At 43.2% G+C, this 144,179-nt stretch overlaps 1 pseudogene; it reads left to right on the forward strand.

Annotated features, from left to right (window-relative positions):
• The first annotated feature begins 74,954 nt into the window (after nt 1–74,954).
• LOC126093147 (5S ribosomal RNA) lies at nt 74,955–75,072 on the forward strand (annotated as a pseudogene).
• The last annotated feature ends 69,107 nt before the right edge of the window (nt 75,073–144,179 follow it).

Consider the following 144,179-nt stretch of genomic DNA (forward strand, 5'->3'; position numbering starts at 1 on the left):
TGTCTCTGGAACGCGGGGGGGTGTCGGCGGCAGCTCAATAACCGCTGGGTGGAGGGTGGTGCGCAGCGGTGCGACGCCCACTGGACTAGGCGGCCGCCCGACGCACTGGATGTGGGTCCTTAGGGAGCGGAACGAGGCCAAGGGCCACTGACACTTGTGGAGCTTCCGCCACGAGGTGGTAAGCTGTAGGGCTTTCAAACAGCCATCTCCCAAGTACGCTACTGCATCGAGAATACGAAGTGCCGATTTGCCGCAACCCACCACGACTTACTTTGCTGACTCAGCCTATTCTTCTTAAAGTGTAACGTAAACACCTGTACCTTCCCCTACAGTTTTAGTTTTACCCTCTGTGACTGGTGCCATGGGTGCATTTTTTTTCTCTTGAGTCTTAGCATTTTCCCTATCATGTTTACCTTCTTCTTGTGAATGTTTACCGCAGGTTCCTTTTCTCACGATTTCTACGGAGGACGTACTCGTTTCTATAATTACAACTCTACTGAATTCTGAGCACCCTTTTATAACACCACGTCTCTAACGCTTAGATCCTCTTCTTTTGTCGCTTGCCCTCAGTCATTGATTCACTTCCTCAAAATGTTTGATAATACAGCGAAGTGCCAGAGAAGCTGATTATAGATAGGCATGCGTATTCAAGTACAGAGATATGTAAAAAGGAAGAATACGGCACTCAATTGGCAACGCCTTTATAAGATAACAAGTGTTTCGCGCAGTCGTTAGATCGGTTACTGCTGCTACAATGGCAGGTTATCAAGATTTAAGTGAGTTTGAACGTGGTGCTATAGACGACGCCTGAGCGATGGGATGCACCATTTCTGAGGTAGCAATGAAGTGGGGATCTTCCCATACGACCATTTCACGGGTGTACCGTGAATATCAGGAATCCGGTAAAACATCAAATCTCCGACATGTCTGCGGCCGGAAAAAGATACTGCAAGAACAAGACCAACGGCGACTGAAGAAAATTATTCACCGTGACAGAAGTACAACCCTTCCTCAAATTGCTGCAGATTTCAATTCTGGGCAAGTGTCAGCGAGCGAATCATTCAATGAAACAAAATCGATATGGGCTTTCGGAGCCGAAGGCCCACTCGTGTAACCTTGATGACTGTCGACACAAAGCTTTACGCCTCCCAAGGGCCCGTCAACACCGACAGTGGACTGTTGATGACTGGAAGCATGTTATTCGACGAGAGGATGGACGTGTACGGATATGGAGACATCCTCATGAATCCATGGACCCTGCATGTCAGCAGTGGACTGTTCAATCTGGTAGAGTAAAAGCGGTGGCTCGTTTTATTTTACAGGTTATTATTCCTTACTGTAGGGGCTGTGTTTTATTGATATTTTTTGTCTAAACCAGCAAGGTAAAACAGAGACCACTACTTCCACCACATCAAGTGGTTTTAGTGCTCACGTACTCACACTGAGCCGTGAACACTTCCCAGTTTATCAATGGGGGATAGTTGCACATAATTACTACTGTCATCGGTGCCATGCATGCAATGGTCGTGCCAGGCTCGCGATACTGAATCTTTATACTATCGTTAGTGGCACGAGACCTGCATGACCTTATAGCAACCGTTCTGCATTATTCTCTTACGTTAGGGGTGAGTTCACGTAAGGAAAGAAAGGGAATGTAGGATTAACTGACTCATTTATTAAACAGTTGAGAATCGAACAATAATACAATCAAATGGGGGTGGGGGGAAGAAAGATTCGGGTTCAGCAGCCTGCCCTAACGTACGTTCATAACACGCCATGATAGAAGGAGGAAAGGAATTTTAGCAACGATCGCCGTATTATCAAACAGATTCCCATCTGGTAAAGGGAGGGGTTGATGGCGTGCAACGACCACCACCAGGAATCAGCCAAAGACTAAGAAGCTGCTACTGTGCGTGAATCACTAGGTAGCCTCCCGTACTAAAGCAATAAAACCCGCAAGACGCGAAACTATTCACAATGACCTATCAGGTTCCCTCTGGGCCGCAGGGCGCGAATCTACAGTGCACGTCGGCGCTCATGCTTACCGAACTTCATCTCCTGGAAGTGGCACCTCCGCTCTCCGGTAGGGTCACACTGAACTGAGCTACTGCCCCTTTGTCCACCACCCATCCGCGGAGGGCGGTTAGAGCCCGTCCGCGAAAAACGCACCGAACTGGCCACTCATAGGGCAGAAATTTTAAAGGGAGGCGACCTCGCGACGTTAAAATTGAGCAGAAATAGCGTTTGCAAGGTTGGTAAGGCAGGTTAGGGAACTGAGAACAGGAGACACTTTGGCCACTACTGAATGTTCAAACGACACCACGTGCTACCCTGGCGATCGAGGGATGGGAAACGGGAAGCCATCATGGCTGTTAGGAAGACTGCTGGCCTCGCCCAAAAATAAAGAAAATCTCTAGCGCCAAGCTCCTCTCACAGATCAGTGTGAGACAAGCTGTAAAAATCGTCAAATAAATCAGGCAACCCATACAAATTATTAATATTACCTGAATTATTACTTTACCGAGTACCAGAATGCTGGGATTAGAAATATGAAATACGAGCACTGAATGGTGAATGAAGTGCACGTCTTTCAAGAGGCTCTGTAATGGTGTGGGGTGTGTGCAGTTGAAGTAATTATTGTGTTGGCACAAGAGCCAACACCGTGTTGCTAGAGGAGGCCGAAATGCACGCTTTTAAGCTCATGCAGGCTGGCGTGAGGTCTGGAAAATGACAATGTAATTAATATAGCCAATAAGGTACGTTGCTGCTGGAATACTTAACTCTAATCCATAATTGATGTACTTCGCTCTTGACTGTACAGGTTTTACAATCTCAATATTAACTGGTAATGGCGGCCTGCTAGGTCGTAGCAAATGACGTAGCTGAAGGCTATGCTAACTATCGTCTCGGCAAATGAGAGCGTAGTTGTCAGTGTAGCATCGCTAGCAAAGTCGGCTGTACAACTGGGGCGAGTGCTAGGAAGTGTCTCTAGACCTGCCGTGTGGCGGCGCTCGGTCTGCAATCACTGACAGTGGCGACACGCGGGTCCGTCGTATACTAGCGGACCGCGGCCGATTTAAAGGCTACCACCTAGCAAGTGTGGTGTCTGGCGGTGACACCACAGTAATATGGGACCTCTTATAGGTCTAGATACGACTCTGAAGGTGATACGTACATAAGCATCCTGTCTGATTACCTCCATCCATTCATGTCCATAGTGCATTCCGACGGACTTGAGAAATCCAAGCAGGACAATGCGACACGCCATACGTCCAGAATTGCTACAGAGTGGCTCCAGGAACACTCTTCTGTGTTGTTTAAACACTTCCGCTGGCCACCAAACTCCCCAAAAATGGACATTATTGTGCCAATTTTATCTTCATGGTCTTTTCGCGAAATAAACGTAGGATGATGCAATATTTTTGTTGATTCTTCTACGAATGTATGTTCTCGTAACTTTAAAGAGTTACCCTCATGGTGATACAGACGGCTTCTCTTGCAGCGTCTGCCACAGGCAATTTGTTGATCCTCTCTGTGAAGCTTTTGTGCTTACTGAACGAAACACACTGCTCTTCTTTGCATATTTTTTATTTTCTCTATGAGTCTTATCTGGTTAGTATCCCATACTGACGAGCAATATTCAAATATTGGTACAACGAGTGTTTTTTAAGCTCCTTTGTTGGTGGACTGCATTTCCTGAGGAATCTACCAATGGATCTCAGTCTGGCACCGGCCTCATTCGCGATTAATTTTATGTGGTCTTTCCATTTCACATCTCTCCGTACGCATAGTGCTAGCTATTTCATGGAAGTAACTATTGCCAGTGATTGTTCAGCAATTGTGTAATCATACAAGACAGTGTCTTTCTACGTATGTATTCACAATACGTTACATTAATTTTGAGGGTCAGATGCCACACACTGCACTTAGCTTCGATCGTCTGTAGGTCTCCCTAAATTTCGCTACAATCCGAGAAAAACCTCATGGAACTTATGTCGCTGTCTACTAGCCCATTTATACACATCGTAAAAACTAATGGTCCTCTTAACACTCCCGTGTGGCATGTCCGAAGTTACTTTTACGTCTGGAAACATCTTTCCATTCAGAATGGCATGTTGAGTTCTGTTTGCTAGAAACTGTTCAATCCAATCACACAATCCAATCCCATACTCCCGCATTTTTTGCATTAAGTGGCAATGCAGAACTTCATCGAATCTGTTCCGGAAGACAAGCAACACGGCATCTACCCTGGCTCCTATTTATGCTGCTTTATGGATTCCGCGGTCTAACAGAGCGATTCAAGTGTCTTCTATTCTTCCCAATCCTGGGTTGTCCTGCTGATGCAGACATATCTAAAATCAAGGGCCTATAACTACATGATCCACCTACTAGCAATTTTAAGTAAGTTAATGGGACATGTCATCCTTCGTTCGCCAATGTAATATAGATAACAGTCACTGAATAATATATCTTGATAGGAGCGATGGGTACATCTATGATCTTTTAACATTACTGCATCTGATGATGCGGATTTAGGCCACGAAACCGGTTTCGTATAAATGAAACAGCCATTTTACCAACTGTCTGCGGAATTCTTCTTAACATCAGCTACATCAAAGTCATATCCATCTGTTTCTGGATAGTTGCATTACTTTCTGTTTTGAGGTGTACGTCTTGGTGATTGTGTAATACAAGCTTTCTCGCTGTAGTGGAGGTATTTTCATGGAAACAAATTCCACTGGTTTTACAAACTGAATAAATGGTAATTACGTTTCCGATTACCCGCAACTGCACTCGTATATCACACTATTGTATTGATGGTTGACGTTGAGCTAATAAGGTACTGTACGTCAATAACGTCAGCTGCCCTCATGCGTCCGCCTAGTCGGGTGCATAACTTATGATGTGCTCCCATCCCACTCGCATCCTCCCCCTCAACTGCCGAAAGCCACACCACAACCGCATGCAGAGCGTCGTTGACGAGTGGTGTATGTCGAGGGGTGCGAGAAAGAGTGCGCATCTATCCATTGTGTTACTGAATTATCTATAAATTACACAAAGTGTGCGTTATTAAGCACATTTAATAACATTTTAACATGGACTATGTTCACTGATGTAGAAAAAGGGTTCCCATCCCCTACTTCACCCTCTTATGCGTCGATTTTTTTTAACTTTATAAAATGGCCTATGTTCTTACTCAGGGTTCATGTTCTTTTCCAACCCAAATTTTATCGTAATCGGTTCAGTGGTTTGATCGTGTAAGTGTAACAGAGTTACTTTCGCATTTAATAATATTAGTATGGAAGATTGGTTAAACACGTTGAAGATTTTATGAACGTTGTATTCGTTACGTCGAATGACATTACGTAGAACATACCAACAAATAAAAAATTTTTTGCAAGCATGATAAAGCTCAGAAGAAAAGAGGAAATGGCATTTCCAAAATGTACATACGTTTCCCTGATTCCATAAAACTCCATGTCTGATTAGCACAACTTTCTCCACATCAATAAATATCTTGTACTACAGACTTCCTAAAATATCATATGTTCTTCCTCAGGACACAATCTATATTCGTGTCAAATTTCATCTAACTCAGTTCTGCGGTTCCATCGTGAAAACGCGATATACAGAGTTGCTTTCTTATTTGTCATATTAGTACGGGCTGTTACTCTGTGACGAACTATCGTCGATACCACAGGTACATTGCAGCATTATGTCAAAACAGAAAATATCCTTGCCACTAAAACTTTGTCCTAGAGATAGTAAATAAAAGTTGTTTAATGTTACATACATAGATAGGTGTCATGACACCTGAGATTTGATTATTCAGTGTGTCGACTATTTATTATAATTTTCAGAAATTACTTCACTGGATATCATTTCGCTGCTTGGCTAGCTGAACTAAGAAAATTAATGCAATAGTGTAGAACTAGAGAACATTTGTTTCATTCTTCCTTTCTTTTCTTTTTGAAATATATGTACTATTTCTATTGCGAGAAGCTTAGCAAATGAAGAAAAGACAACTAAAACCCACGGCAGTCCATAAATGTTTGTTCAGTAATTTAGAAACTCACTTAAAACACTTTGTGACCTACGACTAGGCAACTTGCATGTGATATAATGGCAGAATTTCCTCACGAGCCTGATTTTATATTGTAACGATGAAAATACCTTCTTCTAAATGAAGTCGGTTGTATATGCAGACCTTCTTATACTCCTGGGTCTGGATTTCATTCACATTATTCATCTTTCCTCACAAATACTTGTTTGGGACAACACTGTTTACTCGACAGAATTATTTGCGTAAGTTGTTAATGAATATACTAAGAACAGCACACAGCTAACTTAAAGGGGATACGAAAAAACGCGTTACTTATTGAGAAAATGAATGCAATAGACTTGCATCAGAGACAGAGTGCAAAGTTAGACTGTAACTTTTCGAACAGCTTCAAACCCATTCCATTTATTAAGTTTTCGACGACGGGCGAGTAATAGAATAACGTCCCACGGCCGCTAGCATCATAACCGACTGCGTTTATAATGGTCCCCTGAATGGGCTGGTATATTATCTGCAGAGCTGTAACGCCATAAATCCGAAATTAATAGACAATAACCCGCAGGATACCAGCGGGATGAGAGTAGCGGATGAAACGGGCGGGCGAAGGGGGGGGGGGGGGGGGGGGGAAGGGTTGAATGACTCTCGAGATGAAAGGTCGTTGCAAATAAGTTCCGATGTTCTCTCAATGGAAATATTCGCTTGTCTTCTTCATGCTCAGTCAGGTGACAAACCAGCAGTAACTCTCTCGGGGAAGTTCTCTAACTTTTTCACTCTCACCGCTACTTGTGCGGCTAGTATCTTGAGCTATGTGCTGAGCATAATTGAACGTAATAGAGCCTTCTAAAATTATCTGTAGGATTTTTACACTTTTCTACGAATCTTCATTATTTTGAAATTTTGTATCTTCGTCCCCGTGTCAATTCTCATCATTCTAGTACAATGCATCCCCATAGTTTGCTGAAGCTAGTCTATTTCCTCATTTCGAATATGCAGATGTCTTCAACAGCAAATATTTTTTATTTAATTACTAGTTTCGTTCAATTGAGATCGTCTTCGGCGCTGTTAACACCATGCCGATACTGAAACCCCTGTATGAATCACACACAATTGTTTGTCTTACAGATTTATTACGTTTTATATTTTCAATCGCTGCCATCCTTGGCTAAAAAATTATATTTTTATTCCAATAATTAACATCCTGAAGATGGTCTTAATAATTAAAAATCAAGTATCCTATTGCCAAGCATTTTAAAAAATCCTCGTCATCGAAGACATACAGATCCTACAATTTAAAACACTTCATTACGACTGCATCACATTTCATCAATCTCCTTCCTCTTTTCTCGTCAATGATTTTCACACGTACACTGTTCAGAGCTCCAGTCTAACGATTTATACAGTTTTTTCACTTACTCTACACAAATCAGTTTACATGGATCCAGCGAAGAAGAGTGGTATGTTGGAAGAGTTCAAAGATGCGCTTTTTGTGTAAATTTCTTCCATTACATTACTAATAATTGTGTAACTATTTTGGTTCTAATATCAATTATAATATAATCTCATATCAATTATATTTTAAGCAAGTACATTAGTTGTAAATTACTCTTCGAAAGCCTCATAGTTTTGTTAACTAAAGATAGTACTTAAAAGATATGACTTCAGCAAAATGCCCTAAAAATATTCACGTGTTCCCTTTTATAAGATTTTGGCCCAACAACAACCATATACGCTATCTGAAATATTCAGAATGAGGAAACGCTTTTGTTGCAGGGCGGAGGGTAATGGGGACCTTCAATCAATATTTTGAATAGATTCAACGATACGTTTACGTCATCTACCTTCACGGCACTACCTGTCAGTGTAATTATAAACTCTCTTACAGGCAGGTCTCGTGCGATGAGGATGCGTAAGCCCACAGCATATTCACAAAAAGAACATGAAGATACAAGAGTCATGTCGCACATAGTCTGGAACAGTATGAAGTCTGGCTAACACTGATGTATCTTACTGCCTGCAACATTCTGTAAAGAATTCTACGGAAGGCGACTCTATTGTTGAACAATAATTCCGCTGAAAGCAGAACGTACGTGATAACTTTTACTCATATGAAATACTGTTTCGCGCTAAAATATAAGAACATACGGAAACAGTTCAAATATCGAGAGAGTTTTATACATGATAATTCAATAAGCAATGACAACAACCAAATTACGTGTGCCTTAGCCTGAACCACGTGGAGTACAATTCCATGGAACATACAAATCAAAAGATAAGTAAATTCTATACGCTCAGAACGATATTAAAATCTCAGGGACGAGCAGCTAAAATACCCAGGTGACAAGAGCTCTCTCTTTGAAGAACGGCTATTAAGTCTGGACTCGACTGTAGATACATCTTTGGCCCAGAAAGCGTCACGAACAAAATATTATGCCAAGCTGTGCTAATATAATCATAATGGCAAGCCGTCTCCTTACAGCGTGAAGAACCAGCACGACCAAAAGCAGGAAACAGTGTAAGTCTGTCAAGCATTTACAGAGACGTGCTTACCCCAACCTCTGCCGCTCAGAAACATGATGGTTCAGTCAGCTGTACTGTACTTTCCAAGGTGTCGATTACAGATAAACCTACACTTCCGCGACCAAAGACTGTAGGATGCTTAGCAGTCCATACCCTGGATATTCGTCATTCCGCTACTTCAGTGATTCACAATTCGTGTCAGAAAATGAATTATCTTAAAGCCGACCTTTGGGGCATGGTTTTCGTCTTCAGTGGAGTAGAAGTAATTTACGACGTAGAGTTATGTTATTTATTTGCAACAGGATATTCTATTACTCACTATTACACTACAACAAAATACACAGAAGGCATTTAATGTAACAACTGTTCTACGAATAGCGAAGTTTCTAAAGGTATCAAGACGTCAAGAGACTAACAGTCAATATTATTCTCATAGCAGGCTTTTGTAATCTGAAAACGTTTTCCGGCTATAGTTACCCAAGGTATTCCTGTGATCTGTTAAGACACGTAAGGAGTAGAATCAATTTATTTCTTCATAAGAAAATACTCTTCTAAACTTTAATAATGGACACTGCAGCCGGAACTAGATTTGTGTACACGACATAAGCATAAAAGTACCTTCTGCATGATGTGCCCCTCCCAACTAACAAAGCTTGTTAAAACTTGGACCTTATAAAAAATGAAGAGTTACAGTAGCGGTAGAGTATAGAAAAAATGAGCAATGAGACGTGTAGAAATGATACTTTTATTCAAAGACAATAATTACACTTGCACCGAAATTCGTGATGGTATCCTGGATATGATAAAAGACGGGACATACTCCTTAAGAGGGTGAGTGATCACCAAGGACTATGAAGCATACTTTGCAATGTGTTTCCATGCTGGACACAAGGGTCGTAAGGAGTTTTTGTGGTAGGGCATTCCATCCGTTCACCACCGCAGTTCACATCTACTGGATGGTCGATGGTGGATGTAAACGTGCGGCAGTACGTTTTCCCATTGTGTTGAATAAACGAATACATCGTCCGTTATAGGCTGTATTTGCTTTAATAAAATCTTGTTATTAGCTAATTTCGGCTGTGACCCATTACCAAGCACAATTTCTTTGTCATATATTACATACCGTGCTAAGCACATTCTTTTATCTTACATACATAAAACTATAAGTCCTACCTTTTATTCAAAAACTATAATTACACTTGTCACCGAAATTCGTGATTGTCCCCTGAACATGATAAAAGACGCGACATGCTTCTTTATATGGTGTGCGATAACCAAGGGCTATGAAGCATATTTTGAACGCGCGCCCGTGCTGGGTACAAGACTCGTCACTTCTTGCACGCCCTCTGGTTTTATATATGTGATAGAAAAGAATGTGATAAGCCCAATATCTAATAACATATGTTTTTGGGTGGGGTCCGCCTTTAGCAAAACACAATTTTGTTTTTTGTCCCAGGCATGTTTCACTGCAGTTGCAGCATCATCAGATTTTATTATCATGGCTGTTAAACATAGGGAATGTTTAAAAGCATGTAAATATTAGTTTCTAAATCTTTATTACACATTTTTGAGGACACACATAAAATTGTTTATTCATACCCTCTTACCATATGGTGTGGTTGTCTTGCTCTATTACGTTTTTACAGTGCTGTTTTTTTTTTTTACAGATTTTCTTTACAGTTTGTCACCTGCAACTGTGTACAACTTAATGCAGGGAAAACACATACTCAAAAATTAAGATCTCTAAAACTGTTATGGATATGGCTAAGATTAATAATTTATGTGAAAAGTTTTGTGTATGTATCTATTTACATTATGTTTCACTTACAGTTTGTTTTTCCGTCATCTTCTTCACTGTCAAGTTCTATGTATTGAGTTGTCACTGTCACTGTTTACCAGGTGTAGTAATAAGATAGCGGATGGTGCAACAGTTGAAGGTGTGAAAACAAAAGATGGCGGACAGTGGAACAGTTGAAGATCTCATTGGCGGTTATTTTGAATTTCTCAGAGGTGTGTGTGTGTGTGTGTGTGTTTGTGTTTGTGTGTGTGTGTGTGTGTGTGTGTGTGTGTGTGTAGGTGTGTGTGTAAGAGAGAGAGAGAGAGAGAGAGAGAGAGAGAGAGAGAGAGAGAGAGAGAGAGATAGAAAAGAGAGCAGGAGAGGGAGAGAGATAGAGAGAGAGAGTGGTGGGGGGGGAGGGAGGGAGAGAGTATGTCTGAGGATTTATCATTATTATATAGTCTTATGTGTGTGTATGTATGCATGTGTCTGTGTGTGTGTGTGGGGGGGGGGGCTCCTATAGGTTGATATTATCTAATACTTCATTGAGGGCAGAGAACAGAGTGACATAGCAAGTGTCCTTGACGATGGCTCACAGACGAAACTAGCAAATAACACGATTTTAATAAAACACAGTACAGCCTACAATGGACAATACATTCTTTTATGAAATACTTAGAGCCTGTGGATCCCCACGAAAGCAAAATCTACAGATGTTCTTTGGGTTCGAGGGATTTAAGTTGGGGGAACAGTGAGGCCTATCCATTCACCGAATATTGTCTCGTTCCATCAGCTTCTACATGTGCTCTGTCCGATGCCGTCGTGCATTGACAGCCATTAAAAATGAAGTGAGGGCCGAATACACCTCTGAAAACGCGCACACTGGAATGGAGTACAGTGTCAAGAAGTCCTTCCCAAACTTTTAGCCAGCATGGGAGCCCGCGGCAGCGCACGCATTGCAGTCTGTGGTGATCACTAGCCGTATTGAGGCTACGTACCGCTTTTTGTCAAGTGCAGGGAAGCATCATGAACCGCGCTGACTTCACTGTCTTTGAGTAACAGTTTCGTTTCTTTTCGCCTCATTGCGTATTTTCTTCAATAATCTTGTGTAATATGCTGCAGCAGGTTTTATTCACATGACGACTTGGCGTAAGGTTCAACACAACGTTTCACAACAAAAAGATTTTTATGGTATCTAAATGTGCAGTTCACTTACGGTGTTGGCAATGCCAAACTAAAATATTTATCTCAAATACTACGCCTTAACTCATGTTATGAGACATATTGAGTGTATTACAGATCTGAAGATGAGAGCAAAGTCTGCCGAAACCAGTTGTCTTAAATATAGAAATATTTTATGCGATCTAGGCTACTGAATGTTTTTCAGCAAGTAAAACAGCTCACTCCTTCAGTAGTCTCAAAATAAGAAAATTCAACTGCAGCAATTCTTTCTTGCTCAGTTCTTATTTTTATTTTTCCAGTTCACTTCATATTTTTATTTTTCCACAGACTATTAATTCTCTCTTAGTCCATATATTTCTTGACATCTTGACGCCCTGAATGTGTTATTGTTGTAAAAAATAATATAGCACGTACCTGGTAGACGCTGAAAGTGCTGGTATTCTCTTTGCTGGATTACTTACCTGGTTTCGTAACGACTCTTTCGTATTCATTATCACGAACATTAAGATGAATAAAGTTGTTTGGTTAATGCAGTTCGGCTATTTACGGACTTGAACGAAATACATATTCACTCCAGTTACCTTTATTAACAAACTGAAAGAGATCGTTGTAATGAAGAAGAAGTAGTTTGTGTATGTCTGGAGGTTGGATGACCTTTGTCATTGATGGCAAAATCTTTTGACAAGAGTAGTGAGTGACCTCAAATGCTCAGGTTATAAATCACCCACCCCAAGTCATTGGTATCAGCCATTCACGTGAAAGACTGCACGTTTTGCCTCCAGAGATAACCGAATGCTTACTCATTTTTTGTATTAGAGACGAACTTTGGTAAGGCGAAAAAACAAATCTTCGACTTAATACTACGAAAAACATAAATGTTTCACTGTAATGACTTACTGCTGTACTTTCTTTTGCTTTAAACAATTACGCTGTCTGAACAATAACCTTTTTCTACTTACCCGTTAATGTTGCATAGGTAGTTTTCAAAGTGCACGTTGGGGTTTCAGTTAAGTGGTTAAAGCAAAGTGGAAAAGAATAATATGCACATCTGACTAAAGTCACATTTTCACATTGAGCATTTCTGCACTCAAGGCAGTCCAATATCAAACGCCACACTAATTACATATTCAAACAATGATATTGGTATGTCAGTGTCACAACCAATCTTTCTGCCAAGCATATTGTAACATAGCCCAGCACTTCGGTGCGGTAAGTTGACTCTATGGCAAACATTAAAATATGATGACGAAATGACGATTGTATAACTTTTTTTCTTTTTTATATTGTAATGTCACAAAATCAACTATACTTCTGATGTAGAACTTACGAACGGTGTTCAGAAATTCCCTATACCAACTTCTAGAACTTCTAAAGTGAAGCGAGTAAGTAATATTTCGAATATGAACCTATTTTCGGGAACGCCATCCAACGACGCCACAAAGCATCGAAGTTGTAGGCGACGGCGTCTGTAAATATAAATAAAGGATGATTCCGTTATGATGTTACAAACTTTCAAAATTGACAGAGACTGATGAATGTATCAATTTGAGGGTGAGGGGCTCTGGTTCGGAAACGAACGAGTCGAAAGTTACAAGCGATAATCATTCTGATACCCCTGACAGTGGAATACATGTACCGGTATTGTTGTTACTAAGAATGTAGGGTATTCAATTTCCACAGGTGGTAGTATGAACCAAAACAAGAAACAATTTCTGGGAAACATGAGCTCTAGATTGCATACCTGAGGAGCTACGAACACTTTTTCAGTAGAGGAGATGTGTTTCACAGTAGCAAAGATGAACAAGTCCTCATAGCTCCTTGGGTATGCATTTTAGAGCCCATATTTACCGAACATTTTTTCTTGTTTTAGGCCATACCACCACCTCTGAAAGTTGTTTACCCTACGAAATTTGCAACAACAGTACCAGTACATGCATTTCACCGTCAGAGGTATCAAAATGGTTTTCACCTGTAACGTTAGGCTCGTTCGTTTCCGGTACCGAGACCATTACATCAAATTGATACATTTATGCTTCTCCATCGTCCCTGAAAGTCTGTAACATCATCACTCAATCACGCTGATGTACATATACTTAGAGTCGCCGGTACCTATAACTTTGACGCTCTGTAGCGCCGTTGGATGACGTTTCTGGACATGGGTTCCCATTCAAAATGTTATGTACTCACTCCACATTACAATCCTAGAAGTTTATAACGGTAATTTCCGAACAGCCAGTTTTGGCTAAAGAAGTTGTGTCGGTGTGTTTGCGGTCCTATTATATCAGATATTGTTCCTTTACAGTACCTAAGTTCCTCTTTTAGACCATGAATATGTTTTAAAATGAACACAACGCCATTTGACTGTATTGTTGTTTATTTAATTATGACCCAGATTTCGGCCTTATATGCCATTTTCAAGTGACTGCGTTTATGGCATTAACACATATTGCAGGACATCAAGCACAAAACTGACCATAAATTAAGAAAAATATTCGCTCCCCAAAAAATGCCAGATGTAAATTCATCATCTCGTAAAAATATCAGTAATAGTGGGAACACTTCATATTCAATAAAAACAGTTTTACTTTGGTATATGAAAGATGAACACATATCCTTGAGTCGTCAGTATCCATCGTAGTAAGATGAAGAGCTTTGGATGCGAATGGCTTATACCACTGCTTCTGGGATAAGTGATTTATATTCCAAGCACAGTTTGGTGTGGTTCTGAGAGTTCGAAGTTACGCAATTCCATTGTGAGGAGGTTTGCAGGTTCATATTCCTCTTTAAACTTTTTAATGCGCGATGTTTCAGGATTGCACTGAGCAGCCATCGAGGGACACCTGTGGAATTCTGAAGAAAATCCCTTCAGGAGGATCGAACTGTTGAGCACTTAAAAGGTTTGAAGAGAAATTCGACGCGACCAAAGGACGATTTTACCATCAAAGTAGTTTTTGGTTTCAAGTACCGTGAAAAAGCCATTAGAGATGAAACGCAAGCTCATGAAATGTGGAGAGAATCGTCCGTAACATATTCGAGGGGTCCATCGTAGCACTCGCATTTATCAGTAAAGGAAACGCTGGAAACCTGAATCTGACTAGACCGGCCCGGATTTGAACCACTGCCCTCGCGAAAGTGAGACCATGTTCGTTGTTTTGCTTCACAATTACAGCTAATTTTCACAGACGTGGACGCAAGAGATAATTTGCAGTTGACATGTATTTTTGGCGTACTGTTTTTTTTTTCTTGCATTAGGAGGCTTGTCTCGTACACAACTGTCTAAAAGAATGACATTTCATAAAGGGCAGTGTGTAACGGCGTCCGTGCGCTGCGGACTCTGCTCTCACAATTCCAAATTAAAGGGCATCACACGTTCTAATAAAAAAGCGACGTTTGTAAATGGATGTGTAACTACCGTAATTAATTTCCTGTTCTGCAGACACAAAGCACACATGTCCCTAAATTATGTAGAAGACTGTGCGTGATAAATCGCTTTTCGAGAAGATTTTGAGGGTTATTTTCAGTCAGTCCATCACCGTAACATTATTCTTTCCGAACTGAGTTCTAGCACATTAGATATGATGAAGTAAAATTGCTACAGTTATCTCCTCGAAGACAGCAGCTTAGGGGAGGTCCGTTAATTACGTGAACTCAAAACGGAGAGAGGGTAGGGATCAGCAAAATCTCACCTAATGTCATTTACTAGGGGAGGTAATGAAAATCTCACGTCAGATATTTAATTCAGAGAATAAACATTAGTATAGCGGACAGGATTAAAGTGTCCACCAATCTTTATGCTCCCTCTCAGCTGAACTGAATGCGTTACACGTGTACATGCCTGGAATTCCCCGATTCGATAATTAATTTGGAGACAACCGCCTCAATTGTCCTAGTATTTATTCAAACAACTAGTAGTTTCGGGATTTTAAAATCCACATCTTCAGGTATATGAAATTATTGTATTCGATAAGACATAACATGCGATCGGGGCAGTCAGTGCGAGAACTCGAATCACTAAATGTTGTCTGAAAGTGTCCACTAATACGCAGCAGCACTGTGGGAAAGCCAACCACCACTGTTTGCTGTGTGGAGGGCCCGATTTGAAAATATTGCCTCACAAGTGTCAGCTTTCATTTGGGAGATTCTCTGCCGCGCCATCACAGCGCTTCCCATTCAGTGAGACAGTCATGACATTCTGCAGTGCATATAAAGCCGATGCTATTGTGATCAACATGAATTTGTGTCAGACCATTTACAAAGTGTACTGTAAGCGACATGCCGACAAATCGAAACACACGTGCCAGCAAGAAGTTAATTGCTTATGGAAGGAAGCTAAGCTGAAATTCGCCGACACGAATTCCCTTAGACATCATACAAACCAAGAGGCTGAAACGCCATGTAATCATACGGTTCAAATGAAGAAACAAAAACTTTGTCTTTCATCTGAAAAGTAAGAACACTTCATTGACATCTAACATACACTCAGGTGACAAAAGTCATGAAATACCTCCTAATAGCGTGCCGCACCTCCATTTTCCCGGCGTAGTGTAGCATCTCCACGTGGCATGGACCCAACAAGTCGATGGAAGTCTGCTGCAGAAATATAGCCGTTGATAATTGCAAAATTGTTGTCGGCGCAGAATTTTGTGCAGTAACTGATCTCTAGATTACGTCCCAGAAATGTCTGACGAGATTCATGTCGGCCGACCTGGGTGGCGAAATCATTCACCCGAACTGTCCAGAATGTTCTTCGAACCAATAGCGAACAATTCTAGCCCTGGGACATGTTTGAGCATATGAAGTCCATGAATGGCTGCGAATGGTCTCCAAGACGCCATACATAATCAACTGCACTCAATGATCGGTTCAGTTGGGCCAGAAGATCCAGTCCGTTCCATGTAAAGACAACCCACCTATTACGTTGTCACCACCTGCTTGCACAGTGCTTTCTTAAGAACTTAGATCCATGGCTTCATGAGGTCTGCGCAGCACTCGAACCCTGCTATCAGCTCTTACCAACTGAAATCGGCACTCATCTGGTCAGGCGACTTTTCCAGTCGTCTAGGGGCCAACCGATATGGGCACGCGCCCAGGAGAGCTGCAGGCGATGTACTGCTGTTATCAAACGCACTCTGATCGGTAGCCCACTAACACCGTATTTCACCGCACTGTCCTAGATGATACGTCCATCGTACGCCTCACGTTGATCTCTGTGGCTATTCCACGCAGCGTTGCTTGTCTGTTAGCACTGACAACACTACGCAAACACAGCTACTCTCAGTCGTCAAGTTAAATCCGACGGCCAGTGCGTTGTCCGTTGTAGGAAGTAACGCCTGAAACTTGGTATTCTCGGCACTTTTTTGACTGTGTAGATCTGGGAATATTGAATTCCCCAACGAGTTTAGAAATGGAATGTCCCATGGGTTTACTTCCAGCTACCATTCCGCGTTGGGTCTGTTAATTCCCGTCGTGCGGTCATAATTACGTCGGACACCTTTTCACTTGAACCATATGTGTACAAATAACAGCTCCGCAAATGCACAGCCCTTTTATATCTTGTGCACGCGATACTACCGCCATTTGTATACGCACATATAGCTATCATACGGCTTGTGCCACATCAGTGTATATAATACACCAATAAAATGTAAATTTTATGGGTATCCAGCAAAACAATTAGTACTATTTTCATGGAGCCTTCTGTACGTCGGCCTTTTGGCTAATTCAGAGTTGGCATACTTAAAATAGTAATTTTCATCAAATGTTTAAAAACACCGTTTGGCAAACTTTCTAAATAAAACTTTTTATTAAAATGTTTTGAATGTTAGAGAAAAGAGGTTATTTTTCATTTTTACCCGATGCTCGGGAGGGGGGGGGGCGGGTAGGGGGAGAGGCAGGTCCCACCAAATATCATCAAGGAGGGAGGGGGTCTAAACTAAAAGAAAGGAAAGAAAACCTCACGAAATTCATTCGGAATTGTAAGATGATTGTAAAATGTAAAATTTTATATCAGGTGGACTCTTATAGGCAGATCAAAACTGTGTGCCGAACCAGACCTCGAACCTGGGACCTTTGCCAAAAACTCTACCAACTGACCTACAAGCACGATTCACGATCCACCCGTACAGCTTTTCGTCCACCAGTTCTCTCCTGCCTTCCTAACTTCACGCCGGCCGCGGTGGCCGAGTGGTTCTAGGGGCTACAGTCTGGAACCGCACGACCGCTACGGTCTCAGGTTCGAATCTTGCCTCGGGCATGGATATGTGTGATGTCCTTAGGTTAGGTTTAAGTAGTTCTTAGTTCTAGGGGACTGATGACCTCAGAAGTTAAGTCCCATAGTGCTCAGAACCATTTGAACCTAACGTTACGGAAGTTCTCCTGCATATCTGTGGGGACTAGCACAGCTGGAAGAATGAAAGTCTGGAAGATGGATAAAGTAACACGTCTCTCTTCGCCCCCATAAGCGTAAATTTTTTTATCGAGTGATTCTTATCTGTATTTAAAAACTAAAGCCCTGCTGTCGTGTCCCACCTGCAAATGAAGTGGTAGAGCTTCCTTAGGTGTAATGGTTTAAATTCCCATTGACCACTATCTAGGATATATATGCATGATTTGCTGAATAATTCAGATTCTTATCGATGCCGTGACGAGTAGGATCTCTTCCCTCATGATGATGAAATCGGGTTTGAGTCTCGCGGATTAATAAATAATGGCTTTTTTATCAAACATCTTCAAACAGTTATCATTATACCATCCATTGAAGACATGTGTACCTTTGTGAGTTCAGCTCTCAGTCTCACATGTCACAAAGAACATTTGTTTTGAAGCCATGCAGAAAATCACACTGAGGCCCATTAGCTGCATAGAAATATCTACGTAGAGTATATGAATCATCAAGATGGTTCGGCTGTTAAATTATACGACTACTAATGCTCATCAATTGACATTGACGTTTACATGCGACGCCATGTGAATCGTCTATGTACCCTACTTACAAGATGTTTTTTCTTGATTGCTTCATAAGTGATGTATCTAATATTTTAGATGACTGGAGAACCCTCTAGACTCGTTACGTCTTAGGTAAATCAAACAATAGGGTATGTGCTGAGACACGCCTGCCTCTATAATCGGTAAACGCACGAGTTGTGGAAAATTTTCACTGTCGGTATTTTGCTGGGAATGGCTGGAGAGGTGATGGTGCAAATATCGTGATCAGCAGTCTTTACGCCAGTGTCCTGAACGTGTATATTCGCTCGTCCACCCCGCCCTCCACAGTGAAAAGTCGTCTGGATTTACACCAATCAGCGCAAGGACACCGAAAGTTATGGATTGTTATAGAAACTTTTTACATATCATGGCTTCTCACCCCCATCTCTATCCCGAGACCTGGTAGGGGGTATATAACTTCCACAGTATTTTTATGCAAATGATTATATGAGCAATACAAATATTGAGTCATGTTATGCAAACATTGGTTGAAATTGCTCCAGATGTTTCAAGCTAGGCTGAATTCGATCCATTGGTTAGGGAGGATACGTGTACGTACAAACATTCTTTTAACATGTTGCCAAATGATCCTAATAACAGTTGCTGCAAATATGTTCTACTGTGATGCACTCGGCCACCAGAAAGAACAACTTGACTGCTAGACTTCTAGAGAGTTCGTCTCTTCTCATAAGCGAATCCGTCAGTTGATTGTGTCCATATTTTTTTTTTTTTTTTTTTTTACAAATACCGTAGTCCACAGTCTTATAGCATCACATTTATAAGTATACAAACATACGTATATGAAGAAACAACGGGGAAGAGCTATGATACGCCATGCTAAGGTAAAGGCGGAGAACGTAATGACGCTTCTAGTAGGTAGTGAATTTTGAGAGAAAAATGAAGAATAAAATAGTAAACGACACGGCGTAAGTGGCGCACCATCGTACGTGATCCCGGTGTATGGTGGAAGACATTTCGTATGTAATTTAAAAATAGTTGATGGCAAAAAATTATCTGGTGTTGCTCACAGACGTGTCTGTGGTAACCGCGGTAGAGATATATCACGGCCTGGCCGGGTATCCACAAGATTGCATTCGGCCCAGCCCTGGTGCAGAACGTACCATTATGTTGTCGCCTCCAGGACCGACCCCAACTTCCATGTATCACTGGGTCCACAGCCCTTACGCTAGCACATTTCGTGATTCCCGCACAGGAGAGACAAATACTTCATCGTCATTTTAGCCTGTCGAGGCATGGATAGATGTTGTTGTTGTCTTCAGTCCTGAGACTGGTTTGATGCAGCTCTCCATGCTACTCTATCCTGTGCAAGCTTCTTCATCTCCCAGTACTTGCTGCAACCTGCATCCTTCTGAATCTGCTTAGTGTATTCATCTCTTGGTCTCCCTCTACGATTTTCACCCTCCACGCTGCCCTCCAGTACTAAATTGATGATCCCTTGATGCCTCAGAACACATCCTACCAACCGATCCCTTCTTCTGGTCAAGTTGTGCCACAAACTCCTCTTCTCGCCAATTCTATTCAATACCTCCTCATTAGTTATGTGATCTACCCATCCAATCTTCAGCATTCTTCTGTAGCACCACATTTCGAAAGCTTCTATTCTCTTCTTGTCCAAACTATTTATCGTCCATGTTTCACTTCCATACATGGCTACTCTCCATACAAATACTTTCAGAAAAAACTTCCTGACACTTAAATCAATACTCGATGTTAACAAATTTCTCTTCTTCAGAAACGCTTTCCTTGCCAGTCTACATTTTATATTCTATCTACTTCAAACATAATCAGTTATTTTGCTCCCCAAGTAGCAAAACTCCTTTACCACTTTAAGTGTCTCATTTCCTAATCTAATTCCCTCAGCATCACCTGACTTAATTAGACTACATTCCATTATCCTTGATTTGCTTTTGTTGATGTTCATCTTATACCCTCCTTTCAAGACACTGTCCATTGCCTTCACCTGCTCTTCCAAGTCCTTTGCTGTCTCTGAATTACAATGTCATCGGCGAACCTCAACGTTTTTATTTCTTCTCCATGGACTTTAACACCTACTCCGAATTTTTCTTTTGTTTCCTTTACTGCTTGCTCAATATACAAATTGAATAACATCGGGCACAGGCTACAACCCTGTCTCACTCCCTTCCCAACCGCTGCTTCGCTTTCATGCCCCTCGACTCTTATAACTGCCATCTGGTTTCTGGATACATAAACACAGACAATTGTAACCGTCAGTGGTCGTACGTGTTCACGGACGAGGACAAATGCTGGAACACGATCGTGGTCGAAACCGGTCAGCTGTGGAGCTGTCGTCGCTTGAAAGCGCGGCCGGCCGGCTCCGGGCTACCTGCGCGCAGCCGCCGCCCTCGGCGCCGCCACCGCCCCGCCGCCCCGCCGCCCCCGCCGCCCCACTGCCGGACACGCGGCGTCGCGACGCCAGAGCGACGGCGGGCGTCGGTCGGGGTGCTGGGCCGCTGCTGCGCAACATGTGGCTCCTCCGGTAAGGTGCCCGCTGCGCGCGTTCGCCACCAGCTGACGGCCAGGCAGTCCACTACCGCCCGTGTGCAGTGTCCAGTGTTCAGCCTCAGTGCGTGGGGGCGACCGCTGCTGTGCCCTACTTGCTGGTTACATGTACCCATCTCGAGGGACTACTGCTTCACGTTCGCTACTCCTCACCAAGGTCTTTTTCTGAAATCCTAGGTTACTGCTGCGTCAAGGTGGGATTTAACCCACCACGGTGTCTGCGGAATTCTTCGCTGCTCGTTGGAGAAGCGCGAAGTACGACGGCGATTTTCAGCGATACCAGTAATTCGTCGGTACTTCGACGAGCCGTGTCGTTATTGGATTTAATCTACGCTGACGTACTATGCACCGATTACGTTTAGATCCCACGAACCTACATTCTTCTAGAATGGAATAACCGAGCATACAGGGTAAGTCACGTAAGCCTTTAACCTCAATTGTATCCGGAACGATAGAAGATATCGGAACAATGTCGGTATTTAAACGAACTGTAGAATCATAAATTCACAGTAGCTTCTGTGCCTGAATACAGTAATCTCTTTTCTTTTTTAAGCGACGGACGTTTTACTGAGGATCTACCAGCTTTATTATGCATCAAACTATTGAAACAAAATGAAGTTCCGTTTTTGGGAGCCCTTGAAAAGAAGAAAAGAACTCGGTGACGCTCATTACGGTTTGCAACATTATCTTTTGAAAAAAAGTGGACTAAGACTGCTGACACATTGTAGTTCCACAGTCTTAGCCATGTAAATATCCGGCGATGGTGCGAAATACGTGTTGCGTCAATGGCCTTATCCATCATTATAAAGTTTGTCTCTTCTTCTTTCATAATGGTCTAGGACTAAGGTCTGTTCCGTCTTCTAAGTATGCAGTCAATGGTTTAAAATTTAAGCCTTGTACTGGTAGTCTTGAATGTGGCATTCTTTGTAGACCTTCTAGCCAGATTTGTCGATCCCTCATTTATAGTTTATATCCCAAGCTCTGCTTATCTGTTAACCATAATACACGGGACATATCATACTTCCTGACCTGCCACATATTTTTGTGTTAAGAATAAGTGCTTGAGTGCTTCCATACATAAAAAAAGTTACGAGCTTTGAAGCGTAGCAGAGCAGTCATCCCTACACTTACACAACATTTCGAAATTATCTCTTCGATATCTTGAACGATTCCGGGAATGTTTGTGGTTAAATGCTTACGCGACTCACCATGTACATACTGTGAGATCATTAATCTGTTTTGAGGTACTGACAAACGTTATTGAATAATATTGTGACAAAAGATTTCACCGAGATGTGAAGTCGTTGGTTCCTTGGTGTGACAGGTTCGTGTCTGCGCGTGTGGCTGTTAAATAGAATAAATAGCAAGTGGCAAATCTGACGTCTACTTGGGCCTCACACCCATTTTTTAAATTTCTATTTTGAAATGGTACAATGACTCGTGTTTCATATATGAGGACACAGTGAGTGTGGGGACATACTGTTTTTCTTTCCCGTCACTAGCTATATTTAGTACTCTGCATGTTGCATGTTACAATAGGATCTTAACCTTGGATTTTTGTGCCTTAAGCAGTTTCGGTGTATCGTTTAGAAGGACTATTTTGATACCAAGAGTAATTGGCTTTCCCTTGTAAAGTTACGTCTTCTGCCTTTTGTGTGATAGTAACGTCAGTAAACGGGAATTCGTAATTTCCCGGTTTGCATTGACGAAGCGTTGGTGGTTTCGAGGCAGCAGGTATGCAGTAAGAAAATAACAGCGATACAGTTTTTGTGTTTGCTTTGTCGTCATATCTTGTTAGCTGTAACAAATGAAGTGTACAGTGTTATGGAGAGCGTAGCGTGGGCGCGTGTTGACCGGCCTGGGTGACTGATGGGCTGCGATATTGACACGCCGCGTCGTTTGACTACACAGTACCTGGCAGTTGACGTTCGCCGGCGCTGTGAAACGTGGGGTCGGGCCCATATCCACCTGTTGCCAGGCGCCGGCGTTAAATGCTCGTCTGGTAGGGCGGCACCTGTTCCGCACGGTAGCCAGTGGGGCGGGCGCGGTAAGTCACGACGCCGTGCGGGTAACTCAGTCACAGAGCTTGTGCGGCATGCCTTTTCGATGAGACACATCGGAACTAGGCACGACCTTTTTAACTAGCAATTTACGTCAGCTCTGTTCGTGACATATTAACTGTGAGTCACATTGACAGAATAAGCACATCACATTCTCTCCAGGGATTACCATTTGAGCTCAAGGAGCATTTCCGTAATGCTTGTGTACTGATCGAGCATAGCAGCAATAAACCTTCCAGAAGACCTTTAGATTGCTTCGTCTTCCTTTATCCTGACCCCGCGGAAATCCCAAACAATCGAGCAGTACTCAAGAATGGGTTGGACAAATGTTCTGTATACGCTCGTCTTTGTAGTTGAGCTTCACTTTCCTAGAATTCTCCCAATAAACTGAAATTGACCACCCGCCTTCCTACAGCCGACATTACTTGCTTTTCCGATTTACGTCGCGTTCGGACTTCATGCCTAGATAATTTAATCGATACGACTGCGCTCTGAAATAGACCAATAGTATTGAATTCGATCATTAAGGGATTGTTTATCCTGATCAGCCACATTAACTTACATTTTTCCTCATTTAGAACACGTTGCAATTCATCGCAACAGCAAAAGACATCTTGTAGCCCCCTACAGTCACGCAACGACGACAGTTCCAGGCACCAGTCGTAGATTGCTTCTGCCCCTATCTTTCTGATTTTGTTCTCGATACATAGGACCAAGGCGATCGTATCCCATTTCCCTGTGGCACTCCGATCATACCTTTGTGTCTGATGAGCAATCACCGTCCAGCACAACGTACTGGGGTTCTATTGCTCAGAAGTCTTCGAGCCACTCACATATCTGAGAACCTGTTCCCTATCCTCGGATCTCCGTTAAAAGTGTGCAGTGTGACAGTGTGACACACTTTCCGGAAATCTAGGAGTGTAGAATCTCCTTGTTACTCTACACACATGCGTCAACTTTGGAGATTTTACTAAAACAATGAAAGAAGAAATTCGTTGTTAATAGTTAAAAGCTTTTCGCAATAACTGTCCGTTTCAAATTTTCTAAACTTTTGCATGCATTCGAACCAGTTCTAAAATTACATTTTCTACTCTCATTCTTTGTGTCAAATAAATGGTTTGGCAGGATTCAACATTTTCTTCAGCTAATTTAATTGCTGTTCATACATTTTTTGTTTCACGTTATAAAAAGCAAAGAAGCAGTTACCATAGGTGATGGATTTAAAGGCACGAAGTTTATAGTTTTCTGACGCTTTGGTCCGTGAGGGGTAGATTTGTCCACAATTTCAAATTGAAATCACAGTTTGGGTTCTTACCTATAACACATCAAAACTCTATTAATTATTAATTACAGAGAAATTTATAATTTAGTTAAAACAAAAATACGGGTATTTCACCCCACAAAACTGAGTAAAGCCCCGCAGAATGTTTTTGCTCCATTTTAGATAAAGAGGGATAAAAATGAATGAATAATAGTGAAAACACTTAAAATTACCCTTTATTACATTATTGTATTATAGGCATGTTACGCAAAGCATTATTGAACTGCATGTCTCGTAAATTTGGACATAAATCTTAAAAATACTTGTATAAAATAATACTTTCTTCTCCACGAAAGAAGGATTAGCAGGGTAACCTAAAAGAGTTCAGTTACTGAGATTAAGATGTCTAGGTGTCTAGCAAATATTGTCGTTTGTTAGGTTTTCTGATTTTTTCTTAAAGTTCTAGGCTCTTATTCGTCTTCTTTTCCTTCGGTTACTTTTGTGCCAAATAGTAAGTCCGTACCTATATCTAAGCTATTGTCATTATGTGAGAAGTCCTGACCCTGAACTGTTATCAGCTGGCTCTTTGATCTATTTTCTTGATTTTTTGGCATTGGTGTAATTAAATCTGAGTTACGTCGTTTTGTTTCTGTAGTAAACCTTTTCCTTTCTTTGATACGTCTTTCTTTCTCAACATCAAGCTTTTCATTTCACATGCACTCTTTTTTCATTGGGTATCAACGTTAGAGGCTTGGATTTCAACGCTTTGCCACGACGTTTTACCTAAATCTTTTTAATAAACTGCTGAATTATACCTTCAGGCAAGATATTCTCACACGTAACGTGTTGAACGTCATATTTTTCGGTGGTTATCATTGAAAAAATCCCGTCACATTTTTATAGCTGCGGCGATTTACACCTAATACCTACAGGTATTTGTCACATTTCGTCATTTTCTGAGAAATAAGACGTGGCCGAATTTGGGGACAATCTGGGAAAAAATATTTCCACGCGAAAGTGAAGCTTAAATGTAGTAATGCCGAAGAATAATTCGTCAGCTCTCTTTTCAAATCCTATATTATACAACATTAAGGTAAAAGATCAAGAATGTTACATGTAAGTGGTTAAAAACAAACTTATCTCCATTTTCTCATCTCTGGAGCGACCTCCCGGGACGAACATTCATGGAACAAGTTTCAGTAACACAAATATGCCACATCGTGGTCAGCTTCTGAATCAGTATCAGTCAATTCAAAAACTCGAAATGGTATTTTAACCCATGCAGGAATGGACCCCACCTACCTTAGGTAACACATTTGATGAACACGGGCAATGCATTTCACCGTCAGATAACGAATTGTTTCACATGCTATGTGCAGCTAACATTGTCCTGAAGAAGAATGTCAGACCATGATATTCGCACTGCAGCTTCCACTTCACTTCCAGGTTCATGCTTCTACATTCACTTTCAAAACAATTACTACAGTTGCAGACTTAATTTTGAAATAAAGTTTCCTCCCAGTTTTGAGATGGACATACACTATTTCTTTCTTTTTTAGGGCAATCGGATAAGTTCCCAAGACCTTTAATATACGCCAATGTCAACTACAAAACATTCAATCTTCAAAGATTGTTTGTTGTTTAAATGGCAATCAAGCAGTTCCCCTTTGAGTGTTTTGCTGCAGCGTATATATGACGTATAGAGACCTGTACGCAATGGATAAGCGTGGAATTCTTGTCTTTCCGACGAGCATGCGGTAAATGTGGAAATGTGAGCTATGGTGACGTTATTACCAAATGCGTCCAAACAGGATCAACGTGCTGTTACTCTTTCCATGGCTACCGAAGGGCGAACATCGGTAGACCTATGCCAATCTTTTCATCTTAGACTAGTAATTGCAACTTACGTCCTAAGTTATTTGCATGTTGCACCCTGCATTCTTTTACACTTTTTCCCTCTAGAGCTCCTTGTAGTATCATGAAAGTTATTCCCTGATGTCTTAACAGATGCGCTATCATCCTGTTCCTTCTTCTTGTCAGTGTCTCTCACCTATTCTATTTCTCTCAGATTCTTCACAGAACCTCTTTACTCCTTACCTTATCAACCCACCTAATTTTCAACATTCTTCTGTAGCATTACATCCCAAATGTTTCGAGACGCTCCTCTTCCGGTTTTCCCACAGTCCATGTTCCACTACCATACAGTGCTGTGCTCCAAACGTGCATTATCAGAATTTTATGCCTCAAATGAAGACCTATTTTTTATACTAGTACATATCTTGACCAGGAACGCCGCTTGTGCCAGTGCTGGTCAGCCTTATATGTCCTCCTTACTATGAAGAATTCTGCTACCTAGGCAGCAGAATTCCTTAACTTCATATACTTCATGATCCTCAATTTGGATATACCTCACTCTCCTCATTTCTGCTACTTCTCATTACTTTCGTCTTTCTGCGATTTACTCTCAATTCATATGCTGTAATTACACTGTTCATTCCAGTCTACAGATCCTCTAATCCTTCTTCATTTTCACTCAGCAATGTTATCAGAGAATCTTATCATTGATGTCCTTTCACCATGAATTTTAATGCCACTCTTCAACCTATGTTATATTTCTGTATATCTTTTTCGATGTACAGATTGAACAGTAAGGGCGAAAGACTACATCTCTATCTTATATCCTTTTTAATCCGAGCATTTCGTTCCTGGTCTCACACCCTTATTGTCCCCACTTGGTTCTCGTCCATATTGTATATCACCCGTCTTCCTCTGTAGCATACCCCAGTTTTTTCTCAGAATGTCGGACATCTTGCACCGTTTGTCATTGTCGAACACTTTTCCAGGTCTACAAATCTTATGAACGTGTTTTGATTTTTCTTCAGTCTTGTTTCCATTATCAGTTGCAATGTCATAACTGTTTTACAGGTGCCTTTGCCTTTCTCAAAACAAAACTTATCATAATAAAACAGAACTTCAGTTTTCTATCCCATTCTTCTGTATACGATTTTTGTCAGCAGTTTTGATGCATGAGCTGTTAAGTTGACTGTGAGACATTCCTCACACTCTTTGCTCTTACTTCTTTCGGAATTATGTGAACAGCGAAAGTTTGGTGATACAGCGCCAATCTCATATGAGTAAATTCTACAAACCATTGTCAATAGTCATTTTGTTGCCACTTCCCCCAATGATTTTAGAAACCCGATGTAATGTTCCCTATCCCTTCTGTCATATTTAATCTTCTCTGGATGTAACAGCGGAATTCTCATTTCACTCTTAATGTTATCGCCCACGCTCTTAATTTCACCGAAGGTTCTTTTGACGTTTTTATGTTCTGAATCAGTTCTTCTGGCAGTGATTTTCTTTCCTTTTCTTTCATATTTTTCGTGTAGCCGTTTCGCCTTATCATCCCTGCAATTAGTATTTATTTCATTCATAAGTGACTTGTGTTTCCGTATTCCAGAGTGTCGCTAAACTTTTGTACTTCCTTCTTTCGTCGATCAGTTGAAATATTTCTTCTGTCACACATGGTTTCCTCATGGATCTATGTTTCCCCTTTCAACTTCTATACTTCTAAGATCACCTTTCCAGAAATGTCCATCACTCTTCAAATGAACTGTCTACTGAACTATTCATTATCGCAATACCTATTGTCCCAGAAAGTGCATATTTTCATTCCTTCTTATTTTCGTGTGCCACTTCTTTGCCCATTGGCTCTTCCTGAGTAGTCTCTTAAACTTCAGCCTACTCTTCATCATTACCAAATTGTAAGTCTATACAATTTGTGGTGTCACCGCCAGACACTACACTTGCTAGGTGGTAGCCTTTAAATCGGCCGCGGTCCGTTAGTATACGTCGGACCCCGTTTCGCCACTATCAGTGATTGCAGACCGAGCGCCGCCAGTCGGCAGGTCTAGAGAGACTTCCTAGAACTCGCCCCAGTTGTGCAACCGACTTTGCTAGCGATGGTTCACTGACAAAATACGCTCTCATTTGCCGAGACGATAGTTAGCATAGCCTTCAGCTACGTCATTTGCTGCGACCTAGCAAGGCGCCATTAGCAGTTACTATTGATAATGTAAAACATGTACAGTCAAGAGCGATGTTCACTATTTATGGATTAAAGTTAAGTATTCCACCAGCTAATTCTTTTTTCTAAGTCTAATTTCCTTGTCCTGTTCCAGACCTCACGCCAGCCTGCGTGAGATAAAACGCGTGCCTTTCGACTTCCTCTAGTAAACCGGTGTTGGCTCTCCTGCCAACCCACAACACAAATCTTTTGATGAATGACACCTTCTTGAACTGTGCACCTCAGAATCCAATTCTGATTTCGGTACCTCTGCCTGACCATGATGCAATCTAACAGGTACATTCCCGTATCTCCATACCTTTTCAAGTATACCACCTCCTCTTGTGATTCTTGAATAGAATCATCGTTAGTACTATCTGATATTTATTGCAGAACACAGTTAGACTTTCTCCTATCATTTCAACTACCAAGCCCATATCCTCCCGTATTCTTTTTTCTACACTTTCACCTACAACCTCATTTCAATTCCCAATCACTATTAGATTATCGTCTCACTTTACGTACTGAATTACCCTTTCAGTACCCTCACATACTTTTTCTGTTTCTTCATCATATGCTTGCGACGTCGGCGTCTATACCTGAACTATCGCTGACTGTGTTGATTTTCTGAAGATACTGGTGACAACAATCCTACCACTGAACTGTTCTCAGTAACTCTCTAACCTACCTTCCGATTCACAATGAATCCTTCTCCTGTTATCCCGTTTTCTGCTGCTGTTGATGTTACCCTATACTCCTCAGACCATAAATCCTTGTCATCACTGACCCTCACTTTACGTAGATTGAGCCTTCGCATTTACGTTTTCAGATTTTCTAGCTTCCCTCTCGCGTTCAAACTTCTGACTTTTGACGCACTGACTCATAGAACGTTACTGCTGCTACTGCTTGTTGTCTGACAACAAGATACTCCAACCCCCCCCTCCCCCCTGTACTTATACTGGCGGGTTCCCTTTGGTGTCATATAGTGGTCAATTCTGTGTTGGATAGGGTATGCGGATACTTTAGATCAGATGGTGTATACGACCGAAATATGAGTTGGAGGAAAGCACGTTCGGAATCTAATGGATCATTATTGGATCTGAATCACAAATAATGTGAAGTTTGGGAATATATCATACACAAAGCATTCTTCTCAGCTAAGCGTACAATAAACGTTTTGCATATCATTAAAATTTAATCGAAATTACCGCAAAGACCTCACACCTTTTCGTGTGTACTTTCATTAAACTCATATTAAATTTTCCCAATCCATTCTAATCGACACAATGCTTTTAAAATGTTCTTAGTTTCTGTTCCCTTGATTTTCTATGATGCACATTACACAGCAGCATAATGATATAGAGTTGAGGAAAAGTTGGAGAAGCTTAAGTTTCAACTCCATGACAGTGACTGAGCTCTTTTGATAAATGACGCCTTCTTCAACTGTGCAGGAGCACTTACTGCGGGATATCTGTCTTGGTTCAACCATGAAGGTAATCTTGTTTATTAGACAGAAATTCTTCAGTTCTTGTATCAATGCCTCTTCCCAAATTTTGATGTAAATTAAGCACTGCTTTCTAGAAAACAATATTTTTCAGTCCCACAAATGGCTTCAGTACCATTCTTGATTTATCTGTGCAACATGAGATGAATAAGTCTACATCACTAATGATATCGTTCGTGTGACCAGAAACTTTCATAAGGACTGTCCAGTCTCATTAATGTCATCATCTCTCAGAAACTTGATTAACCATATTTTTCAGCGCAGACCGCTGCAAGACGTGCAGAAAGAGAGCCAGTGAGGTTCTGGAAGGTACCGACAGGGATGTGGAGACGTGCTGACTCCAGTGCCCTGGCAAGCTGTGCTAGGTTCGTCGGTTGAGAATCCATGGGGCGTACAGTCCAATCTAAGTAGTCTCGATAGCGTTTAAAATCGGGGAGTTTGGTGCCCGTGAGAGTACGGTAATCTCATCTTGGTACTGTCCGGATCACGCACGTACACTGTGAATTGTGTGACAGTTTGCGTTGTGCTGGTAGATACCATCGTGTCTAGGAAATCCAAACTGCATGTAGGGATGGACATGGTCCCCGAGGATAGGTGCATACTTATGTTGAATCCCTTTTTACTTGCAGAATGACTAGATCACCCAGGGAATGCTACGAAAACATTCCCCAGACTACAACGTTCCTCAACCGTTCTTCACCCTTCCAACGATTGGTGCAGGGTGTTTCTTTTCAGACGCTTCACGCCGTATACGCCTACAGTCATATGTCTGATGGAGCGTAATGCGTGATTTATTTGCGAAGACCGGCTTTGGCCACTCAGTTGACGTCCAGTTGCTATAGTGGTGCGTAAACTCCAGCCTTCGTCGTCAAAGAACAGCAATCAGCACGAATCAGGCGACTGCTGTGGAGCCCCAAACGCAGCAACATTCACTGAGCGATCGTTGGGAGAGACTGTTGGTAGCACCTTGGTGCAGTTGGGCAACAGTTGCACTTCTGTTCGCACCGACCCATCTCTGCAGCCGTCGTTCACTTCTTTCATCTACGGCCGTAGTGCACCATAATTGACCCGGCACTTGTTTTGGACAGCGCCATTTTGACACACACAGTATACTTAAATGAGGGAGGCACGGATGGTTTACAAACTTCTCTGTTTCACCATTGGCCTGAAAGATAAATCTCTCAGTTTTCGCGGTACGAGAAAAATCACATTGTTGCGTCCCTCCCCCAACACGCTTTATGTACCTTTCACTGCTCGTGCTGCCACCTGCCTTCTGTGAGAATTTATTGCACACTGACGTCGAACATAGGCGGTGCTCACATTAATGTGTGTAACGAAATGAATTTACGTCACGGCCACTGTTTCCATAAAGCAGTGTGACTAGTCTGTTCAGTCATTATTCTTATTTCTACAACAATTTTGACGTTACTTTGTTAGTATTTACTCAATACTCTGTCTTATGTATGTATTTAACCAGCTTTATGTTACAGATATCTCTTTAAAATGGCGTCAAAGTGGTCATGTTGTTTGAGGCCTACTACGCATTTGTACCTGTTCTTATTCCACTTTTTGTTAATTCCGTTCGTTGCTTCTTTGGTACAAATGTTAGAGCGCAATAGACGTAGACGCGACTCCATATATTTCCATTATACAGGGTGAGTCACTAACTATTGCCACGTAGAATAAATCCGAAAGTGTGATAGGAGCATGGGACAACGGGGACCATAACTTGACGTTGGTTTTTGTTGCTGGGTGGAGTCGCTTCAGAAAAAATGGTTCAAATGGCTCTGAGCACATCTGAGGTCATCAGTCCCCTAGAACTTAGAACTACTTAAATTTAACCACCCTAAGGGCTTCACATACATCCATGCCCGAGGCAGGATTCGAACCTGCGACCGTAGCAGTCGCACGGTTCCGGACTGAAGCGCCTAGAAACGCTCGTCCACGGCGGCTGGCAATCCTTCAGAGATATGAAGGTAAACTTTGTTTCCTTAAATGGGATGCTATAGTTTGGTACTTATTTTCTGATAGCGGCTATCGAGACGAATCCTATGGCGTGTAACAGTAAGGTCTTTGAAGGTCAACACAGGTCAAAAAGGTGGCATGAACGTCCATTTACAGAAGAGTTCGAAGTGATGGCCATTGCTATCAATCAAGGGCTACAGTCTTCTTATCATGGATAGAGTGGTATTCTTGGTCACATTGACACTTATCGAAGTACATGCTCTTTCGCATATCTTCAGGTGTAGTTGAAACGTCTTTATAAACAATGTCTTTTACGAATCCCCACAACAAAAATTCCAGAGGCGTCAAGTCTGAAGAACGAGCCGGCCACGACACATCTCCTCCTCGTCCAGTCCAACGATTTGGGGGTTGTCTCTGCAGCTCATTCTAGCCATCAGCGAAAAACGTGCCGCACAGCCATCTTGTTGATACCACATACTGTTCCTTGTTCCTAAAGGTATTTCTTCCAATAACAGACCTAATGTTTCTCGTAGGAATGTGGTGTACTTCCTATCACTAAGATTTCCTTTCTATGAAATAGGGGCCTATAATTCTGTCCTCCAGAATCCCACACCATTCATTCACTGACTCCGGTTTTTGGTGTGCAAGTTGCCACAACCAATATGGATTTCCAGTTGCCCAATAATGCATATTATGCAAATTAACATTTCCATGGTTCGTGAATGTAGTTTCGTCAGTAAATAAAATCAAATCAATAAATGTGTTGCCTCGCGTGATTAGCCGAGCGGTCTAAGGCGCTGCAGTCATGGACTGTGTGGCTGGTCCCGGCGGCGGTTTGAGTCCTCCCTCGGGCATGGGTGTGTGTGTTTGTCCTTAGGATAATTTAGGTTAAGTAGAGTGTAAGCTTAGGGAATTATGACCTTAGCAGTTAAGTCCCATAAGATTTCACACACATTTGAATGTTTTTGAATAAATGAGTCATCCCTCTGAATCTGAAGTTGAGCCCAATGGCAGAACTCAATGCGACGCATTCAGTGCCTACCAGACTGATGTGGTGGGGAGACTGGTATGGTAAATATGATACTTATGGCGATGCAGAGCAAGAACAACAGTACTCTGACTCGTGCCAGATTCGCTTGTGATTTGACGCGAACACAAGGATCTCGAACCACAGTGGCAAGAGTACCAATTTCCGTTTCCTCGTTAGTAAATTTCCTTTGCCAGATATGTTGCCGAAGCGTTAAAGGTCCAGTTGTTCTCAGTTTACCACACACACATTTAAATGTACGACGTGTAGGGTGAGTACGTTGAGGGTATCTTTCAGCGTATAAGTCTGTATCTCTCACTGAATTTCGTTAGCATTCTCCGTAAATGAGAAGCATATCGACTTCTTCTTCGAAGGAATACATTATTCACATTTGCTTTATTCGACGATACTAGTCTTACCGCTCCTATTAGTGTTGTATTGCGAAACCGTCGAATGGTATTTACATCTCAATGGCACGTTAGATGGATACCCAGTTTTTCGGCGAATATTTACTATTTGCACGATATACGAGAGAGAATTATCTGAGCATGTGCTTCGATAAGTGCCGAAGTGATAAGGAATACCACTCAGCCCATGATAAGAAGATTGCAGCACTGGGTTGATAGCAATGGTCATCACTTCGATCACCTTCTGTAAATGGACGTTCATACCACCTTTTTGACCTCCGTTGACAGTCAAAGACCTTACTGTGCGGCATTGGATTCGTCTCGATAGGCGCTATCAGAAAATAAGTACCAAACTATAGTTATATAGTAAGTTGACCTTCATTTCTCTGACGCGACGCCACCTAGTAACAAAAAGCAACGTCATATTATGCCCCGTGGTCCCACGCAACATTTGTCCCACAAATTTTTCAGCTACTATCATACTTTCGGAGTTATTCTAGGTGGCAATAGTTAGTGTCTCATCTTGTATTTATAATTACGTTCTCAAGCTCTACGAGTAATGAAGCTATATTTTCTGCCCGTAGATTGAGTGGAATGGCACAGTGGCAGAAAATGCGAGGGAGAAATGTTCCGACAGAGTATTCCGATTTCTCTCGTCCTTTTGTTTTAAAACTCTTTGGACTGCAATCTCTCACGAGTGAAAGAAGAAAACCCCCATCACGCCGACTTGAACATGCAATTTCTAGGACACGGAAGAAGAAAATGTGATTACTGGTGCGAATAGCATTAACCCTCGTTCTCTGCCTCCCTGCCCCCTTCTACACTCCGACCCCCTCTCTCTCTCTCTCTCTCTCTCTCTCCCTCCCTCCCTCCCTCTCTCTCTCTCTCTCTCACTCACTCTCTCTCTCTCTCTCTCTCTCTCTCTCTCTGTCTCCTTCCTTGCCTCCCTATCTCTTCGTGTGTGTATGTGTGTGTCCCCGGGATAAGAGCTTGAGAGAATCGCTTAGGCAGTAAGTGGGCGTGTGCCAGGGCAGCGCAGTGATTAAAGCGGCTAGCTGTTCGCTGGCAGCTTTGAGCGCAGCGCAGTATCACCTCTGAGACTGCTCCACGACACAACCCTCCACTCCCATTACGAGCCCTTACTGCCAACTGCGCAGGTACGAACAGGCTGGCCATCTCTGCGCAACTCGTGTTTTCATCGTTATCGAACAAGCTAATGCAGTGGTTAAGACAGTGCGCACTTAATAGAGAGAGAGAGAGAGAGAGAGAGAGAGAGAGAGGTGAGGCTCTAATCTAAGTCTACGTGTACCGTGATTTACCTTTATGTAACGCGTCGTTTCACAAGCGATTGTGTTTGGAGGCTCTATACATCAAGTGAAATGCTCTGTGTGATAGAACTCCAATTTTTTGGGCATGAAAACGCACACTCCCGCGGCTGCAGATACTGATGAAGTACAGAGGAACATCGTTTATCTGGCCATCATTATCCCGCAATTCCGGTCCATACGGGTCAGTCGGTGAAAACGGAACCGTGATAGTATCACCGCAATCCTAATAGGATCACTCTATTATCCGTCTGTATCTGAATGTCTGTCCAACAGTTAAGACCCCTTTTTCTAAGAACTAGTAGCACTTGTCAAGCAGTTTATGTCACATTCTATGGTCTACGGTTTCTTGGAGGTGTAACAAATATAAGCTTCTTCATCAATGCAATCAATAGATGCAGACAATGTGAACTACATGTAGGCAATTAAGAGCTCTTAGAGTATTCAGTATTCTATTGTTTATTGCTCCAGTATAGTTTTTACGGCTATGGAATTTTTCTGTATACAGTTTATTATCAACACTCGCAAATAATGCGATAGACATAACCTTCTGAAGAAGGGCTCTAAGTTCCCGAAACTAGGAAAGAAATTAAATTTCTTATATGCTACTGGTTGCTTATTATTTCATTATACTGCCATTTATGTCACATTCTTTGCTACTCGTAAACTGATTCGTCAAAACCTATAGGATAATTCCCGTCGGCCTAGAATCATAAAATTTGGCAAGAAGCAAAACATCGCTGGTGTAACAAAAGCATTGTAGTGTAAAGTTTTAGCCAGATCGGAGACAAACTGTGCTTGGTACTAAAGAAATATTGCATGAACCGCTTGTAGGTGGACAAATACAAAAAGGTGCCGGCAGATATCAAATTTTGACAAGATGGATCCTGTTTTAAGTAACTTTCTATGAAATTTCCCTTCATCAGTCAAGAAACATTGCATACAGAAATTTTCGTTGGTACTCAAACTCGCGAATTAGAGAAGGATCTCGAGTTCGAGAATACAATGAGTTACAAGAAAATACGCATGGGCTTCCTACGGATCTGTTCCTGAAAACTTTCTAGGTAATAAAAAATATCCAAATTAAAAAATCATATTGGAAAATTTCAGTTGATTGAGTTATAATATGAATATCAAAGTCCACATCCCACTCTCTCATATCGCTTATTCGTATTTCTGTGTTATTGCAAGATATTATAGTGAAGAGCAAAGAGAGAGCTTCCACCAGGATATTAGGGAGGGGTGCTAGGGAAGATGGAAATAAAATGTGATGGCTGATTATTATTGGATGTTGAAGAGGGGCAATAAAGTTGAAGCGTCTGCGAGGAAGTCGAGAAAGAGAAAGTTTTGATGTTCCGTGTTCTTGGAGTCTCTGGATTTCTATTCTGCACGAAGGAAACCGGATGTTGGTGGAAATTAATTAAAGTTTTACCTCTTTCCTCGTTGTCGTTGCTTTGTTCTTGGCAGGGAACATCCGTTCAGGCTCTGTTCTTTGCTGGTTTTGAAACTTTAGGACTACAGAATTTTATTTAGATCCTGATGTGTCATATTTGTGAATAATAAGTAAAACTTTTATACATTAATCTTGTTTATTTGAAGGACGATGAGTGCTTCTTGATAATAACAATATGTCGCCTCGTGCTAGAACACAGAAATGCGTCCATCTACTATTGAAACCAGAATACCAGAAAACAGTATATTAGCCTGTAAGAATTTTCATTTGTTCAAATAAAAAAGAGCTAAGTGAGAAATTTTTAAACTTCGTTATCAATATCGCAGCTGAAGGCTGTTGCGCTCATGTCTTTCTTTTATCTGTTTAATCGAAAAGGTTGGCCGCCTGAAGACTTTACAAAATATGAAAGTTAATTGTAACAGCGTTCTCATAACGTTACTAAGATAACATTTTATTGCCTTTTTAATTTATGCCTACAAAACTAAAACGTGAATTATAGAAACAAAGAATTTGATTATAATTTTATTTCAATACTTGTAATTCGGATACTGAAGTCCTTAAAAAATAATTTATTTCATGAAAAATCCTGACATGACAAAACAAAGTGAAAGTAATTTTCATGATCGGCATTACAAATTGATTATTTTTTATGAATCACGAGGTAAAAATTTAAAAAATTCGAGGTCGTTTTATGGTAACAGAGTATAACCCTATTTCGTCGGCCATCGGCTTGTCCGCCGCTCCGGTAGACCCGGCGATGTACGAGCCGAACATGCCCCGAATCGTGGCAGTAACTCATCACCCGTCGCGTCATTGTGGTTTACTGTATTGTTGTTTACAGTTAATTGTTTTTTTTAACTTGTCCGTTTTACTGCTCTGTCATCTCTCACATCGCTTCTGTCGTTGTCCGTGTTTTTTGTACAGTGCTTCAGTGGCTTGACGACATTGTTCTTCTGCAATCGTTACATACTGCAAGTGTTTGTTTCACATCGTGTGTCTGTACAGCTGTATGTGTTTTTTCAGTATGTCAGGAGTGAAACTTAAATATATTAATTAATTAAAGGTAAAATTGGCAGTACTACGAAACTGGAACAAAGGGAAATCACTCTAAAGTGTCGCCAACAAACTCAATGTGGGCATTGCGACAGTAAAAGATTGGAGAAGAAATCGGAAAGACATTGGCTCATGTAGACTGACGATTGATGGTGAAAACGCTCTTAAGAATCGCAAAATATTGAAAAAGCCCAAACTTGAACTGCTCGACGGCGCATTGTGGATGTGGTTCCGAGTAGAAAGAAGGAAAAGTACCGTGATACCTCCGCCCACTGTAAAAGAAAAGGCAATAGCTTTACACAAAAAACTGGAAGCCGAAAGTGAGCTCGCAGCTAGTGAAAGCTGGATTCGTCGCTGGGAAGCCCGTCATTGCATTCGGTTGGTTTCAGTTTCTGATCTGTTGATGCCGAGGTGGCTGCTTTAAGCTTTAAGAAATTATCGAAGAAAATGAAATGTTAAGTCCCATGTCTATAACATAGACGAGGCAGGCCTAAACTGTAAAATGTAGGCACACAAATCGCTCGCTGTATCAAATGGAAGGAACGGGACTAAAATAAAAAAAAATAAAAAAATAAAGAGAGAGAGAGAACTTAACCGTTTTTCCTTGCAGTACACACAAGCTTCCCCTGCTAGATATTGGCAAATGTAAGAAGCTTACGGCACTCATAAACATTACTAAGTTATCTACTTTGTTTATTACCGCAATCAAAAACCTACTTGGATGGATTGCAATCTTTTCAAGTCTTGGTTTCTCGACGAGTTCGTTCAGTCTGTTGGAAAGGACTTGATACTACAAAAACAAAGCTTCATGTCCACGCCATGTTGCTGTTTGATAGTAGATAACGCACCATCACGTCCATCTGAGAAAGATTAAGTGAAATGGGACATAAAACCCATCTTCCTTCCACCAAAAATGGCATGTCACTTATCCACCCACTGGATCAGGGTGTGATGGAATGGTTAAAGAGGTGGTATAGCAGAAAGTACACTAGCTCAATTTTAGAAAAGTCCCAAGCAGGTTGTAACATACACGAATCTATGAAATCCCTCAACGTCAGAGATATTATCTGTACCACTGCTGAGTCGTGGGAGGAACTAAAAGCTGATGCGCTGCGAAAATCTTGGCTTAAGCTTTGGCCGGAAGTTATGACGGAAGTGACCAGATCGAAGGAGAACAAAACAACAATACGCTGGAAATCGTTAATGAGCTACAAACTGTACAAGCGTATATATCTGCCGGTTAAAATGAGGAATGGACTGCCCAGTGTGACAAAGACTCTGAAACTAGTGAAGAGCTCAATGACAGCCAGATTATTGTCGACATTTTGGAAAAAAATGGCGAAGAAACTGTGAACGAGGGGACTCGGACAGTGATGATGATCAATTCCCTAACCGGATTTCACACACGGACGCCGCAAACGCTTTTGATATTACCTTTCAGGACATGAAGCAAAACTCAGCCGCAACACCTACGAGAATTTTCTGCATCGAGAAATGTAGGAACACTGCAGCTAAGACCAGAATTTAATCTGTAACACAAAAATACGTGCCGGCCGCGGTGGCCGAGCGGTTCTAGGCGCTACAGTGTGGAACCGCGCGACCGCTACGGTAGCAGATTCGAATCCTGCCTCGGGCATGGATGTGTGTGATGTCCTTAGGTTAGTTAGCTTTAAGTACATATAAGTTCTAGGGGACTGATGACCTCAGAAGTTAAGTCTGACAGTGCTCAGAGCCATTTGAACCACTTGAACCAAAAATCTATAACTAAGTTTCTTCCTAAGTAACTTTTTGCTAGGGTATAGGTTATCATCAGTTTTTACAGTACTTTACATATGCACTGTATGTGCAGCAGCTCAGTATTGCTCTGTGTAGTTTATTGCACAGAGTTTGTTTTACAATGGAGAACGGTATACATATACACAATAGTCAGTTTTGAGTACAGAGATTTTTTATTTTAATGTAAAACCGTATTTTTCTATACTTTCTGGTATTCCGACCTTTTCTGCGTTCTGGCCCATACTCCTGTCCCAAAGTTGTTGGATCACAGGGATTTTACTGTACATTTTAGAGATAGCTACATACGCCCCGAACTATATCAGTTCTTAATTAAACAAATCGCTGCAACGATGAACTCGATATACGGTTTCTAGTTAAGTACAAGTGTCTCGTATTTCACGCGTCTGTAGACACATTCACTATGTACTTGTACGTATCCCGCCCGTGACAGTCTAAGTTTACTTGATTTGGTCTCACTTGCAAGCTTGACTTGGTGTCTGAAGGAAAGTTTTACGTCGCACATCACGCAATACCTCGTGACAGAAGTTCCACGCAGCTGTTGACTTCCTTCCACAATCACAGATTCGTATATCTGACACTCCACTAACTGTAAATCTCCACGTGATGTATCGCACTTCCCTTGTGGTTTCTTCCACTGGAGCTCATGATGTCTCCAAGCCGTTCTCCATTTCGGATGTTCTCTGTTTATCATCCAAACTGTCGAACTTAACTCATTAGCGGGACGACGACTTCTTCGTAAGCCACATCCTACTTCGATAACTTACATTTTCATAAGATTTTTTGTTGGAAACTCAGTCTCTTTTAAAGTTTTCATTAATCACTGACATTAATGTCATCTGTGGGCTCAAAAAGATCAAGAATCTCTGTTTCGTATATACTTTTTTTTACGATCAGTTTTATGTCGTCGTGCGACTTGAAATCACTCCAGGCTCATACTCCTCGGCATTTTACAGTAGTGGCTCTTTGCTGTGAATTTTCGCCAGCAATTTGTTCAAACGTTGGTTCCTCCCACCTTTTTATGCTCAATACGTTACTTTTATTTCCGTTCATGAACAACTGTCACTACCTGAACAAATTCTGTATTCTTTGGTCTTTCTGCATTTCACCACAATTTTATTGCGTTGCCACTTCCCTAGATCATTACATCATCCGCGAACAGTCCAGAACCGTCCTGCTGCTACGGTCGCAGGTACGAATCCTGCCTCGGGCATGGCTGTGTGTGATCTCCTTAGGTTAGTTAGGTTGAAGTAGTCTAGGCGAGTGATGACCTCAGATGTTAAGTCCCACAGCGCTTAGAGCCTTTGAACCATTGTCCTGTTATTGACTACGTTTTTGATGATGAATACTCCATCAGTACAGGAGCGACCAGATCTGAATTCATTCTTTTCTTCAGAATCAGTTCGTAGAGTCTCGCCATGGATGGCGTTACACTAATAACGCGATAGTTCCCACAATCTCTCCCGTTTCCCTTCTTAGATGCTGACGTACTTGTAGCCTTTTTCGACTCCTTACGAGCTTTGTCGCCTCTAAACCATTCGTCAAAAACCACCCCGGTATCTCAAAAAGTTTCGACGGTGCTACTTTAATCATTTCTATGTAAATTAATCTTGGGCCCGATTCCCTTCCGTTTTTAATGGCACCAGTTGCATACTGGACCGCCTATCAATTTCACTTTCCAGTGGGACCTCAGTGAATGCTGCTCCGTTCTCAGTTAGTAGTCCAGATATTGTTGTACATGTTCTTTCATGGTAATGAGGCTTATGTCTGCTTGCTCTTTAGTATGTATTTTGATTGCTTTAACTTCTTCCACGCTTCATTTGCTCATTTGTTCTTCACGCTTTTCTACCTCTCTTAGCTAGTTTTCTGCCAAGCTTCGGTATTAGTCTCGATCACAGTTCTTTGTGTATACTTCCTACTCTCCCTGTATTCCTGGCAATCATTCTCTGATTTTGAGTTTAACCATTTATTATAAGCCGCGTTCTTGTTTTACACTTGCATCAAATTTTCTGTTTTTCTCTTGGATTTGTTTCTCTCCCATGCTGCCTTAGCAATGGCATAACAGTTTCATGCGTGGTATACGCAGAAGTTTCTGCAACAATGACAAGTTTTTCTCCTAGACTTAGATGGTAGAACAAAGGGAGAATTATGGTCAACGCTTGGGACGTTGCATTGAATATGAGTGACCTACTGTGATTCGGCGTCCAATTGAATCTCTGTGTGTTGGATAACAACATTAGCAAAAAATTATATATTCGTCTTATAATATCTTTTCAAGATAATATCCATTCCGTTCCACAGATAGGTCACGTACTTTGCTATCTCTCCCGGAATTATAATGTCATCGGTAAACCTTACAAATCTATTTCTTTTCCTGAACATTAATTCCCTCTCCAAATCTTTTTAAAATCTAATATACTCCCTTGTCGCCTTCTCCTTTCATTATGCACTGAGCTCACAAAAGTCGTGGGATAGCGATATGCACACATGCAGATGAATGTAGTATCGCGTACACAAAGTATGAAACGGAAGTCCATTGACGGAGCTGTAATTTTACTCGGATGATTCATTTGAAAAAGTTTCCGACATGGTTATGGCCGCACGACGGGAATTAACAGACTTTGAACGCAGAATGGTAGCTGGAGCTAGACATATGAGGCATTCCATTTTGGACATCATTAGGGAAGCGTCTATTGCGAGATTTACGGTCTTAAGAGTGTGCCGAGAATACTGAATTTCAGGCGTTATCCCTCACCACGGACAACGCTGTGGCCGACAGCCTTTATTTAGCGACTGAGGGCAGCAGTGTTTGCCTTAAGCCAGTTTTAACAGACAAGCAACAACATGTGAAATAATTCCAGAAATCAATTTGGGACTTACGACAAATGTATCCGTTGTGACAGTGAGGCGAAATTTGGCGTTAATGGACTACGGCAGCAGACGACCGTCGCGAGTGCCTTTTCTAAAAACGTGGTATTGCTTGTTCTCCATGGTCAACGCTTGGGACGTTGCATTGAATATGAGTGACCTACTGCGATTCGGCGTCCAATTGAATCTCTGTGTGTTGGATAACAACATTAGCAAAAAATTATATATTCGTCTTATAATATCTTTTCAAGATAATATCCATTCCGTTCCACAGATCGTCCACGTACTTTGCTATCTCTCCCCACGACTTTTGTGAGCTCACCCATATCGGTTGGACTGTAGACTACTGGAAAACAGTGGCGTGATCAGATGAATCCCGATTTCAGTTGGTGAGCACTGATGGTAACATTCGAGTGTGGCGTAAACCCCATGGAGCCATGGAAACAAGTTGTTAACGAAAATGGTTCAAATGGCTCTAAGCACTATGGGGCTTAACATCTAAGGTCATCTGTCCCCTACACTTGGAACTACTTAAACCTAATTAACCTAAGGACATCACAGACATCCTCGCCCGAGGCACGATTCGAACCTGCGACCGTTCTGAACTGAAGCGCCTAGAACCGCTAGGCCACAGCAGCCGGCGGTTGTTAACAAGGCACTGCGCAAGTTGGTGGTGGCTCCATGAAGATGTGGACTCTGTTTACGTAGAAAGGACTGGTTCCTCTCGTCCATCTGAACTTCTTGGAGGGTATTTTGAGCCGTTCATGGGTTTCATGTTCCGAAACGTCGATGGAATTTTTCTGGATGACAAGGCTCCAGGTCACCGTTGCTCACGACTGGTTCGAAGAACATGCTGGATAATTCGAACGAATGATTTGGCTACGCAGGTCACCCGACATATATGCCATCGAGTATTCATAGGACACAATCGAGAGATCAGTTCGTTCACAAAATCATGCATCAGCAACACTTTTGAATTTACCGTCGGCTATAGAGGCAACATGGATCAATATTTCAGCAGGGAACATCCAGTGACCTGTGAAGGCCATGCCAAGTCGAGTTGGACGGCCGCTGTGAGCGAGCTGTTCTAGGCGCTTCAGTCCGGAACAGCGCTGCTGCTACGGTCACAGGTTCGAATCCTGCCTTGGGCATGGCTGCGTGTGATGTCCTTAGGTTAGTTAGGTTTCTGTAGATCTTAGTCTAGCGGATTGATGACCTCAGATGTCAAGTCCCATAGTCCTTAGAGCCATTTGAACCACGTCGATTTGCTGCACTGCGCTGTGTTAAAGTGTGTCCGACACGATAATAAGAAGCATCCCACGAGTTGTCCACTCAGTGTACATTATCGATGCTAATAGTTCTTATTTTACACTTGATTAAAAAAAATGGTTCAAATGGATCTGAGCACTATGGGACTCAACTACTGAGGTTATTAGTCCCCTAGAACTTAGAACTACTTAAACCTAACTAACCTAAGGACATCACAAACATCCATGCCCGAGGCAGGATTCGAACCTGCGACCGTAGCGGTCTTGCGGTACCAGACAGCAGCGCCTAGAACCGCACGGCCACTTCGGCCGGCACACTTGATTCCTATTAGTCTTCAGTATTTTGTTTATGTGAACTTGGAGAGCTTTCATAAAGCGTAGGAACTGGATCATTCAATATATTTTATTTTGGCAGTCGATTTCGGTCACATTCTGTGCATCGTCCGGCCTTAAAAGACGTATTTAACTGGACATCTGAAATTGTAATAATTAGTCATAATCCTGAAATGCTTCAGTTTGTTGTAACTTGTGATATAACTGGTCGTGTAATTCTGTCTTCCAGTGTAAAATATTTTACGGTTGGCACTACCCTAGGGGAGTCTGTACTTCCACAATAGCTGCTGCTGGCTCTAATAGCCATAGACAAGTTGTGAAATGCAAGTTTTGCAGGAGAGCTTCTGTAAAGTTTGGAAGGTAGGAGGCGAGGTACTGGCAGAAGTAAAGTTGTGAGGACGGGGCGCGATCCGTGCTTCGGCAGCTCAGTTGGTAGAGCACTTGCTCGTGAAAGGCAAAGGTCCCGAGTTCGAGTCTCAGGCCGGCACACAGTTTTAATCTGACAGGAAGTTTCATATCAGCGAACACTTCGCTGCAGAGTGAAAATCTCATTCTGGAAACATCTCCTGGGCTGTGGCTAAGCCATGTCTCCGCAATATCCTTTCTTTCAGGAGTGCTAGTTCTGCTAGGTTTGCAGGAGAGCTTCTGTGAAGTTTGGAAGGTAGGAGACGGGGTACTGGCAGAAGTAAAGTTGTGAGGAAAGGGGCGTGAGTCGTGCTTGGGTAGCTCAGTTGTTAGAGCACTTGCCCGCGAAAGGCAAAGGTCCCGAGTTCGAGTCTCGGCCCGGCACACAGTAAGTTTCATATCAGCGAACACTCCGCTGCAGAGTGAAAATCTCATTCTGTACACAGTTAAATACTTTTTTCATAGCCCGAGGGTGGTCGGATTGTACCGAAATCGACTGACATAATAAAAGTAAGTGCAAATTTATATTGCACAGTGCACTTCATAATCATGAGTATTTCTTGTATTATAAGGTGCAGTCAAATGAAACTGAGACATATTGAAAAAATTAAGTAAACTGTTTATCATTTCAAAATTAATCTTCAACACTGTTAATACACTTGTCCCTCTGTGCGGCAAGACTGTCACCGCCTTCGTGGAAAAATGTTTGTCGTTGCCTATGGAACCGTGGTTGTACCCGGGAACGCAGATCTTTGTCCGAAGTAAATCACTAGCCACGAATTTCTTTCCTCGGGTCCACAAAAATATGGAAATCGCGCAGGGGACTGTGTACAGGACAAGCGCTTCCTAGAGAAGCTACTGCGGCTTACTCGAAACAACATTAGCACCCGCAAACATTTTTGCCTGTAGCCAGTGACCGACATGTCTCACAATGAGATAAATTACTTTTGAAATAATAAACTAGTTTGCTTCCTCTGTTTTCCCTCTACCTCGTTTTCGTAATACTGCCTTTTATAAAAACACATCCCTAATATTGGAAGCATTATGTCGGTTAGCGTCTTGTTGGGAAGGTAAACAGTGGCAGTTGTCATCTGTAGAAGCTGGAAACTATAGGATACGTTGCCCTGTAGCAGCTTTTTTCTCTGCCAAATTGAGCGAAATGGATCCTCTCCGGCGAGAGCGCCTTTGTCTCCGAGCGCCGCTATCACTGTCTCCGCTTGTTAGGAGTCCCTAATAGAGACGCGCCGAGCGGAGCGCGCCACACTGGAGCTGCCACTACCCTCGCAGATATCGATTGCGCGCCTGGCCTCTCGCAATTTCTGCCGACGCCAAGAGTCGGTCCCCACGTCGTAGCTGCCCGCCCGCAGATATTGCTCAGGAAGGCCGCCGAAGCGGTAGGCAGTGCTTCGTGCTTCCTTGCTCGGGACAGCTACCTTCTCACACACGCTGGTAACCGCGTCGCAGGAGAGAGGTGGATGCTGATGGAACAGCTCGGCCTCTCACAGGGCCGAGGTCTCAGACAGTATAACTTCTTTCTATTAGAACTGAAACACCAAGAAGGATAGCAAATAACAAAACTTTACCTATTGTAATGTAATAAAATAAAAAATTTTATTTGTTTTGTGACTATTAGTGTAATGTAATAAAATAAAATGTGAGCCGTGACTTCTATAAAACAGAAACACACATTAATGCAATGGCTCAGCATAAAAGAGGAATAACTAATGTAGGAATATTATTAACAGTGTAATGTGTTGTTTAATTCAACCCGAAGTGTATAAGCACTCAGTAAACTAGCTCAGTTTTCAGGGTAGTTACGTAATCGTCTATAATTAATTGTCCTTTTCTTATTTATCCAAAACTAGGCTCGTGAGAAGTCGTCTGCTTATTGCACCAGGGAATATTTGCCAAGTCTGTTCGATATACACTACAGTAATACGTAACTTAATGTCGTGGTTTCGTCCCGACTCCCCAATATAAGACAACAAGAGTAGCATCTACAAATTAAATCCTATAATGGAACTGGAATCCTGTGACCAGACCTTTTCTGCCTGGGATGTTATCTCGTTACATAAAGAAAATCTGTAAATAAAATTGTTAAATTATTAGCAGCTGCATCCGATCTCGTGGGATCTGAAATAAAGTTAATTGACCTAAGCGACGGCACGTCTCGTAGATGAGCTAAAATAAAAGCGATAAAGATTTTTCTAAGATGGCGCCAAACAATGAAAATTCTTTGTTAAGGCCCATATCTACTTAAGACAGTCTAGGTATCAGACGTTCAATTAATTGATCATATACACAAATTTTTTTGACAAAATAACCATTATATTTTTCGGGTTTAAGTACAACTTACATAATCAGCTGGTACAGCAAGATGAGCTTTACACAAGAACATCCTCTTAGGTCCGAATCCAAGCAGATAAGATAAGCGAATGACAAAGGAAAGATAGCGCATGCATAGAAGCGCAAGAGTCCATGGAATAACATGTCCATTGTAGTTCTATCTCTTCTTCTTTGGCGTACTTGTCGGTTATTTATAAAATTTATCCTAATATTAAGTTTACATTTTTTTTAAACCTAAGTCTACCCAGGAGAAACAGTACACTATCTTGCATAAAGGGAACAGTACAAGAGATAATACTGGTATAACTAGAAGACGAGTACCTATATTAACACGTGCAGAAAATAATACTTGATGAGATATTGGTCAATCTGTCTCCTCACTCGCATCTCTGTGTTACGCAGATGTAGACAACTAAGAGGCAACAATAAGACGGTAAGGTCAAGAACGAAATGCTCGGACTAAAAATGGTGTAAAACGGGGACTATGTCTTTCACCCTTTATGTTCACTCTATACATCGAAGAATCAATGACGGAAATAAAAGAAAAGTTCAAGAGCAGAGTGAGATCAGAAGTCAGGATAAGCATATGAACGATAAGATTCACTGATGACATCGCTATCTTCAATGAAATTGGAGGATCTGTAGGATGGAATGGACAGTATGTGTTAAATCCAGCCTAGTCGTCAAATATGGGGTGTCTAGGAAACATGCTTTCTCGAATCACTAGACAACACTCAAACAAATCATGATAATGACTTTTATTACAAAATGAAAAAAATACAATACTTAACTTTGTGTTACGCAGATGTCTCGCGAGCAGAGGGCGACAGGCCAAATAAGAAATCTCTTCAGTATAACAGTTCCCAAGTGTTACATAGACAGTACAAGTAAGTGATTAGAGTTGACGCTTCTATCCTTGTAGCTAGTCTTGAAGCGCTGCAGGACTAGGCCACGACCAGTGTGGCGCGGTTTTTATGCCCTCTTCGCATAGGGGCCACTACTGTCGCATAGTCGTCCTGGAGATGGGTCGGTCAGCGTTCAATTGGCTGACGTCTTCTCACCGCCCTCTCTGCTCTATCGTTGCCGACTGGCGTGCCGGCGCTTGAGTCTACGCCATAACATAATGAGTAAGCAATATGGACAGAGAGTAAACCGAAAAAAGATGACAATTATAAGATGCAGTAGGAAAGAGAATAGCGAGTCACTTTACATCAAAATTGGCAACCACCAAGGAAATGAAGTTCAGGAATTTTGTTACCTTGGAAGCAAAATTACCCATGCCGTGAGAAGCAAGAAGGATACCAAAAGCAGACTACCACAGGAAAAACGGACATACGTGTAAATAAGAGAAGTCTATTACTATTAAACATAGGCCTTACTTTGAGGAAGAAATTCCTGAGAACATACGTTTGGAGCACAGTATTGTGTGGCAGTGAATCACATACATTGAGAAACCGGAACAAAAAAGAATCGAAGCGTTTGAGATGTGATGCTACAGAAGAATTAGGTGAACCGATAAGATAAAGAATGAGGTGGTTCCCCGCAGTATCCCTGAAGAGAGGAACATACGGAAAATATTGAGAAGAAGAAAGAAAACGATAACCTCTATGGTACTAGAGGAAACGATGGTAAAATCTGCATAGGAAATCACAGATTTCAATATATCTAACAAATAAATGAGGATGAAAGTTAAAAGTGCTATCTGTCAAATAAAGAGAATTGTGCGGGGGAGTCGGCCGAAGTGGCCGTGCGGTTCTAGGCACTACAGTCTGGAGCCGAGCGACCGCTACGGTCGCAGGTTCGAATTCTGCCTCGGGCATGGATGAGTGTGATGTCCTTAGGTTGTTGTTGTTGTGGTCTTCAGTCCTGAGACTGCTTTGATGCAGCTCTCCATGTTACTCTATCCTGTGCAAGCTTCTTCATCTCCCAGTACCTACTGCAACCTACATCCTTCTGTATCTGTTTAGTGTATTCATCTCTTGGTCTCCCTCTACGATTTTTACCCTCCACGCTGCCCTCCAATACTAAATTGGTGATCCCTTGATGCCTCAGAACATGTCCTACCAACCGATCCCTTCTTCTGGTCAAGTTGTGCCACAACCTTCTCTTCTCCCCAATCCTATTCAATACTTCCTCATTAGTTATGTGATCTACCCATCTAATCTTCAGCATTCTTCTGTAGCACCACATTTTGAAAGCTTCTATTCTCTTCTTGTCCAAACTATTTATCGTCCATGTTTCACTTCCATACATGGCTACACTCCATACAAATACTTTCAGAAACGACTTCCTGACACTTAAATCAATACTCGATGTTAACAAATTTCTCTTCTTCAGAAACGCTTTCCTTGCCATTGCCAGTCTGCTTTGTGTATCCTCTCTACTTCGACCATCATCAGTTATTTTGCTCCCCAAGTAGCAAAACTCCTTAACTACTTTAAGCGTCTCATTTCCTAATCTAATACCCTCAGTATCACCCGACTTAATTCGACTACATTCCATTATCCTTGTTTTGCTTTTGTTGATCTTCATCTTATATCCTCCTTTCAAGACACTATCCATTCCATTCAACTGCTCTTCCAAGTCCTTTGCTGTCTCTGAGAGAATTACAATGTCATCGGCGAATGTCAAAGTTTTTATTTCTTCTCCATGGATTTTAATACCTATTCCGAATTTTTCTTTTGTTTCATTTAGTGCTTGCTTAATATACTGATTGAACAACATCGGGGAGAGGCTACAACCCTGTCTTACTCCCTTCCCAACCACTGCTTCCCTTTGATGTCCCTCGACTCTTATAACTGCCATCTGGTTTCTGTACCAATTGTAAATAGCTTTTCGCTCCCTGTATTTTACCCCTGCCACCTTCAGAATTTGAAAGAGAGTATTCCAGTCAACATTGTCAAAAGCTTTCTCTAAGTCTACAAATGCTAGGAACGTAGGTTTGTCTTTCCTTAATCTAGCTTCTAAGATAAGTCGTAGGGTCAGTGTTGCCTCACGTGTTCCAATATTTCTACGGAATCCAAACTGATCTTCCCCAAGATCGGCTTCTACCAGTTTTTCCATTCGTCTGTAAAGAATTCGTGTTAGTATTTTGCAGCTGTGACTTATTCAACTGATAGTTCGGTAATTTTCACATTTGTCAACACCTGCTTTCTTTGGGATTGGAATTATTATATTCTTCTTGAAGTCTGAGGATATTTCGCCTGTCTCATACATCTTGCTCACCAGATGGTAGAGTTTTGTCAGGACTGGCTCTCCCAATGCTGTCAGTAGTTCTAATGGAATGTTATCTACTCCCGGAGCTCCTTAGGTTAGTTAGGTTTAATTAGTTCCAAGTTCTAGGCGACTGATGACCTCCGAAGTTAAGTCGCATAGTGTTCAGAGCCATTTGAACCATTTGTGCGGGAGAGGAATTCGTGGCTGGCAGCACCAAACCCGTAAAAAAGTACAGGGACGGGGGATGGGTGGCCAAGTACCATAAACATAAAATATTATCATACCTAATACAGGTCCCACATGGTTTTCAAGAGAATCTTCCTGTAAAATAATGGCAAGTTTGAGTAAATATGATGAAGATGGATAGCGATGACACACACTCCTCACCAAAGTCGATCGGAAAGACTCAATAATACTGGGATCTGATGAGTGTGGTGGACAGAGGAGGTAGGGTAAGTCATCCTAGTGCTCAAAAAACAAATCCTAGATTATGAGATCTGTGAAATCAGGCTCCCTGTCTTCTTAGAACAGAGAATCATCAGTGGGGAACAAACGCTGTACTGCGGGATGGAGCTGATCAGCTAAAATGATCACATAATATTTGGAATGTATGTGACGTTACAGAGTAGCCCTGGGGCCGTGGAGTACCAAGATATGGCTGCCCAGATCACCACCGAAACGCCGCCATATTTTACTCCTGGGTCGTAAATTCAGCCATAAATTGAAATCAGTGTGCAACGAGACTCATCCGATCAAATGACAATCTGCCTTTGCTCATTAGCTCAGATTTTATGACTTCCGCACAACGTTTTCCATGTTTGCGTCATTGATTTGGGGTTTTGGAAATCATGTTCGCCCTGCGGTTCCCTGCTTATGGAGCTCCCTTCGAGTCGTTTTGTTTCTGACAGTATTTGCGAGTCCAACATTCAGTTCTGCAGTGAGTTTTGCAGCTTCCGCCCCCTTATTGTTAACGACAATCCTCTTCAGTGGCCGTGCGGCACTATCACTTAATATACACTTCCGTCCGCATTGTGACTTAGCGGACGATGTGTCAGCGCAGCGCAGCGTCATATACACTCCTGGAAATTGAAATAAGAACACCGTAAATTCATTGTCCCAGGAAGGGGAAACTTTATTGACACATTCCTGGGGTCAGATAGATCACATGATCACACTGACAGAACCACAGGCACATAGACACAGGCAACAGAGCATGCACAATGTCGGCACTGGTACAGTGTATATCCACCTTTCGCAGCAATGCAGGCTGCTATTCTCCCATGGAGACGATCGTAGAGATGCTGGATGTAGTCCTGTGGAACGGCTTGCCATGCCATTTCCACCTGGCGCCTCAGTTGGACCAACGTTCGTGCTGGACATGCATACCGCGTGAGACGACGCTTCATCCAGTCCCAAACATGCTCAATGGGGGCAGATCCGGAGATCTTGCTGGCCAGGGTAGTTGACTTACACCTTCTAGAGCACGTTGGGTGGCACGGGATACATGCGGACGTGCATTGTCCTGTTGGAACAGCAAGTTCCCTTGCCGGTCTAGGAATGGTAGAACGATGGGTTCGATGACGGTTTGGATGTACCGTGCACTATTCAGTGTCCCCTCGACGATCACCAGTGGTGTACGGCCAGTGTAGGAGATCGCTCCCCACACCATGATGCCGGGTGTTGGCCCTGTGTGCCTCGGTCGTATGCAGTCCTGATTGTGGCGCTCACCTGCACGGCGCCAAACACGCATACGACCATCATTGGCACCAAGGCAGAAGCGACTCTCATCGCTGAAGACGACACGTCTCCATTCGTCCCTCCATTCACGCCTGTCGCGACACCACTGGAGGTGGGCTGCACGATGTTGGGGCGTGAGCGGAAGACGGCCTAACGGTGTGCGGGACCGTAGCCCAGCTTCATGGAGACGGTTGCGAATGGTCCTCGCCGATACCCCAGGAGCAACAGTGTCCCTAATTTGCTGGGAAGTGGCGGTGCGGTCCCCTACGGCACTGCGTAGGATCCTACGGTCTTGGCGTGCATCCGTGCGTCGCTGCGGTCCGGTCCCAGGTCGACGGGCACGTGCACCTTCCGCCGACCACTGGCGACAACATCGATGTACTGTGGAGACCTCACGCCCCACGTGTTGAGCAATTCGGCGGTACGTCCACCCGGCCTCCCGCATGCCCACTATACGCCCTCGCTCAAAGTCCGTCAACTGCACATACGGTTCACGTCCACGCTGTCGCGGCATGCTACCAGTGTTAAAGACTGCGATGGAGCTCCGTATGCCACGGCAAACTGGCTGACACTGACGGCGGCGGTGCACAAATGCTGCGCAGCTAGCGCCATTCGACGGCCAACACCGCGGTTCCTGGTGTGTCCGCTGTGCCGTGCGTGTGATCATTGCTTCTACAGCCCTCTCGCAGTGTCCGGAGCAAGTATGGTGGGTCTAACACACCGGTGTCAATGTGTTCTTTTTTCCATTTCCAGGAGTGTAGAACTTCGTGGCGGTGCATTGTGAAACACAAACACCTCGGTTACCTTCGCTAGGGAAGCACCCACCATATAAGCACCACCAAAATTTCCCCTTTCGAATTCACTGATTTCCGACAAAATACACTCACAACTCAAAAATTGCTCTAAGCACTATGGACTTAACATCTTAGGTCATCAGTCCCCTAGAACTTAGAACTACTTAAACCTAACTAACCTAAGGACATCACACACATCCATGCCCGAGGCAGGATTCGAACCTGCGACCGTAGCAGCAGCGCGGTTCCGGAGTGAAGCGCCTAGAACCGCTCGGCCACAGCGGCCGGCCACTCACAACTAAACAGAATACTGCTCTGATAACGACTGACACGTGCAACGCATTGAGGGCATTGCACAGATGCCGGTGATGGTCAAATACAACAGTGCATCCTGCAGGATTGGCTAGCATCTTCATGGAAGTTCAAGAATGTACGAGTTGCATTCAAGTTCTAAGGCCTCCGATTTTTTTTCTAATTAACTACTCACCCGAAATCGATGAAACTGGCGTTACTTTTCGACGTAATCGCCCTGCAGGCGTACACATTTTTCATAACGCTGACGCCATGATTCCATTTAGGAGTCTGTTTTGACCACTAGAAAATCGCTGAGGCAATAGCAGCACGGCTGGTGAATGTGCGGCCACAGAGAGTGTTTTTCATTGTTGGAAAAAGCCAAAAGTCACTAGGAGCCAGGTCAGGTGAGTAGGGAGCATGAGGAATGACTTCAAAGTTGTTATCACGAAGAAACTGTAACGTTAGCTCGATGTGCGGGTGCGTTGTCTTGGTGAAACAGCACACGCGCAGTCCTTCCCGGACGTTTTTCTTGCAGTGCAGGAAGGAATTTGTTCTTCAAAACATTTTCGTAGGATGCACCTGTTACTGTAGTGCCCTTTGGAAAGCAATGGGTAAGGATTACGCCCTCGCTGTCCCAGAACATGGACACCATCGTTTTTTCAGCACTGGCGGTTACCCGAAATTTTTTTGGTGGCGGTGAATCTGTGTGCTTCCATTGAGCTGACTGGCGCTTTGTTTCTGGATTGAAAAATGGCATCCACGTCTCATCCATTGTCACAACCGACGAAAAGAAAGTCCCATACGTGCTGTCGTTGCGCGTCAACATAGCTTGGCAACATGCCACACGGGCAGCCGTGTGGTCGTCCGCCAGCATTCGTGGCACCCACCTGGATGACTCTTTTCGCATTTTCAGGTCGTCATGCAGGATTGTGTGCACAGAACCCACAGAAATGACAACTCTGGAGGCGATCTGTTCAACAGTCATTCAGCGATCCCCCAAAACAATTCTCTCCACTTTCTCGATCATGTCGTCAGACCGGCTTGTGCGAGCCCGAGGTTGTTTCGGTTTGTTGTCGCACGATGTTCTGCCTTCGTTAAACTGTCACATCCACAAACGCACTTTCGACACATCCATAACTCCATCACCACATGTCTTCTTCAACTGTCGGTGAATTTCAATTGGTTTCACACCACGCAAATTCAGAAAACGAATGATTGCACGCTGTTCAAGTAAGGAAAACGTCGCCATTTTAAGTATTTAAAACAGTTCTCATTCCCGCCGCTGGCGGTAAAATTCCATCTTCCGTACGGTGCTGCCACCTCTGGGACATATTGACAATGAACGCGGCGTCATTTTAAAACAATACGCATATTTCTATCTCTTTCCAGTCCGGAGAAAAAAAATCGGGGGCCTTAGAACTTGAATGCACCTCGTAATTCTAGCGATGTTTTCACATTTTTGTCCAACTCTTCTAAGCAGTGCTGCACGTGATAATACACATACGCACACACCATTCGACTCTTCTTCACGGTGCGTCCACGCACGCTTTCAAAAACAAGTCGCTCCAATCGGAATTGCGTAATAAGTGCTGCTTACGCGCTCCTATAACGTCTGCACATTTTCGATGGTGTCGACACACACCAACGCATTTAAATGTCTCCATAGCCAGAAAGTCAAGGTACTGAGGTGCGCTGAACGGATAGACCATGCTACCGGATCACCTCGACCAATTGATCGCCCATGAAGTGTTGCTGTGAGTTATTGCCGCGCGACCCATGGAAAATGATGTGGCGCTGGGTCTCGCATAACCATAGTTTGTCTTTCTGCTGTATAACGTAGAATAGCACTGGCGATTAATCACGCATAAATCTTATGAATCTCTCACCGACCATTCCTACCCATACACTGACACCTGAGTATTCTGTGATAATTCACTACGTCATTGTTTGTGAATCCTACCTCATCAGTAAATAAAAGGCTCGTTGTCATGTCACAAAAGAGTATGACGAAGACATAGAGAAGAAATTAGCAAAGGATGGAAATAGATGTGCAAAACAGATGTCTAAAAAATAAAACGAGGAAAGAAAAATGTCTTTTTTTGCTATCTAAGTCCTTCATTATTTGCTATATGTATTCTAATCTAAAGCTCACTCTAATACCATAGACGTTATTCCCTGATAGCTTATCAGATGTCCGATAATCCTGTCCCTTCTTCAAATGGCTCTGAACACTATGGGACTTAACATCTACGGTCATCAGTCCCCTAGAACTTAGAACTACTTAAACCTAACTAACCTAAGGACAGCACACAACACCGAGTCATCACGAGGCAGAAAAAATCCCTGACCTCGCCGGGAATCGAACCCGGGAACCCGGGCGTGGGAAGTGAGAACGCTACCGCACGACCACGAGCTGCGGACTGTCCCTTCTTCTTGTGAGTGTTTCCCATATAGTCTTTGCGTCTCCGATACTGTGCAGAACCACGTCATTCCAGCCGGCCGTTGTGGCCGAGCGGTTCTAGGCCCTTCAGTATAGAACCGCGCTACCGCTACGGTCGCAGGTTCGAATCCTACTTCGGGCATGGGTGTGTGTAATGTCCTTAGGTTAGTTAGGTTTAAGTAATTCTAAGTTCTAGGGGACTGATGACCCCAGACGTTAAATCCCATAGTGCTCAGCCATTTGAACCATTTGAACCTCATTCCGTACCTTATCAGTCCACCAAATTTTCAACATTATTCTGTAGTGACGTATCTCAGATGCTTAGATTCTCTTCTGTTCCGTTTTTTCCACTGTCCATGTTTAACTATGACAATCCTGTGCTCCAAACGTACATTCTCAGAAGTTTCTTCGTCAGTTTAAGGCCAATATTTGCTACTTGAAGTCTTCGCTTGCTAGGGATGCACTTTTCCCAGTTGCCAACCGCTTTCGATGGCCTCCTTGCTTCGTGCTTCACTGATTATTTTCCTGTTGAGGTAGCATAATTCCCGAAATCCGTCTATTTCGAGACCATCAGTCCTGGTGTCAAGTTTCTCGTTGTTTTCATTTCTACTACTTTTCATTGCCTTCGTTTTTCTAGTGGAGTAATGTCTACCTGCTTTGCCTTATTTGCCTTAAGGTTTCCAAAACTTTTTTACATTCTGATTCTAACCTTGGATCCCCTATCTGTTCTATATTGACTCTCGTTTCTTCTTCTGTCATGTCAGCAGACAAGTCTTTCTCATCATAGAAACCTTTAGTGTATTATTTCCATTTATCCCTCTCTTCTCCGCATCTAACAGTGGAATTCCCATTGCAATTTTTATGTTACCACCATTGCTTTTAATTTCACTGAAGGTTGTTTTGACTTTCCTATATGCTGTGTCACTTCTTCGACAATCATTTCTTTTTCGATTTCTTCCAATTTCCATGCAGCCATTTCGTCTTACCTTCCCTGCACTTCCGTTTTATTTTATTCCCCAGCGACTTGTATTTCTATACTTCTGAAATTCCATGAACATTTTTGTACTACCTTCTTTCATCGGTAAACTGAAGTATTTCCTATGTTACCCATGGTTTCTTCGCAGTTCATTTCTTCATACCTACGTTTTTCTTTCCAGCTTCTGCAATTGCTCTTTGAAGAGATGTCTTTTCTTCTTTAACTGAACTACCTACTGAGCTATTCCTCACTGCAGTATCTGTAGCCTCAAAGAACTTCAAGTGAATCCCTTCATTCCTTAGTACTTCCGTATTCCACTTTTTTGCATACTGATTCTTCCTGACTAATCGCTTAAACTTTAGCCTAATCTTCATCACTACTAAATAGTGATTGGTGTTTATATCGACTGCTGAGAACACCTCTGTCACACCATCTAACTGAAATCTTCTCGTTTCCTGCAATCTTTTCCAAGTATATCTCCTTCTATTTTGATTCTTGAACACTAGCTGAAATTTATTGCGGAATATAATTATTCTTTCCTGCTGCCGGTAATAGTACCCTGTACTCATATGACCAGAAATCCCTGTACTCTTTCGATTTCACTTCACTGACCCCGCCATATCTAGATTAAGCCTTTGCATTTCCCTTTTCAGATTTTCTATCTTCCCTACCTCCTTCAAACTTCTTGCATTCCACGTACCAATTCGGAGAACGTTATCCTTTTGTTGGTTGTTCAACCTTCTTCTCATGGTCACCTCCCCTTGGCAGTCGCCTCCGGGAGATCCAAATGGGGGACTATTCCGAAAGATTTTGCCAACGTATCGATCATCATGACTCTTTTTCAATTACAAGCCCCATGTCCTGTTGATACACGTTTCTTGTCTTTAATGCAGTGGTTTTCATGCCGTTGGTTATTGCTGATTCTTCCTCCCTTAGCGGCAATTTCTCACCCAGGGCAAAGGGAATGCCTTGCACCTCTATCCGCTCCTCCGCCCTCTTTGACAAGGCATTTGGCAGAATGAGGGTGACTTCTTATGCCAGAAGCGTTCGCACGCCATCGCTGATAAATTTTGTTGAAAATTTAAGCATTTGTGGTCTTCGAACCCATGACCGAGGTCATTTTGCTAATACCCCTAGACCACCGGTTGTCGTTTAGAGAAGTGAATCGTGCGTTATCAATAAACATCAAAAAAGTCGCATGCAGGCATCAGAGATGCGATTTCTGTGAGCAGTTAAGTGATGCACAAGAGCCATAAAAATTCGAAATTAGGAAATTAGGGAAGAGCTGTATGTATTTAATATCCTCAACAAAATACAAGAAAATGGAAGAAACTGGAATGAACATCTCCAAAGAATGTGTGGAGAAAGATTACCTCTCTGGTAAGAAGATTTAGCTAGTTGGGAGAAAAAGTCAAAATCGCAACTGGCAAAACAAATATGAGATCTAATCGTTAATATTTCTTCTAGTTTTAGGCAATACTACAACAAACAAAAAGATATGGTCAAACTTTCACGAAACCCAAGTACAGGAGTAAAATGTGTTATATGGACGTGGATTCGATACGATTTATTTCCATGTAAGATCTCATTTTCTATTTCTCTTCATAATTACATTAATCTTGGGAAACACACGGAAACAGAACATACCAGCATTACATGAAACATTTTCATACATGAAATGTACAAAATACCCTCTTTGTCACGTTTGGAGTAATGTAGAGTAAGCAGTGGATCTCAGGTACACCATCAGTGTGTGTTGTTCAAATACACCGAAGAAAATGTTGACATGTGCCTCACTTTATTGCTTCAGTTGATAAGTGACTAAGGTAACTGTTCTTCTGCACGGAACACAGCATCAACTGTTTAGTGTTGATCACGGACTGCGCACACATCTAGCGTCAACTGTTCAGTAATCATCACTAACTTGGCTTCCAATACAGTGCAATAGAATTGTACCAAAATGCAGGAAGATGCCCATTTATATTTCGGATTACCCAATGGTAACGGGCGTAGTGTACAATGTTTGTGTCAAGCAAGATTATTTTCCAGAACGATGGTACCCTGACAGGAGCACGTTTGAAGCACGTGATCGTCGTCTTAGGGAACATGGGACTCTTAAGCCTACTGCTACAAGTGATCAACACTAAACAGCTGACGCACCGTGCTTAATGCAAGTAGAACACTGACGTTAGTTGCATGTCAACACAAACAATGGACTGAGTCACATGCCAACATTACCTTCTTCCCATTGGAACAATAAACATTGGCGGTGAACTTACGGATCAGAACTTACTGTACATCACATCAAACGTAACCGAGAGCGTATTTTGAACATTTCATGTCAGAAATCGTTTCACCTAATACTATTACGTTCTGTTCTAGCGTGTCTCCCATGATTAATGCGATTATGAAGAGAAATAGAAAATGAGCTGTGACATGGAAATAAAGTGTACCCATGTGTAAATAAAACATTTTACTCTTCTACCTTTTTGTCACATGCTGTCGATTGTTCAAATCAATGCACTTCGCCTGACGGAGAGTATTTCGTACCAATATTAGCAAATTTCTGTCCTATTTTATTCAGGTACTGAGAGACACCTATTCTCGTCTCATAACACCTGTTCGAAATTTGCGATGGTGGCAGCAGAATGGTCTCACAGTCTCTCATTAATACCGGTCGAAGGGTTTGGGAGAACGAAGTTGCCTTTCTTACAAAGATTCTCATTTGACTTATGTTTCAGATTATCTTTATCGAATCTCTGAATTCATTGGATATCTGTTGTCATGCGTCCTTGATCCGAATGCCAGACGGTGATATAGTGCCTTAGAACTGGCGTAATACGGATTTTACGTGATCGTCCCGTTTCATATCGCTTATTATTATTAACCCCTAGATATTTATAATACGTGACTTGTTCAGACTTGACAACCAGTCTTCACTTTGCAACGGAGCGTTCATTCATTCGAAACTTCTTCGCTTATTAAAATTGTACGCCGGACCGGGACTCAAACCTGGGACCTTTACCTTCTTGCAGGAAAGTGCTCTGACTGAGAGCCATTGCCTGCGAAAGGCAAAAGGTCCCTAGAGCACATGTCTGCAAAAGGCTAAGGTCCCATATTCGAGACCGGGTTCCGGTGTATAATTCTAATCTGCAAGGAAGCTTTTGTTCAGATTGTTCACCACTGATCTTGTTAATCGTATATTATTTGATGTTTCCTTTGTCCTTTTACCAGCACCGCTTTCTTCTTCTACTTCATAATTTTCTGTTAAACATAAAAAACATTAATTTCGTCCTATTTACGGACAAAATTTCAGTGGTGCCTCCGTTCGGCACGAAGTTGCTCGACTTCTTTGTACTCGGCAGGCTTTTAGACTCTGTAGAACGGGTAGCGGCGACCGCCTTTGTCGCAAATTGGATCGCTCTCAGCATCCCCACATCCGGAATTTTTCTCGGCGACCAATTATTCTCCTCTTTTTAGGCGAAATGGACAGCCACCTAATACGGTATAAAGCTTTCTCTTTTCCTTAATTTAATGACAAAAGTTTTCAAGCACGAGCTTTTTTGAAATTTCTTCTTTTCCTGATCAGTCTACCGTCAAGGGCAATCTATCAGTACCGAGAAATTAGATACCAGTTGACGAAACTGTGTGATTCGTTTAACACAATATTATTCACAGTTAGGTGCTTAAAATCAGTACACCATTAGGCACCGTCAAAAGTAAACGTAACGATCATAGTAACTTTAAGCACTTGATAACAGGATAATGAACCGAGTATTCGCGAAACACGCCCTGGTAAATAAATCGCACATTTTCGACAACTGGTGTGTAACATCAGTACTTATTCATGATACGTTGAAGAATGGCCCGAAATACTGCAGGCGGAAACTATACGATAAGACTGCTTAGTGAAATTAATCTCCGTGTTTCAGCTGTGAATCTTGAAAATTCTTCGCCACAGATTCTTCTGGAAAGGTCAGCGGTGATGACACAACTTTTTCATTACAGAAAACCAAAAATTCCAATAGTGAAGTAACTTACTCTGAAACTAATTTAACTACGAATAGCCAACAAGTTTTAACTATGATCAGCCAAAAGTAAAGTTCAGTCCATAGTACTTTTATATACATGTGGTGTCTGTTCTTTCGGACGTCTGCATAGTAAACAGGAGACATAAGTCCCGGCCATGGCACAAATTTTAATTCATTGCTGAAGCTTCCATCCTCATCGGAGGCAAAGTTGAGACATATATCTTCAGAAAAATGTAATTCCATTAGATCGATTGATCACCTGTACCTAACGTACGGGCAGTATTTACCCATTGCATTCAAATCTGGGGTTCTATTCCTGTGTTGGAGAACCTTGTCCATGCCGTTGATTTAGGAAGGTTGGCTTAAGGTACAGGTGTGTATAGGAGCTTGTGTTAGGGAGGGCACTGCGGTAGGGTCGTCCGTGCAGCGATTGGTAGCAAAAATACTATAGTGATGTAGTGGCTAGAGCATCATCTTAGTACACAGGAGAGCTGGGTTCATGTCCCAACTGTGGCACAAATATTAACTCATTGCTCCTGCTACTATCCTTATACAAGTTTGTCGGTTGGTTTCGCCATTCTGTTTCTCTTATTCTCTCGGCGCGTTACGGTAACGTGCCACGAGGACTTCAATGTGTAACACAACTCTAAACATCCACCTGATAAAAAAATGTTAACTTACTTTTTGTGGTGATACTTAAAACCTTACACGTCATACGTTGCATGTCTATCCTAATAAAATCGTTCATTCTCTTTCTCCTGACGACCATCATCTGCAGCAACAAACATGTGTCAAAATGTGTGTCACAATTTCTTAATTCAGTGTTATGACTTCTGCGTGACATCTCCAGTCTGTCCCGAAATTCGCGACCAAGTCTCTGTACAGCCCTAACGTCGCACGATTAATCTGTTGCTAGAAAATTTTAATAAAGGAGGCCATGTAACGAAACTGCAGGATGTGAAGTCACATATATGAAAGATAGCTTACATTCAAATCTGGAAGCATAACAGTAGGTGACGAATGTATTAAAACGGTTCATGTTTAACGTAAGTGTAGTAACCGAAAACACGCCGACATCTGCAAACCACATGCATTTCTTCATGCTTGATGTGTTCCCCGACGGCAATGTCATCTTTCAGCGGTATAATTGTTCACATCTCTTAAGCCAAACTATGCTACAGTGGTTTGAGGGGCACTATAGTGAATTGAAGTTGACGTCTCGGTGACCAAATTGGCCTGGCGTAAATCGTACGGAACCCACCTGGGTCGCTATCGGGCGTCATCACAGCGTATGCAAATCAGCGGTCTGTTATTTTCGTGAATTACATAAGGTGTGTGTAAACATCTCTTGCCCCTTACCTCCACAAACGTAGCAAGAAACTGTTGGATAGGCAGAAACAGTGATTTATTTCGTTCCAAAGATGGACAAACTAGCTATTAAGCATGTTGTTATAATGTTTTGGCGCATAAAATGGTTCAAATGACTCTGAGCACTATGGGACTTAACATCTGAGGTCATCAGTCCCCTAGAACTTAGAACTACGTAAACCTAATTAACCTAAGGACATCACACACATCCATGCCCGATGCAGGATTCGAACCTGTGACCGTAGCGGTCACGTGGTTCCAGACTGTAGCGCCTAGAACCGCTTGGCCACACCGGCTGGCTTTGGCGCATATGTCAGTTCTCCACTGCCCTGACTGTCTAACCGATATATGTCACACCACAACTATACATACTATGGCAGACACCAATCTTACGCAAACCGAGATAATTTTCTACGAACCCTAAAAGGGCCTAATCTTGGATGATGGTTAAGAAATACTTGCCAATACATTTATTCAGAATACTTTGCTTTGAAGCCGCACTGCCATGTTAGATGCTTCAAAACATTAGTAGACTAACGTTTGCGATTGCTTCTTGTTCTTAATTTCCGGCATATGCACGAAAGAGTTGTTTTAAATAGTGGATGTAACAATGCTTTCGTGAACAACACACTGTCAGGAAAGCATTTTCAGGCGTTTTTCTGGTCTTAGATGCATATTTGATGCAGTAATACGACTTATTTTCTCTCGTTACTGTAACTGTCTTCTTATTAAAAGTTTAGTATAGCCACGAAGAGATTTATATTATGCGAAAAGGCTGCTTTCTTAAACGAGTATTTTGCTTAATACGGATTGACGAAATTGATATTCAGTTTACGTTCTCTTCCCGAAAATTCTGAGAACATATTTTGCTATGAATGGTCGGTTTTCCATCTTTCTTCGTCACAGCTTAAACCAGATATCTATTCTAGTAATTGAACAGAAATGTAAAGTCAAATGACAGAACACCACTTAAGTAAAAGTAAATAACACAACAAAATTCATTTTTGTAGAAGAAAATCTGGTCAAACAACAAGTCCATATACGAATGAGATGTGGTTCCTTTACACTCAAGAGCACGATCAGTTCACCCGTAAATGAAGGAAACTGGCGCTACTGATGAAACGCTTCCAAGAGGTGCTGACACGGTAGATATCAGCTTCAAGTTTGTGACTTCATGACAACTCTCATTATACCTCCACGGTGCAGAGATACGGGCAAAGATATAACTGAATTAGGAAAGACGTAAAGTAAGAACAGGGCATGAAGGAGAGAATGGAGACCGTAACAAATGTAGACAGAGAAGGGAACAAATTTGTATTGCAAAAACTGACCGGTGACAGCGGGGCTGAAAATGGTAAGTATTCTTTTACAGGCTGCTCTTTGCATACTACAGCTGCGTCGCGACAAAAGCGTCACTGAGAAGAAACTTCCAGTTTTGAAGCAATTTAAGCTCCTCCAAACTCAATCTCGCTCTTTTGCGACTTGGGTAAAAAGCCTTCTCGCATCCCATTGAAAGTTGCCTTACTTCGCCTCGCTATAATCCAGCTCTACATATTAAACGGGTAGCGTATAGCTTATTAGAAGGACTGTCGCTGCACGTTTATTCATTGAACTTCCTTACAGTGAGATTTAGAGGATAACAGATGAACAACTATACAATTGTAGCGAATCGGGGTATGTCGTTAACGCAGCTGGAGAACTACTGCCTCTTATTTCCCTTAATCACGGAGAAGATACTAGCCTGGTATTCAGATAAATAATTCGCGTAAAAGATACTATGTTTCTTCAACCTAACGCCAGGGCTGCATGCGGTGAAATCTCACTTATATTTGTCATATCGATGGAAAAGCTTCGTTATCTCTGGCACGAGACAAGGTTTGACTTAGAGATACGTTGAGCAGAGTGAAGCCGATATAAATGCTAAGAAGCAGTTTTTGGTTTCTCAGATTTCTGTCTCTGGAGCTTTCCAAAACCGGTGTGTAAGCAGGAACGATTCCTTCAGAAAAGACGATCGCCATTTTTTCGAAGTGAGGCAGCGCTTTGTTCTTTACTTCCACGGTGTCGACAAAAACTTCAGACCGAATAATTTGTTTGGTATTGATGACCTCCTATTAGTTATTTATAAGTACTTTAGAGAATCAGACTTTGGTACGGACACAAATGTATTCCAGCAACAATGAATCACTGTATTTATTATGAAATACACCATTCTGAATTAAAGTAACTTCGTTACTGAGTACATTCAACAACAGCTGAAATGAGCCGTATCTCCCAACTACTACACGGTAAGAAATTACACGTAAAAGCACAGAGTCTCTGGAAATCTGTTCGATACTCCTGTCAATAAGCAGATAAAGTATGTGTGTACTTTAAGATACACACACACATATCTACAGGGTAAGTCGCGTAAGACGTAACACCCCCATTATTTCGTTGGCGATTGCACTTATCGACAAGCGGTGTTCTGCGAATCATAGCCGACTATGGGGCATATACTTTGGTACATGCACAATAATCACAACGTTTATATTGACCGAGATAATGAGGCAAGTACATGTTTTTTTAAATGGGACGCTGTACTTCTTTTACTACCATTGGAACGCTCTGGAAAAGACGCGTATAGTGATGTAACGCATGTTGATATTGGGATACAAACTTCGCTTAAAAGACGCTGGGAAATATTGTATGATTGAAGGTCGAGGCGGTCGGAAGCGGCTGCAGACTGTAAACACGCCTCGTGCGACCCGCGGGCCGAGTTGCCGTGCTCTGTGCAGTATTCACGGCCTACGCTACGTAGGTAAAGCCTCATCCGCCCTCTTTTAAGCAAAGTTTGAATCACAATAGCAACATGCGTTACATCACTATACGCGTCTTTTCCAGAGCGTTCCAATGGTAGTAAAAAAATTACAGCGTCCCATTTAAAAAACATGTACTTGCCTCATTATCTCGGTCAATATAAACGTTGTGATTATTGTGCATGTACCAATGTATGTGTCCCATAGTCCGCTATGATTCGCCGGAAAACCGCATGCCGATACGTGCAATCACCCCCGGAATAAAGGGGGTGTTACGTGTTACGCGACTCACCCTGTATATATGTGTGGTGTCTGCTCTGCTGAACGGTTCTTACATTGTCTCAGTTTGGATGAATATAACGTCCAAACTCCTGTGCGAATTAGGGTGAACTGCCAGCAGGAGGAGGAAGGACAGGGGCGCTACTTCTGCATGGTTCAAATGGCTCTGAGCACTATGGGAATTAACTTCTGTGGTCATCAGTCCCCTAGAACTTAGAACTACTTAAACCTAACTAACCTAAGGACATCACACACATCCATGCCCGAGGCAGGATTCGAACCTGCGACCGTAGCGGTCACGCGGTTCCAGACTGAAGCGCCTTTAACCGCACGGCCACACCGGCCGGCTCTTGTGCATGACTGAAGGGAATTTGAGTCGGATGAGAAGCATATGACGCGAAGTGGATTTGGGTCGGGTGAGAAGCGTGCCAGGTTAGCCGAAGTGGTCACGAAAACCTCTCGATTTCAGTGCCAGATCCGGATTCGAGTTCCAGTCCGGCATAAATTTCACCCGTCGTGTTTCGATTTATTTCAAAACCCGAAAGCACCTTCTGTCGTTAGTTTCCCTTAATTCATGCACGTGCTTTCTGTTGGCAGTAAAATAGAGAATGGATTTCTCTGCAAGCCATGGTACAGTTTGTAGTGGAGAGTACTTGGTGTGCCAGAATCATTGCTCCTCCAGTTTCACTTTTTCTGTTTCATTAAAAAATGTTGCAAGGGGAAAATGATAGTTGAAACTTTTGTGACCTTCCAGTATGCGATGTAACTGTTCCTTTGTACATTTTTGGCATGGTTTTTGCATTTTCGGAAATACCATTTTTGACTGTGTTAAGATGGTTTGAAAATGTTTCCGGGCCTGAACTACTAACTGAATAATGAAAAAGGTGAAGTTTGCAGCTTTGGCTGGCTTTTAGTTGTACCGAAACTTTTATGTTTACCCCCAAACTTCTCCGATTTGTCCTCACTATATCATCGCACGAGATATACAGGGTAATTCATAACTATATCGGAGGTTCAGAAGAAAACTGTGTGAAAAGCGCAAGACATACAGAAAATAGAAGCTGACAGTTACTGAACTATATGAAATAAAATTGTTTTAGCTTGTGAACGGATTGCGTTGCATCACTCAAAGTGCACGGTTGACGGCGGGGCATGATGGGAATTAATACGTGCATACATGGTTTGGCTTAGCAACGAAGCTCACTTTCATTTGGATGGGTTCGTCAGTAACCAAAATTGGTGCATTTCGCGATGTCTTTTTACCCTCAATGGATGACCGTTTGGTGTGCAGTGTCCAGTCACGGAATAATCGGTGCAATATGACTTGATGGTACGGGGACTACCGAACGGTACGTGAAGGTTTCGGAAGATGATTTAATACCCATGATACAAACTGACCCTGATTTCAACTAGATACGATTCTTGGAGGACGGAGCTCGACCACATCGAAACGAAGAGTGATGTGCTGGAGAAGCACTTTGGGGACCGCATTCTGGCTCTGGGGTACCCAGAGGCCACTGGCATGAGCCTCGACTGGCCGCCAGATTCTCCGGATGTCAACACATGCAACTCCTTTTTGTGGGTCTATATTAAAGGCAATGTGTATGGTTTGACAATAACCCAAAAACCATTGCTGACCTGAAAACTGCCATTCAGATGGTCATCGATAGCATCGGTGTCCGGACACTTCAGTGGGTCATGCAGATTTTCGTTGTTCGTCTACGCTACATCATCGCCAAGGAAGGCAAGCCTACCGAACATGTCATAACATGAATCCGAATATCTGCAGTGATGTTACATGTTGAATAAAGTGCGTGCGCTCCATAGTTTGTAACTAATTTACGTTACTTTTTCACATATTTCAATAGTTGTCACCCTGTAGATACACATCAGTGAATACAGCATCTTTTCAAGATTTTAACTCTCATTGCAGGTGGTCAGTATGGACATCGGCTGTAATCCGGCAAACTTCAATACATAAAAACAGACAGGACGCCTTCATATGTATCAGCGACCATGATTACACACAAACACAAAAAATTTTTCTATCTTGACTACACTTTATTGTTCCTTATTTTGATTACGCGTTTCGGCTAGCTGTCATCGTCGTATCTATCATGAGGCGAAAGATAAATCCCTAACTACTACACTTTTCTGTAAGGTTCAGGTGCAAACTGACGGCGACGCAGCCACCTTACCGGCGAAGGTAACTTATACAGGCGCCATTAGATGACGAACAAAGCACAATGACAACACACCAGCATTAAAGCAAGAGCATTAAAACGAAAAATCAATATGGATTGTGTGGTGTCACCGCCAGACACCACACTTGCTGGGTGGTAGCCTTTAAATCGGCCGCGGTCCGTTAGTATACGGCGGACCCGCGTGTCGCCACTGTCAGTGATTGCAGACCGAGCGCCGCCACACGGCAGGTCTAGAGAGACGTCCTAGCACTCGCCCCAGTTGTAGAGCCGACTTTGCTAGCGATGGTTCACTGACAAAATTACGCTCTCATTTGCCGAGACGATAGTTAGCATAGCCTTCAGCTACGTCGTTTGCTACGACCTAGCAAGGCGCCATTATCATTTGCTATTTATCTTGTGAGGCATGTACCGTCAGACCGATGTTCACCAATTATGAATTAAAGTTAAGTATTCTAGTAGTTACTTACGTTCTTTGCTACTATAAATTCCCTTAAGTGGTCCAGACCTCACGTCAGCCTGCGTGAGCTTAACGCGTGCCTTTCGGCTACCAATCATAGTGGCTTGGCTGTCTTTCCAGGTCACAACAGTTTGATACTTGGGCATCTGAATGGCTCTGGTGAGATTTTGGCAAGCCTTACGCAACGCAATGTTTTCTTAAAGTGTGGCGGCAAACAGTGCAAAAAACGGCAGCACCACGTAGAAGAATAAGGCATTAGAGTGCTTGGAAAACCAATCCTCTCATCTCCAGCTTAATTTTATTGACTCCACATGGATTTCTCATTTGTTGCCTTGGAATTATATTCCTAATGTTTTGTCATTGCCTTTTATTATATTCTGTTACTGACTGCTGTTTGCTGCTGTTGGGCACCACAATTTCTCTCATTTCGGTCTGCAGCCTGCACTGGGTGCCGCTTAATATACTGTAAACTGCCACATTTTTTCCGTTTACTGCCATTTCATTCCCCTTGCCCCATATGAGATGCCAACGGCCTTACCGCAGTGGTAACACCGGTTCCTGTTAGATCACCGAATTTAAGCGCTGTCGGGCTAGGCTAGCACTTGGATGGGTCACCATCCGGTCTACTGAGTGCTGATGGTAAGCGGGTGCACTCTGATGTGTTGGCAGACGAGCCAACACCGTGTAGCTAGAGGAGGCTGAAATGCACGCGTTAAAGCTCACGCAGGCTGGCGTGAGGTCTGGAAAATGACAAGGAATTATAGTAGCCAAAAATAGTACATAGCTTCTGGAATACTTAACTTTAATCCATGTACATCGCTCTTGATAATACATAAGTGCAATCTCAATATACACTGGTAATGGCGCCTTGCTAGGTCGTAGCAAATGACGTAGCTGAAGGCTATGCTAACTATCGTCTCGGCAAATGAGAGCGTATTTGTCAGTGTAGCTTCGCTAGCAAAGTCGGCTGTACAACTGGGGCGAGTGCTAGGACGTCTCTCTAGACCTGCCGTGTGGCGGCGCTCGGTCTGCAATCACTGATAGTGGCGACATGCGGGTCCGACGTATACTAACGGACCGCGGCCGATTTAAAGGCTACCACCTAGCAAGTGTGGTGTCTGGCGGTCACACCACACACTCAGCCCTCGTGAGGCAAACTGAGGAGCTACTAGATTGAGCAGCGGCGTCTCCGGTCTCGAAAACTGACATCCGACCGGGAGAGCGGTGTGATGACCACATATCCCTACATATCCGCATCCAATGACTCCTATGGGCTGAGGATGACACGGCGGCCGGTCAGTACCGTTGGGCCGTCATGGCCTGTTCGGGAGGAGTTTAGTTTTTTAGTTTTTTTGCCGCATATTACTGTGGGGGGGGGGGGGGGGAGGGACAGGAGGGCTGTCAGCCATATGAGAGTAAAGAGTTTAAAACATACTATAAAAATTGACACGGCGGTTGACAAAATTAAAGTCTGACTTAAAAACATGGTTTCAGTTGCATAATTTCAAACATAAAATGCGAATTAGTTGATTAAGTACATGACTGACACAGATGAAGCACTGAATGAATGTTTCACCATACGTGAAATATAGAGGGACTATTGTATATGTCAGAAAACAAAAAGCCGGCGACTGATTTGTTGTGTGGGCGGGTGCTTGGTGGAGGAATTCGTGAGACTGAAGATGGTTGCCGTTCTGCATCAAGCCCTAGGATGTGCATTCTCCTAGATGTGATAGGACGGGTATGTATCAGGGCGGATTTCATGGTCGGGTAAGGAAAGGCGATTGAGGTTTCGTTGGGAGAAGACGTCGAGACAGCTGTAACGTACCCTCTCTGTTATTGTTTTTGTTTTTTGTTATTGTTTTATTGTTATTGTAGTTGTAGAGATATGAAATTATGGTAGCGGTTTGCTTAGTCAGTCGTACTTCGGAATTTTTTTGACATTAAATGGAGCCTGAAACTTGCGTAATAAATACTTCGCGTCAAGTGCGATTTGCAGCATAAACAAAAATTAATTGCGGAGATTCAATCCACATAATATTAACAGAAAAGGTTTAGAACAATGCGCACGACTGACTAGACACACTCAGAGGGTACGTACATTCGCGTACGAGTGGTTACGATCTGATGAGAAAGATCTATCTTAAATTTTTTTGTGTAAAATAATTACGTCGTAACACACTCGGAGATTGCGAACGTACAATCAGGGTAGAGGCACGTACTTTCTATCATTCCCCGTGGCCTGGGTAAAAGAATTTCAATTATTTAAATTTAAGAATATTTCTTTTTTCAATCGGACTCCTATTTTTATACGAAAAGGAAGATTACAGGTTCTGAATGTCTCGGCAAAAACACATCGAAATTAATCATAGCGGCCACCAAAGGAAAGTAGTGAGCACAATCACGTACCTCTATTGTTGAGCAGCGCCGTCGAAAAGATCGTCGCCTCCATCTAAAATTCGCCTTCTCGAATTAACAGAATAATTTGTACCCCATTGGTATGGGTTTTAGGTTTGATCTTGACAGAAATTATAAAACACATTTTTCATCATTTTACACCTTCATTTAACACACACATGGACATGAAACTATACAGTACGTCTTTAGATTAGATTAGATTAATACTAGTTCCATGGATCATGAATACGAAATTTCGTAATGATGTGGAACGAGTCAAATTTTCCAATACATGACATAATTAAGTTAATTTAACAACATACTTAAGTTAATATAACAAATCTTTCATTTTTTGTGTTTTTTATTTTTATTTTTTTTAATTATTTTTAAAATATTTTTTTGAATTTATATCTAAAAATTCCTCTATGGAGTAGAAGGAGTTGTCATTCAGAAATTCTTTTAATTTCTTCTTAAATAGTTGTTGGTTATCTGTCAGACTTTTGATACTATTTGGTAAGTGACCAAAGACTTTAGTGCCAGTATAATTCACCCCTTTCTGTGCCAAAGTTAGATTTAATCTTGAATAGTGAAGATCATCCTTTCTCCTAGTATTGTAGTTATGCACACTGCTATTACTTTTGAACTGGGTTTGGTTGTTAATAACAAATTTCATAAGAGAGTATATATACTGAGAAGCTACTGTGAATATTCCTAGATCTTTAAATAAATGTCTGCAGGATGATCTTGGGTGCACTCCAGCTATTATTCTGATTACACGCTTTTGTGCAATAAATACTTTATTCCTCAGTGATGAATTACCCCAAAATATGATGCCATATGAAAGCAACGAGTCAAAATAGGCGTAGTAAGCTAATTTACTAAGATGTTTATCACCAAAATTTGCAATGACCCTTATTGCATAAGTAGCTGAACTCAAACGTTTCAGCAGATCATCTATGTGTTTCTTCCAATTTAATCTCTCATCAATGGACACACCTAAAAATTTGGAATATTCTACCTTAGCTATATGCTTCTGATTAAGGTCTATATTTATTAATGGCATTGTACCACTCACTGTACGGAACTGTATGTACTGTGTCTTATCTTTGCGCCAGCACATCAGAACAAAAAAGGGTAGTTAATACTAGAAGTAATAAAAGAATCTCGAAATTAGTCCTTTGTCTCTCAATGATAAAAAAGTTTTTTAGAGTATTCCTCTGGTATGACAGTCGAACAAATTTTCTTCTTGTATCTTTGAGAATAAATTACAAAATTTTTTTAGTTCCTTTTCAGAGCGGATGTGTAGCGTTGGGGGAATGTCGTGATAAAGGCGGAGCAGAGTTCCAGGAGCACCGAGCAGGGGGGAAACTAGAGGGTGGATAGTGTCGACTTTATGGGTAATGTGGGATATTCGCAGGCGTTCAAGATGGAAGAGGAGAGAGGGGGATTTTATAAGTTGGTAGAGGAAGTACATGAAATTAGGGAATTCTACTACCTAGCCAGCAAAATAACCAATGACGGACGGAGCAAGGAGGACATCAAAAGAGGACTAGCACTGACAAAAAGGGCATTCGTGGCCGACAGAAGTCTTCTCGTATTAAACATAGGCTTTAATCTGAGGAAGAGATCTCTGAGAATGTACGTTTGGAACACAGAATTGTATGGTAAAGAAACACGGAGTCTGGGAAAATTGAAATAAAAGAGAATCGTTGCATTTGAGCTGTGGTGCTACAGACGAATGTTAAAAATTAGATGGAATGATAAGGTAATGAACGAAACGAGGAGAGAAATCCATGGGAAACAGTGAGGAGAAGAAGGGGCAGAATCATAGGAAATCTGTTAAGACAAAACGGAATGACTTGCACGGTACTAGAGGGGGCTATAGAGGGTAAAAACTGTGGAGGAAAACAACCTGGAATACACCTAGAAAGTAATTGAGAACGTAGGTTGAAAATGCTACTCTGAGATGAAGAGGCTGACACAGGAGAGGAATTCGTGCCGGGCCGCTTCATTCCAGTCAGAAGACTGATGACTCAGAAGGATACGGATGGGGAAGGGTGAGCCCATTCGAACGGCTAGCAGGAGTACATGGCATTAACCCGCCACGCATTCACAGAACTTATGATAAAAACAAAACTTATATTACAATCTCACGAGAGCATTGGAGATGCACATACACTCCTGGAAATGGAAAAAAGAACACATTGACACCGGTGTGTCAGACCCACCATACTTGCTCCGGACACTGCGAGAGGGCTGTACAAGCAATGATCACACGCACGGCACAGCGGACACACCAGGAACCGCGGTGTTGGCCGTCGAATGGCGCTAGCTGCGCAGCATTTGTGCACCGCCGCCGTCAGTGTCAGCCAGTTTGCCGTGGCATACGGAGCTCCATCGCAGTCTTTAACACTGGTAGCATGCCGCGACAGCGTGGACGTGAACCGTATGTGCAGTTGACGGACTTTGAGCGAGGGCGTATAGTGGGCATGCGGGAGGCCGGGTGGACGTACCGCCGAATTGCTCAACACGTGGAGCGTGAGGTCTCCACAGTACATCGATGTTGTCGCCAGTGGTCGGCGGAAGGTGCACGTGCCCGTCGACCTGGGACCGGACCGCAGCGACGCACGGATGCACGCCAAGACCGTAGGATCCTACGCAGTGCCGTAGGGGACCGCACCGCCACTTCCCAGCAAATTAGGGACACTGTTGCTCCTGGGGTATCGGCGAGGACCATTTGCAACCGTCTCCATGAAGCTGGGCTACGGTCCCGCACACCGTTAGGCCGTCTTCCGCTCACGCCCCAACATCGTGCAGCCCGCCTCCAGTGGTGTCGCGACAGGCGTGAATGGAGGGACGAATGGAGACGTGTCGTCTTCAGCGATGAGAGTCGCTTCTGCCTTGGTGCCAATGATGGTCGTATGCGTGTTTGGCGCCGTGCAGGTGAGCGCCACAATCAGGACTGCATTCGACCGAGGCACACAGGGACAACACCCGGCATCATGGTGTGGGGAGCGATCTCCTACACTGGCCGTACACCACTGGTGATAGTCGAGGGGACACTGAATAGTGCACGGTACATCCAAACCGTCATCGAACCCATCGTTCTACCATTCCTAGACCGGCAAGGGAACTTGCTGTTCCAACAGGACAATGCACGTCCGCATGTATCCCGTGCCACCCAACGTGCTCTAGAAGGTGTAAGTCAACTACCCTGGCCAGCAAGATCTCCGGATCTGTCCCCCATTGAGCATGTTTGGGACTGGATGAAGCGTCGTCTCACGCGGTCTGCACGTCCAGTACGAACGCTGGTCCAACTGGGGCGCCAGGTGGAAATGGCATGGCAAGCCGTTCCACAGGACTACATCCAGCATCTCTACGATAGTCTCCATGGGAGAATAGCAGCCTGCATTGCTGCGAAAGGTGGATATACACTGTACTAGTGCCGACATTGTGCATGCTCTGTTGCCTGTGTCTATGTGCCTGTGGTTCTGTCAGTGTGATCATGTGATGTATCTGACCCCAGGAATGTGTCAATAAAGTTTCCCCTTCCTGGGACAATGAATTCACGGTGTTCTTATTTCAGTTTCTAGGAGTGAATTTAGGAGGTTCAGAAGAAAACTGTGTGAAAAGCGCAAGACATACAGAAAATACAAACTGACAATTATTGAACTATATGAAATAAAATTGTCATAGCTTCTGAACGGATTGCGTTAGAACGCTCAAAGTGCACGGTTGACGGCGGGGCATGATGGGAATTAATACGTGCATACATGGTTTGGCTTAGCAACGAAGCTCACTTTCATTTGGATGGGTTCGTCAGTAACCAAAACTGGTGCATTTCGCGATGTCTTTTTACCCTCAATGGATGACCGTTTGGTGTGCAGTGTCCAGTCACGGAATAATCGGTGCAATATTCCTTGATGGTACGGGGACTACCGAACGGTACGTGAAGGTTTCGGAAGATGATTTAATCCCCATGATACAAACTGACCCTGATTTCAACTAGATACGATTCTTGCAGGACGGAGCTCGACCACATCGAAACGAAGAGTGATGTGCTGGAGAAGCACTTTGGGGCCCGCATTCTGGCTCTGGGGTACCCAGAGGCCACTGGCATGAGCCTCGACTGGCCGCCAGATTCTCCGGATGTCAACACATGCAACTCCTTTTTGTGGGTCTATATTAAAGGCAATGTGTATGGTTTGACAATAACCCAAAAACCATTGCTGACCTGAAAACTGCCATTCAGATGGTCATCGATAGCATCGGTGTCCGGACACTTCAGTGGGTCATGCAGATTTCCGTTGTTCGTCTACGCTACATCATCGCCAAGGATGGCAAGCCCACCGAACATGTCATAACATAAATCCGAATATTTGCAGTGATGTTACATGTTGAATAAAGTGCGTGCGCTCCATAGTTTGTAACTAATTTACGTTACTTTTTCACATATTTCAATAGTTGTCACCTTGTAGATACACATCAGTGAATACAGCATCTTTTCAAGATTTTAACTCTCATTACAGGTGGTCAGTATGGACATCGGCTGTAATCCGGCAAACTTCAATACATAAAAACATACAGGACGCTTTCATATGTATCAGCGACCATGATTACACACAAACACAAAAAATTTTTCTATCTTGACTACACTTTATTGTTCCTTATTTTGATTACGCGTTTCGGCTAGCTGTCATCGTCGTATCTATCATGAGGCGAAAGATAAATCCCTAACTACTACACTTTTCTGCAAACTGACGGCGACGCAGCCACCTTACCGGCGAAGGTAACTTATACAGGCGCCATTAGATGACGAACAAAGCACAATGACAACACACCAGCATTAAAGCAAGAGCATTAAAACGAAAAATCAATATGGATTGTGTGGTGTCACCGCCAGACACCACACTTGCTAGGTGGTAGCCTTTAAATCGGCCGCGGTCCGTTAGTATACTGCGGATCCGCGTGTCGCCACTGTCAGTGATTGCAGACCGAGCGCCGCCACACGGCAGGTCTAGAGAGACGTCCTAGCACTCGCCCCAGTTGTACAGCCGACTTTGCTAGCGATGGTTCACTGACAAAATTACGCTCTCATTTGCCGAGACGATAGTTAGCATAGCCTTCAGCTACGTCATTTGCTACGACCTAGCAAAGCGCCATTATCATTTGCTATTTATCTTGTGAGGCATGTACCGTCAGACCGATGTTCACCAATTATGAATTAAAGTTAAGTATTCTAGTAGTTACTTACGTTCTTTGCTACTATAAATTCCCTTAAGTGTTCCAGACCTCACGCCAGCCTGCGTGAGCTTAACGCGTGCCTTTCGGCTACCAATCATAGTGGCTTGGCTGTCTTTCCAAGTCACAACAGTTTGATACTTGGGCATCTGAATGGCTCTGGTGAGATTTTGGCAAGCCTTACGCAACGCAATGTTTTCTTAAAGTGTGGCGGCATACAGTACAAAAAAACGGCAGCAGCACGTAGAAGAATAAGGCATTAGAGTGCTTGGAAAACCAATCCTCTCATCTTCAGTTTAATTTTATTGACTCCACATGGATTTCTCATTGGTAGCCGTGGAATTATATTCCTAATGTTTTGTCATTGCCTTTTATTATATTCTGTTACTGACTGCTGTTTGCTGTTGTTGGGCACCACAATTTCTCTCATTTCGGTCAGCAGCCTGCACTGGGTGCCGCTTTATATACTGTGAACTGCCACATTTTTTCCCTTTATTGCCATTTCATTCCCCTTGCCCCATATGAGATGCCAACGGCCTTGCCGCAGTGGTAACACCGGTTCCTGTTAGATCACCGAAGTTAAGCGCTGTCGGGCTAAGCTAGCACTTGGATGGGTTACCATCCGGTCTACCGAGTGCTGTTGGTAAGCGGGTGCACTCAGCCCTCGTGAGGCAAACTGAGGAGCTACTAGATTGAGCAGCGGCGGCTCCGGTCTCGGAAACTGACATCCGACCGGGAGAGCGGTGTGATGACCACATATCCCTACATATCCGCATCCAATGACTTCTATGGGCTGAGGATGACACGGCGGCCGGTCAGTACCGTTGGGCCGTCATGGCCTGTTCGGGAGGAGTTTAGTTTTTTAGTTTTTTGCCGAATATTACAGGGGGGGGGGGGGACTGGAGGGCTGTCAGCCATATGAGAGTAAAGAGTTTACAACATACTATAAAAATTGACACGGCGGTTGATAAAATCAAAGTCTGACTTAAAAACATGGTTTCAGTTGCATAATTTGAAACATAAAATGCGGATTAGTTGATTAAGTACATGACTGACACAGATGAAGCAGTGAATGAATGTTTCACCATACGTGAAATATAGAGGGACCATTGTACACTCCTGGAAATGGAAAAAAGAACACATTGACACCGGTGTGTCAGACCCACCATACTTGCTCCGGACACTGCGAGAGGGCTGTACAAGCTATGATCACACGCACGGCACAGCGGACACACCAGGAACAGCGGTGTTGGCCATCGAATGGCGCTAGCTGCGCAGCATTTGTGCACCGCCGCCGTCAGTGTCAGCCAGTTTGCCGTGGCATACGGAGCTCCATCGCAGTCTTTAACACTGGTAGCATGCCGCGACAGCGTGGACGTGAACCGTATGTGCAGTTGACGGACTTTGAGCGAGGGCGTATAGTGGGCATGCGGGAGGCCGGTTGGACGTACCGCCGAATTGCTCAACACGTGGGGCGTGAGGTCTCCACAGTACATCGATGTTGTCGCCAGTGGTCGGCGGAAGGTGCACGTGCCCGTCGACCTGGGACCGGACCGCAGCGACGCACGGATGCACGCCAAGACCGTAGGATCCTACACAGTGCCGTAGGGGACCGCACCGCCACTTCCCAGCAAATTAGGGACACTGTTGCTCCTGGGGTATCGGCGAGGACCATTCGCAACCGTCTCCATGAAGCTGGGCTACGGTCCCGCACACCGTTAGGCCGTCTTCCGCTCACGCCCCAACATCGTGCAGCCCGTCTCCAGTGGTGTTGCGACAGGCGTGAATGGAGGGACGAATGGAGACGTGTCGTCTTCAGCGATGAGAGTCGCTTCTGCCTTGGTGCCAATGATGGTCGTATGCGTGTTTGGCGCCGTGCAGGTGAGCGCCACAATCAGGACTGCATACGACCGAGGCACACAGGGCCAACACCCGGCATCATGGTGTGGGGAGCGATCTCCTACACTGGCCGTACACCACTGGTGATCGTCGAGGGGACACTGAATAGTGCACGGTACATCCAAACCGTCATCGAACCCATCGTTCTACCATTCCTAGACCGGCAAGGGAACTTGCTGTTCCAACAGGACAATGCACGTCCGCATGTATCCCGTGCCACCCAACGTGCTCTAGAAGGTGTAAGTCAACTACCCTGGCCAGCAAGATCTCCGGATCTGTCCCCCATTGAGCATGTTTGGGACTGGATGAAGCGTCGTCTCACGCGGTCTGCACGTCCAGCACGAACGCTGGTCCAACTGAGGCGCCAGGTGGAAATGGCATGGCAAGCCGTTCCACAGGACTACATCCAGCATCTCTACGATCGTCTCCATGGGAGAATAGCAGCCTGCATTGCTGCGAAAGGTGGATATACACTGTACTAGTGCCGACATTGTGCATGCTCTGTTGCCTGTGTCTATGTGCCTGTGGTTCTGTCAGTGTGATCATGTGATGTATCTGACCCCAGGAATGTGTCAATAAAGTTTCCCCTTCCTGGGACAATGAATTCACGGTGTTCTTATTTCAATTTCCAGGAGTGTATATGTCAGAAAACAAAAAAGCCGGTGACTGATTTGTTGTGTGGGCGGGTGCTTGAAGGAGGAATTCGTGAGACTGAAAATGGTTGCCGTTCTGCATCAAGCCCTAGGATGTGCATTCTCCTAAATGTGATAGGACGGGTATGTATCAGGGCGGATTTCATGGTCGGGTAAGGAAAGGCGATTGAGGTTTCGTTGGGAGAAGACGTCGAGACAGCTGTAACGTACCCTGTCTGTTATTGTTTTTGTTTTTTGTTATTGTTTTATTGTTATTGTAGTTGTAGAGATATGAAATTATTGTAGCGGTTTGCTTAGTCAGCCGTACTTCGGAATTTTTTTGACATTAAATGGAGCCTGAAACTTGCGTAATAAATACTTCGCGTGAAGTGCGATTTGCAGCATAAACAAAAATTAATTGCGGAGATGCAATCCACATAATATTAACAGAAAGGCTTTAGAACAATGCGCACGACTGACTAGACACACTCAGAGGGTACGTACATTGGCGTACGAGTGGTTACGATCTGATGAGAAAGATCTATCTTAAATTTTTTTGTGTAAAATAATTACTTCGTAACACACTCGGAGATTGCGAACGTACAATCAGGGTAGAGGCACGTACTTTCTGTCATTCCCCGTGGCCTGGATAAAAGAATTGCAATTATTTAAATTTAAGAATATTTCTTTTTTCAATCGGACTCCTATTTTTATACGAAAATGATAATTACAGGTTCTGAATGTCTCGGCAAAAACCACATCGAAATTAATCTTAGCGGCCACCAAAGGAAAGTAGTGAGCACAATCACTTACCTCTATTGTTGAGCAGCGCCGTCGTAAAGATCGTCGCCTCCATCTAAAATTCGCCTTCTCGAATTAACAGAATAATTTGTACTCCATTGGTATGGCTTTTAGGCTTGATCTTGACAGAAATTATAAAACACATTTTTCATCATTTAACACCTTCATTTAACACACACTTAGACATGAAACTATACAGTACGTCTTTACGCCAGCACGTAAGAACAAAAAAAGTAGTTAATACTAGAACTAATAAAAGAATCTCGAACTTTGTCCTTTGTCTCTCAATGATAAAAAAGTTTTTTAGAGTATTCCTCTGGTATGACAGTCGAACAAATTTTCGTCTTGTATCTTTGAGATTAAATTACAACATTTTTTTAGTTACTTTTCAGAGCGGATGTGTAGCGTTGGGGGAATGTCGTGATAAAGGCGGAGCAGAGTTCCAGGAGCATCGAGCAGGGGGGAAACTAGAGGGTGGATAGTGTCGAGTTTACTGGTAATGTAGGATATTCGCAGGCGTTCAAGATGGAAGAGGAGAGAGGGGGATTTTATAAGTTGGTAGAGGAAGTACATGAAATTAGGGAATTCTACTACCTAGCCAGCAAAATAACCAATGACGGACGGAGCAAGGAGGACATCAAAAGAGAACTAGTAAAAAGGGCATTCGTGGACGACAGAAGTCTTCTAGTATTAAACATAGGCTTTAATTTGAGGAAGAGATCTCTGAGAATGTACGTTTGGAACACAGCATAGGGCATTCGTGGCCGACAGAAGTCTTCTAGTATTAAATATAGGCTTTAATTTGAGGAAGAGATCTCTGAGAATGTACGTTTGGAACACAGCATTGTATAGTAAAGAAACACGGACTCTGGGAAAACTGAAATAAAAGAGAATCGATGCATTTGAGCTGTGGTGCTACAGACGAATGTTAAAAATTAGATGGAATGATAAGGTAAGGAACGAAACGAGGAGAGAAATCCATGGAAAAAAGTGAGAAGAAGAAGGGGCAGAATCATAGGAAATCTGTTAAGACAAAACGGAATGACTTGCATGGTACTAGAGGGAGCTGTAGAGGGTAAAAACTGTGGAGGAAAACAACCTGGAATACATCCAGAAAATAATTGAGGACGTAGGTTGCAAATGATACTCTGAGATGAAGAGGCTGACACAGGAGAGGAATTCGTGCTTGGCCGCTTCATTCCAGTCAGAAGACTGATTACTCAGAAGGATACGGATGGGGAAGGGTGAGCCCATTCGAACGGCTAGCAGGAGTACATGGCATTAACCTGCCACGCATTTACAGAACTTATGATAAAAACAAAACTTATATTACAATCTCACGAGAGCAATGGAGATGCACATATATTAAACCATGTGAACTTTTCAATTTAATGATTATTTGGCAATGTAACGACAATGGCAAGTATATTTTAATAAAATTTATATTTTATTTACGTTCGCACTCACCAGCCATTAATGAAACAGAGTGGGCTATTATTGTGCCTTGAGGGCTACCTGATGGCGGCCGAATAATTTACCTTCACCGGTAAGGTGACTGTGTGACCACCACTTATAAAGGTGTGCTATTTGATTATGTACATTATACTTGTGGTGTGCATACTGTAAGACCTTCAGTACACACACACCATCAGATTATTTGACTTGTCACTCTAACAAAGCAGGCGAGTGTCAGCAATATGTCTCATGGTCTTATCGTGGCGTGTTTATCTTCTGCCGTTAGGTCAGACGATAGAAATGCCACTTGCACGCTTAGAGTAGCAGATTGACAGTGACCAACTTTAAACAGAACTTGATTAATTTTCACACACATTTATTAAAATAATAAAAAGCGTAGACATTACATAACTTGATTCTGGATGCTGTTTACAATTGACAATCTGAAGTTCCTTTGGTCTTGGTATGTTAATCTTATTCTCACATATCTCTGATACTTGTCAAAGTACCTAAACATTTCTCTTCATGGCTATGTACAGGAATATGATAATCGTATTAGGCGCAGACTGAAACTTGACTATAGACTGGCACAGACTAATGCAGACTGGTACAGACTGGTGCAGACAAATGCAGACTTACTAATTGGAGGTCTGTACACTCATTATAATACCTCGCGCGTTCAGGTATCACTACGCGAGTGTGATCTGCGAGGAGAAAAGGTTCTACGTTAGCAGCAATCTCATTGTCTGCGTTACATATTAATACGTGGATCGGCGAAAGCAGAATTTGCCGTCTCTAAGGCAGCGCCATCTCGTAGTGCAGAGACGGACGAAAGCTGCGCCTGCACTGTTGTGCTTAGCGGAGCGCCCTCTAGTGGGAAAGTTGTGTACGCGCTGACTACACGGAACTATGTAGACAACAATATTGATGTTTTGAAGTATTTGGTATGAATTACCCACGTACTTTGCCATATTTGTATCCTATTTACTGTGACTAACAGAAATAATGTCTATCCCATGGATATTTTCTCGTCTTGCGAAAATATTTTGCAATGTGCAAATAATTGTATGTCTGATGGATTTACCTTTTGCCTCATAGAAAATTCGAGGATTTCAACTGGCCGAAACGTGTAATAAAAATAAAAAAATAAAAACTGTGGCCAAGACAAAGAAATTTTATATTATTAAAATTCGATGTGTGCGTGAAATCGATCGAGAAATTTCCCAGCAAGGAGCCCTAGCAACTCGCTTTGGACACCCGTTTATTGGGTTTTCTGTCTGTAGGAAGGAACTAATTTTATGTGACACGAGACCAACGAGATATACGGGCCATGCAACGAAATTGTAACGTCATACAAGTCGGCTTGTCCGCCACATTTCGCGAACGCTCGGCACCATGCAGAGCCCATGGGAAATCAGAATTTAATTGAAAAGGTACCCACTAAAGGTCTTAATTTTTGTCTTGTGCTTTCGGGAACTTACATGTATTTAAACACGCAGCCAGGAATAATGAAACTCGTCTGAAATAGTCACTGGCTCTCCACCGGAGGCCGCTGCTGGCACTCGTAAGATCTGCTACTGTCACGTACGCTCACGTACGTGCAACTGCCTGTCTTTCTTGTCGTCTCGATGCGACACTTCGGAGTGGATTATTTGTATACATCGTCTGATATTCGACTACGCCACGGTGCTTGTTACGAGCCGAAACTTGGAGAGAAGCACTAGCCATTAATGTGTGTCTTTTTCCTGTATGTCTTTTAGTTTTTTCACAGTCGTCTTCAGGATCCCCTGAGATACGTATAAGTAATCTTGTATGTTTCTTGACTCATGTTGGATCACACGTTCTAGAAACTTGTAGAGGACGGGTTTCCAAATTACATGGAGTTTCTCCTACGTCATAACGCAGAGACTTTGAATATGGGTTCTTCCATCAATGGCTGCAGCCCCTTTGGTTCGATTTCTTTCTTTCTTCACTCCACAAACTAGCAAAAGAAACATTTCGATATAGCCGTAGAAGTATAAACGCAGCTATTTTGTCCTGTTTCTCCTTTAGCTATATTACAGTTCAAACATTTTTGTCTTAATTTGTACTTCTCAATTACAAGGGGAGGCCGCCAATTGTGAAATTCAGATTCGATTCATACTGCGCATAATAAAAACTCATGGCCAGAGGTCTAATATTGGCAAAGCACCAAGATGCAACTTTTTTTATTATTTGTTTTTGTAATATATATATATATATATATATATATATATATATATATATATATATATATATATATCAGCTGCAAGTTGTTGAAAGTCATTTGTCGTGGAAAAATAATACTTGAAATAAAACACAATATCACAAATAATATTCAAGTGGATACAATTTATTGAAATGTTCGGTATACACTCGCACATAATTAACAATTAGTGACCAGAAGTAGCTGGAGTATCGCACCAACCAGAGTGATAGTTGTCATAGAAACATGGAAAGCAGAAAACAGCACGACATCGAGCACATCTGATAAACGATGCGTTTTTACAAGAACAATTGTTTTTTAAATTATCTGTTGGGAAACACACCTGATTGACATTCTGAAAAAATTGTTCTATCGTTCGTCAGGTTTGATGCATACCACGCGTATCGTATAATATCGGCAAAAATCGGAGAAGACAGTTGGTGGTGGACGATGGATTGGATTTTTATATAATCGTCTCTGGAGTTGATGTCACGGTTTCGCTCGTTTAAAAATTCTATTCTAATTCGAACGTTTGACTTACATTATACCTATTCGTTTCGGAATATCGTTTCTACGTCTTCCGTTAACTGTACGTGGTAAACATTATGAAGGCAATTAATAACATTTGTGAAATACAACTTTGTTTGCGGAAAACATAATGATGTTCGAAGTCGCCAGTTTTTCCACGACAAACGACCTTCAACAACTTATTATATGCATAATTGTTGCAACTGCTTGCCGGGAATTATATATATATATATATATATATATGTGTGTGTGTGTATTTGACTTACAAAAAAAAATACTAAAAAAATGGTTGCATGGCGCGAGATTCGATCCGACGACCTTCGGATTACGAACCCGAGCGCTTACCGCTGCGCCACGACGCTGTATAAAATTATTAGTTGTAGAGAGTACTTCACGGCAACGGTTTCTTTTAACTGTAGATTTTCTCGACAACGGCTGAGAAGTGCATCTTGGTGCTTTGCCACATTACACCTCGGCCATGAGCTTTTATTATGCGCATTATGGATCGAATCTGAATTTCACAATTGGCGGCCTCCCCTTGTTAGAGGAAGCTGACTTCTAATCTCTGAAAATGCCGTGGTATGTGAAACGGAGTGATTCTTGAAACTTTACTGGTGGATGGAATGTTTAACTGAAATAATTCTATTCATCGTCTGCATTGTGCTGTCACAACTATTAATACTTGAAGGTATATGTAAAACAACACTTCAGTTGCTGTTAACAAATGCTTTAATTTACGCTAGTGGTTATATTAATTGGCGCTATTCATGTGGCATCTGCCCTGGTCCTTGACGGACTATTTGGTACACAAAAACTGTTTTAATGTGTACAAGAATATTCGGCAAGATTTTACACACCTGTCACCTGAAGGCCGGCCGCGGTGGTCTAGCGGTTCTGGCGCTGCAGTCCGGAACCGCGGGACTGCTATGATCGCAGGTTCGAATCCTGCCTCGGGCATGGGTGTGTGTGATGTCCTTAGGTTAGTTAGGTTTAAGTAGTTCTAAGTTCTAGCGGACTTATGACCTAAGATGTTGAGTCCCATAGTGCTCAGAGCCATTTGAACCATTTTTTTTTTTTTTTGTCACCTGAAGATGGAAAATTTTGGAAATTTGTGTAAGGTCTTGTGGGACCAAACTGCTACGGTCATCGATCCCTAAGCCTACACACTACTGAATCTAACTTAAACTAACTTACGCTATGGACACACTCATGCCCGATGGAGGACTCGAACCTTCGACGCGGAGAGCCGCACGGACCGTGACAAGTCGCCCAAGACCGCGCGGCTACCCCGCGCGGCACCTGAAGATGGTCACTGAACGTAAACGATAGTGGATATCATAGAATTGTGGTCCTTTAGAACTGAATGAAAAGTCAATTCTATCGGATGAACATCCGAAAGTGAGCATTACAGCGGAGGTTGAAAGTACCTCTTCACTTGTAAGGTTCTTTTTATTTAAAACACGCCCTGTATCGAGCTCTTATATGCGAGGGAAAAGCACGGAGTGGTCGCTGTTAATACACCACTCCTTTACTCGTCCAAAGCGGCGCTCGGGGCCACAGCACAAAGTTATAACACCTGATAATGAGCATATAAGAGCCCGAAACCGGGAGTGTTTTAAATAAAAAGAACGGTACAGCTGAAGCGGTATTTTCAACCGCTGAATGGTCAGTATAAAGAGGGTCCGCAGCTCGTGGTCTCGCGGTCGCGTTCTTGCTCCCCGAGCATGGGGACCAGGGTTCGATTCCAGGCGGGGTCAGGGATTTTCACCTGCCTCGAGATGGCTGGGTGTTTGTGTTGTCCTCATCATGTCATCATCATTCCTGAAAGTGGCGAGATTGGACTGAGAAAAGGCTGGGAATTTGTAGGGGGCAGATAACCGCGCAATTGAGAGCCCCACAAACCAAACATCGTCATCATCATTAATATAAAGAGTACAAAATATGGACTCTGAGTCAACGGAAGAAAGACTAAGGTAATGAAGAGCAGCAAAAATTTGTATAGCTATAAATATAACATCAAAAGTGATGACCTCGAAGGAGACAAAGTGAAGGAATTATACTACTCCGGAATCAAACTGACGACGCACGGAGCAAGAGGGATACGTCTTTGTGTGGTGGAAGTTCATGAGCTGCAGGAACACCGGAAGAAAAGAGAATCGAACTGCTTGATTTGCGGTGCTATAGAAGTATGTTAAAAATGTGTTCCGACACAAGGGAGTAACTTCCAGCACCCTGAAAAAAATATGCAACGTGAAAAATTCTTCGCCATGAAAAATAAAAAATTCCCGGTGATGAAAAAGTTTTGAATTTTGCTATAACACGAATTTCAAAAAAAGTAAAAGAAGATAATGGAATGTGATCGAACTAAACGAAGCGCTAATAGTGAAATTAAGTAAATAAAAAATTGCACTAACAGTAATAGATGAGTTATGCTCTTTGGGCAGCGAAGTACTAACAATGAATGATTTAAAGAACATATGGAAAGCGACCCGCCAATAGCAAGGAAACTATTTCTGAAAAGAGAAATATTTTATCTTCTAATATAAATGTAACTATTGAGAACTTTCTGAAAGTATTTGTCTAAATTATAGCCTTATACTTATACATTATACTTATACATTAAGCACTTATACATTAAGCACATACTTATACATTATACGTGAGCGATAAATCATAGAGACACAGGAGAATAGAAGTTTTTGAAATGTGGTGCTACTAAAGAATACTGACAACTAAAAATCTAGAAAAAATGAAGAGTTACTGAATCGAATTGGGGAGAAAATAAACGCATGGCGCATCTTGACTGAAATTAGGTGTTGATTGATGGGGCACGCCCGCAAGCATTAAGGAAATGTCAGTTTAGTAATGTAGGGACAAATATTGCGGGGAATTGAGTACAGCAAGCAGATTCCAGCAGGTTGCAGCAGCTGCGCGGGCGTGAAGAAGCTTGCACAGAATTGACTGGCGTGGAGAGCAGCATCACGCCCGACTACAGACTGATGGTCACAACAACAGCAACGAGAACGACGATGACAACAACAACAACAACAACAACAACAACAACATTTGAAACTGCTATGCATCTCTATGGTGTTCAGCATGCAAGAGGCTGGTGCGCCCAAATGTAGAACAGTGCTCCACTGGTTGTAGTCCTTACCAATTAGGCGTAAACAGCAGACCTCATATGAACTTGCGTCCTTTTGTATACCACTGTTAAATTTTTAAGTCCGGGCCAATTATCCGAGCGTCTTCCAAGTGAATCCCACACGACCTCAGAATATCGGAAGCTGCTCGCCCTGTGCGTCTGAGTAGCTACTTTAGCTGACCCGGGACCCTATCTCGTCGACAGCCGGCTCTGCTGATGACTGCGCCGATAGCGCCATTGTCTCTGTACCGTTCCGTCCGAGGCAAGCACACAGGGTAACGAAAGGAAGTTCAATAATTTTAGGCTACCGAGAACTTGTGCGAGTATCCGTAGCAATTCTAAGACTATACATTCATGCCGCGCTTCAGTTTGATGGACAATTTCAGTTAGTATTTTGTTGGAAGTACGATTATTCATAATGGTTACAAGTAATTCTGATATTCTTCCTCTTGCAGCTAACCCAAGATGATTAATGAATACCATAATTGCAAATTAATTATTTCAATTAAAGTACTCGAACATCTCTATGTATGCAGAAACTGCCACTAGATGCCACTCACACTGAGGTGACAAAAGTCATCGAATACCTCCTAACATCGTGTCGGATCTCCTTTTGCACGGCGTAGTGCTGTCGTTGGAAGTCTCGTACTAAAATATTGAGCCATGATGCCACCCAAACTTGCGAAAGTGTTGCCAGTGCACGATTTTATGCGCAAACTGACCTCTGATTATGTTCCGTAAATGTTCGATGTGATTCATGTCGTGTGATCGGGAGAGTCGAATCATTCTCTCTAACTGTCCAGAATGTCAACAATTGTGGTCCGGTGACTTTCTATATTGTCATCCATAAAAATTGCATCTTTTTATGGGAACATGAAGCCCATTAATGGTTTAAGCTGGTTTCCAAGTAGCCTAACATAACAATCTCCAGTCAATGATCGGTTCAATTGGACTAACGGAACAGTCCATTCCATGTAAGCGTAACCTACACCCTTATGGAACCACCACCACCTTGCGCAGCGCCTTGTTGACAACTTGGCTCCACGATTTCGTGAGGTCCGCGCCGCACTTGAGTCCTTCCATCAGCTCTTACCAATTGAAATCGGAACTCTTCTGAGCAGGCCACGGTTTTCCAGTCGTCTAGAGTCCAGTCGATATCATCACGAGCCTAGGAGGGCCACTACAGGCGATGTCGTGCTGTTAGCAAAGGCATTCGTGTCAGTCCTCTGCTGCCATAGCGCGCTCTCCTATCGGATACGTTCGTCGTACGTCCCACATTGATTTCTGCGGTTATTTCACGCAGCGTTGCTTCTCTGTTAGCACTGACAGCTCTACGCAAACGATGACTGGGTGTTGTGTGGTGTCCTTAGGTTAGTTAGGTTTAAGTAGTTCTAAGTTCTAGGGGACTGATGACCATATCTGTTAAGTCCCATAGTGCTCAGAGCCATTTGAACCATTTTTTTTTTCTACGCAAACGCAGCTCATCTTGGACTTTAAGTGGAGGCCGTCAGCCATTGCATTGTTCGTGGTGAGGGATAAAGCCTGGAAAGTGGTAATCTCGGCACACTCATGACACTGTGGATCACGGAATATTGAAATCCCTAACTACACTCCTGGAAATGGAAAAAAGAACACATTGACACCGGTGTGTCAGACCCACCATACTTGCTCCGGACACTGCGAGAGGGCTGTACAAGCAATGATCACACGCACGGCACAGCGGACACACCAGGAACCGCGGTGTTGGCCGTCGAATGGCGCTAGCTGCGCAGCACTTGTGCACCGCCGCCGTCAGTGTCAGCCAGTTTGCCGTGGCATACGGAGCTCCATCGCAGTCTTTAACACTGGTAGCATGCCGCGACAGCGTGGACGTGAACCGTATGTGCAGCTGACGGACTTTGAGCGAGGGCGTATAGTGGGCATGCGGGAGGCCGGGTGGACGTACCGCCGAATTGCTCAACACGTGGGGCGTGAGGTCTCCACAGTACATCGATGTTGTCGCCAGTGGTCGGCGGAAGGTGCACGTGCCCGTCGACCTGGGACCGGACCGCAGCGACGCACGGATGCACGCCAAGACCGTAGGATCCTACGCAGTGCCGTAGGGGACCGCACCGCCACTTCCCAGCAAATTAGGGACACTGTTGCTCCTGGGGTATCGGCGAGGACCATTCGCAACCGTCTCCATGAAGCTGGGCTACGGTCCCGCACACCGTTAGGCCGTCTTCCGCTCACGTCCCAACATCGTGCAGCCCGCCTCCAGTGGTGTCGCGACAGGCGTGAATGGAGGGACGAATGAAGACGTGTCGTCTTCAGCGATGAGAGTCGCTTCTGCCTTGGTGCCAATGATGGTCGTATGCGTGTTTGGCGCCGTGCAGGTGAGCGCCACAATCAGGACTGCATACGACCGAGGCACACAGGGCCAACACCCGGCATCATGGTGTGGGGAGCGATCTCCTACTCTGGCCGTACACCACTGGTGATCGTCGAGGGGACACTGAATAGTGCACGGTACATCCAAACCGTCATCGAACCCATCGTTCTACCATTCCTAGACCGGCAAGGGAACTTGCTGTTCCAACAGGACAATGCACGTCCGCATGTATCCCGTGCCACCCAACGTGCTCTAGAAGGTGTAAGTCAACTACCCTGGCCAGCAAGATCTCCAGATCTGTCCCCCATTGAGCATGTTTGGGACTGGATCAAGCGTCGTCTCACGCGGTCTGCACGTCCAGCACGAACGCTGGTCCAACTGAGGCGCCAGGTGGAAATGGCATGGCAAGCCGTTCTACAGGACTACATCCAGCATCTCTACGATCGTCTTCATGGGAGAATAGCAGCCTGCATTGCTGCGAAAGGTGGATATACACTGTACTAGTGCCGACATTGTGCATGCTCTGTTGCCTGTGTCTATGTGCCTGTGGTTCTGTCAGTGTGATCATGTGATGTATCTGACCCCAGGAATGTGTCAATAAAGTTTCCCCTTCCTGGGACAATGAATTCACGGTGTTCTTATTTCAATTTCCAGGAGTGTATTTCCGAAATGGAAAGTACCATGCATGTAGCTCCAACTACCATTCCGTGTTCTATTAATTCTCGTCGTGGGGCCGCCCATAATCATGTCGGAAACTTTACCATATGAAGCACCCGACTATTAATGACAGATCCGCCAACGTATTACCCTTTTGTACCCTCTGCACGCGCTACTACCACCGACTGCATATGTGCATATTGCTATCCCATGACTTTTAGCACCTCAGTGTATGTCAGCCGCCAGTATAAAAAGAGGCGGGGAGTATCGTATTGTCAGTACAGAAATAGTAGCAGCAGAATTGGTCAGTCCAGAGAGCACAGTGACGGCGGAAGTGGACTAGTCACTGGGTATCTCCTGAATAACAAGTCAAGGAAGAAGTTAAAAAGAATGGCGTACAATCGTCGAACTGCGCATTCCTGTAGCCAGGGATACTTGGAATCATGTGAAGAACGACACAACTGGACTACTGGTGAATGGAAATGAGTGATTTGAAATGATGAATCGCTGTACTCTGTGGCAATCCGATGGGAGAGTCTGGGTTTGGCGAATGAAAAAATCTAAATGCAGAGGGCTATGAATACTTTCACAGCATTGGGTACTGCGTACAGTAGAAGAACAATGCGGAGACTTTGTTTTTCTGAGCATGGCAATGCACTCTGTCATAAAGCGGCATCTGTGGGGCAATGGTTTGTGAACAGTAACATTCCTGAAGAGGAGAGGCCTGAACTAGAGGCGGTAGACGGCTCTGGAGCGAAGTCGAATATGTAACTCATATCAAAGATGTTCCATTGGCATCAAATTTGGATTTACGTCCAGAGCAATCCATTTCAGGAATTTTACTGCCTACAACACATATGCTGCTTTATGACAGGGTGATTGTCGTGTCGATAAAATCTCCGAACTGTTCTTCTACTGTACACAATACGCAACACTGTAAAATGACTTCATATCCTTTTACATTCCCCGTGTACTTCAGAGCAATGACGGAACTACATCTAACCACGAGAAACACCCAACTACCATAACGCTACCTTCTCCGTACATCACTGTTGGCACTACACAAGATGTCAGACAACGTTGTCCAGACATTCGCCTATTCCAAACCCTGCTATCGGAAGGCCACAGGTACTCATCGCTCCAGATCACTAGTCAACAACTGTCCAGTAAAACAGTTCTCTACAATACCTTTAACGTCAAAAATGGCTCTGAGCAATATGTGACTTAAGATCTGTGGTTATCAGACCCCTAGAACTTAGAACTACTTAAACCTAACTAACCTAAGGACATCACACACATCCATGCCCGAGGCAGGATTCGAACCTGCGACCGTAGCAGTCGCGCGGTTCCGGACTGAGCGCCTAGAACCGCTAGACTACCGCGGCCGGCACCTTTAGCGTCCCTCAACAGTGACTGATAAGGTAAGGAACGAGGTTAGGAGAGAAATATATGGAAATTACTACTAATGAATGAAGGGTTATGGAGATGAATTAAGTGAACACCAGAACTGAAATCAGGATTAACATGCTGCTGAGATGTTTGCCTGAGATAAACATTGCATGTACTGAATTTGGAAAGTATTTTATCCTAGGTTGCTGATATTTGGTGGAAATTAACTTCATTTTTCTTACCAAATAAGTTTTGCTCTCTGTTGCACATGCCACTGAAATTTTTTTTGGAATTTCGCTATGGTAGTGTACCACGCATTCTTCTTTCCGATCTTGTTGCTGTAGCCGCCATGTTTCTTATCGCACATGGCAGGCTACTTTTCAATTTCACCCACAAAATTTCTGTATTGACGTTTGGTTGTTCCCGTATCCAACACCACTGCCTACGACAGACCAGACCTGTCACTCCCTCTTTACAGCTGCTACTGTGGTAGGGACCAAGTGGCCCACGACTTTTGAGTCGGCAGCGCTGCCCTTGCGCGTTTGAAGCAGTGGTGGGCTGTGGCGCAGTCTGAACGCTACCATTACGTTCCTTCTACAGTTACGAGGGGAGCCACATTGTGTTGTCGCCACCATCGGCGAAACGAATCACCGAGATAGCGAGCAGCGCCACCGTTCAGCGCCTGCGGCTGTGTGTGAAACCGCTCATATACCTGCGGCATTCACTATCGGAGCAGCTGCTAAGTGGCTAAGTCCGAAGGTGTCCTTACAGTCTCTTTGATATCTCTAGTCCACCTTCAGAACACACACAAAATTACGAATCCAATTACAGTAAAAAAGAATTTATATAGCAATATCCTGACTAGTCACAAAGCCTTTTTAACCTCTGATTCGCCTAATGTAGATTTGGTGATATGTTCCAACTCCTGGAGAGTGTCAATTAAAAGATATGAACCCGCTGCTGCTCCCCGCCAGTAAAATTGTGAGCATGACCGAAGACGTAATTTTAGCTTGTGTGAGCTCGTGAGAAATGTTGTAATCGACTAAGCACTCCAGGCAAGGGTCTTGGATTGTGTACTTCTCCAATCCACGTTTTTAATCAGCCAGGAATTGCCAGGCGAGTGCCCAACGTGCAGAGGGAGAGGTACTGGGTGGTTATAATCAAAGTACAACTACTCACAGAAGTGTAGTGTGACAGCGAAAGGTGGTAGACACTCTAATGTGTGAATGTGAGGTTGAATTACACCGGAGAAAGATTAATGCCAATTTTTCCCACTAGGTGTAAATCTAGCGCTTTACAGCATCTCGTCGACGTGTCTGGTGTTCATATTGAACAGACGGTGTAATCATCCGTTAACAACAACATCAACATTGTGCCTTTCTCGTCTGTTTGACCTTTTCTGACCACGTCCCGTTGCTATCCATTACACATGGAAACATACAGGGTGTTTCAAAAACGACCGGTATATTTGAAACGGCAATAAAAACTAAACGAGCAGCGATAGAAATACACCGTTTGTTGCAATATGCTTGGGACAACAGTACATTTTCAGGCAGACAAACTTTCGAAATTACAGTAGTTACAATTTTCAACAACAGATGGCGCTGCGGTCTGGGAAACTCTATAGTACGACATTTTCCACATATCCACCATGCGTAGCAATAATATGGCGTAGTCTCTGAATGAAATTACCCGAAACCTTTGACAACGTGTCTGGCGGAATGGCTTCACATGCAGATGAGATGTACTGCTTTCTGGATTCTGGCGGTACACCTGGTCTTTCAAGTGTCCCCACAGAAAGAAGTCACAGGGGTTCATGTCTGGCGAATAGGGAGGCCAATCCACGCCGCCTCCTGTATGTTTCGGATTGCCCAAAGCAATCACACGATCATCGAAATATTCATTCAGGAAATTAAAGACGTCGGCCGTGCGATGTGGCCGGGCACCATCTTGCATAAACCACGAGGTGTTCGCAGTGTCGTCTAAGGCAGTTTGTACCGCCACAAATTCACGAAGAATGTCCAGATAGCGTTATGCAGTAACCGTTTTGGATCTGAAAAATGGGCCAATGATTCCTTTGGAAGAAATGGCGGCCCAGACCAGTACTTTTTGAGGATGCAGGGACGATGGGACTGCAACATGGGGCTTTTCGGTTCCCCATATGCGCCAGTTCTGTTTATTGATGAAGCCGTCCAGGTAAAAATAAGCTTCGTCAGTAAACCAAATGCTGCCCACATGCATATCGCCGTCATCTATCGTGTGCACTATATCGTTAGCGAATGTCTCTCGTGCAGCAATGGTAGCGGCGCTGAGGGGTTGCCGCGTTTGAATTTTGTATGGATAGGGGTGTAAACTCTGGCGCATGAGACGATACGTGGACGTTGGCGTCATTTGGACCGCAGCTGCAACACGGCGAACGGAAACCCGAGGCCGCTGTTGGATCACCTGCTGCACTAGCTGCGCGTTGCCCTCTGTGGTTGCCATACGCGGTCGCCCTACCTTTCCAGCACGTTCATCCGTCACGTTCCCAGTCCGTTGAAATTTTTCAAACAGATCCATTATTGTATCGCTATTCGGTCCTTTGGTTACATTAAATCTCCGTTGAAAACTTCGTCTTGTTGCAACAACACTGTGTTCTAGGCGGTGGAATTCCAACACCAGAAAAATCCTCTGTTCTAAGGAATAAACCATGTTGTCTACAGCACACTTGCACGTTGTGAACAGCACACGCTTACAGCAGAAAGACGACGTACAGAATGGCGCACCCAAAGACTGCGTTGTCTTCTATATCTTTCACATCACTTGCAGCGCCATCTGTTGTTGAAAATTGTAACTACTGTAATTTCGAAAGTTTGTCCGCCTGAAAATGTACTGTTGTCCCAAGCATATTGCTACAAACGGTGTATTTCTATCGCTGCTCGTTTAGTTTTTATTGCCGTTTCAAATATACCGGTCATTTTTGAAACACCCTGTATCAATGCGTCTTTCCTGCATTCACAGCGCTGGATTTAAACCTGTTGGCCAAAATTGGAACTAACTTTTTCAAGCGTATATCGGCTCCACGTTAACGCGTTAGAATATTTACCATGTTCCGGTATCACACGTTAATTACAACCCACTGGACTTACGTGACCAGCTGCGCTTCAATTGTAGCCATCCGTTCATTCCGATGAAAGGTGTGCTACAGGTTCAGCAGAAAGTTGACTCCTGCCTGCAGTCCCCTGTAACAGTAGTCGGCAGGCACTCGGATGAGTACAGGGGAGCCTTTTCGCTCGCTGGCTTCAGCCGCCTCCACGGTTCGGCGAGTGCCGTCGCAGTGAGGTGTGAGGCAACCCCACACCTCCCCCCGCCACCCTCTCGCGGCTGCCGACCTGCCCGTACGTCAGCTGGCGTATCGGTCCGTTGGCCGCTCAATTCGGTATTTATCGAGGGTGTGGCTCGATCGATAGTCAATTTGACGCGCCTCCACAACACAGCCCGCAGACGCACTGCCGCTCCCGCCGACCTTGCTGCAGAGCGACTACTATTCTTATGCATCGTCTCGTTGACGGACGCCTCTGCTGTATAAACACAGCAGCGGCGTGCACCGCGCGCCGCGGTAGCATGTTTACGAGATGAGACACGCTGCGTCGCCGCTGGAGGCGTGACGCGACTCACGCTGTATGGGCAGAAACCTCAGACTACAGTGCCGGAAGAAAAAATTAAACAAAAAACATTAATACACATATTTAGAGGTTTCCATTTAATTTAAGTTTTATTGTTGCAATAGTGCATACGGAGTACATGAAAGGGTTAGAATTACAGATCTGAGGTACCGATATCGTCCCATGGTGAAACAACCGTAACAGAACGCACCATATCAGTCTCAATGGAGAGAAGTCTTCCGAAGTAAGAGTGATTTCAGGTGCGCCGCAGGGGAGTGTCGTAGGACCGTTGTTATTGACAATATACATAAATGACCTCGTGGATGACTTCGGAAGTTCACTGAGGCTTTCTGCGGATGATGCTGTGGTATATCGAGAGGTTGTAACAACGGAACATTGTACTGAAATGTAGGAGGATCTGCAGCGAGTTGACGCATGGTGCAGGGAATGGCAATTGAATCTCAATGTAGACAAGTGTAATGTGCTGCGAATACATAGAAAGAAAGATCCCATATCATTTAGCTACAATATAGGAGTTCAGCAACTGGAAGCAGTTAATTCCATAAATTATCTGGGAGTACGCATTAGAAGTGATTTAAAATGGAATGATCATATAAAGTTGATCGTCGGTAAAGCAGATGCCAGACTGAGATTCATTGGAAGAATCCTAAGGAAATGCAATTTGAAAACAAAGGAAGTAGGTTAGAGTACGCTTGTTCACCCAGTGCTTGAATACTGCTCAGCAGTGTTGGATCCGTACCAGATAGAAGAGATCCAACGGAGAGCAGCGCGCTTGGTTACAGAATCATTTAGTAATCGCGAAAGCGTTACGGAGATGATAGATAAACTCCAGTGGAAGACTCTGCAGGAGAGACGCTCAGTAGCTCGGTACGGGCTTTTGTTCAAGTTTCGAGAACATACCTTCACCGAGGAGTCAAACAGTATATTGCTCCATCCTACGTATATCTCGCGAAGAGACCATGAGGATAAAGTCAGAGAGATTAGAGCCCACACAGATGCATACCGACTATCCTTCTTTCCACGAACAATACGAGACTGGAATAGAAGGTAGAACCGATAGAGGTACTCAAGGTACTCTCCGCCTCACACCGTCAGGTGGCTTGCGGAGTATGGATGTAGATGTAGATGTAGATGTAGATGTAGTACGTGTTGTAGCTTCCACGGGTGAGAATGCAGGTGCTGACTCGGTCGTATAGTTGACGAATACTATCCAGGCATACATTATGCCACCTCTGCTCTATCTTTTGACGTAGGTCTGAGACAGGTATTGGTTGACGAGTGACATGAATCACTTTTCATCCCATTGTATCTCACATGTACTGAGCTCGGGCATTATCCTGTTGGAGCAACACATCTTATTCCTATTTCAAACGGCAAAAAGCCGGCCAGAGTGGCCGAGCGGTTACAGCCGCTACAGTCTGGAACCGCACGACCGCTACGGTCGCAGGTTCGAATCCTGCCTCGGACATGGATGTGTGTGCTGTCCTTAGGTTAGTTAGGTTTAAGTAGTTCTAAGTTGTAGGGGACTGATGACCTCAGATGTTCGGTCCCATAGTGCTCAGAGCCATTTGAACCATGTTTGAACACCTACACATTCTCTTTCAGTGACTTCATAAGCAACCATGTATCGGAAACCCACATTGCGTGAACACTGTGCATGCGTAGGTAATACACGAGTAGAGCAGATAAAATCGTTGTTTGCAGCGTTGTTACACCAAATGTTAGTTCGACACTGACCGTGAGGCAGTAAGAAGCGGGTATCACTAGTGCCTGCGTGCCAGTTGCAGTGTCAACACATTGGGAGAACTTCGAGACATGCACTTTGTTTACGGTACGGGTGAAGGTAGAAGGCGAAAGGAGGTTGTGGTTTCAGCATGATGGGGACCCATTTCATTATCGGTCCGTGCAGTAATAAGCGATACTTTTCGCACCCGGTGGACTGTTCGAGGAGGACCTTACGTAGGCCTGCAAGATTCCAGTACATTACACCAGCAGCCTTCTTTCTCTGGTGTACTTAAAAGCCGAGGTGCATTCTACCCGCGTTGTCTCGGAGGCGGAACCGGTTGCAAGAAATCTTGCAATAGCCACACAAATACAGAAAACATTACGCCTTTTCCAGTGAACACGGGACTCGCATTTAGATCGATACCGCTCTACGCTGTTAATGCTGCTCGTTTTGAACATTTATTGTAATATAATAGTGGTCAGAAAAATAAATCAGTGGAAAACGTTAACATTGTTTTATTCTCAGTCACCAAAAATAACCTCCTGTATACTAAGCACTCCACGATCATTTACTTTCACTCGATAATGTTTTCAATACCAGCAATTATCTCGTAGCCGACGTCATATGATACACTGTGGTGCCCTCTACACTGCCTATACGCGTATAATCAGGGCTTATTCGAGTTCTGGTTGCAGTTTGCCGTTTTACCTCTGAAGATGTCCTCCGCAGTCGGGGAGGAAACGTTAGGGGAAAGTTTTATACATCGACCACGGCCTAACAGCCCTCAAGTCTTAAGTGATATCAGAACTGCCGCTTTGTTTCCCGTCACAAACAAAACTATTTTTAAAATGTAATTCGCGTACGCGTTCGATAGTGCAGTTCAAAACTAGTCTGATATTTGTTTCATCGATATCTGTTGACAGATTAGGAACAGTAAAAGACAAAGAATATCCAGGACTCCAATAGCGATTGAGCAGCGCAGCGGCATCGCATTAGTAGTCAGAGCGGACCAAGGAGATGCTGTTGTTGCTCGACTATTGCTTTTTCCTCTTGTTTTAGAGTCCCTGTTAATGAATATCGGTAAAGAAGTAGTGCACTAGACAAATTTGGGACCGCTCTATCGAAGGAGCACGTACTATCCCGCTCTAAAAATCAGCTGCTTCTAACGGGGAACAAAGGGACGTTTTCCGTCGACACTGTCCATCGCATGAAATACGTGATGAACAACATTTGGACTGACTCCATCTACACACTGGGAAATGAAAAATCTGCCGAAACACCGGAGAAAATGCACCCAAGTGTATAACTGCATGAGGCCTTTCGCGGCTGTTTTATGAATTAGCAACACTTTAAAATTTTATCGAATTTCAGGAAGACTGCAGAGGATCGATGCTTTATGCAGGGACTGGCTGGTGCCCATCAACATAAACAAATGTGGCGTTTTGCGTATAAGACCAACTGTTGTATGATTACACGATTGCAGAACAATAACTGGAGGTAGTCAGATCAACTAAATATCTGTTAATATGAATAAAGGGCGATTTTAAGTTGAACGATCGCAAAACGGTAGCAGTAATAGGAAAAGCTGATGCCGAACACATTAACTGTTAAAAACCTCAGGAAGTGTAGTCTACGTATAAAGGAGGTAGCTCACAAAATCCTTATCGACTGATACCTAAGTATTGCTCGTCGGTCTGGGACCCGTACCTGAAAGGTAATAAAGATCGAAACAAGTGCAGTGCGTTGCGTCATAGACTAGCGAAAGCGGCAGGGAGATGCACAGCCACGGAAAGTGGCAGACCCAACAGGTGAGCGTCACGCAATGTTTTACTATTAAAATTCCTTGCACGTACTTTCTTAAAAGAGTCAAGTAATAAGATGACACAGCAGTAGACTTTTTAGGTTTTTTATGGCATGTCTTGTCCGGTTTATATTACACACATTTCGTCTTCCAACGGTGGCCTTCTAACTCACTGTGTCGCAGCTCTCACCTGTCTTGCCGGAAGCCACCTGCAGTTGTGATACAGGTTTTAGATTAGAGCACCGCGTTGCATGGGGCTGTAATTGCCCTTCCACAGTTTGGCGCCGACGACTGTATCTGCCGGATCATACGTGAAGCGTCACGATCTGCTCCAGCAATTTCATTAACACGCTGCCTGATTGGCCGTTCGAACAGAATATCGATATGAATCGCGAATTAGTCGGGCAATTTCGGAGCTCGGAGCGTATAATAGGCTTGTTACAACGCACCAGGCCTAAACGTGTTTTCAGCAGATTGGGCAGTGTGCGCCTGCGACAGGTAGTAGAGCTGACACACACGGTGTCCGGGTACACTGCGAATGACACTCTGGTGCAGTAACTGAAGTGAAATATCTTGCCACGTTTTTTTACAAACAACACAGTAACAGAAACTATGGTTGTTGCAACGCTTTAAAGTCACTCGCGGTTTAATGTCCCATTCGATAAAGAACTTTTTATGTGATTTTACATCTTCGCTACTATTCTGCCAGCCATTGTATGTTTGTAACGCCAGAAATGTATATCCTCCTATTTCCATCTATTGCACTGCAAATATTTTCCCTTATTTTGTTACCTGAAGATATAACATTTCTGTGTCTTTGTATATTGTAATTGTTTTACTATTTGTATATATATGCATTTATGTCGATGTATAATTAGTTTGTTTTGTGAATATTATTTGTATTTATACGCTGGGTCTGGCCTAGGGAAAACTATGCTATCGAACGAATACATCGATAGGTCGTGTGGAGAACCAAAGTGTTTAGGAGCTTTGGTAGTGTTAACTCTGTCGTGTGGAGAGCGGGCAGAGGAGAGTCTGGCTGGGGTAGTGCGGTTGAGCAGGTGCGTTCTGTGACGCTCTCGCGAGTTGCCGCGCTTTCGGGGTTTGGCAGCATGTAATTGCGCTCGACTTGCTATGTTAGTTTCTGACATGGTGTCGCGGACGGGAAGCGTTAGCTGGCACACATCAAGAGCCCGTTTCGGCTGGAGACCGTGTCGAGAAGAAGGCGCGCCAACATCCAGCTTCTGCAACAGCGACGGCCGACAATGAGTGACTGTCGCCACCTCCTCTATCGACGACTTCAAACCTTCAATCAACCAACAAGGAAGACTGGTAGCACGTAAAGTTTTAGAACTGTATGGCAGACCTCAGCTTTTCAAACTGTTAAATTTTTCTCACTAAATTGCAGCAACGTAGCATGAACCTTTGTTGCTCATTGTCCCAATTGCATTACCAAGCAGGGTCCCTTCCTCTTCCGAAATGAACCCGAGTGTCGTTGAAATTCAAACGCCAGCATTAAAGTAGTATCACTCGATTTCACTGCTTTAATTTCAAAGTTCAGTTAAGGTATTCATAGCTGGCTACAATATTTAGATTACACAAGCACAAATTAAGAGTGCGAGTTTTGTTAGCATATTTTAGCTTACCTGTGACTGCAGCTCAGCTTGGTACGTACTAAATGTTACTATTGTTAATTGTCCAGAACCATTCAATTCAAGTTCAAAGTTAAATCTCTTACTTCTAAATTGCGTAGATTCAAGTAGCTTTTGAAATGATTGTTGAGGTAGCCCAAGACTAACCGTGTTTTACTGAATTTCGATGTCCTTCAGAAACAAAGCTCATTATTAATTTCAGTCACTAAATTAACTTTCAATTTTCCGGTTTTATTAATTCTCTTGCTAAATTAAGTCAGAGTGTAGCGAAATTTATTACTTCTGACAAAACTTTCAGTTTTCACACTACACGTGTCAACCTTCAGTTGCCACGCTTCTAGTGCTATTTATATGTGTAATAACCTTTCTTTTTCAGTTACTATAGTAGTTGTCCATAGGACTGGCGACCGTAATTTCCCCCAAATCTCAAATATCTAATTACCGCTAGTTAATTGTTAAAGTAACGGCCGCACATTTACTTTATTTATTAACTTTACCCCTTTTCAAAATTAATTTCCACCAGTTTCATTTGCATTTTTCCTTTCATTTAGATGTAACACTTTCCTCCCTCTTTACCGACAGATTAACTTCGGTGACGATTGCTTTTCCCAAATTTCCATTAGGTGCACGCGGTTTAATTTTTCACTGTCATTAAGGTCGATTAGTGAGGGGGAGGTTACATGTTACGTGCTGGACGGCATTCTTAACGCCGTCCTCTTTGTTTTTACTCGTCCATTTTTTTTGGCAATCAGAGGTTGCATGTGTGCTACTTACGATGTGTATTTTCTATTTGACAAAAAGTTTGACATCGGGTTTAGTAAACAACGTAGTGTTAATATGACAGTTGTCCTGCCAATAGGATGTACATATTTCTGAAAATTGGCACCACATTTGGTACTTTTTCTTCTTTTCAAGGAGTTTTCCGGTTCCCATGATTCCAGTCTCCTTCTAGGTCTTCCTATACTCTTATATTCACAGAACTGTGTTTGATAACCTTTTTAAACAATCCTGCCACCTCCTTCTGCCGGCTTTCATTTATCATTGATACTAAACTCTTTAAGCGCTTCTCTGACTGTATTGTTTCTTACCTTATCCAATGACTTATATTATCTGATTAATCGATGGAATTACCTGTCTTTCGTCTTCTCTAGTCATTACCCATGCTTCGCTTCCATAAACAAGTACTTTACAAAGTCTGGGGGGTTTCTATTTATATTTATCGTTTCAGACCGTATTTAGCTGTTTCGCACATAATTGTGAAACTTCATTGTAGATGATCAACATCTATTTTTATTTTTATGCTCAGTGCTACCGGTTTCGATCAGTATACAATTACCTAACATAAACGAAGGGTAACAAACTTGTTAATTCAGCTAAAGGTCATCTACAATGAAGTTTCAATTTATTTGACAGATGTAAAACCCCAACTCATCACAAATCTGGTTTCACACATAGGTTAGATTCTGTACCGCTTCGTCTGCATATCCTCGTTTATAACTGATATTACAGCCATATAGCTAAAATAAGGAACTTGCTCGACTGCCTCATCGACGGTTTTTTTTAAATTTAAACGTATATTTTCCTACGAAACCTGCTACGTTTATTCTTTGAGATCAGTAAATTGCAGGTCTTATTCGGTTTATTAAACCAAGTTCCAGCCTGTTTTCTGTGACATGTACAACTAAAAGATCATCAGTTAAATTAGGCATCCGTAAGATCGTGCTGTCGTCAATTTTTACTCAGTTTGGCTCCCATTTCATTTCCACCTTTCTAAGACGTAGATGTGTGCAAAAAAGCATAGGATGACTTTGGAAAGTCAGTCGCTATTTTTGGTATTATTTTAATGTTATATTCATGTTTTTGAAAATCTGCAATAGAAGTTGTTTTTACTCAAACGAAAGCCGTTACGAAATGAGTAAATACCACGTGAATTCCTAGACTGAGCTCAGTACCCATTCCACAACATCTTATTGTTAGAGCAGAAACGAAGCATTTTCCATCAATAAACGTACACTTACGTATTAGATGTCCATGCAATGACCTTCTTGTGCTGTGGTCTTAAGTCCGAAGAATGGTATGATGCCACTTTCCACGCTGGTATCTCCTGTACTAGTCAATTCATTTATATGTAACTACTGCTACCTACATGGATTGGAATCCGTTTATTGTAGTCAAGCATGCGACATCACCCTGGTGACTCAGAATGTACTAGCAACTTACTTCCCCTCTTAGTCAGATTGCGCAATAAATTTATTTTTCGCACAATTCGCTTCAGTACACTCTCAAAAGCTATTAGAACTAATATTCAACACACTTCTGTAGTACCTCATTCCTCAATCCTCTATACACTTCTTGTATAAACCATATATTGGACACGGTTCAGTTCCCTGCAACTCCAAAAGCCACACAAATACTTTCAGAAATGCTTTTCTTGCAGTTTCCAATTTTATATATTCTTCATTTCGCCTACCATTCTTTATATTGCTGCCGAAATAGCACAATTCACCTACTGCTTTCAGTGTCTCATTTCATAATATGATTCCCTCATCTTATTTTCTTTTTGTTGATGTTTTAACCACTTTTCGAGATATTATCCACTCACTTCAACTACTGTTCTAAGCCCGTTGCAATCTCCGACACAACAACAATACCATCAGCAAATGCAATCGTTTACTTTTTCTCCATGGACTTTAATTCGCTTACCAAACTGATTACCTTCACAACTTTTTCAATGTACAGATTGAATTATGTAGAAGTTAGGTTACTAGCCTGTCTCACTCACTTCTCAACTACTGGTTCCCTGTTATTTCTATTGGCTCTTACAGCTACAGTTCGTATACAGTATAAGTGATAAATACTTTCTGTCCCTGTATTTTAGCCCTGCTACTTTCAGAATTTCAAAACGTGTAGTCCAGTGGAAACTAATTAGCTTATGAATGAAGCTAACCAGGCGGAAACTAGGTACCAAAAAACTTGCAGTTAAATCATATTACAGTCGCATCCATGTATTCTGATCTAGAATAGTCTCGCTATCCTACTTTTGAACACCAACATTCACTGTGTCGATCACTTTCGAGATGTATGGTGACAATTGCTCCAAACTGATTCTTACATTCTGTAAATAAAATTGAATACAAATAATCGCTATCAACAGTTCCGAATAGCTTCCTCATCAAATAATCATAACACACAGGCTAAATGTCGCGTATTGATATTGTGTCCTGTTAGGGATGCATCTACTGAGTTATATAAGAATTTTACAAATGATTACGTTTCATAATTTCATCTCTGATATCTCTTTTAGGCCATACAAGAATTTCTTACCTACAACGTATACCTCAGCTCTGCTCTGTATTGTTTTCCTGTAAGAATATGAAGTGCTGAACTGCATTTACATTAATAGTTTATTTAAGCTGGTTTTCCAAACGAGAATTTTCTTTGTTGTTGTGGTCTTCAGTTCGAAGAGCAGTTTGATGCAGCTCTCCATGCTACTCTCTCCTGTACAAGTCTTTTCCTCTCCGAATAACTACCGCAACTTACATCTTTTTAAATCTGATTTCTATATTCATCTCTTGGCATCCCTCTACAACATTTATCCCCTACCCCACTCTTCCCACCAATAATAAATACGTGATCATTTTGATGTCTCAGAATGTGTCTTCCTATTCAGGTAGTACCATTACTTGCTGTTCTCCCGGTTTCTATTCCGTACCTCGTCATTAACTCCACAATCTACCCATGTAATTTCACTATTCTTCTGAAGCACAACATTCCAAGAGATACTATTCTCATCTTACCAAAAGTGATTATCGTTCATGTTTCCCTCCCATATATGGCTACACTCCACACAAATACTTCCAGAAAAGACTTCGTAACACTTAAAACCGCATTCCATGTTACAAATTTCTTTTCTTCAAAAAAGCTTTTCTTGCCGTTACCAGTCTACATTTTATATTCTCTTCACTTCAGACATCATCAGTTTTTTCTGGCCAGATAGCAAAACATACTACTTTAAGGGGCTCGTTTCCTAATCTAATTCCATCGGCATCAGCTGATTTTATATGACTACACTCCGTTATCATTGTTTTGCTTTTTTTTATATTCATCTTACAACTACCTTTTAAGACACTGTCCATTTCGTTCAACTGCTCTTGCAAGTCTTTTTCTCTGACAGAATTACAGTGTCATCGACAAACCTCACAGTTTTTATTTCTTCTCCCTGAACTTTAATTCCTGCCCAAATTTTTGTTTGATTTCTTTTACTGCTTGCGGGATGTAGGGTCTGAATAACATCGGGGATAGGTTACAACCATGTCTCAGTCCCCTCTGTATCGCTGCTTCTTTTTCATGCCCCTCAAGTCTAATAACTCCCATCTGATTTCTAGATAAGTTATGAATAGCCTTGCACTCCCTTTATTTTACCCCTATTACCTCCAGAACTTCAAAGGGGGTATTTCAGTCAACACTGCCATAAGTTTTCCCTGTCAAAAGCTTTCTCTAAGTCTACAAATGCTGTATAAGAAGGTTCGCATTTCCTTAACCCATCTTCCAAGATAAATCGTAGAGTCAGTGCCTCCTTTTGTGCTCGTTCATTTGTCGGAAATCCAAACTGATATTCCCTAAGGTCAGTTTCTAATAGTTTTCCCAGTCTCCTACAAAGAGCTCGTGTTTGTATGTTGAAACCATGGTTTATTAAACTGATAATTCTATAATAGTTATATATGTCAGCACCTGGTTTCCTTTGAATTGGAATTACTTTGTTCTTCCTGAAGTCTCAGGGTATTTCACCTCTCTCATACATCTTGCACACCAGATGGAATAGTTTCGTCACGACTGGCTCCCCCAAGGCTATCAGTACGTCTGCTCTGTTTATCGTTATTTTTCAAAAAATACAGCAAATAGTCCAAGCAACAGTGCTAGGCGTGACAGTGTAGTTGTATTGTGATTTGCTTTTAAACTGTAAGGATAAACTTAGCGAAATGTTTGAAACTGAAAGGAAAGATTATCTTAAACTGAAGCGATGTTCGGATCTTTTTAATAACACGGAAATGGATCACATTAACATCAAACTACGTCTTTCCTTCATATTCCCATACAAAATGAAAGTTTATTCAGAGAAAAAGTATTTAAGTAACAAATGTTCCTATAAAACACTTTTAACTAAAAGTGGAGGCTGATGAAAAGTAATTAAGATTGTAAACACATGACTGATAATTCGCCCTGGTAAAGAAACGCAGATATTGTTGAACAAAATGGAATCTTCACACTACGATAGTTACTCACATCTTGGAGCATCTCAAATAAAATTATTTCTCTATTCAGTACTTCCGTCATCGCAGTTATTCATTCACCACCTCTCTCGAAGCCGACTCACTCTCTCTGACACCTTCTTCTACTAACACAGCTTCTGTTAGCCAAAGACGAACATCTCATTCATGTGGTCAGGCATTCAAACACGCTCATTATGTCAAACATTCCAAACAAAACTTTCATCTCCCATGACACATAAGCCCCTCACAGTCAATGTGGTCAAAAGCTCGACCTATAAATGGTAAACACGTAGGTTTTGCTTTATTTGACGTACCTTGTAAGGTAAATTGTAGAGTCAGTATTATCTCGCGTGGCCCTACATTTCTCTAGAACTCAAACTGATCTTCACTGTCGACCCTTATAAGTATCTTCGTTCTTCTGTAAATAATTTGTCACAGTATATTAAAACTTTGATCAAACTTCTAGCACGGTAAAATTCATATCGACCTGCACTAACATCTTTTACAACTGTGATTAGCACATTCGACTTCAAGTCCGAGGTTATTTCGCCAGCGGCATATATCTTTCACATCAGGTCGAGTAATTCTGACATGGGTGACTCTCCCAAGAATATCAATAATTCTGAGGGACTTTTGTTTACTCCAGGAGTCTTGTTTCGACTTAGGTCTTACAATACTCTCACAAATTCTTCTAGCAGTATCATATTCCTAACACCTCTTCACCTACTCTGTTTCCCGTTTCTGTAATGGTGCCTTCAGGTTGTTTTCTCTTGCACTGCCCTTCTATATATTTCTTACACTTTCCACATTTCAGCTTTCCCTTCATTGCGAAGCATTGGCTTGCCGCTTGAGCTCTTTACGTAGATTCATCTGCTATCCTTTCCTTCAAAGGTATGATTAACTTTCCCATAGGCGGCGTCTGTGTTTCCCCTAGTCATTCTCAAGCCATGCCTGCTAAGCCATTTTGCACTTTTTGCTACACTCAGTTTTTAGCCGTCTCTGTTCCTGCTTGCCTGCTTCATTTGCTCTGCGTTTATTATTTCTCCTTACGTCAAGTAAATTAAGTGGTTTAACTGGCTCTAAACACTATGGGACTTAACATCTGAGGTCAACAGACCCCTAGACTTAGAACTAATTAAACCTAACTAACCTAAGGACATCACACACATCCATGCCCGAGAAAGGATTCGAACCTGCGACCGTAGCAGCAGAGTGGTTCCGTAATGAAGCGCCTAGAACTGCTCGGCACCAATGGCCGACAGTAAATTAAATATCTCATGTATTATCCAAGTATTTCTACTGTACCTTTCCGGCTTGTATTCGCCTATTCGATCCTCCGCTGCCTTCACGAGTTGGTTTGTCAAAGATAACCATTCGTCTTCTTTGTATTCCTTGGCGTGTTTCAATACTTGCCAAACGCTCTCAATTTTAAATTTATCGAAGTCCCATTCCATTAATTTTCTACCTTTCCGTACTTTCTTCACTTTTTCCCCGCGGTTTATAACCAATGAATAAGTGGTAGCGTCCACAACTGCCCCTAGAAATGCTTAGCAGTTTAAAATAGGTTTAGAAACATCCTATCATAGCAAGTTCTTATGTAGTTACACATAGATCTGCATCTGGCTGTTTACACGAGTTCTAATGGTCCCCTTCATTGAGGGAGCAAAAGAAGAATAAGAAATGATAGCGAAAAGATCAAGTAAGACCTTCTTCAAGTCAAGGTCGGTCTCAACGAACAATACTGCAGGAAATATATCTGAGATACTAAAAAAAGTAGCAGTGAGGCTGGTGAAAACTTTAGTAAGGCCCCCAGAATGTGACTTTTCAGCGATAATGGGCTATTTGTCTAAGGTTATTACATTAAGTCGCATGGCGGCGCCACCTCGTTTCTTCCATCGCGAGAAAGAGTTCCCTTTAATGTGTGGAAGTGCGTCAGCCCCTTCATTGGCATGCCAACCGTTCACAGACGAGATAACCCCCATGGAATTCAGATGGGCGCCGCAGTATTGTGTTAAGCGAGGAGACCACGCCACGAGGCGAAATTACGTTTCGGGCCGCCTCTCCTCAGCTGCTGCGTGAACAACAGTGTGTGTGTGGCCAATGGTTCCTGTGGGTAAAGAGCCAGAAGAAGTTGATCTCTCTTGCGATGCAGTCGTTCCTGTCTCCTACTATCCTCTGCAACCGAGCACCAAGCAACCAACGAAAGAGTTCATCTTCAGAATCCTGCCATTATATTACTACTCAGCCTCACATATTTTTGTGACTCTGAAGCACCAGTATTATTACTTTCTGAGTTTATAGTGCATACTTCGGAGATGTTTCTAGAAAACATTATTTCATTGCCGTCGGGTGCCTAAGTACACCTTTATTATTGCAACCAGTTTAGGTTGTTATTAATCATTATCAGCTATTATTCTTTTCAGTTACTGTATCTACATCTACATTTATATTCCGGAAGCAACCCAACGGTGTGTGGCGAAGGGCACTTTACGTGCCACTGTCATTACCTCCCTTTCCTGTTCCAGTCGGGTACGGTTCGCGGGAAGAACGAGTGCCGGAGAGCATCTGCGGGTGCTCGAATCTCTCTAACTTTACATTCGTGATCTCCTCGGGAGGTATAAGTAGGGGGAAGCAATATATTCGATACCTCATCCAGAAACGTACCATCTCGAAACCTGGCGAGCAAGCTACCCTGCGATGCAGAGCGCCTCTCTTGCAGAGTCTGCCACTTGAGTTTTTGAAACATCTCCGTAACGCTATCACGCTTACCAAATAAGCCTGTGAAAAAAAGGCGCCGCTCTTCTTTGGATCTTCTCTATCTCCTCCGTCAAGCCGACCTGGTACGGATCCCACACTGATGCGCAATACTCAAGTATAGGTCGAACGAGTGTTTCGTAAGCCACCTCCTTTGTTGCCGGCCGCGGTGGTCTAGCGGTTCTGGCGCTGCAGTCCGGAACCGCGGGACTGCTACGGTCGCAGGTTCGAATCCTGCCTCGGGCATGGGTGTGTGTGATGTCCTTAGGTTAGTTATGTTTAAGTAGTTCTAAGTTCTAGGGGACTTATGACCTAAGATGTTGAGTCCCATAGTGCTCAGAGCCATTTGAACCATTTGAACCTCCTTTGTTGATGGACTACATTTTCTAAGGACTCTCCCAATGAATTTCAATTTGGCACCCGCCTTATCAACAATTAATTTTATATGATCATTCCACTTCAAATCGTTCCGTACGCATACTCCCAGATATTTTACAGAAGTAACTGCTACCAGTGTTTGTTCCGCTATCATATAATCATACAATAAAGGATCCTTCTTTCTATGTATTCGCAATACATTACATTTGTCTATGTTAAGGGTCAGTTGCACTCCCTGCACCGAGTGCCTATCCGCTGCAGATCTTCCTGCATTTCGCTGCAATTTTCTAACACTGCAACTTCTCTGTATACTACAGCGTCATCCGCGAGAAGCCGCATGGAAATTCTGACACTGTGCGGAGAACTATACGACGTTCCGCCTCGATCTACATAACGCTGAAAGGTTATTATTTGAGTTTTACTGTATTTAATCACTACAATTTTGCAAAGGTGAACTCGTAAATTAAAGTAAAACAAAATCCTCCGAAATAATAACGAAATACACAATCCGTGGAACAGTATAAATAACAAGAGAATAATTGGGCCCATTGTTCGTACACATGGGCTTCAGTTGCACAAACAAGAAAAATTGTCTAATACAGTTTTCTCAACACTTGGAGGTAATTATCGACAGACAGTTACTAAGGCATCTAAATGACATACTTCTAGCTGAGAGAGGTTACGTAACAATTACACTAATATGAAAGAGGAAAGATTGGCTGGGTGTCCTCGTGCACGTGAGTACAAAAGTCAGAACTATTTGCATATCACGGATTCCTGATTTGCACTAGCTGTCAATAAAGATCCATTGTACAACCTCAGTAATATAAAAAGCACACAACTCTATCTAAATCTGTGTCCGAGCAGCAGCGAAGTTTTAAAGCAAAAAACAGCTCTTTCAAACCTTCGCCTGTCAAAATGCGTTTGGCTGCCACTCGAAAGAGCTCCTCCATATATTTCTGTCACCCGGCCGATGTTACCCAAAGATAGTTGGCAAGGTGAACATTCGGTTGACACATCCACACATTTTTTGATTTCATTATGCGTAGCAATTTATACTGAGCAATGAAACGTGGCGAAATATCAGACACGTATCAACGTTAGCTACCTGATCTGGGCAAGAGAACTCAGTACATTTTTCTTGTTCCGGGGTAACATCAAGCGCTGGCACGTCGGCACGTCGGCCAGAAACGTTGCAGCAGAGAGGCCCGCGAGACGATGACAGCCAATAGTACGCTGTCTAGGACGACACCACCACAGGAGCGGCACCTACACGAAGAGAATATAAGCGCCACTCCGCCTAGCCGCGGCCGCACTAACAGACGATCGGTCATCCAAACGCTTTAGCACTGAGTTATGAACTGTTGTGTTTTGCTTGCATTGAAATTGTATACAGGGTGGTCCATTGATAGTGACCGGGCCAAATATCTCACGAAATAAGCATCAAACGAAAAAAAAAACTACAAAGAATGAAACTCTTCTAGCTTGAAGGGGGAAGCCAGATGGCACTATGGTTGGTCCGCTAGATCGCACTGCCATAGGTCAAACGGATATCAACTGCGGTTTTTTTTTACTATGAACCCCCATTTTTTTTAATAAATACTCGTGTAGTATGTAAAGAAATATGGATGTTTTAGTCGGACCACTTTTTCGCTTTGCGATACATGGCGCTGTAATAGTCACAAACGTATAAGTACTGGTATCACGTAACATTCCGCCAGTGCGGACGGTATTTGCTTCGTGATACATTACCCGTGTTAAAATGGAGCGTTTACCAATTGCGGAAAAGATCGATATCGTGTTGATGAATGGCTATTGTGATCAAAATGCCCAACGCGTGTGTGCTATGTATGCTGCTCAGTATCCTGGACGACATCATCCAAGTGTCCTGACCGTTCGCCGGATAGTTACTTTATTTAACGAAACAGGAAGTGTTCAGCCACATGTGAAACGTCAACCACGACCTGCAACAAATGATGATGCCCAAGTAAGTGTTTTAGCTGCTGTCGCGGCTAATCCGCAAATCAACAGCAGGCAAATTGCGCGAGAATCGGGAATTTCAGAAACTTCGGTGTTGAGAATGCTACATCAACATCGATTGCAGCCGTACCATATTTCTATGCACCAGGAATTGCATGGCGACACTTACAGTTCTACCACAGGGCACGAGAGAAATTACGGGGCGATGACAGATTTTTTGTACGCGTTCTATTTAGCGACGGAGCCTCATTCACCAACAGCGGTAACGTAAACCGGCATAATATGCACTATTGGGCAACCGAAAATTTTGGCTGCGACAAGTGGAACATCAGCGACTTTGGCGGGTTAACGTATGGTGCTGCATTATGGGAGGAAGGATAATTGGCCCCCATTTTATCGATGGCAATCTAAATGGTGCAATATATGCTGATTTCCTGCGTAATGTTCTACCGATATTACTATAAGATGTTTCACTGCATGACGGAATGGCGATGTACTTCAAACATGATGGATGTCCGGCACATGGCTCGCGTGCAGTTGCAGCGGTATTGAATAGCATATTTCATTAAATTTCTTGATGCAATAATTTACAAACAGCCGTATGTATTGTAGAAATTTATTTTATTTTATGACCTCCTATGTCCTACCAGTTTCGGCATTACATTGATCCCATCATCAGGCCCCACTCGTCATAGTCGTAAAATCGCTATACACGGAAGGAGTCATAAAACTGGATCCGTCAATACATCGTCCTGCAACAGCTCTTGGTGGCCAGGCGACATTATTGCATCAAGAAGTTCATGCCAGCCGTCATCCCACGATCAAATGGTTCAAATGGCTCTGAGCACTATGGGACTTAACATCTATGGTCATCAGTCCCCTAGAACTTAGAACTACTTAAACCTAACTAACCTAAGGACAGCACACACAACATCCCACGATCCATAATGGATCAACGAAGATATTTCATGACAGGTGCATTGGTCGTCGAAGCACCATAGCATGGCCCGCACGTTCAGCGGATTTGACGTCTCCGCATTTCTCTCTGTGGGGAAAGTTGAAGGATATTTTCTATCGTGATCCACCGACAACGCCTGACAACATGCGTCCGCGCATTGTCAATGCATGTGCGAACATTACGGAAGGCGAACTACTCGCTGTTGAGAGGAATGTCGTTACACGTGTTGCCAAATGCACTGAGGTTGACGGACATCATTTTGAGCATTTATTGCATTAATGTGGTATTTACAAGTAATCACGCTGTACAAGCATGCGTTCTCAGAAATGATAAGTTCACAAAGGTACATTTATCACATTAGAACAACCGAAATAAAATGTTCCAACGTACCTACGTTCTGTATTTTAATTTTTAAAAAACCTACCTGTTACCAACTGTTCGTCTAAAATTGTGAGCCATATGTTTGTGACTATTACAGCGCCATCTATCATAAAGCGAAAAAAATGGTCCAACTAAAACATTCGTATTTCTTTACGTACTACCCAAATATGTACTAAAAATGGGGGTTCCTATTGAAAAAAACGCAGTTGATATCCGTTTGACCTATGGCAGCGCCATCTAGCGGGCCAACCATAGCGCCATTTGGTTTCCCCCTTAAATCTGGACAAGATTCGTTCTTTGTAGTTTTTTTGTTTGAAGCTTATTTCGTGAGATATTTGGCCCGGTCACGATCAATGGACCACCCTGTATACCAAAGGACATTGATTACTTGCATGCCGCCAATTGCTTGCGACACCTCTTTATGGAAAGGCAAAGTTAAGTATTGTCAATTTAACTTACTGTAATAAACTCCGTTAACAAGATTTATTTGAATTGTTGTCTAGCTGCTCGAGAAAACAGCTTTCTAGGCACCCTATGTTAGAGGAGTGGGCAGGATACGACAGTTCTGTTTTACAGTTCGTAATACATGAAGTACTCCTCCTTGGCACTCCTAATGGGAATGTGTGGGAGGCGAAACAAAATGGCGAATGACATGCCAGTTTTTCTAGTAACTATGCAGCATCTTGTACAACGTACACATCCCAGTGCTGAAAATCCTGTTCTGTTAATACCAGGCAGCTGTGTAAGACTTTGAGGATACAGTCACAACATTCATATTGTTAGCATCCTGCCACATACGACTCACACGCGTCGCGTTGTGGACTGTGCTTTCAATGAAGATTATGTGAATCCTGAACGAGGCATAATCCAACTGGAAGGATACCCGAAAAAGGTACGAGACATAATCCGGCTGGAAGGACAATTAAAAATGAGATATCACTTCTCCTCAGGGACGCTTTCATGAACTTCAAGTGTTAAGATTGCTGATATTGTTTTTCTGTGTACAGGAATCCGACCTCTTAACATAATACATTTCCAAAGATATGAATTTCTTTCTGACAGAGGTGGAAAACGCATTACGCTGCGTTTTACTAAATTTAACGTAGAGCTGTCTCAGACATCTCCGTCAAGAAGGTTGCAGGTGAAAATAGACCCTGAAGTCAAAATGGTTCAAATGGCTCTGAGCACTATGCGACTTTACTTCTGAGGTCATCAGTCGCCTAGAACTAATTAAACCTAACTAACCTAAGGACATCACACACATTCATGCCCGAGGCAGGATTCGAACCTGCGACCGTAGCAGTCACGCAGTTCCAGACTGAAGTGCCTAGAACCGCACGGCCACAACGGCCGGCCCTGAAGTCAAGCCAGTAGCTGAATTTCTTATGGATTACAAATATCGCCTTCACAAACATTTTTCTTCGTCGTACTGTAGTTCGGTTTAAACTAAGTATTTCAATGAGAGAGCCTTGGCCTCCCACTGTGTTGCGACTACCACTTTACAAAGAAATGTAAGCCAGTTTCAAGGAGGACACTTTCCCATACTGAAAAATTTCGTCTATTTCACTAAAGGAAATGACGGCGGACCTAATTAAAATCTGCAAGTTATTTAATTCCCACTGAATATCGACTCTAACGTTTAAGTCATGCCAATTATAAAGAACTTCGATGGAGCAGACACCTTGACAATTAATTCTTAATAATCTGTATTTATAGGACGTGTACACCTGTCGTTAGCCAGCCGCCTGTGCCTAATAAGCTATGAGGCTGGCGTTGCCTTTTGAGATCACGGACAACGGAGCGCCCTTCGGGGATCTCTGTTCTTCCTATTCTTAGCGGCAGCTGCCTTCTCCTCAAAGGCAAGAACCCTGGAGTGAAAAGTCCTGCGTTCTATTTTAAACACGCTTCGATCACGATCCTGCGAACAGCTGCAGAGCTGAGTCTAAATTGTACACTAAAACAGCAGCGGTCTTTCTGAGAACTTTTATACGCAAAACGTCATTAATTGTCTCCCTTCGTCTTTACGTATTTATAAGTACCGACTACGAAACTTCTTTATCTCAGTCTCTTCATCTTTGAGATCAAGAGGAACTAATATAATTCCGAGACATTTCTACAAACCTTTTGCGTACGAACAGAGGATGTCGTTAGGTTTAGCCACTTACTCAGCGAAAAGAAATGGTTTCTGTTAAATGGTCCAATTACACACATGATTAACTAGAACCGAGACTTGTAAGAATACTAGAAATTGAGGGCTAAGGCTACAGTAAAACGTCAAGAGGAAATATAATTTTGGTAGCCGGGTCGCAAAAGTATCTTTAGATTCACGACGAACACATGATTCGAACCGAGGAGTTGTATGTCTGATGTTTTGTCAGCTCTAGTACGCCGACAAAGAGAAAACATTCACTTCGTGTGACGTTTCCCTTCGCCTCTCAACCGCATCGCTTTGTATATGGTAACAACACAGAACAGAGATCTAGAAACCTCCACTTAGTCTGCAGCAGTAATCATCTTTTAATTTTATTATCACAGACTTATTAAGCTAACAGGTTTGTGATCAGAGTAAAATAACTACAAGAAAATAAACAAGTGACTAATCAAGCACGTACCCTCATGGATCGAAATACGTTTCCATAACTCACTATATACTTGTGTTGCAGAAGGTATAAGACAGTATCCCTCGTCCTGATTCCTACCGCTGAACCCGCACGTATTGTAAATAACTTGGGTGCTCTATTCTTCGCCTATGCTGCCCAGTGACACTTCTGATTCCGGTAAACACACTGAAAATGATATAAACGAGAAGAAAACTTTCTTTTAGTGTACCTTCTGGCCCGTCTACTGAAATAATTTTCAACAAAGGGGCAAAACTTTGCTTTCTATTCTACATTCATGAGTAAATTAATTACACTAATCTACAAACATGAACACGTAACATCAGGTGTTAGTAAACTGAAGAAAGACGAAAGTTTCTTTATTGTGGGACAGCAATAATGGTTTACTCAAAGTTGACGAGTGTCCATCTATAACGTCGGGACTTGTACCGATCAAGACAAGAAGCCAAATGTTAAAATGAAATATCAAGCAGTATACTACTTTACAAATCTCTACATAAAGAAGAAAATACTATGGATCAACATAAATGTGATAAGCGACAAATTTTGCTTCAGAATTGGAGACAAAGTAGTAGATGAAGTAAAGGAATACTGATGCCTAGGAAACAAAACAATGTGTGATGAACATAAGGAGGAGACGAGCAAAGTACAAGACAGCATTCTTCGCTAAAGCTATTGGTATCAAACAATGGGCCTTAATTTGAGAAAGATATGTCTGAGAATGCAAAACTGCATCTGCAGTACAGTATTTTGTATAGGTGAATCGCGGAGTGTAAAGGAACCGGAGAAGAAGGGAGTCGAAGTGTTTAGGATCCAATATTATACAAAGACGCTGAAAACTGCACTGGTAAGATGGGGATGCAGTACACAGAATCGGGAAGGAAAACACACATCTGATCAATCAAATCCGGGTAGCTATTAGCTTATGTTAATATAGATTTGTGTCCGACGTTCGTCTTTATTACTGCGTGAACTCCATTGGGGACTTTTACAGCGATGTATCAGTGTCTGCGGAGCCCATTCTTCCTCGGGAGCCGAAACCAGCGAATGAAGTGATGTTGGGTGCTGGGGTGTAGAGCGAAGTCGACGTTGTAACTCATCCCATAGGCCCTCAATTGCGTTTCACGACTGCACAGCACTGTTGCTATCCACAAACCGTTGCCTCACATATGCTGCTTTATAACCTGTCGCAATGTCATGCTGATACAGTACGTCTCCGAACTGCTCCTCTACTGTACGCATGCTCAATACTGTAAAATGTGGTTATATCCTTCCACATTTAGCGAATTAATGGGAGTACACCCTAGCCACCAAAAGCACTCCCGTACAGTAACATCACTTCCTCTGTTCTTCACTATTGGCGCCACACATCATTGCTCGTAACGTCCTGCAGGCATTCGCTAAATCTCAGTCCTTCCATCGGATAGCCACAGGGCTATTGAACACTCCAAATCACTCGTTGCAAGTCATCCACTATCCAATGATATCACTCTTTACACCACCTCAAGTTTCGCTTGGCCTCGACTACAGTAATGTGTAGTTTACAAGGAGCTTCTGTTTAACTACTACGCACAATCACTCTTGTAGATGGACTGTCAGTAGGACTACTAAACGCACGACTCATTCCTTCCTCTGATGTTCCGTTTTTCATAACTGTCCTGCGCAGTGCTCGAAGGACTCTGCCCCTCAGTGCATAAAGTCTACCAGCTCTTCGTTTGGCTGTGGCCATTCCTTCGTGTGTCCATTTCACAATTACACCACGAACGGTCGACTTGTGCAGTTTAAGAAGGATTGCAGTGCCCTGATAGGTCTGTTTCTTAAGTGACAGTTAGTAGGTAGTTGGGTGCAGAGCATCTCTCCATGCTGGTGTCTCCTGTGTAAGCCTCTAAATCTCTGAGCAACTGCTCACTGTATTCTTATCTAGATCACCTTCTACAATCGTGTCTTTTAGTCACGTTGTGGTATAAATTTCCCTTTTCACCAACTCAAATCAGCATCTCATTATTAGCTATTCGACCTACCCATTTAATTTTCAGCATTTTTCTGTTTCACTATATTTCAGAAGTTTGCATTATGTTCTTGTGTGAACTACTTATCGTCCACTTTTAGCTCTTTTCGTTGCTACACTTCAGACAGACGTTCAGAAAGGACTTAAAAACAAAAAAATTGATATTAAATGATACCAAATTCTTCTTTTTCACACGTTTCTTTCTCGCTGTTGCCAGTCTGCATTTTATATTCTTCTTTCTCTAGCCATCAATAGTTATTTTTCTGCCTAAATAGCAAAGCTGATCTACTACTTTTAGTTTCATATTTCCCAGCCTAATTTCCACAGAATCGCCTGATTTGATTCAACTTCATTCCATTACCCTTGTTTTAATTCTGTTAATTCTTTAAGACACTACAGTTACCATTGACTGTAGAAACTATTTATTTTCAATATTGAAGTTTCGGCCTTAAGACGATTATCTAGTGGTAGTCAGCAAAAGAATATGCTTTAAAGCATGTCAGATTTTAAGAATCTTCTGACAAGTACACAGAAGATAATTAGTCTGACATATGCTGAAGCTCACCCTTTTGCAGTGGAGCACTTGATGACGACCTCAATGCCTAAATTATGAAAGTGAATATACGTAATTTCTACAGTCAGTGGTGTCCGTGATGTATTCAGAAGTTTTACTTGACTGTGAATTCAAACCACGAGAAGTTAATCACTTTTGTTAATGTTCATCTTATAACATCTTTTCAAGACACCATCAATTCCATGAAACTGCTCTTCCAAGTCTTTCATCGTCTCAGACAGAATTGCAATGCCGTACGCAAATCTCAAAGTTTTATTTCTTCTTCCTGAACTTTAGTCTCCTTTCTAAATATAATCATGTATTCCTTTACTGCGTCACTAAGGGTGTATTGTCTTTTCTCCATGGTTGTCTTCATTCCTTTACAACTTGGATTATATCAACTCACTTTTATACATTTTTATAACAACTTATGTGTAGCCTTCTTCATCTCTATGGTTCTCACAATTTCAGATATCATATGACGTTGCATACAATCAATATATTTTTTATTTGAAATATTAAAACACCGTTTTACCTTATCGAATTTTATTACGGTGTAGTGCTGCTATGGAAAAGTGGTTCCAATTTTAACAATTTTACAATGACTAGTAGTCTGTGAAACGCGCACAGGTCTCATGAAAATATCGCAGATGATTAGTGTACCTCGACATCTTGATGTAGATGAATTTATTTACGTGCTGGTAAAAATCTAAATCTGTACATATTTTAGACTTCAGTCCCTATTTGTTTCTATTGACATATTACTGTAAAGTAGCACTGACCTTCATGTCATACGAAATAACAATCACAAAGCAAACAAACTGTTTCCTTACACTTATTTAATTAACTAAGAACATTACCGCACGGCAGATATGTCTCCTTTGCAGGGTTTCATAACAATTATACAGCTCGTGTTTATGGATATCACTTCAGCTCGCTGCCACCAGAAATTTCATTTATTCCTAACGATTTTTCAAATGCAATTTCATCTCTCACTGCCATGTTTTCTGTCTCTATTCCGTCCTTTTATGTAGTTAATAATTTTTCATGAGCCATAAGAGATATCGGAATTCAGTGAACAAATTGACATGCAGTATGTTTTTTTTTTCCCTCATCCATTCAAGCATCTTTTTTTTCTTTTGTTCTTATTTTTTCACAATCGTAAAATAGCAACAAACGCTTAATCTTTCTTCGACATCTTGGCTTCTTGTATCTGCGTCTTCAAACGATATATTCCCTGATTGATGCTATTATGGTGGCTTCAACATACATACAGCAAAAAAAAGTTTTCCATCACCCCGGTTCCCAGAACTCTTGAAGATAGACGTTAACTGTGGATATTGTATCACAGACACAGTCCCTTTGACTGATCAGAGATGTCACTAAACCCACCCAAAGATGTAACAACCACGCATGGGCAGCGCCCGTTAGATGGAGGGAGTCCGACAGCCGATCAGTTCCAGTCATTCCACCAGGAAGGAGGTGGACGGGTCGTGATATCTGTACTTCAACCATGCCCAGACGGTCAACACCGCGGTTCGATCGTGTCTGCATTGTTACTTTGTGCCAGGAAGGGCTCTCAACAACAAGGGAAGTGTCCAGGCGTCTGGGAGTGAACCGAAGAGATGCTGTTCGGACATGGAGGAGATACAGAGAGACAGGAACTGTAGATGACATGGCCTCGCTCAGGCACCCAAGGGCTACTACGGCATCGGATGACCACTACCTACGGATTATGGCTCAGAGGAACCCTCACAGCAACGCCACAATGTTGAATAATGATTTTCGTGCACCCACAGGACGTCGTGTTACGACTCAAACTGTGCGCAATAGGCTGTATGATACACAACTTCACTCCCGACTTCTATGGCGAGGTCCGCCTTTGCAACCACGACACCATGCAGCGTGGTACAGATGGACCCAACAACATGCCGAATGTCCGCTGAGGATTGGCATCACGTTCTCTTCGCCGATGAGTGCAGCATATACCTTAAGCCAGACAATCGTTGGAGACGTGTCTGATGGCAACCCGGGTCAGTCTGAACGCCTTAGACACACTGTCCAGCGAGTGCAGCAAGATGGAGATTCCCTGCTGTCTTGGGATGGCATTATGTGGGCCGACGTACGCTGCTGGTGGTCATGGAAGACGCCGTAACGGCTGTACAATACGTGAATGCCGTCCTCCGACCGATAGTGCAACCATATCGGCAGCAAATTGGCGAGGCATTCGTCTTCATGGACGAAAATTCGCGACCCCATCGTGCACATCTTGTGAATGACTTCCTTCAGGATAACGACATCGCTCTTCGAGAGTAGCCAGCATGTTCTCCAGACATGAACCCTATCGACCATTCTTGTGATACATTGAAAAGGGCTGTTTATGGAAGACGTGAGCCACCAACCAATCTGAAGGATCTACGCTGATCCGCTGTTGAGGAGTGGGCCAAAATCTGGATCAACAGTGCCTTGATGAACTTGTGGGTAGTATACCACGACGAATACAGGCATGCAACAATGCAAGAGGACGTGCTACTGGGTATTAAAGGTACCATTGTGTAAAGCAATCAGGACCACCACCACTGAAGGTCTCGCTGTATGGTGGTACATCATGCAATGTGTGGTTGTCCTCAGCAATAAGAAGGACGGAAATGATGTTTATGTTGATCTCTATTCCAATTTTATGTAGAGATACCGGATGTATCGGAACCGAGGTGATGCAAGACTTTTTCGATGTGTGTATTTAAAGACTGACAATATAGTACTACCAATAAGAACTGAACGTGTCGAGGGAAAGATGCAGCCACGACAGCTTGGAAGGGGAGATTCGTTGATATCGCCAGCTCGAGGAAGTCCTCCCTCGTCTCAAGAGATCGGTGCCCAAACTAATCGGTGGCCCAGCCGTTGTTGTGATGCCTCGTGCAAGGATCAGAAATGCGTACCATCAAGTTTCCGACGTTGATAAACGTCGGATTGTAGCCTATCGCGATTGCGGTTTATCTTATCACGACATTGCTGCTCGCGTTGGTCAAGATAAAAAAAATGGTTCAAATGGCTCTGAGGACTATGGGACTTAACATCTCAGGTCATCAATCCCCTAGAACTTAGAACTACTTAAAACTAACTAACCTAAGGAAATCACACATATCCATGCCCGAGGCAGGATTCGAACCTGCGACCGTAGCGGTCACTCGGTTCCAGATTGAAGCGCCTAGAACCGCTCGGCCATCAGCGGCCAGCTGGTCGAGATCCAATGACTGTTAGCAGCATATGGAATCGTTGGGTTCAGGGGGGTAATACCTAACGCCGTGCTGGATCCCAACGGCCTCGTATCACTAGCAGTCGAGATGACAGGCATCTTATGCGAATGGCTGTAACGGATCCTGCAGCCACGTCTCGATCCCTGAGTCAGCAGATGGGGACGTTTGCAAGACAACAATCATCTGCACGAACAGTTCGACGACGTTTGCAGCAGCATGGACAATCAGCTCAGAGACAATGGCTGCGGTTACCCTTGACGCTGCATCACAGACAGGAGCGCCTGCGCTGGTGTACTCAACTATGAACCTGGGTGCACGAATGGCAAAACTTCATTTTTTCGGATGAATCCAGGTTCTGTTTACAGCATCATGTTGGTCGCATCCGTGTTTGGCGACATCGTGGTGAACGCATGTTGGAAGCATGTATTCGTCGTCGCCATACTGGCGTATCACCCGCCGTGATGGTATGGGGTGCCATTGGTTACACGTCTCGGTCACCTCTTGTTCACATTGACGGCACTTTGAACAGCAGACACTACATTTCACATGTGTTACGACCCGTGTCTCTACCCTTCATTCGATCCCTGCGAAACCCTACATTTCAGCAGGATAATGCATGACCACATGTTTGCAGGTCCTGTAAGGGCCTTTCTGGATACAGAAATTGTTCGACTGTTGCCCTGGCCAGAACATTCTCCAGATCTCTCACCAATTGAAAAGGTCTGGTCAATGGTGGCCGAGCAACTGGCTCGTCACAATACCCCAGTCACTACTCTTGATGAACTGTGGTATCGTGTTGAAGCTGCAAGGGCAGCTGTACCTGTACACGCCATCCAAGCTCTGTTTGACTCAATGCCTAGACGTATCAAGGCCGTTATTACGGCCAGAGGTGGTTGTTCTGAGTACTAATTTGTCAGGATCTATGCACCCAAATTGCTTGAAAATGTAATCACATGTCAGTTCCAGTATAATACAGGGTTATTACAAATGATTGAAGCGATTTCACAGCTCTACAATAACTTTATTATTTGAGATATTTTCACAATGCTTTGCACACACATACAAAAACTCAAAAAGTTTTTTTAGGCATTCACAAATGTTCGATATGTGCCCCTTTAGTGATTCGGCAGACATCAAGCCGATAATCAAGTTCCTCCCACACGCGGTGCAGCATGTCCCCATCAATGAGTTCGAAAGCATCGTTGATGCGAGCTCGCAGTTCTGGCACGTTTCTTGGTAGAGGAGGTTTAAACACTGAATCTTTCACATAAGCCCACAGAAAGAAATCGCATGGGGTTAAGTCGGGAGAGCGTGGAGGCCATGACATGAATTGCTGATCATGATCTCCACCACGACCGATCCATCGGTTTTCCAATCTCCTGTTTAAGAAATGCCGAACATCATGATGGCGTTGCTGTGGAGCACTATCCTGTTGAAAGATGAAGTCGGTGCTGTCGGTCTCCAGTTGTGGCATGAGCCAATTTTCCAGCATGTCCAGATACACGTGTCCTGCAACGTTTTTTTCGCAGAAGAAAAAGGGGCCGTAAACTTTAAACCGTGAGATTGCACAAAACACGTTAACTTTTGGTGAATAGCGAATTTGCTGCACGAATGCGTGAGGATTCTCAACCCCCAAGATTCGCACATTGTGTCTGTTCACTTCACCATTAAGAAAAAATGTTGCTTCATCACTGAAAACAAGTTTCGCACTGAACGCATCCTCTTCCACGAGCTGTTGCAACCGCGCCGAAAATTCAAAGCGTTTGACTTTGTCATCGGGTGTCAGGGCTTGTAGCAATTGTAAACGGTAAGGCTTCTGCTTTAGCCTTTTCCGTAAGATTTTCCAAACTGTCGGCTGTGGTACATTTAGCTCCCTGCTTGCTTTATTCGTCGACTTCCGCGGGCTACGCGTGAAACTTGCCCGCACGCGTTCAACCGTTTCTTCGCTCACTGCAGGCCGACCCGTTGATTTCCCCTTACAGAGGCATCCAGAAGCTTTAAACTGCGCATACCATCTCCGAATGGAGTTAGCAGTTGGTGGATCTTTGTTGAACTTCGTCCTGAAGTGTCGTTGCACTGTTATGACTGACTGATGTGAGTGCATTTCAAGCACGACATACTGTTTCTCGGCTCCTGTCGCCATTTTGTCTCACTGCGCTCTCGAGCGCTCTGGCGGCAGAAACCTGAAGTGCGGCTTCAGCCGAATAAAACTTTATGAGTTTTTCTACGCATCTGTAGCGTGTCGTGACCATATGTCAATGAATGGAGCTACAATGAATTTATGAAATCGCTTCAATCATTTGTAATAGCCCTGTATATTTGTCCAATGAATACCCGTTTATCATCTGCATTTCTTCTTGGTGTAGAAATTGTAATGGCCAGTAGTGTACTTTATCGCTATGTTTACATGTGCTGCCCGAATAGACATGTCTAGATGGCATCTTCGCAGTAGGATATCGTATATAGCATCAAGAGGCTATCTTCTGCTCACGATGGTATCGAAAATATGTCCTAGTTTCGCGCTATTATATTAAAGGTCCTACACAATCATGCAGAAATTGTGTCATGTCTTTAGCGATCGTTCACATTTTTTCCTTCCGGTTCCCCTTGTTACACGATTACCCTAAACTGTGAGTGCTGAACATCTGAAATACGGACTCGGCAGTAGCGGCCAACAGGTGTCTTACAGCGGGCGCGTGTCTGGAAGTCTGCCTGCGAGGACGATGGGGTGGCAGGGGGGAGGGGCAAAGGGGAGGTTGCTAGAGCGCCTGAGGCTACGGAGAAGCGGGGAGGTGGGCGTTTTATTGGTCGACGTCCCGCCGTCGCTGAAAAGAGTTCCGCTAACGAGGTGAGAAGCCGTGTAAATCACGGCCTCCGGCCAGAGAGTCGGGGGACGCCAGCACAAAGGGGAAGAAGAGAGAGAGAGACAGAGAGAGAGGGTAGGAAGAGGCAAACGCCGCGGCACAGCCGGGGAATAAGTAACGCGAGGCCGCGCCCGGCAGAGGCGCGCAAGCTCGCGTAATGGTCAAATGAGAAGCGATAGAGACCCGTTTTATTGTCACCGATGGCGGGACCTCCCCAATAATGTGGGGATGCCTTGTTAGGAGCCTATGACCGGGTCGTGACTCTCCGTTGCTACTGCAGGAGGGAGATATACGGCCAGAATGGGTCGGAAGGAAAGCGATGCGGCGTCTTTACGAATGTGCAGGTGATATTTCTCGGAGGAGACGGATGAATGCTCGGTCGTTACCGAGCGCAGTGAGCTCGTCACTGCGGCCCCCTGTGATCGCATTTGTATTCCTGTCCAGCCATATCCTCTCCTTCTTTCCTTTCTCTCTGATCCGTATGTATCCTTATAAGAATGTGTGATCTGCATATCTTTGAGTATCCTGCCTGCAGTGATGATGCAAACATTCCTGTAAAAGCATATGTATCTAGTTATCATGGCAGTGAGATAGATCAATAATGCTGAAACATAATAACACTAAAACTGTATACTGGCCAGCGAATGATGTTGAGAAGCTTTTTGTGAATTCCTAGGATATACAGGGTGTTACAAAAAGGTACGGCCAAACTTTCAGCAAACATTCCTCACACACAACTAAGGAAAATATGTTATGTGGACATGTATCCGGAAACGCTTACTTTCCATGTTAGAGCTCATTTTATTACTTCTCTTCAAATCACATTAATCAAGGAATGGAAACACACAGCATCAAAACGTACCAGCGTGACTTCACACTTTGTTACAGGAAATGTTCAAAATGTCCTTCGTTAGCGAGGATACGTGCATCCACCCTCTGTCTCATGGAATCCCTGATGCGCTGATGCAGCCCTGGAGAATGGCGTATTGTATCACAGCCGTCCACAATACGAGCACGACGAGTCTCTACATTTGGTACCGGGACTGCGTAGACAAGAGCTTTCAAATACTCCCATAAATGAAAGTCAAGAGGGTTGAGGTCAGGAGAGCGTGGAGGCCATGGAATTAGTCCGCCTCTACCAATCCATCGGTCACCGAATCTGCTGTTGAGAAGCGTACGAACACTTCGACTGAAATGTGCAGGAGCTCCATCGTGCATGAACCACATATTGTGTCGTACTTGTAAAGGCACATGTTCTAGCAGCACAGGTAGAGTATCCCGTATGAAATCATGATAACGTGCTCCATTGAGCGTAGGTGGAAGACATGGGACCCAATCAAGACATCACCAACAATGCCGGCCCAAACGTTCACAGAAAATCTGTGTTGATGACGTGATTGCACAATTGCGTGCGGATTCTCGTCAGCTCACACATGTTGATTGTGAAAATTTACAATTTGATCACGTTGGAATGAAGCCTCATCCGTAAAGAGAACATTTCCACTGAAATGAGGATTGACAGATTGTTGGATGAACCATTCGCAGAAGTGTACCCGTGGAGGCCAATCAGCTGCTGATAGTGCCTGCACACGCTGTACATGGTACGGAAACAACTGGTTCTCCCGCAGCTCTCACCATACAGTGACGTGGTCAACGTTACCTTGTACAGCAGCAACTTCTCTGACGCTGACATTAGGGTTATCGTCAACTGCACGAAGAATTGCCTCGTCCATTGCAGGTGTCCTCGTCGTTCTAGGTCTTCCCCAGTCGTGAGTCATAGGTTGCAATGTTCCCTGCTCCCTAAGACCCCGAGCAATTGCTTCGTACGTCTTCCTGTCGGGACACCTTCGTTCTGGAAATCTGTCTCGATACAAACGTACCGCGCCACGGCTATTGCCCCGTGCTAATCCATACATCAAATGGGCATCTGCCAACTCTGCATTTGTAAACATTGCACTGACTGCAAAACCACGTTTGTGATGAACACTAACCTGTTGATGCTATGTACTGATGTGCTTGATGCTAGTACTGTAGAGCAATGAGTCGCATGTCAACACAAGCACCGAAGTCAACATTGCCTTCCTTCAATTGGGCCAACTGGCGGTGAATCGAGGAAGTACAGTACATACTGACGAAACTAAAATGAGCTCTAACATGGAAATTAAGCGTTTCCGGACACATGTCCACATAACATCTTTTCTTTATTTGTGTGTGTGAGGAATGTTTCCTGAAACTTTTGCCGTACCTTTTTGTGACACCCTGTATAGTAATGAATGATGGTGTGGCAGTATAGGGCAGGGGATCCCGTCTGAAGTTGGTCAGCCGCCTAGCGCAAGTCTTTCCACATGACGCCACTTCGGTGACCACTGCGTCAATGAAGAGGAGATGAAACACGAATACCCAGTTCCCAAGCGAAGAAAATCTCCGACCCGGATGGGAATCTAACGCTGGATCTCTGAAATCTAATAGCAGTGTCGCTTACCAGGAGCCGCGAACAGGAATAGGAACCAACAAAAATTGATCAGAGTTCAAACTGGAATAGATTTATGACTGTAAGAAGGGAGGATTGGCCGTAGGATATGGAATGACAAAAACCAACCAGTTGAAAAAGTTTATTCGTAGATTTTCCATTGCTTTGAAATGTTGGAGAAAGCGACCTGTGCTATTTTAATGACAAAGGTGACATTTAGGAACTAACAACAAAGACATGACATAAAAATCGGTATACCATTTCAGAGACAATACTGTACCTCTTGCCGTGTGGCGTGGCTTGTTAAACAGTGTGTATGTACGTGTTGTGTACAAGACTTGCCCACACCTGGTATATACGGTAGTTTCTCACTGTCCTCCTTGGACATCGCCTTTATTGCGCAATGGTACGATGTCTAGTTTAGAAGTGTTTTAGAAAGTAAAGTGTCTTAGGAAGCGTGTAAGCAACGAACTACGATGCTCTATTTTCTTTCATAAAAATTAAAAATGGAAGAAAGTACAACAAACATGGACATCATATACGGAGAAAATATCCACAGTGTTCCGTGGAAGATAAGGAAACTATTGTGGATATACCTGTAATTTTATTGACCTCGGGGTAATAACTGAACCCTTAGCTTTGTGATTGCTTCAGGGCGGAAAACTGGTTCCATCCAAAAGTGACGATGCACGGAAGTCGTCAACTTTGTACCTTTCGTTCTCGCCGTCGCCGCGTCCATCTCTTTCACCTTCGGCATCTTCACAGGAGACAATGAAACCGATCCTGACACAGTCTCAATCCCATACCGACCCTGACCTTCGTTAGAATTTTTCACCTTCGTTCCGAGTTTACGTTTATTACTTGGAAATAATAACAATGGAAAACTAAAATCGGTACTTTCAGAAACCGGTTACTCTGAGCAGATTTAAACGTCAGATTACGCTGAAGATGAAAAAACTCAGTATAACAGAAAAGCGGTTGTTTCATCAATAACCGCCATCCCTAAGGTGGAAGAGCCAGATTCCAAGAGATAGGAAAAGATGTAATTTGAGGGGGCTAAATAACATTTTTTTTAAAAATCACTTGCTGAGTGGGGCAGCCATAGCTGTAGAAATCCATTTGAATAAATAAATAACCACAACACCTGCTGGAAGAAGATTTACTGAGTTCCTATTAGTTCGCAACCAGCCCGACAATGAAGTCACATCGCCAGGTGCCACGCATCTGACCAGTGGAAAATGCAAAAGAGCTTTTATTAACCTACACAGGGCAAAAATGACTTTATAAATAACAAAAGAAAGACCACATATATTTTTAGACATGGAAGCCGTGTTTGAATAAATCATAGGTGTCTCCTTTCCTCATGATAATCATAGCGAAAAAATGCAACCGTCAGTGGATTACATGTGAAGTGGAGCCTAGAACAAACAGGGATACTAAGAACACAATGAAATTATAAAAGAATCCTTGTCATAAATAATGATACCCACGGGAAATGGAAGGCAATTCGTACGTAGGTGGGAAAACATAGGCCCGGCTAAGCGAAGTTGTTGCCTCGATAGTCATAAGACTTGGTACTGTGTCAGATTAATCTTAATTAAAATTAAAATACCTGCCAGCAAGGCGTGTCAGGCCAACTCGTGCTTTCTACACTGCATTCTAGACAAAGAGTGCCAAAAATGATGCAAGATTACCCATGGTCACTACAGGGTGTTACAAAAAGGTACGGCCAAACTTTCAGGAAACATTCCTCACACACAAATAAAGAAAATGTTATGTGGACATGTGTCCGGAAACGCTTACTTTCCATGTTAGAGAGCATTTTATTACTTCTTTTCAAATCACATTAATCATGGAATGGAAACACACAGCAACAGAACGTACCAGCGTGACTTCAGACTTTGTTACAGGAAATGTTCAAAACGTCCCCCGTTAGCGTGGATACGTGCATCCACCCTCCGTCGCATGGAATCCCTGATGCGCTGATGCAGCCCTGGAGAATGGCGTATTGTATCACAGCCGTCCACAAAACGAGCACGAAGAGTCTCTACATTTGGTACCGGGGTTGCGTAGACAAGAGCTTTCAAATGCCCCCATAAATGAAAGTCAAGAGGGTTGAGGTCAGGAGAGCGTGGAGGCCATGGAATTAGTCCGCCTCTACCAATCCATCGGTCACCGAATCTGCTGTTGAGAAGAGTACGAACACTTCGACTGAAATGTGCAGGAGCTCCATCGTGCATGAACCACATGTTGTGTCGTACTTGTAAAGGCACATGTTCTAGCAGCACAGGTAGAGTATCCTGTATGAAATCGTGATAACGTGCTCCATTTAGCGTAAGTGGAAGAACATGGGACCCAATCAAGACATCACCAACAATGCCTGCCCAAACGTTCACAGAAAATCTGTGTTGATGACGTGATTGCACAATTGCGTGTGGATTCCCGTCAGCCAACACATGTTGATTGTGAAAATTTACAATTGGATCACGTTTGAATGACGAAACTAAAATGAGTTCTAATATGGAAACTAAGCGTTTCCGGACACATGTCCGCATAACATCTTTTCTTTATTTGTGTGTGAGGAATGTTTCCTGAAAGTTTGGCCGTACCTTTTTGTAACACCCTGTATAGAGCGAAGAGAAAAGAGGAAATCGGTATCACAGGGTCTGCTGCACTGAAGACAGGCTGAGATTTCGAGAATCTGTGGAAGATGAATGGAACACTTTTCCAAACGTCATACCGCACACTGAAAATATAGAGAATTGTTATAACCTCTCGTCGGAACTAAATAATGGATTTGGAAGTAACGGGACTGACAACTTGACAGAAGCAACTGGGTGTGAACCACTTTTCTCGGAATCTCAGCAAACATTGGAACCACTAACTTTAACGACATGCCAACGCCCTCCGACCAGAGGAAGAAAGAAAATAATGTCCTTCTAAAATAACGAAATGAGAAATAATAAAACAGACTCCATTTTAACAATTGCGTGGAAGAGCTGCCGAAGCCATCATGACAAGAGGATGAAATACACTGAAAGGCCAGAGAAACTAGTATAGGCATGCGTATTCAAATACAGCGATATGTAAACAGGCAGAATGCGGCGCTGCAGTTGGCAACACCTATATAAGACAACAAGTGTCTGACGCAGTTGTTAGATTGGTCACTGCTGCTACAATGGAAGGTTATCAAGATTTAAATGAGTTTGAACGCGGTGTTATAGTCGACGCACGAGCGTTGCCACACAGCATCTTCGAGGTAGCGATGAAGTGGGGATTTTCCAGTAAGACCATTTCACGAATATACCGTGACTATCACGAATCCGGTAAAACATCAAATCTCCGATATAGCTGCGGCTGGAGAAAGATCCTGCAAGGGCGGGACCAACGACGACTGAAGAGAATCGTTCAAAGTGACAGAACTACCACCATTCCGATAACTGTTGCAGATTTCAATGCTGGACCATCAACAAGTGTCACCATGCGAACCATTCTACGAAACATCATCGATATGGGCTTTAGGAGCTGAAGATCCACTCGTGTACCCTTGATAATGCACGAAACAACGCTTTACTCTTCGCCTGTGCCCGTCAACATCGACATTGGCCTGTTGATGATTGGAAACGTGTTGTCTGGTCGGAAGAGCCTCGTTTCAGTTTGTATCGAGCGGATGGACGTGCACGGGTACGGAGACTACCTCATGAATCCATGGACCTTACATGTCAGCAGGGGACTGTTCAAGCTGGTGGAGGCTCTTTAATGATATGTGGTGTGCGCATTTGGAGTGATACGGGACCCCTGATATGTCTAGATACGAACTCACAGGTGACACGTATGTAAGTATCCTGTCTGATCACCTACATCCATTTATGTCCATTCTGCATTCCTACTGATTTGGGCAGTTCCAGCAGGAGAATGCTACACCCCAAGCGACCAGCATTGCTACAGAGTGTCTCCAGGAACACTCTTCTGAGTTTAAACACTTCCGCTGGCCGTAAAACTCCACAGACATGAACATTATTGATCATATCTGGGATGCCTTACAACTTCATGTTTAGAAGAGATCTCTCACCCCTGGTATTCTCCCAGGAACAGCCCTGCAGGATTCACGGTGTAAGTTCCCTCCAGCACTACTTAGACATTAGTCTACATCATGCCACGTCGTGTTCCGGAACTTCGGCACGTTCGTGGTTGCCCTACATGATATTAGGCAGGTGTCCCAGTTTCTTTGGCTCTCAGTGTACATACGTTCTTCAAAAGCATGGCGGTGACCATGAAAAAATGTCGACCGGACAGCGTTCATTCGACTGTAGTTCACCAAACGTGGATTATAATGAAAGTCATCCGTGCTCGCAGCACTCGTGTGTGTCGTTTCCCAGGTCCACCACTGAAACTCCTACCTCAGTGAAGTTACTCACCAGTACATTAGCCGTTACGAAAGTGTATTAATTTTCGCCCGAACAGTGACTTGACCCCGGGACCAACAAGAGTAATTGTCATTCAGGCATTCCATTTCTCACTAAATGGCTTTACTGATGAGCAGAACTAATGCAACAAATAATACGGAACAAGGCAATGCATTATATAAGATTCCATACTTTATCCATACATATTATGAAAGTGTATTTTCTATGTACGTACCACACTTCCTCCTAAACAACTTCGTACATGTATTTCTTACAGTATGGAAAGAATCTCTTTGGGGGTAAGTACCACCTACATATCAAAGGAGTCAGGATCGTCGTGAAAAAGAAGTGTAGCTCGCGACTCGCAAATAGACTTACACAATATTTGAGAATGAGAGAACTTAGTGAATTCCAACAAACTTTACACATAGTTTCAGAACTTTATGAAACTTTTTGTCCCTGACAACCCTCACAAAATGATGAATGAAAAACGTTCATCGCTTACTACATTTTTGCTGTTCATGCCGTAAAACTGCTGCATCAAGCATGACGTTCTCATTTATTACTTCTTTGCTACTAAGTCTATTCACAGTACATTTCGAAGACTGTATCCACATATGCGGTGCGCCGCGGCAGTCTGCTTTCCTTGGCAGAGTTGTGCGGACAGGGCCATTAATGTTCTCGCCACAGCGCGAGCTTTCGAGATGTTTTTGTGCGGTTTTAGCGCGAGTTAGTGTCTTTCGAAGTAAATGGCCAACTCATATGGGAAATCGACGCTGAAATTCAGTTTCTCGAATGGATTCGCTCGTCTCAAAGAGCTTGAAATCGAGCGATTTTTTCAAGATGGCGTGAGGATTCCTTGTACCGATCTTGTTGGAACCCACCTCTTAATTGTGAGCAGCTTGGTTTATATTAAAAATAGTAACTAATGAAGCATGTTACACGATTTTAGAGAAGACGACACACAACCTGAAGTTCCGACATTTGGACAGCAATATTCGCCAGTTGATTGTGGATGACGTGGTTTTAGACTCAGGACGATCGACATATTCTAACTCTCATTATAAAGTGCAGCCGCAAGATGCCAACGGATTAGTGGGCCCAACTTACCATGTACCCTGTATTGAGTGGAGAGCGGCAAGTGCACGTTGAACTCGGTAAGCATGTTCCATCCTACCTCTACACTGGGCGACGCAGACCGATCATCATATATGACAGTCAGACAGACATGCTTGGGCAATGAAAAGAGGGCGACGTTCGCGCAGAATGTCTGCAGAGACGGATTGTCCTCCTCAAACCAATGGGTCTCATCTCTTCCACTGTCCCTGCATCTTTACTTCTCACAAATCTACCGGTGCTCTGGATGTACCCTAGCCAAATGTATGCGACTGAACACACACACGACTTTTCGCAGCTGGCATCCCCCATTACGACTCCCCCCCTCCCACCCTCCCCCACGACTCTGGAAGGAGGAGAAGTTGACGCCATGGTTATGCTCAGTCACCGTTGTGTGGATGTCGGAAATCCTGTCATCTGACCCAGAGACGCACTCTCGCAACGATGCATAAGAAGAGAAAGATGACAGCGCCCATGACACAGTCACTACATGATGCGTTCTCTCACGATCACCATTAACATCCGATGGACGCCTCCACACCAGATTCTTATGTGTGTCCTTCACCGGGCTAGCTGCCTATTCGCAGCTGTTGATTGTCACCAATGCGATGAGCGACGCCCTGTGTCATGTGAAGTATTTCAGCAGCAATCACGTCCCATTGAGTTGGCCTCTAGAGACCTTACCACTCACCTAATGGCATGGACGATATTGTCCTCTAATCTCTGGCCGGGAATGCACAGGCAACTGTTGTCCCAGTGGCACAGGAACGTTACAATGTGCGTTTAAGGGACGGCTCGGCGTGATTGCTCTGCTGCTGTGGTTACACATCGTCGCCCTGTTGTTACGAATGTCCCACTGCCTGCAGATCAGATGCAAGCTTACAAGACAGATGGAGGCCATCACTCTCAACGTGATCGGCACACGTATCAAACTTCTACTGCTGCGCGACATGCTGAGGATGGTGGATGTGGATGTTGATGAACTGCAGGAAGTTCGACTGGAGACCTTCCGTATTCTACGGGTTTACTTCTTATGTCACTCCTGCTGGTATGGGAGGCAGTGGAACGGCTGCCCTTGTAGGAATGTGCAGAGGGAGAGAGAAAAGGGAAGGAGCTACTGGGCCGAGGGGAGGGAAGGAGATGGGCAGAGAAGGGATGACAAGGAACATAGGAGATGGATAGAGAGGGAGAAGATGGACAGAGAGATGTGGTGGACGAAGAGAGGGGGGAGCAGGAGGAGGAGATGGGCAGAGGGCGATAGAGGAGATGCAACAAGTGGAGGGGGGAGGAGCAGAGGTATAGAGAGACAGGGAGGAGGAGCTGGATGGAGTTTCGGAAGGAGCGGATGGACAGAGAAAGGGGAAGGAGGAGATACACACATAGATGATTGGAATTAATAAGTAGAGAGCAATGCTGGACAGTCAGGTAGCTCGCCGTACAAATCTCAGTGGCATCTATGAAACCTGTTTTGTCGTTATATACAACTGAGGTTTTTGTTGCATGTTACAGTGTTCAAGAGGTTTACTTGAAGTGGAAAATCTTGCAAACAATAAAAAAATCATTATAGCAATTACAAGAAGTATTTTTGTGTCCATGCCGACGCAAAACGCCCTGCCCTCTTCACGCGGCGCATAATTCCTGTTCCTTGGAAAACCAGGCTTATGCCAGTCAGCGGCGACTGATGGCAGAGCTGTGAGCGCGAGGCTGAAACGCGTCGTGAGGCGACGGGCGGATCGCGAGCGAGCAATATCCGCCGTGCCGGCAGCGCGGGCCGCTTAATGCCTGAATTATGGGTCCGCGCCGTGCTCGCCGCTTCCACAGCGGAATAAAGTTAACGCGGCAGCCAGGCTGGCAGCGGCCCCTACTGGCTAGGCTAGCCCGCGCTGCGCTGGGCGCCACATCCCTGCTACCGGCTACTCTCAGGGCGACAGAGATATGGAGGGCGATTTTCGTGACGGCGATCACCGTGAAAATTAGAGCGCACTGGTTGGGAGGTACAGTTGACCAATGCCGTAATTGTATTATCAGCTTTTTGTCACAGGATATGACCAGTAAAACCCCAGTTTTTAATGAAACGTACTCCTCTGTACAGGGTGAGGTGAATAAAACTGGCCTGGAGAACAGAGTTCCAGGGTACAATGAAACACAGCAGACGAAAGGAAATAAAGTAGTAATCAATAGCTTATGTCGAAAATGACCTTCTTGGTACTTTTGGGTCCTGGTCAGCAAGTTGCTGAAGACCGATCGAAGATGGACTTCTGAAATTGCAGCAATCTCATCCCAAACGTTCTGCTGCAGTTCTTAAAGACTGTGAGGGTTATGAAACTTCCTGACAGATTAAAACTGTGTGCCGGACCGAGATTCGAACTCGGGCCCTTTGCCTTCCGCGGGCAGTGCTCTACCAACTGCGCTACCCAAGCACTTGTCCGCGAAAGGCAAATGTCCCGAGTTCGAGTCTCGGTCCGGCACACAGTTTTAATCTGTCAGGAAGTTTCATATCAGCGCACACTCCGCTGCAGAGTGAAAATCTCATTCTGGAAACATCCCCTAGGCTGTGGCTAAGCCATGTCTCCGCAATATACTTTCTTCCATGAGTGCTAGTTCTGCAAGGTTCACAGGAGAGCGTCTGTGAAGTTTGGAAGGTAGGAGACGAGGTACTGGCAGAATTGAAGCTAGGAGGAAAGGTCGTGATCGTGCTTGGGTAGCTCAGTTGGTAGAGCACTTTCCCGCTAAAGGCAAAGGTCTCGATTTCGAGAGTCGGTCTGGCACTCAGTTTTAGTCTGTCAGGAAGTTTCATATCAGTGCACACTCCGCTGCAGAGTGAAAATCTCATTCTGCGGACTATGAGGGTTGTTGTGATACGCCTTAGACCTGAGGACTTTCCACAAAGTAATCGTACACTGACAGATCAGGTGATCTAGGTGGCCAGCGGCTACCACCTGTGCCAGGCTTGAAGTTTGTGCAAATGTGCTCCAAGCTTAGGTCGGCTGCATGGACAGTTGCTTCATGCTGTTGAAAGTAACTGTAGGTCTTTTGCTCCTCTGTCATTGCTGCCACAAATTCACGTCCGACCGTATCAACTCATCCAGGCCACTTTTATTTGCCCTACCCCTTATAAAAAGCCTCAATCATCTGGTTACTTTACAAATGAATTAATATTTTCAGTATTTGAGTTTAAGCATGAAAGAGAGAAAATATGAAAGGTTTTAAAGGATGCTTAAAGTTAGTCGGAAGTCGCTAAGTGCTCTCACAATAGAACACTGGATGAATATAGTCTCAGTAATTTGCGCCCCATTTTAAATAAAAGCTAGTTTTTCACGTACCTAAACGCTTATGACGTCACATCTCTTGAACTATGTGTCGTACAATGGCATAATTTTGCAGGTATATTCAGTCTTACACTGTCTGCAAACTGCTTTGTGAATAGAGTCAGTAGTAAAGAAGTAATAAATGAAAACGTCGTGCTTGATGGTGAAACCTGACGGCATCAGTAGCGAAATTTTAGACATATATAAACTTTTTATCTTTCATTATTTTGTGGGGGTTGTCAGCGAAAAAATGCTCGCATTCTCAGATATTGCGAGAATATATTTCGGTTATTTTGTACGGCATGAACCATGCTATCTCAAGGGAGACACAGAGTTTCTGTGTTGTTCACTTTATTCGGTTAAGCTTTTAACAAAAAATTTTGCCTGTTAATCAGTGGATTATGACAGCATTTTAGATTTTTAAAAAGTGTCAGTAACTATGCGAAACATTGGAAATCAAATTTTTGTTACTCCAGGAAGCCGTTAGATAGGCTACCTGCAATTGGTTCTTGGTTCAGGATAATTCTTTAGTAATACCGTTCTGAGCTATCCTCTTAGATTATGAGCAGATGACTACGACGTTCTCCCACTAGAAAAGTTATCATAAGATTAAAGCGCAATGCAAAATTATTTAGAGAAAACATCAGTGGCTATTGGCCCTAAGTAATGAAAAGTACTAGTTGGTTCACATGAGTACTAAAGAAAATTCTTTATGTTTCGGTTACACAATAAAGCACACAAGTTCAACTAAATCTTTACGAACCCCTAAAATTGTAACAATCACATAGAAAGTGTTGTAGAGGTGAATGTGTCCTCCTTGCACAATACTTAGAATATGCAACAAATCGACTAAGGATGCTGCCTACAGTATGCTTGTCCATATTGTTCTGGTGTACGTTTGCGCGGTGAGGGATCCTTACGAGACAGGATTGACGGAGGACATCGACGAAGTTCAGAGTAGGGCAGATCGTTTAGTATCATCGTGAAGTAATATAGAGAGTCTCACAGATATGAAACGTTAGTTGAAGTGCCTCTCATTTTCCGGCCGGGGTGGCCGAGCGGTTCTAGGCGCTTCAGTCTGGAACAGCGCGACCGCTACGGTCGCAGGTGCGAATCCTGCCTCGGGCATGGATGTGTGTGATGTCCTTAGGTTAGTTAGGTTTAAGTAGTTCTAAGTTCTAGGGGACTGATGACCTTAGAAGTTAAGTCCCATAGTGCTCAGGGCCAATTTTTTGCCTCTCATTTAAGTACAGACGTATTTCGCTGTGGTGAGATCTCCTCGAGACATTTGCCTCGCCAACTTCTTCACCTACGTCCACTTACTTACACTCCGAGAAAACGTAAGGTGCCTGGCGAAGGGTAATTTGTACCACTACTAGTCGTTTCCTTCCACTCAAAAAAAGAGCGAGGGAGAAACGACTGTCTATCCTTCTCTGACGCCTTTGTCCCACATTTTCGGCAGGGTCGGTGTTGTTACAATCGGATTTGGTATGGTTAGTTTGAAGGGGTGGAGGATGCCCTTACTGCCGCCACACAGTACCCCCAGAATGGAATAAGTGTACCCCAACTGTTTGCATGTTGTTTAGGCCATGAAATAGTGCGAACGAGTTACAAATGTCTGTGCGTCGTGTAACTGAGGCGGAACGTGGGAACCAGTCCGGTATTCACATAGGGGGATGTGGAAAACTGCCTAAAAACCACATCCAGGCTGGCAGGGCCACCGGGCTCCGTCTTTAATCCACTGGGTGGATTCGATCCGTGGCCGGCGCGCCTACCGAGTCCAGCAAGCAGTTCATTTGCGCTCTCGGCTAACCTGGCGGGTCAAACGACCGTCTATATGCCTCTGTTTTTTTTTCCTTGAGTAATAAGTTTTCTGTATGGTTTGATGCGACCCGCCACGACCCAGTACGTTGTCCTCTATGCCGAATTTTTATCAGAGATGGGAGTATCGTCAGGAGTGCACCACTAAAATGCGAAAGAACTGCAGTTATTTTTAGAACACCAAGGAGGTGGAAAATTAAAATCACATTGACTATGCTGTGGGTGCTCCATTAACCCAAAACTATGACCGTGAATTCACACCATTGATTCCCCAGTTGTTATATGCTAAAGCAATATCACATTCTTTGGAAGCATCCGTCACATCTTCCTTTTCATTGTTTCACAATTCCTATTAACTCCCTGCAGCTATAGCTATTTACTGTATGACCTTGAAATATAATGAATCAGCAGTAGATTTTTGATAACCCAAAAGAGCATTATCATCAACTGTGCTAACATTGTTACCAAAAATTCGCCAGCAACCAGCATTTATATCTATAGTGAAAAGTCATCAATCTATGGCTATAAGCACCTACAGTACTGTCGAAGAATGTAAAAGAATTAGTTTTTCGGCCCAATGCGTCTGGTAACTCTCACTCGTTGTAATAGACTGAAGCTTTTTATCCATAGTGTCATCACAGAGCCAATATCAAGAACAACTTACGGAAATAAATACGTAACTTCCACGTGCTTCATTTCAAGAGGCGCCTGAAAAGGCTCGAAAACTAATTCACGTTACAAAACAAATGTCTAGAAATGTGCCCAATCGACGTTTTCAATAACTACATTCAACACACGTTCACGGGTTCTAGTACATACATATCTTTGTTCTACTATGTTAGATTTATGCACAAGGCTGAGAATAACAAGTATGTTTCACACAGTGTAATGTTTTAACATTTTATTTGTCAGACACACATGTCCTCACACCTAATTGATTTTAAGTATCTTTGATCATCTGCCAGATTGTGGTAACGATTGGTTTGTTCATATATATCTCATAACCCGATATTTCAAGTACTACACACATAAAAAAGCATTTCATCACCCTGGTTCACAGAACTCATGAAGATAGACGTTGACTGTGAATACTGTATCACAGACACAGTCCCTCATTCCCTTTGACTGTTCAGAGATGTCACTAAACCCGCCCAAAGATGTAAACAACCACGCATGAGCATCGCCTATAAGACGGAGGAGGTCCGACAGCCGATCAGTTCCAGTCATTCCACCAGGAAGGAGGTACACGGCTCTGTGTTGTCTCTAGTTCAGTCATGCCTAGACAGTCAATACCGTGGTTCCGTCGCGTCCGCATTGTTACTTTGTGCCAGGGAGGGCTCTCAACAAGGGAAGAGTCCAGGTGTCTCGGGGTGAACCGAAGCGATATTGTTCGGACATGCAGGAGATACAGAGAGACAAGAACTGTCGTTGACGTGCCTCGCTCAGCCCGCCCAAGGGCTACTACTGCAGTGGATGACCGCTACCTATGGATTATGGCTCGGTGGAACCCTGACAGCAACGCCACCATGTTCAATAATGCTTTTCGTGCAGCCACAGGACATCCTGTTACGACTCAAAGGGTGCGCAATAGGCTGCATGATGCACAACTTCACTCCCGACTTCTATGTCGAGGTCCATCTTTGCAACAACGACACCATGCAGCGAGGTACAGATGGGCCCAACAACATGCCGAATGGACCGCTCAGAACTGGCATCATGTTCTTTTCACCGACGAGTGCCGCATATGCCTTCAACCAGACAATCGTCGGAGACGAGTTAGGAGGCAACCCAGTCAGGCTGAACGCCTTAGACACACTGTCCAGCGAGTGCAGCAAGGTGGAAGTTCCCTGCTGTTTTGAGGTGGCATTATGTGGGGCCGATGTACGCCGTTCGTGGTCACGGAAGGCGCCGTAACGGCTGTACGATACGTGAATGCCATCCTCTGACCGATAGTGCATCCATATTTCCAGCTTAATGGCGATGCATTCGTCTTAATAGACGACAATTCGCGCTCCCGTCGTGCACATCTTCTGAATGACTTCCTTCAGGGTAACGACATCGCTCGTCTAGAGTGGCCAGCATGTTCTCCAGACATGAACCCTATCGAACACGCGTGGGGTAGTTTGAAAAGGGTTTTTTATGGACGACGTCACCGCCAACCACTCTGAGGGATCTACGCCGAATCGCCATTGAGGAATCGGACAATCTGGACCAACAGTGCTTTGATGAACTTGTGGGTAGTATTCCACGACGAATATAGGCATGCATCAAGGCAAGGGGACGTGCTACAGGATATTAGTGGTACCGGTGTGTACAGCTATCTGGATCATCTCCTCTAACGGTCTCGCTGTATGGTGGTACAGCATGCAACGTGTGGTTTTCATGAGCAATAAAAAGGGTGGAAATGATGTTTATGTTTATCTCTATTCCAATTTACTGTACAGGTTCCGGAACTCTCGGAACCGAGGTGATGTAAAACCTTTTTTGATTTGTGTATGTTCTGAAGATGGACAGTGGTGGCTCAAACTGTCAGTTGTTAAAACTGCATCTTTCAATAAAATTGTTGAAATACGGGATATACTGTGAAGTCAATTTACCGAGGAGTCGCATGATTTGTAAAACTGTCAGAGCTGCTCATCACCAATATCACCTTCATCATCGTCTTCTTCTTTCTTCTTCATTTTCATCCTTTGGCATTCACTGTTGAGTAAAGACCTTTTCTAGACTTTTCCATGAATTCATCAACTATGTGCAACCATGTACTTACTGCATGTTTTGAAATTTCATCCACACTTTTTCCCTTTAGGTTGTCTTCTGGGTCTTATCTCTGTGGTTATTGTCTCGGAGCCATATAACAGCGCCCTTCTTATAAGAAGAAGATTGACGATTCGGCGACGGTGGAGCCTCATAGCAGTAATACTGGGGCGACTGTTTTTTCAATACGATATAGGAGTGGCTCATAAAAGATGGGTTTATACGACACAGTCGCAAGGATACCGCGGGCAGGCGTCATTCGTAAACTTCACGACTTTCAATATCCTGTCGACGAGTATTTGGTGTTCCTTCGATGTAACATGATATTTAGTACAGTGTTCGCTGGAGCACTTAAATACTTCATTAAGTTCCAAGATGCACTCAACAAGAAGATGGACATAAGGTTTTACGGTGGCCCAGCAACGATTGTGGTGGAACATCAACTTTAATAGGAAGCGCCGTTCTACGCAGTTAAGTGCTCTGACGCAGGACAAAGTCTGCTAGCAAGAGATAAGTCGCAAAACGTCGTTCACTGCGTCACTTACTTCGTTCCGCTGTCCAGTAAATGGTTGCGATAAAAAAAGTTCTTAACACAACAGTTTGGGCTGATATCATTCCGTCGAAAGTAGCATACACACGCCGCAAGTTTCGTTTCCGCCAGTGGTGTGAGAAATGCTTTCACTGAAAGAGTTCGATTAATACAGCTGTAAAAGTACGTTGAACAATCCATCAGTTACAGTGAAACGGTGAAACACTTATTCATCTTGATTATATCAATAACTAAGTGGCAGGAGGTAGACACGCTGCTTGTAGGATATGTGAGAGGCTCAACTAATCGGGCACTATTGGCGAAAAGTAAGAAGCGACCGGCATGTTTGGTAAAATGCAGAAATTTCACTCTCCATTTTCTCTTACGAGTATCGTGTGAAAGAACTCTGAAAATCTTATTTTACTACCAGTGTAGTCAGTCTCTACAAGCTGTTTCGAATAATCCTGCGTCAGATATCTGCATTTTACACTTTAAAATCGGCGTCTATATGCGATTTTAACTAATAGGAAGTTGGAAGCAGCATAAGTAAATATATTTGCAGCCTTTCGAATAATGCTTTGCATGAAGTGTGACAGAGAAATTACATTCAATTTTTCATTGATTTCAGAAACAAACACTTAGGATAAAAATACTACTGGAGTAGTATGAAGAAAAGCACAAATCTAGTTTTCGAAAGTTTTTATGCTACAGTACTGAATATAAGTATCAGCTTTTTCAGTCTTCTGACATGTCTGATGCGGCATAGAACAAATTCTTGTCCTGTTCCAACCTCTTCATCTCAGAGTAGCACTTGCATTGTATGTCCTAAATTACTTGCTTTATGAATCCAATCTCTGTCTCCCACTATAGTTTTTGCCCTCTGCAGCTGCCTCCAGTACCATGGCAGGTAGCAGCAGTTGCACTGGAGGGTAAATAAAGCGTGTCTGCGGGACGCGGAGTATAGTGCAGTTATTGTTGTAACTTTGGACGCCTCGATTTCTCTTACTCCTAAAGAACACCGTCAGTAGCTTTCGGGCCATAGATGAAAGAATTTCCGAAACAGTAAAGTTTGTAAACTGTCCGCGTTCAGTCGCGGTTACAGTATATCGTGATTGGCAAAATGGTGCTATCCAAAACCGGCGCTGAGGCATCTATGGTGCAGAGATGTGTACGGGCGAACAGATGTGCAACGGTTGAGCAAGTGGCCACCCAGGTGAGCCAAGGGGTAAGCAACAGTATCTCCTCAACGACTGATCAGCGAGCATTGCTACGTATGGGCCTCTGCAAGAGGCGTCTGGTTCATGCACTGCTGTTCACCAGCTACAAAGGCTGGAATTTGCACGCCAGTTCCATAGCTGGACGTCCACTGAGCGGCTATAGGTGGCCGTTTCAGATTAATCACGATTTATGGTCGATCCGACATATGGCTGTTGGCATGTATGGCGTGAAACATCTGTAAACAAACATTCTGCAACAATCGTCGGAAGGGTCCAGACGACAGAAGTCTCTCGGTGATCCCATTATTCTGAAAGGGACCATGGGTCAACACAAGTATGGAGTTTGTTTTCCTCGGCACGATGGTGTCTACCAACGTGAGGATGCAACCGAGAAACATAGTGCAGCTGGCTACATATATGTCGTAAACTTCCAGAACGTTACTGACACTCTTCCTGCACGTCTCGTAACGGTCCGATTTATTAAAGTTCGTTATTCCGATTGCTGACAGATTGTCACTTAATGTGACTGAACCAGTGTACGCCATCAGGCAACAACGGCTAGGCGGCAACTGAGATGCGGAACTACTCACAAGGCTACAGATATTTGGAAATCACTCCAACTACGTTGGAAGTTCCCATGAATTAGGAAAGGTTGTAATGGAAGGTAGAAACCACAAGCCAAGACACTCTACGAACAGGTTCCTAGTGGATATTGGAGTGCTACAAATTAGTTGCAGTACAGTATGAGCGGGAGCTAGTGGCCATAACAAAAGTAGAACAGACGGAGACGAATGCCCTACACCGACGCCCGGCGTGCACCAGAAAAGCCTCGGTGCTGAGTGCTATGTAGTGATAAATAATCTGCAAGAAAGACTTAGACAACAGAGCGAAAGAACTTGGGTTAATCAAGGAAGACAGGATTCGGTTACGATTGTGGATGAGGCCGTAATCAGTTACTATTGGTTCCCTCTTGCAATTACACACATTTATTTTAAAACGATAATTCCAGACTCGGCAATAAATAAAGATATCATACGTTATTAATGAAGGAATAAACAACTGTGTAATTAATAGTACTTTCATTGCGTTACAATTTAGCAAAAGAGCATAAAATACAGACACAGTAAATAATGTTTTAAGGGGGGTAGGACGTCAAACGGGCAGACTTGGGGCAGGAGAAGCACCATAGGACATTTTATTTTCTACTGTCTATACTTTTACAAATAAATTCATAAAACTATTTCAGCATGACCAGGAAGGATTCAGGATTCACATTCGTAGCAGCGAAAGTTCAAAAACATAACAAAATAATGTTTTTTACATGTGAAATTTGACCATTTTTTCACTTACTATTGGCTGCATTTGTTGCTATAGGTACCCTTCTCTTCATAAGTAAGAGAGACTGTTCGATGAATTTTGCACAGCATACAAACCATACTTACAGGTGTCTGAAATTCTAGAATCTATTTCATTTATGTAAAATGAATGAGCTGTTACGTTTTAAACTTTATGTTTAGAAAAAATCAAATTTTGTAGTTATTTATCTCAATTTTTACCACGGTTTTTAATAGATTTGGAAAATTCTACAGTTTCATACACCTGTAAGTATGGTTTGTATGCTGTGCAAAATTCATCAAAGAATCTCTCTTACGTGTGAAGAAAAATGTACCTATAGCAACAAATGCAGCCAACAGTAAGTGAAAAAATGATGAAATTTCATATATAAAAAAATTATTTTGTCATGTGTTTGCACTTCCACTGCTATGACTGTGAATCCTGAAAGTATAGACAGTAGAAAATAAAATGTCCTGTGGTGCCTCTCCTGCTCCAAGTCGGCCCGTTTGATGTCCTATCCCCCCACCTTTAAAAAAAGCCATTGTGATCCCAATTAGAATTTTAAGACAAGTAACCACAGTCACGACTGAAGGCCTTTAACGCCAAGAACGGTAGTTATAAAAAAATTTAACAAACATACTGTAAAACAGCTATGCAATAGCAAACGTTAATTTAAAAAAAGACAGGCAACTGATCAACAAACTTGTAAGACAAAATGATGGTAAACTTGGTAGCACAATAATTTAAACTTTCTGCACCGCCAATAATGCCAATTACATTTAAAAAAATTAGAAACATACAATAAAACAGAAAATATAATAATAAAACACAAGTGCCAATCACAGACGGTGCACCAGGATTCGACCTCTGAGTAGGTCCAGCAAAAACACTTTCACGAGCGATGAGATAGGCAGCCAAGAGTTGCATTCACTTCACAAGATGGTAACTCAGACTAGTGGCAGTCTAACGAATGACTAATGATAATCTTGCTGAGGCTACCTGACGTCCAATAAACCAAATGCAGACGTACAACAGTATCCCAAAGCCGGAACCGGCGGTCTGGACTCTGCCCACAGAATACTGTGCTCAGAGCCCCTGGAACAAGAAAGGCATCACAGCCACAAGAGTAGAAGAATCGCCAACCAACTTACAATCAAGAAAGCTATCAAAACTATAATACCGTCGGTTGAACTTAACAAATAGTAACAAACTGAACGCAATAAATAGTAATTAGAGGCCGAGGAAAGCTAATCAGATCCGCCTTCCCCAAGCACACCACTCGCTGCTCTTCACCTCAATAACACTAAGAGCAGCAACACGAACCCAAGTCACTGGAGAATCGCAAGATCTCACAGTGGTGGAGGTTTCTCAGCTTGAATCCAAATGCACTCAACTTAAATCTTGTAGGATCCGGTTTACGACGAGGTCGCGCACCTCCGTGACCACAGGTCTTCGATCCGGCAGTCGATGCACACCGCCAGCGGTTCCGGCGTGTTACCGCACTGCGCGGACCTGGCTCCTCCTGAGCCCCCCTACCAAACTGCGCACTGACACGACCCGGAAGAACAACGACGTCGCCTCAAAGATAGGGCCACAGTTACTTCATATCGATAACCGCCGCAGCTGACACAAGCAGACAGGCAACGCTTGCGAAACCAAGTGGTGCCAGTGTCAACAGGAGAAGAAGACAAAGAGCTGCAACCATGTCAACTAAACGATACGCTCTGGCCTCCAACAGAGGACGGAAACCTATAAACAGCACCAACGCGAGCCGCAGAATGGCTGAGAATTACTGCATGTCTTCGCCTGTATGTCATATAACGGAAGAACAAGACTGGTCCGCACTTGTCTTTATTAACGAACGAATACGGGTGATTCTGTAAAAACGCCTCTGGTGGTTAGAAGCCAATATTTTTAGAGTTAGTGGAATGGTTTGCTAGAATGTAAATCAGGCCAGTGAGCCGTAAGAGATATGCCACTGTACACTAATCTCCCATCAGAGTATCTGTACATAATAAATTAACTGTTTAACACATTCAGCACTGCTATCACTCTTCTTCGACTTCGTAGGAGAACTGGTTATTTTCTAGCAAATTTAAAGAACAAATACACAACAGTCAAGTATCTTAGAGGCATCTAGCATCGTTTTAAACCCTATTCTTCATAGGCTAGCAAATATGTACCACTATACCACAGGTGCCGAAAACATGAAGAATCTTCTCCCTCCCATCACCCTGAAAATAGTTTTACATTTTCTCAGAAAGATTTAAACCCCAAATAAGAACCAAAAGATAACTTCACACGTGCAAATTTTATTTATTTTTTTTATAAATTCCAGTAGAGACACCCTTTGCTTGGTGACATTCGTGTACAAAATTAACCCATTCACAGTACACATTAGGAAAACGTGAGAGACAAGTTTTCTCTACCACTTCATTGTTTAGCTTGCAAATGGGTGGTAGTTGTAGAGTTGACTGACGTGATGGTTCAAATGCCTCGAAGAACTATGGGACTTAGAAATACTTAAACCTAACTAATCTAAGGACATCACACACATCCATGTCCGAGGCAGGATTCTAAAAAATTGTTCAAATGGCTCTAAGAACTATGGGACTTAACATCTGTGGTCATCAGTCCCCTAGAACTTAGAACTACTTAAACCTAACTAACCTAAGGACATCACACACATCCATGCCCGAGGCAGGATTCGAACCTGCGACCGTAGCAGCAGCGCAGTTCCGGACTGAAGCTCCTAGAACCACTATTTTATCTCATATTGTTCTATGTTGTTCGTTGAATTTGCTCGTGGCGGACGTTCGATGACACTCGTTCAGGTGGTACGTTCACTCAGATTTTTATTACAGAGGGTAGCTAAACCCTCTGACCGAACACTCTGAGCTACCGTGCCGGCTGACCTCTCGGCCACAACGGCCGGCACACCAGTCTTGTTTATGTTGTAATCTATGACAATGTTTGGCTTTATTGTTCTTTTAAATCCTTATCCTGACCGTATTGAGCACTCTTTGTTGGTTGTCTGATGTTTTGTGGAGAGGCTATATGAATCACGCTTATTTGTCGATTTGAACGCTAGCATAGCAATCTTTCTCAAAAAATTCGCACTTATTTTTCCATTTGAGCTCTAGAACATGAGCCTTCCTCAAAAAATACGTTTCATTTTGTTTCACCATCCTTGATCTGCAGCTTCTTTCGAGGTCCTCACTGTTCTTCGTGACGATTCCGGCAGCTACTGTCTGATGTTACAACATTTTCAGTCAAGGCACGCTTGTAAATCGACTCCTCCTGCATTTAGAGGACAAAATGTGAATTACTACGGCAATCCTATTTCCGGTAGTCGTGCAGCATGCGGGAAAACCCATTTCAGCGAATGGCAAAGCTGTGCCTGTACGGGATATGGGTATCGTCCACATGGCCGATATATACACACCCATATGACGTACGTGAATGGAGCCGAATGTGTTAACCATTACCTGTTATATATATATAATGGGCAGGGGCAGTGTGTGGACATTAAGTTGGGAATGTGGGTCTCACGGGGAGCGTACAAGGTATAAGTCCCTGCAGTCGCACTATCCTGTGTGCCCTCGGTGGCTCTGCTATGTAAGCAGAAGATCCCGCGTTCGAGGCCCGGTCGGCGCACACATTTTCAACTGTCCCCACAGCGTAGGGTCTTGATTTATTTATCATTTCATTACCTGTCATAGTATTTCCTTGTTCGCTAACAATCCTCTACGTACCACTCGCTTTTCCTAAGTGACTGTGGAAGGCTCTTACTCCCTCTAACGTTGTTACAATGAAGGCAGCCCGCCTTTT

This window comes from Schistocerca cancellata, chromosome 7, assembly GCF_023864275.1.
Source record: "Schistocerca cancellata isolate TAMUIC-IGC-003103 chromosome 7, iqSchCanc2.1, whole genome shotgun sequence".
Lineage (NCBI taxonomy): Eukaryota > Metazoa > Arthropoda > Insecta > Orthoptera > Acrididae > Schistocerca > Schistocerca cancellata.